The sequence below is a fragment of the Protopterus annectens genome, chromosome 6.part1 (assembly GCF_019279795.1).
Source record: "Protopterus annectens isolate FY-2018-M chromosome 6.part1, PAN1.0, whole genome shotgun sequence".
In the NCBI taxonomy this organism is placed as follows: domain Eukaryota; kingdom Metazoa; phylum Chordata; order Ceratodontiformes; family Protopteridae; genus Protopterus; species Protopterus annectens.
Window position 1 is genome coordinate 23381913 of NC_056738.1, and position 144179 is coordinate 23526091.

The 144179-nt window shown below is 42.5% G+C and overlaps 1 protein-coding gene and 1 long non-coding RNA gene across 2 annotated transcripts; both read right to left on the reverse strand.

Moving 5' to 3' along the window:
- Positions 1-19624: 19624 nt before the first annotated feature.
- Positions 19625-113681, reverse strand: MRPS36 (mitochondrial ribosomal protein S36). Its single transcript, XM_044075460.1, has 4 exons — positions 113505-113681; positions 60792-60858; positions 34097-34314; positions 19625-20029 (listed from the first exon to the last, which is right to left on the reverse strand). Exons 1-4 carry the CDS (start codon positions 113541-113543, stop codon positions 20012-20014), a joined length of 342 nt encoding a protein of 113 aa, XP_043931395.1. The 5' UTR covers positions 113544-113681; the 3' UTR covers positions 19625-20011.
- LOC122805368 lies at positions 21730-22503 on the reverse strand. Its single transcript, XR_006365360.1, has 2 exons — positions 22448-22503; positions 21730-22414 (listed from the first exon to the last, which is right to left on the reverse strand). It is a non-coding gene; the product is annotated as an uncharacterized LOC122805368 (long non-coding RNA).
- Positions 113682-144179: the final 30498 nt, after the last annotated feature.

Sequence of the window (144179 nt, forward strand, 5' to 3'; positions counted from 1 at the left end):
CCATTTGGATCAGGCAGTCGTCCAAATAAGGGTAAATTTATATCCCTTGAAGTCTGCAGTAGGCAATTACTGATGCCAGGCATTTTGTGAATACTCTGGGCGCAGTAGATAAGCCAAAGGGCAATGCAGAGAATTGATAGTGGATTGAACCTGCAAGAAATCTGAGGTATCTTATGCAACTTTGTCTGATTGGGACATGCAGGTATGCCTCCTTGAGGTCCAATGTTACCAGCCAAAACCCCTTGCCCAGCATGGGAAGAAGTTGCTGTAATGTGAGCATCTTGAATTTTGGTACGAGTAAGAATGTGTTTAGGATGGATAAGTCCAAAATGGGTCTCCAGTCTGTTCCTTTCCTTGGTACCAGAAATAGCCTGGAATAAAACCCTAGACCTTGTTCGTGAGTAGGTACCTCTTGAATAGCTTTCATGACTATGAGCTTTGAAATTTGTAGTTGTGCCTCTGCCCTTTGATTGTGTGGCAGGTTTGGCATGCCTCTCATTTTTGGAAGAGTGTGAAAATGAAATCTGTAGCCTCTGTTTATAACATCCAGGATCCATTTGTCTGTTGTGACCGTATTCCAATTTCTTGCAAATAATGCCAGCTTTCCTCCCAAGGGTGCTGCCAGCTGAAACTTGCTTGGCATGGAAAGGAGTAAGGCATTGGGTTTCTTTCCTGTATTGCTGTGCACCGTTTTCACCACCTCTTGGTGCTGGAGCTTGCCATTGCCTGCCTCTATAAGATCCTTGTGATTGACCTCTGCCCCTTGTGCGCCTATATCTTACTCTTTCGGGCCTGTTCGTGGCTGGAAAGGACCAGTTTTTTGAAGGCCAATTTCTGCTAAAACGTAGTGGTTGAACCTTTGACAGTTTGCATAGATTTGGCTTTTTCTTCCATTTTCCATAGTATCTCCTCAGCATTAGTACTAAATAGCACATCCTTTTGTAAAGGAGCATCTAGTAACTTAGCTTTCACATGATCAGGCAAAATTTGTTCCCTAAGCCATGCATGCCTACGAATGACTGATCCTGTAACTGCCGCTCTACTTGAGGCCTCTAGGGCATCATAACCACATTGTAAGGTGTGTTTACCCACTTGTTCTGCACTATGCATCATATCCTGCAACTCCTTCAAATCTGGTTGTTCAGGTTGAGACATTTTATTTCTTAATTGTGATAACAGAAACTGCTGATATTTAAGCATATGAAACTGACAATTTAAGGCCCTCATGGCTAGGGTGGCCGAGGTATATACCTTTTTTCCCCACCTTTCTAAGGATCTTGACTCTCTTTCGGAAGGAAGTGGATTCTTAGCAGTAGAGGCCTTCATTCCCTTGGGGCCTTGAAAAATGGTTTCAGGGTCAGCATTATGGCTTTTGAAAAGAAATTGGTGAGAGTTAGGAACTCTGTAGTACCTATCAGGCTTGACTGGGGCAGGAGGCAAGGAATCTGGGTTAAGGCAAGCCTCCGAATAAACATCAAGTACATCCAAGACAGGAGGCATCGCCAGAGGTCTGTGTTGGGGTAAAAGAAATTCCCTCAGTCTTTTCTTGGAATCAGAAAAGTCTTGGCCTTCCCAATGGAAGTGTTCCCTCAAAGTGTGCAAGGTTTCCCCAAAATAATAATCCTCAGGGGGAGATACAGAAGGAATGGATTGCTCTGCATCGGAATCTTCAAAAGGGGAGTAAGATTGCTCCTCTACATCAGAGTGTTCTGAAAAAATGGAGCCCTGATCAGAAGAGGGAGAATCGTCCTCCACTCTGGGCCTCTTGTCAGGAGGGGGTTGGGAACCCTTGATAAGAGTAATCAAATCCTCAGCCATTTTAAGCATCTGATTTTTAGGCATGGGGCTTGTGGATGGGCCCTGTGTAACAGGCCTCTTGGGATGCCTGGCTGATTTGGACTTAGTAAAGGCCTTAATGGAAAAGGAAGATGAGGGTCTAAAGACACCATGGGTGGAAGTGGACCTGTCCACATTAGGAGACTCAACGCTCACAGTGGCTTTGGTGGTTGTAGTCTGGGTATGGGCCGAGGTACCTGCATTCTCGGGTACAGAAGACCCCGCCAAGGAGGTGTCGTCGGTAGTCAGGGACTGCATAGGCGTCTCGCTGAGAACCGGACCACGTGTAGGCGGTTTTGTCGTGGTGTCGGTGGAGACCGCGGGCCCCGCATGTCGGTCTTTGTCCTTGCGTTTTTTGGACAAACCGGTAGTCGGAGTCTCCGACGACATTTTATAATCAAATGCTTTACCGAATAAATGTTGGGCGAACTCCGCCCGACGCTTGATAGTGCGTATACTGAAAGAAGCACAAAAGCGACAGCCCGAGACGTCGTGGTCTGGGCCTAAACAAGGTATGCAAAGGGAATGGAAATCCTTATGTGGTATTTGCTTCCCACAAGAAATACAATTATTAACTTTTTCTGACATCGGTCTGAGGCAAGAAAAGTTTGCCCAACGGGGTACTTAGCTTTAATGAATACTTTGGTTTCCAAATTTTTCGTAAATTCAGGAGCTGGCCGACCGGCACTTGCGAACTGCTTCTGCTTCGGGCACTGTGCGGCAAAAAAGACTGAAGAAAATGGCGTTGGCTGTGTCTTATATACTCCTGCCTCTCTGACGTCAGGAAAAGAAGCGACAACAACCGACGCTGGACCAAGACTTTGGAATTCAGCCGACCGAGGGACCGCCTGACTGCAGAGAACCCATATGTTATTACTGCAGCTGTATGCACGATGAACATCTAAAGTTATAGCTGCTGGTTCAAGTGTGAGAAAGTATAAAAACTTACAAAGACTAAGGAAGTTTATACATTCTAGCTGCCTTTTTAGGGGAAGCAGGCTGGATATCATTACAAATGTACAGATCGTACAAAGCTGACAGAACTAGAGAATTGCTCAAGGTTCAGGGAAGTATCAGTGTTTTCAGTGAGTATTTATTTATTTATTAACCGGGAAAGTCCGACTTGGAACAAAGCCAATTTTCAGCAGAGGCCCGGGAAGAAATGCTCCAGACGCATGTCTGTGTAATACAAAGTAATTGTAATTACAAAGTAATAAAAATGTAATTGAGTACACTGAGATTTCTCACTCTCTCTCAAAATTGTATGAGCCATTAATGGAAGGTTTGGCTCCCATTCCCGAGGGGGTTGGAGCCAAAGAGGTACCAGTCAATCCTTTCACCCAAAGTATCTTATTCACCAGCCTCTCCACATCATCCTCAGTTAAGCTCTTGATGGAACTGATGGAAAGGATGGAGGGCGATTTTGGCCTTTCCAGAAATGGCAAAGGCAGCCTTCCTGCATAGTGGTCAACAGAGGGTGAATATGAAGTTCTCAGAAGACCCATAATGGATGGCTCCTCAAACGACTTACTAGGTGCCGAAGTAGTTGGTAGTGAAGGAGATGTCTGTGCCCATAAACTTGGTGTCAAATATTCTGAATGCTTCTGCACCAAAAAGTACAGTTTTGTACCTACCATAAATGTAGATGTTCGAAGATCCACATTGCTGCAGTCCTTACACTTGGGTAGTCCGCTGTCCTCGGTCGGCCCGAATATCAAAGTATAAGGCTGACGTCGGTCAAGGCGCATTTGACTGACATCAGGACGTCAGGGTACAAATGCGCATGACCGACGTCATATCCTCAGTCTTTTCTTGCCCCAGATGTCAGAAGACCCTAAAAATAAAGGTCAAAACCAAAAGACAGCAAACAACCAAACCAACCACCCTTGCATTAACTATATGTACAAAATATACAATATACACAATATGTACAACCCAACCCACACAACCACCTCTAACTGCAGAGGGGAAGGAGGGAGGGTAAATTGGACTGCAGCAATGTGGATCTTCGAACATCTACATTTATGGTAGGTACAAAACTGTACTATGTTCTTCATCTCACATTGCTGCAGTCCTTACACTTGGGTAGAATCCCAAAGCAGAGGTAAGGGAGGATGGCTAACTACAAGGAAGCAGGAGCTGCCAACATGCCCTGCAAAACAGCAGTGGCAAAACCAGCCCTGGATTTAGAGTAAAGTGGCAGGTGATAATGCCTAGAGAAAGTATGCACTGAACTCCAAGTAGCTGCCTCCAAAATATCCTTGGTTGACACTCCCCTCAAAAAAGCTGTTGAAGTGGCAGTAGCCCTAGTGGAATGAGGCCTAATCCCAGCTGGAACCTCCTTGCCATGATGGGAATAACAGAAAGCAATGCAAAACCCAATCCACTTAGAAATAGTTTGTTTAGACACAGGCTTGCCCTGAGAACTCAAAGCAAAAGAAACAAACTGCTGAGACTGCCTGAACCCTTTAGTTCTGTCCAAATAATAATGCAACTGCCTGTGTACATCTAAAGTGTGCAAAATCTTTTCCCCTTTATTTTGGGGATTTGCATAAAAAGTAGGCAAATGAATAGTTTGGTTTAAAGCCACACTAGAAACCACCTTAGGCATAAAGGAAGGATTAGTACGTAATGATACCCTATCCTTATGGAAAATCAAGAAAGGCTCAACTGCCATAAGGGCCTGCAATTCAGAAACCCTTCTTGCAGAGGTAATTGCTAACAAAAAAGCAGTCTTCCATGATAAATATTTCAACTCAGAAGTAGCTGCAGGCTCAAAAGGTTGTAGAGTGAGTTTCTCCAACACAAAATTGAGATCCCAAGCAGGAGTAGGAGCTCTTCGTGGGGGTCTTATATTCTTTGCCCCTCTAAGAAATTGCTTGAACAAAGGATGAGAAAACAATGGTGGGACACAATCATAGTGAGCCGAAATTGCTGCAGCATGAACCTTAATAGAAGAGAAAGACAAACCTTTGTCCAGTAACTCAGTAAGATATTGAAGAGCCACACTCAAATTAGGCTCAGAAACATCAAAATCTTTTGCTGCACTCCAAAATAAAAATCTCTTCCATTTATCTGCGTACACTTTCCTTGTACTAGGCCTTCTAGCTTCCAAAATCACATTCAAAACTTGTTGTGGAAGTTGAGACCCTCTATGGTTCAAAACAGAATATGCCAGGCTGTTAGGTGAAGTGAGTGAAGTTTGACATTCAGCAAATGGCTGTCCTCCTGTGACAACAGGTGTGGAATCGAAGGCAAAGGCCATGGAGGCTTCCGTACCAGACTTCTCAGTAATGGGTACCAGTGCTGTCGAGGCCAATCTGGAGCTATTAAAATCATTCTTGGCTTGTCCTGTCTGACCTTTAGAAGTACCTTTGGGAGGAGAGGCAGAGGAGGAAAGGCATACACATGAAGATTGCTCCAATTGAAAGAAAGAGCATCCACTTTCCAAGCTGTGGGATGAAACCTTTTGTGCAAAACTTTGGCAGCTGATGGTTTAGTGGAGAAGCGAACAGATCTATGTCTGGAGTTCCCCATGACACTGTCAATTTCTGAAATACATGAGGATCCAATTTCCACTCGTGGGGATCCATAATTCGCCTGCTCAACACATCTGCTAAGGAGTTCTGTGCTCCTGGCAGAAACCTTGCCTGAAGATTGAGCTGTAAACTGAGAGCAGTCTCCCACAAAATCATTGCTTGCCTGCATAGAGGATAAGAATCGTTCCCCTTGCTTGTTGATGTACCACATGACAGTTGTGTTGTCTGTTAGAATCAACACCTGCCCTGGAAGAAGTAAATTCTTGAAAGCTATTAATGCAAACTGGACTGCTAACATCTCCTTCAGGTTGATATGTAGATGTTGTAGTCTGGCAGGCCACTTGTCTTGTATCCACTTTCCATTTAGATGAGCTCCCAAGCTTTGTCTGAGGCATCTGTCGTTAAAATCTGACTCGCCTCTGGCCGGGTCACAGAGAGTCCCTTGTTTAGGTGACATTCCTGAGCCCACCACAAAAATTCCTTTTGAATGCAAGGTATTATTTGAATGACAGTGTCTAGATCCTGGCAGTGCTGTGTCCATACATTTTTGAGATACCATTGCAGCTTCCTCATATGCAGTTTGGCATTGGGAAGCACCAGAATACAAGATGCCATGAACCCTAAGGCTTGAAGGACTGTCCTTGCAGTCAGCCCGGACTGATGAGATAGCTGATGGAAGTAAAGGGATAGACTCTTTTGTTTGTCCGGGGTTAAAAGGCCATCTGGGATGCTGTATTCAGTCTCACACCCAGAAAGCACATGTCCTGAGAGGGTACTAGACTGGACTTTATTTCGTTCACAGAATACCCCAGGCATCTTAGCACTGCTATCACATATTCCAAATGATGAAGGAGCTCTTCCCTTCCTTGAGCCAGAATCAGGCAGTCGTCCAAATAAGGATAGATCTGTATTCCTTTTAGCCTGAAGAAAGCTATCACTGGAGCCAGAACTTTCGTGAATACTCTGGGCGCAGTAGATAAGCCAAAGGGCAATGCAGAGAACTGATGGTGAGAAGTTCCAGCTCGAAAACGCAGATACTTCCTGCAACTTAGTCTGATAGGAACATGAAGGTAAGCCTCCTTTAGATCCAAAGTTACCATCCAATGATCTTTGCCCAGCTGAGGTAAAAGCTGCTGTAACGTCAACATTTTGAACTTGGGAATGTCCAGATAAGTGTTGAGGGTATATCCAGATAAATCCAAAATTGGTCTCCACGTGTTCCCCTTCTTTGGTACTAGGAACAGGCGAGAATAAAATCCTAGGCCCACTTCTGGCATAGGGACCGGCTGTATGGCCCCTATTTGGAGTAACAGAGAAACTTGCTTGTGAGCTTCTATTCTTTGTTGAGGAGGAATGTCTGGCATGCCTTTGAAAGGAGGCAAGGTATGGAAATAAAACCTGTAACCGTGGTGTATGATATCCAATACCCATCTGTCTTGGGTAATTAAACTCCAATTTTCTTTGAAAAGTGCCAACCTTCCTCCCAAAGGTGCTGCCAGACGAGAAGGCTCTGGCAGCTGAAAAGGTAGGTCATTGGGCCTGTTTACGAAAGGACTGACCGCTGCCCTCACCCGAAGACTGTGCAGGAGAACTCCCTGTTCTAGGCCTGAAAGAGCCCTGAGCTCTGCCCCTACCACGTCTAGATCTACCCCTAGACTGGGAATCATAAGAAGGATACGTCCACCCCTTAGTAGGCCAATTTCTACTAAACTTTGGAGGGTGGACCTGCAAAAAATCTTTAACAGTCTGCATAGACTTAGCCTGGTCTTCCATTTTCTTTAAAACTGCCTCAACAGGAGGACCAAACAACACATCAGATTGTAAAGGAGCATCTAAAATCCTTGTTTTAACATGTTCAGACAAATTTTGATCCCTTAGCCAGGCGTGCCTGCGAAGAACTGACCCAGTGGCAGCCACCCTAGACGAGGCCTGTACAGCATCAAAGCCACATTGCAAAGAATGCTTACCCACCTGTTCAGAAACATGCACTAAATCTTGCAACTCTTTACAATCAATACCTACTGCCAGAGCATCAACCTTAGACTTTAATTGTGAAAGGAGATAGTTCTGGTATTTCAACATGTGAAACTGGCAATTCAAAGCCCTCATAGCAAGAGTGGAAGAAGTATAAACTTTCTTTCCCCATCTATCCAAGGCCCTAGCCTCTTTGTCTGCAGGAACCGGATTCTTAACAACAGAAGCCTTAACACCTTTAGGCCCCTGACTAACAGTTTCTGGGTCAGCCCTAGGACTCTTAAAAGATACTTATGAGCTTCAGGCACCCTGTAATACCTATCCGGCTTAACAGGAGCAGGAGGCAAAGAATCAGGATTAAGAGAAGCCTCTGTAAAACATCTTCTACTACATCCAAAACAGGAGGTATAGCCAAAGGCCTATGCTGGGGTAAAACAAAATTCCCTAAGCCTTTTCCTGGAATCAGAGAAGTCCTGACCTTCCCACTTAAAATGCTCCCTCATGGAATGAAGAGTTTCTGAAAAGAAAAATCCTCAGGAGGAGAAGCAGAAGGAGTAGAATCATCCACATCAGAATCAGAATAAGGAGAGTACTCCTGCAAGTCTTCAGCCGAAGACTCTGAAACATCCGAAGCCTGCTCAAAACCCCCAGCTCAGGCTCCAACCTAGGTCTCTTATCAGGAGGGGGCATAGAACCCCTAATTAAAGTAATCAAATCTTCTGCCATTTTAAGCATATGCTTCTTGGGCACAGTACCTGAAGAGCTAGGGGTAACACCAACTGAAGCCAAACCTGGCCTGCCCCTGGGAGAAGCCTTTGAAACAGAAGGAGAGGGCCTAGCCACCCTAGGAAGGGAGGGGAGTATAGTAACCTGAGAAGCCCCCTCAGCCTGACTTGCCTCCTGAGAGGCCACATCTTGCAATAATAAGGTCTCACCCTGGGAACACAAAGAAACCTCCGGCGGAGCCACCGGCTCCACCGACACCTCTAAAGAACCGGCGTCCAGTACAGACGGTTCTTCTAGCCTAGGCTTAACTGCCTTGTCCTTGCGCTTCTTCGAAGAAGCGGGCGTCGGAGCATCCGACGGCATTTTATAATTACACCGCTTCCCAAAGACTAACCTTGCACAATCCAACCTTCTCTTTATAGTGCGTTTATTAAATCTAGCACAAGAGCGACAACCAACAACGTCGTGCTCAGGCCCTAAGCAAGGAATACACAAAGTATGATAATCTCTATGCGGTATCTGTTTCCCACAAGAAATGCAATTATTGACTTTTTCTGACATCCAGTAAATCACTGAGGCAAGAAAAAACTAAAATATTCCCCAACGGGGTACTTGGCCAACTTTGAACTCGGTCTGAAACTTCGAAATCGAAAAATCTCAGAACGCCAACCGGCACTTGCAATGCTGCTTCTGCATCGGACCATGCGGCAAAAAAGACTGAGGATATGACGTCGGTCATGCGCATTTGTACCCTGACGTCCTGATGTCAGTCAAATGCGCCTTGACCGACGTCAGCCTTATACTTTGATATTCGGGCCGACCGAGGACAGCGGACTACCCAAGTGTAAGGACTGCAGCAATGTGAGATGAAGAACATCACTAAGTGCCTAAGACTTTGCTCAGATAAACTCTGCCCAACAGGTCCCCGCAGTAAATAAGTGTCTGACATTGAAATTTTGCGCCCACATTTCTGGCATCTTTTGAATCCAGCAGAGACTTTTGGTTTAATCAGCCATACTGAAAAGATTTACATTTTTAACAATGGAATCAACAGGCCAACTATATAACCCACACAGACAGGTAGAAAGGCCTTGAAAATAGGAACACTCACTATAAAGATTGTTTTTTTTTTTTACAGTAGGAGAAAACAGCAGGAAGAAAACTAACAATGATAGATCAGAATACACAGATGCATGTTAGGAAGAAAAACTAATCAGCAATGATAATTCAGAATACACAAATATGTACAGAAAAAGGAGACAATTTTAAATAGGTTAGAAAGTAGTGGGTAGGTTAACTAATAAGCAACAAAGAAGAAAAAAAGTTTTTCAAAAGTAGTAAATATATCAACAGTAACATTTAGCTTGAGAGCAATGGCAAACGAGTCTGTCATGAAGAGCCACAAACAAGATCTGAGGTAACTAGGAGAGAAGCATTGCGGGTAAGGGTGAAGCTAGAGAGTTTTTGGCTTGCATGAGCTGTAGTAATGGCTAAGTTGGTTCTAAAGCTGGAAACAGAATCCATATGTAGAGGATACAATAAAAACTGACATCCCATCTAAGTTTAATTCTGCTGGCTACCAAAAAACAAACAGTTTTCAAAAATTGGAAATTAAAACCTAAACCAACTGTTTTAATATACTGAATACTGAGAAGAGAGTTAAAATAACTGCAAGAGGGATCTTTTGGAAAAGGGAAGGAGCAAGTTACATAGAAACAAATGGAGTTTGGGTAAACAAGACATGCATAACAATGTTCAGGAGGAAGAGTGATGTTTAAAGGAAAGCAGGTATTGAGTGATGCTGGACTGAAAGACAGCTGACAAAGAAAAACATTTAGAATGTGTGTAAATGGAAAAAAAAATGTTTTTTTCTTTTCTATTAACGTATCTGCACCCATGTCTTAAGTGATATTTTAGGAAAAGCATTTTAAAAAAATATACTAAAAACACCTTACAATGGTTCACTGCAAGCCTCGTGAGAATGGGGGCCACAGATAGGCATGTCTTCATGGAAATAAGGATTATTTGCCTCAGTGTATCTCACTGAAGTCTGCAGACTGAGAACCTGGACCCAGCAGATTAGGAGTTTGGGGCTTTAAAACAGAAAAAAAACATCCGTAAATAGAATGGCAGTACCACCACTGTATAGTTCAATCCTTGTCTCAGGCTACCAAAAGGGAATGACTGGGTGAAAAAGAGGACTGGGGAGGAATAAATGGTCAACAGTAGATGAAAACACCCCTTTTAAAAAACTCCTTAACCAATGCACGCCGGGCCACAATCATGTTCAATACAAGGTCGTGATGTGTACAGATAAGTCGGATGCGCACAGTGACCCATGGAATAAACTACGACTAAATCATACAGAACTGAAGATGAATCACTGTCACCTGCAAGATAAATGGTCACAATAACACACGGTACCAGTCCTCCCAAACTGACAGCTGTTTTGATTTGCAGCCATAGGCTTTATTACTAGAATCTTCCAAGCAGTCTCACAACTGCCAACATAACCAAGAAACTTGGCAAGACGAGGGATCCACCAAAACCCAGGCCCCGGGGTGGTGCTAGCTGTCATTCCTGCTGCCAGAGATAAGGAAGGATGGATGGTCTTTCACTGAACTACATGATGAGATAAATAAGTGGAGAAAACAACGATACATAAAAGAACCTCACAAACCACTAGGAATTGAAGGCTGCCACCATTTATTTTCCTTTAACTTGCTGAACTGAGCAGAAAAGGGTGAGGACTACATTCTCTTGAGTGAAAAGGTTCATTGTCCAGAGTGCCCAATGTTTAACAGACTCGGACTAAGTATGCAGCCTCTTACTCCACAACTCCAAAAGAGGACTGGAGGAGCAGATCAACCAGTCCACCAACTTAACCACTTCTATGGAGATGTGACCTGTTGAGAAAATGGATGCCCTTGTCTATGGCAAACTGCCACATGAATAACTCCATCCATACATGTTGGGTATGACTGTGCCCCGTTTGCTTACTTAGTTAACATATAAACTGTCCAATAAACAGGAAAAGGGAACACCCAAAAAGTAACTTAATCTCAAGAATAATCAGGACTAGAGAGGCTGCTCTTACAGCCAGAGGGTTATCATACATCCCCCAGTCTCCTGGGGGGGGGGGGGGTCACATTCCCTGCATGATAGGGCAATTCTACATGAATTCCCTACCTTTCAAGTGAAATGCTAGTTATCTATATTGGACAAGGTCACTACAGAAAAGGAACAGCAACCAGACTGGGAGGTAGACTGTCCACCAGTTCAAAGCTTTGTGGCAAGACCCTGACAACAAAAATGTCCATGAGCAATTGGTGGCTGCAGAGAAACCCGTATCACAATGTCCCACTCTAATACTAGCATTTTCAGGTGTGCAAATGGCACCAAGAAGAGGGTAGCAACCAATGAACTGAGACAATATATAAGAATCTAAGCTACACCCTGAACTAGGTCTTCATCCACCTGGTCAAGACGAGGACACTGCACTCTCTCCAAGTGCATGAATGATGGACAATGGAGTATATCAAGCTCCATAACAAAAAAAGTGATCTCCTAAAATAAATGCAAGCACAGCAAAGACATCCTAATATTTATGGCAGCTCCAGGCACTGCAACTGAGGATGCACCCACTACAGGAAAATTTTCATACAGTCCATGGATAGGGCTATTAGGAGCAGTTATAAAATTAAAAGGGACACCACAATCCCTTCCCAGTGAAGCTTAATCCACCACATCCAACAGCAAAATAAAAGATTCCAGGTGCTGAAGAGAGTTCAAATGACAATACCTTGTGCTAGAAATGATGGCCACACACACGGCATCTCCTGCATTGATCCCCAACACACTTGGGATGTCAAAAGGTGTCCACTTTTAGTAATACCACCTTGTCCCCTGTGGAGATAACATGACCCACAGAGAAACTGAAGTCAACATATAAGCTGACAGACGAACTCCAGAACTGGATGAAACCTTCCATCTTCTCCAATTCTATAAATAAGTGAGAGTAATATCCCCAAAATGCCCTGCCAAACAGCTCCTATGGTGAGCATACTGCAAATGAGTTCCAAGAGCTCTATTGATTCTTCTTAATTTCCACCAGTGGAGCTTTTCCTGGGAACAGTCAGCAAGCACAAGAATATGGACAAGGTAATGAAATATACAACCACTTGGTCTTTACGATAGCTCTCCAAGCAATGATACAGACTTGGGTAAGCGCCTCTATATTGATAATCACAACCCATGGCCATGTTTAGAAGACAAAGAGATGCAAAATTTAAAAAGAGAGTCTCATTATGGTCCTCCTCAAAAGAGAGTGTGTCAGCAATTTCCACAGGTCATCAGCAGGTTATCCATGCAGCACTTCACAAAAATGGACAAACAGATCTTACCTTCTGGGCTCTTCCTTAATGGAGAACTTCTACCACATCTTCTGCGGGCATAGAGCTTAAAGAGTGACTGTAGCAACAGTACCTACACAGTCAGTTACAGAGCAAAATGGGACAACTACAGTCACCACAACATATTACTTTAGCCTACACTCCAGAAGGCTCAAGTTTTTCCACATCCTACATAACCAAGTGAGATGGATATTAAGACAGATGAAGAAACACTAAGCCCCAACATGGCAAAGTAGTAAACTCTCTTGCTACACCTAATAAAAACTCTGGACTCATCGTGTGACAAGGAAGTAAACTGTTATGACTTCTGGTATTTGCATTACACCAGACAGACAACACAGTGGTTGGTACTTAACAGCACGACCCAGTCATACAAGTACTTCCCTTCTTGAGGGACAAAAGGAGTAGATTCAGAGGTTCCTCCGGATTGCTCACTAGGCATTCTTACATCTGCATAGTAATAAGGTCAAAGTTTACTCATGCTTGTCAAGAAGCTATAAAAGGCATTTAAAGAGACTGGGGTAGAACAAGAGAGCAAAGGCAGTATAAGCTTCCCCTCATAAGCCTGTCAGCCTTTTCAGTGCTGGCCAAATCATTCAGGAAAACATGGGGGGGAGGGGGGGGTGAAGTCTTAGTGTTGTCACCTCAAAGCAAGAGGTTCTCAGGTTTGATTCTTGGCTGGAGCACCTGTGTGGAGTCTGCATGTCCTCCTCGCGGTCAAGTGAACTTTAAAGACACGTAGGTAGGTGCATGAGTGTGTGTGCACCTTTGAAGGTTGGGCACTGGGCTGGCAACTCTACACTGTAAAAATCCACAGTCAATCAATAGCAGACTGGTGATCCGCTGTGGCGGCCCCTAACCGGGTAAAGCCAAAAGACTTTTAGTCTTAAATATCACCCACAGAGTCCTGAAGAAACACAAAATAGCCTAAATATGTGCAAACCCTGCACTCCCAACCAGAAGGGATAAGGCTCAGATGCTGACAGAAATCACAGCAGCCTAAATATGTAATGCTGCACTCCTCAACCAGCAGAGATATGCTCATGCATTGTACAGAAGAAAATAAGCATGTGACCAGTGCTTGCTGGTGTAAGGGACAAGGAAAATACTTATGCTGGAAAGAGGCCTGTACCAGGTTTGGTGAACACTTGAGACTATACTCCCATCAATTAAAATCTCACCAAATATCTGTAAGCTGTCGAACCCACAAGATAACACTAGAGTAAGAAGACTCAATGTGCTTTCTCTGACCATGACCTGCCAGACCAACTGGACCTGGGCCCAATGCAGGAAGTGAAAACTATTGTTACAGATGCTACAAATCCAAAGCCAGGTGACTCAGGGGGGGTGACATCCCAAAATCAGGCTGGCTGACTTTGGCTCCAGTTACCATGTGGCAGAGCAGTGCAAGAATTCCAGTATGCATCCCCAGGTTGAGAGCCAGATGTGTGCTTACCTTAGTCACAGTCACCCTCTGTGGAGATGAAAGTACAGCTGTGCAATAACTTACCATAACAGTAGATGTCTTACCGATCATTACTGTAATATTCCAGACATACGGATAGTCACCTCTGACATCCAGTTGGGCTACAAAAGCTTTACCTTCTCTAGGCTGCATGTCCGAAGCATGACATGGGCTCATATGCTGTGGGGTACAGACATACAGATGTATTAGCATCAATCCTTAGACCATCTCCAAGCCAGCAGTCTGAAGACTGAGAGAAGAGACTGGTCAGTTAAGGAGTGTAGCTTGAACAGGTAAGAAAAATCCCCCGTTCCCAAACACAGCAGAGGTTAAAGCAAAGGAGAGGAAAATAAAGACTGAAGTGAGAAAGAGAAAAGGGAATAGAGGATGGAACGGAATACTGCAACACGGATCAGTAGGATAGCTACTGTTTGGGTTTAGTGTGCCATGTTCTGACCTAAATCAATGCTGCAGTATTCCCAGCATATGGGTGATTCCCAGAGATGCAGGAAAGAAAGGTGGTTGGCTACAGAAAATTATCCAGCAGCCCAGATAGAACTGACCAAGCAGAGGTTACCCTGGACCTGGAGAAAGCATCGATTTTGCAGTCTTTGGTAAAGGTGTGAACAGAGGACCAAGTGTCCACCTACAAAACAGACCTGGAGTCTAATCCTTTATGAAATGCCCCTGAAGAAGCCATTGCCCTAGTGGACTGTGCTTTATGGTGTAGGAATGAAAGGTCTTACCATAGTGCGTAGCAACAAAGACAGCCTTAGAAATCCAAATTGCAGTAGCTTGCTTGGAGACCGGCTGGCCCAGCTAGGGGCTCATAAATGCTACAAACAGCTAGTCAGTCCTCCTGAAGATTTATTTTTGTCCAGATATTTGGTCTGCCTGTGAATTCTTAGAGAGCGCAATATTCTTTCCCCCCGGTTTTGCAGATGGAGAAAGTGGGGCGAAGAATAGCCTGATTTGAGGGACAACTTGTTCACTACCTTATTCATGAAGGATGGATTAGCCATAGAGTCATCTTGTCCTTGTGAAAAAGAAAAGGGGGGGGGGGGTAGCTAGGAGATCTTGTAACTCAAACTTTCCTAGCATAGGTGATAGCCAAGAGAAGGATGGCTTTCCTAGTACAAAATTTTACAGAAGTAGAAGATGCTGGTTCAAAGGGAGGCAGTATAAGCTGTTCTAGCACAAACCTAAGATCCCAAATGGGAGATGGTGTCTTTGGACGGTTAAGACGCAAGTCTTCCCTGAAGAAAAGCATGATCTCTAATCTAGCCAAATGTGGAGGACTAAGAGGAAGGCATGCATTGATAATGGATAGGTGAGCTTTTACAGAAAAGCAGACCAAACCTGACTGAAGTTTGCCAAGATATTGCAGTACAGCAGAAGCTTGTGATGACAGTGGACAAAAAGCCCTCATTTCTTTCAGACTGATATATTCCTTCAGGAACCCCCCCCCCCCAAATCAATATCTCACCCAAGGCATCTGTTGAAGAGGAGATGGTGGTGTGAATGGCAGTCCTGGGCTGAGGATAACCTGTCCATTCCACCAAAGTATCTCCTTTGAGTCAAGGAAAGTGGGAAATCAAGGTGTCCAAGGGGTGCCAATGCGGTGACCACACAGATTAAGTCCTTAGCTTCTCTTTTGCTGAGCAGTAGGTTGCAGAGCAGAGATTTTGGAAAGAATTGGGCAGACTGAACTTTCTCCTGGGGAAGGAAGACATGCATTTTGTGTCCAGTCTGCAGCCCACAAACATCAGGTCCTGTGTAGGGACCATGTGGGATTTCTTGCAGTTCATCCCCCATCTACTAACAGGTCTGGGTTTTAGTATAAAGTTTACATAATGAAGAAAATTTTCTGGAGAGAGCGCCTGGATCAGTAGGTCATTCAGGAAGGAAGAAATCCGAATTAGAGTGCAACAGAAAGCTACTACTGGAGCTTGACACTTTGCAAGCACACTTAAGATTGTGGAAAGACCAAAAAGCAGAGCAATAAACTGAAAACTAGTAGTCACAAAAAACTTCAGGAATCGCCTGCAAGGATGACAAATAGGTAGGTGTAAGTATGCATCCTTCAGCTCTAGTGACAAAGCCTGGGGGAAGATTAAAGTTAGAACTGTGTGAAGAGTGAGTGCATTTTGAAAGATGGTACCTTCAGTTAAGTGCTCAGGATATTCTAAGATGGGTCTCCACTGCCCTTTTCTTAGGAGATGAAAAATCCTGCAGCAATACCAATTTTCCCCATCAAGTCATTTGGGATATGCTTAATGGAACCCTGACTCAAGAGGTCTTGAACAATGGTGTCCAGAAGGAATATTTGATTTTGAGGAGGCCGTAGCATGCCTTTCAGAGGGCGAATAGTTTCCACAAGACATAGCATAACTGTCCCCAGTAAGGGAAAAGACCCAATTCTCTGTGGCAACAGCTTCCCGCCTGGCCAAGGAGGGCAACAGTCTTTGGGAAAAAAAGGGGGGTAATGGGACTGAGGGCAGATGGAGGGGTGATGCAGAGGTAGTTGCAGGTTTTTTTTGCTTCTGAAGAAAAGCCTCCCCACTGGAGGTTACCTAGGTTTATATTTTTTTTTCAGAGTACCTTTTGCAGAGAGTTTTCCTTGATTTCTGAACTGTCCTAGTATTCCTTCCAATGAAGGGAGGAAGTAAATATAGATGGGTAGTTCCTACTCCCTTCAGTTCCTAGATATCACAGGATCCGTCTGCAGTCTTTCATGTCTTAGTTTGGTGTTTTAGAGTTTTGAACAAGCTGCCACCCAAGGCCCAAACAGTTTTTGTCCAAGGACAAGTCTAAAATTTTGATTTGAAATCCTCATGTACAGGCCGAACGCAAAGCCATGGATATCTGTGAATAACAGATCCAGTAGTAGCTGTCCTAGAAAAAGCATCTACAGCATCGTAACTGCACTTAATGTGCTGTCTCTAGCAATCTGAATGCTTCAACTCTGCTGTAGGAAGGTCTATTATACCTTTGTTTAAGGAATGCAGGACAGAGATCAAATACTCTGTCATTTGGGTCTGGTAATTAACCTTCTTTCCCATCTAACCATAGCCCTACTATCTTTGTCGGTACATAGGGCATTTGCACTGGGTTCTTGCATAAATATTTTAAGCCATCAGGCACCTTTAAAACCGGTCTGATCTCTTAGGAGCTGGTGGTTGAGAATCACACAAGAGGTGGATTGAAAGGCGTCCCAAAAAGCCTCAGACAGGAAGGACTGGAAAAGGGGCAGGGTGCCCATCCCCAAGGTGGTTCAATACCTCTTCTGAACATCAGATCTGTGTGATTACCAAAGTGTTTTGTAACATTCCATACAGTCTCCCCAAAGGGAAGCTTCCTTAAATAGGGGAATCCAGAGAAAGGTTGTCTTCATCAGAATACCTTTGCCCTAAGGAATCCAGCAGAGAGGAACAGTTGAGAGAATAATCAAAAAGTCACAGTTCTGTCCCTCAGAGGAGGAAACTAGGGTAGGCTTGATTATTCACCTGCAGTTGTTGACTCCCAAAGGAAGGAGGTTTCAAAAACATAATAGCTTTGATCAACCCCTGTGAGAAATCTATCCACTTATTTCCATATGCCTATATCTAGTCTTTTCTTTTTAGGTGTGATGTCCGCCTCGATGAGACAGAGGTTCGGAACCCAGTACTTCTATTAGACAGCCTGAGATCTCTTCAACTAAAATGAGGGACGTCATGAGGTCCTTCAGATATAGGAGACATGGTTCCTCAGATGTAATTGTCAGTCTGCAAGGCCTCAGGAAACATATTGGCCTCAGACAGCCTCAGTAGAGGACAACTAAGAAGTAGCACGATATACTCTGGGCTCAGCAAGTACATTAGAGTTGGAAACAGACCGGATCCATTCAAGGGCTCTCTGTTCTTTGGCAGCAGAGGGATGTCCAAGGATACGGAGTCAGCCATCTTGGACTGGATCGAGCATTTAAGGTGTTGAAAGCAGAAAGCCTCGACTAGGATTTTTTGGAATGAATGACTGAGCAAGATTTATGATCATGCTGCGGACCTAGGCAAGAGATGCTTGGTATCCAAGTCCTTGTACAAAATCTGCCTATTATACTCACACTTACCCTCCTAGATAACATTTACAACTTTCAACAAAATATTGCAAGAGAAAAAAAAGGAAGGGTCGAAGCAAGGGTACCAACAATCAAACGCCAAACAGTCTGATAGATGCACAAACTGCTTTCGGTCTGGTGATGAGAGAGTTTGAGGATCCATACTAGTGCGTCCATCTACATGAGGATATAAGCAGAGGTCATGTGGATGTACAACCTAGGGAAGGTAAAGATTTGGTACCCCAGCCAGACGTCAGCAGTGACGACCCATTATGTTAGGAATACTACCAACAGTGATTTCAGTCAGGACATCATAAACCTCATATTCCTAGCAGAGGACAAGTTAGGGCCCACATGGACTGCATGCTAGTTAAAACACAATGTTTTGGAATGCAAGAACCTACAATTTGTGGTTGTCCTCACTCATGTCTGTGGCTGTGTGAAGAATCCACTTGGAGGCCCCATGACAGCACCTTTTTATAGCCACCATCTTTCTGGTTACAAAACATGCCAAAAACTTCTCCCTACAATGCAGCTGAGTGGCATGATTTATCTGCGGTCATTTTTGCCAGGATTATACATTATGCTATTCCAGACAAAGGCACTACCTGTATATGTTTTCGCTCATCTCATGGCCAAACAGACCTGAATGCAGGACCTCACAGGTGAGGGTAAAGACTGAAACATAACTGTGCAAAGTGGAAAAAAATAACTGGCAACCTTGGGGAGGAAATGTGCACTTATCTAGAAAAATACTTCCAACATGAATTAGAATGAGTGCTCAGACATTCCTGAAAATAGGCTCTTCCAAGGTTTTATAACAAATGATGAATGGTGAATATTGTGAATCAAATCAAGGATCCATGATGCAAAGCTTGCATTTTCTATAAAGAAAATTTTAGGATCTCAGACCATTTAAATAGTGGGAAATGTGCAGAACATAGTATCATGAACAGAATAGATGGAGGCCTCCAATCCTCAACTAAATCACAGTTTTCTTTTTTAAATTAAAACAAATCCAAAATGTTATTTTAAATGCCTGTTTAATGGAATGAAATTTGTCTAAAAGACATGACCAAAAGCAGTGGATTCCCCCATGTCCAAAAAGCAAAACGGGTGTACACAAAGGAATACTGAAATGTAAATACTGCTAACCATGGAGTTTCAAACATGAAACATGCATCCTACAATGAACTTTAAACGTTCTTTCATTCTGCATTGAACAAAAAATGCTCACCAGAAGAGACATGCAATTCAGTACAGCACAATACTTTCATGACCTTAAAATTCATGGGGTCAGCAATTGCCCACCCAACACCTGAAATATGCCTAGTCCAATGCCTGCCTAGTCAAGACGTAAATGCGTAGGCAAATAAGAATGACTAGTTTTAGTTTGTCTGACAAACAGGACTCCAGCAACCATAAACAAATCAAAGATGTACCAAGATGAACACAGAGCTTTCAACAGACTGCCTGTAAAGCATTATGCCAGTTTAACAGAATAAAACAAAAACAATCTAAAACTTATTACTTTTTGCTACTCCTGGTCTGCAACAATAAGGAAATATCTACAAAACACTTAAAACAGAAATAACTTTATTTACTTCAAATTTTATAATATACAAATCTTACAAATAAGTGCCAAGTATTTTATATATACTTTAGACAAGTGTGCTAGATCAATCAGCTCTATTCAGCACCCAAAAAATGTTGGGCAAGTTGTAAATTGAAAATGCCACAAAATACACCAACCAGTACAATCTGTTAGCTGTCCCTTAAAATGATTATACCATAGGCAGTGGCTTCTTTAAGTACAATTCTTTTATTCTTCCAGTCAGCACACATTTTAGTTGCTCAACAGTGCAAGGTATATGGTGCAGAACTGTAATACTTATTTCGAAGCATGTAGAAAAGTTCATGTCCATCTTGTATTGTAAGGGTTACAAAGGATTCCACCGAAAAATAATCACTCAGGACCACCACGCTGTGAAAAACAAAGTAAAAAAAAGTGAAAGATGAGAAAAACTGGATGCCACAATCAAAATTTAACAGGTGCTTACCAATCAATATTATTTAATGTTAGTAGTGTACTGTTAAAAGCTCTATGCTGTTTTGATTTGGTCATAATAGGAAGTTAGTCTAATCATTCAAAATACGCCATAAAAATCATAAAATAACTGCAAGCAAGGGCTCAAGTTTTAGTGCAGTATCCCCATAGGAAAAAATCCACCACCACTGCCTCAAAGAATTATATCAAGTAGTCTTTCAGTTTTAAGCTTTAAGATTTGTGCAAACTCTTGGATCTAAAATGTGATCACATTAAAATTATGACTCTATTGTACAGTGCCAAGTATAAATCTGTTCTTCTCAGAGAAGATGAACATTTCTGCCACCAAAGACATGTCCTCCTTGGGTATTTATACAACTGAACTTTACCAAATGTAAAAACCTGTTTTTCTCAGAGCAGAGAGAACTGTCTGCAAAGCCTTCTCACCTTTACATATTTATAGAACTGTGCTGTTTTCTGTCAAAACTAAGATGCACTACTCCAAACCGAACAGTCACACAGCTTAATAGCACAACATTTGAACAGTAAGACCTCCCAAAGCTGTAGTAAATAGCTTGATGGATTACACTGCAACTGCCAAAGAATCAAGAATGGGAGGAGAGTAAAAGTAAATTCCCATCTAGAAGGAAGCAGTCTAGTCAGTACCTGAATAGTGATGGTAGGAAGGCTATAGTGAGGCACACAAGGGTGTCTGCACTTTAAATGGAAAGCAAAGGAGTTGGATGGAAAGTTGAAATCTGAAATTACTAAACAATGTTACAAACCCAGATCTGAAGAAGGACCGTGACAATGTAGGCTAACAAAACTGCATAGCTGAATACAGTCAGTTTGGTGCCCATGAAAGGTCAATAACTTCCAAGATAATGACCTAGAAAGACGGGGCCTGTACAATAGCAAGATGACCTTGGTCAGTGCTCAACACAGCACCAAATACGTAAATACCCAGAAGTGACGGTGGAGGATAGATTCTACTAAAATTACAGCCAACGCCAGACTCCACAAGTGAAAAAAACACATGTAACTGAAGTGCACTCACAGTACCAGTTAATCTATAAAAGGGGCCTTTTTCACTAGATCCCTTTTAGGACTTCAATGATCATAATACACGCAAAACTCTTGCTTCATCCTGCTCCTCACATTATCTGGCTCCATGTCAATCATGAGAATTTTTGGGGATAATGGAGCTTGTCATTATTATTAGCCGGGATGGTCCATCACTTCAGAGCTTGGTAACAGGCTCTGAAGCCACTGGTATCAAGACATCACTGACCACTGAAGCACTATGACCTGGACAGGGGAGCTGTGAAGATGGCAGTCATGAAGCCATAAAGTAGAAAAGCTAAAGGTTCCACTCATGTCTGCAGTCTCACTTAAGATGCTACAACCATGATTTTCTGGACACACAGTTTTGTGGTTCTACCCACCAGCAAACAGCATCCAAATATCACTTTAAAGGAAATTCTATGGTTTGGAACAGACAAGACATGTCCCAGCTGAATGGCATCCCTCCTGGGCTTAAAATTTAAATGAAGGCTGCTACCAGAAAATCTTTAGCGGAGGTCTATCCAATGCAAATTAAATCAGATACACAGTCACAAGCTTTCATCCTTCTCCAAGATGGATCTCATAGCTAGTACATATCTGGAGAACTGGCTTTACCCATGCAGTTCTGAAGGAAAGGCAGGATTGCCATGACATCTCCTAATGAAGCCCCCTAGGACACAAAGTTGGTATCTCCTGGCAACAACACTGCCGAAAACTTGACTGCACTACTTATACACTATAAAGCTGGATTATTTCAGGATGATTCAGTGTGAATCATCCACAATGTCAACACCACAAAGCTGATGCTGCAAACCCAGTTACAGCACTGATGCAATCCAAGTAAGAGCAGACTACATGGAAGTTAAACGAGGAACCAGTTTTAAAGGGGACATTAGGCAGATTCCATGACCCAAGTATCAAGGAGCTCTGCCAGCTTCTTCACAGGATGATGCATACAGGAAAAAAGGAAATGTGAAACAGGTAATGGCCCCTAGAGAATAAAAATGAGGGAAACGTGAAACCAGTAATGGCCCCTAGAGAATAAAAATGAGGGAAACGTGAAACCGGTAATGGCCCCTAGAGAATAAGAATGAGGGAAACGTGAAACCGGTAATGGCCCCTAGAGAATAAGAATGAGGGAAACGTGAAACCGGTAATGGCCCCTAGAGAATAAGAATGAGGGAAACGTGAAACCGGTAATGGCCCCTAGAGAATAAGAATGAGGAAAACACTTTTCCACCTGGTACAAGGTAAAACCTGGTACAAGGTCCTGAACGTACCAGGTAAAACCTGGTACAAGGTCCTGAACGCTTTACAAAGTGGCAAAGAAGATAGAGTGTGGTATCGGACCTATGCTGGACCAGAGATCATGCTGGAATCTGCCTTGGATACATGTAGGAATTTGCTTTGCTGAATCACTTAGGGATTTGTTGGAAAAAAGTTACTTTCTTAGCAGGATGCTTTAAGGCCACAAAATGGCATCCTTTAAGTAAATTACCAATAACCCAAAGTTCATCCCCTTTCCAACTTGCATATTAATTTAGCTTCTTCTTTTAAGAGGGCAGAGGTCCACAGAGGTCTTCATGAGGCTGAGAGTTGCTTCTAATGACAGCAGTCTTGGAGGGTGGGGGTGTATGGTTATCCTTGTAGGACTCTAAAGCTGGAATCTTGGTGACATCAGAAATCACCCTCCCTGAAAGGCTGAGGAAGGAGGAGACACTCCCTTGCTACTAGCTCTCAAAAGCAAATGGCTCATGGTCACTTTGCTATATGGGAAAGGTATATGCCACAACGGTGCCAAAGCTTGATATTTTTGTGTAGCACTCAGTGGTCTCTTCACACCAGTACTCTCCTACACTTGCGAGGTCACCTCCCACATAACATATCCCAGGGAAATGGAGATCTACCAGGCATAGGAACCACAAATTCACAGATGCCTGGCAAAGAGCATAGTTCAGACCATACCGGTCAACTGTACCAAATTCCTTGGTAAATACCAGTTTTGAGGGGAAAATATTGGGGTGCCACAAATTCCCAAGTGGCCCACTTAATTTCCCGGGGTTTTTTTGAAATGTTTTTGGATGGTTCCTGACATTACGTGCAGGGCATGCACGATTATGTCTGAATGAGGCAGACAGCCTGTCAGAACTCTGCTGCAGAGCCAATGTCATTACTAAATCACCGGTCTTATTCAGGCAGGGCGCACAGCACTTTGCTCTTTCTTCTCCCAGCTCCTCCAGGTAAGACAAGAGACTGCTGCTGCTGTTTACTGGATTATTTTCTCACTGCACTTAGAAACAGTCTTTTATATATGTATAAAAAACTGCACTGATTTTCTTACGTATACATGTGTTGATTTCTTATATGTACAAGAGAAAGTGGAGTCTGGAAGTGTAGTTTACTGGGTTCTATTGTGTGGGTGTACTGGGCTTGAGACCGCAAGGGCCCCAGTGTGCATGTGTGTATAATATATTATAAATAAAATGCCCCAGTTAGGTAAAACTGGTAGTTGGGGTTACTCAGACTCAAACCCTGTACCTTGGGTACAAATAGCAAAACCCTAAATTCTCTACCCATACTACCACTCATGGATTCAAGTTGCTTCTGAACTGTCCAAAGTTACATAGAATGTTTGGCTTTGGTCTGTTCCTCTTAAAATTTGTGGTTTTCTGGCAAATCAGTGAGAATTGAATTCACTAAATAAGGAAATGCATGATAACACAAAACATTTTATTCTAGCAGCTTTCTAAGATTATACAAGCAATGTTTAAAATGTGTCCCTGGTTTGGGGCCTTTGCCCCCCCCCCCCCAAATAAATGTTTTCCAGCTTTCTTGTGCTGCATAGTTCTTCAGAGGGAGAGAAGTTTAGTGCTGCTTATGCCAAGTCTGTTTGTGTTGTTAGTAGCACAACAGGTAGAATACTTGCTTTTGATGCAGAAGGCTGTGGGGGTTCTACTCCCACAGTACATGGATGGAATGCTGATACTGTACTGTGTTATACTTTTAAAGGGGATGAATGCTGCAGTCCTGAGACTGTCCTCTTTGGCAGAGATACCTAGTAACTATGATCCTATCAGTTTGCCATCCATTCCCTACTGCAATAGTACTTGCCTGTTATGTTAAAAAAATTATAAGCTATTTATTCAAGGGAAACAAGCATTTTATTTGTAGATGAAACAATGAAATATAAAGTTGTTTCTGAGCAGCAACCTCTTCATTAGTTACAGATCTCTTTAATGTGTAATTATTTAGATGAACTTTGCATTTTCTTTGAATGAGGGTTTCAAAGCTGTTTCAATGAATGCGAGTTTCAAGGGCAGAGAAGTTTTAATGCAAAGTCTGTTTTCATTGCGAGACCGTACTGCTTTGTTTAGCAGAGGTTTATTAGTGTTTGTGCGATAAAATGCAAAACAGTTTTAAATGAAATCCAAATAATCACTGTAGAAGTACAGTGTTTACACTGGAATGGCTGCAAGGGGAGGGCTGTGTATGGGGGCCCCATTCAACCATGATTTTTGCGAGGGGTGAGGAGGTGGTGGCAAGCTCAGACAGCCCTGGGTGGCACAAACTCTAGCTATGCCACTGATTAGTAGGCCATGGAGAATAACTTTTGGAGGTCCTAGCAAACTAAAATACTCTTGCTAAGATGTACCACAAAACCCACATATTGCAAGTCACCAAAAACAAAATCTTAAGGTTCATCATCATCTCCCTTCCCAGTAAACATCATTGCTACTCATAAAAAAAAAAAAAAAAAAGAAGAAGGTTACCATTTACTACAGGATCTGGGGGCCATATTCTGGTGGTCTGTTCTTCAGTTTGCGTTTGAAAGCTGGTATCCCACAATTCCACTGAAATGGGTGGGGTTACATAATTATGTATGCATAGTTTAACAGCATACAGATTTGTGCCCATTTTTCATGGACCTTTGTCCAAATTGTTTTGATGTTTTCGGGTTGAGAGATATGGTTCATACCCAACAGGGTAATGGAAGTTGGCTCCTCACACCAAAGTCAAACCAAGGAACTCCCTGCTGTGCAACTCAAAGGTCACGCACTAGGCTGAATGGCATAAGGCCCCAGATATTTGTGCTTAGAAGGGGTGGAGGCAACATCCCATGAGGGATTATGGGTCTTGGCTTATTACTTGGCAATAGCCAACACACAGATTTCATTATTTAAAGCAATGAACATGGAAAAATTTTCCAGGACCCAAGTAAAGTTCAGAAAAGCAAAACACAATTAAAAAAAGAACTGAATGATTTTATCTGGGAAGGGAAAGACTGCAAGGGCCAAGTGGGATAAGATGATTCTACCAATAGATCAAGGTGGACTAGGATTACCTAATTTGAGGGGGTATTTCAGACCTACAGAGTCAGGGCTCTTGAACATAGCACAAGCAGAGGACTACAATTCAAAGAGTAAAGGAATGATGCTGACACAGGGAGGAAGCTCAAGAAATAAGGAGAGGTTGGCATTTTGGATGCAGACTCTTAAGGTGAGCAACCAAAATCATACAATGTATTACATTCATAAAATAGCAGGGAGTATTCTAAAAACCAAACCAGCATGAGAATGGAGAGGAGAGTTTCTGATTAAGTTCAATGTGGCTCTGAATGAAAGCACTTAAACTTTGATTTTTGTATTAAATCTGTTTTGAGTCTACCTGTGCAGTATTTATTTGTGGTCAGGGATATAGGTAATAGGCAAGAGGGGGCTGGAATTTATTGGAGAAAACTGGCAAAGTAACCAATGTACTGGGAGCAAATAAGGGAAAGGTAATATAATGGGAAGAGGTCAAGAATTTTGTTTGGATTGCAGGTTAGAGATTGCCTCCCCCTTCAAGGATTGGTATCGGAGTATAGGTAAAGAGAAAGAAATAGGGGGCTCCTAAATGAAAGACTAGCACTGGTAGAGGTTTTAATAGAATCTAGAACAGAAGGAAGCTGCCATTAAAAAAAAGGAATAATTAGTAATGCATATAAAATATTGCATGATAATTATAATCAGAGCAGCTTAGAAAGTATTGGGAAGAGACTGGATAAGCAATTCACAAAGAGACAATGGGGGGGGATATATGTACATCTCCCAAATTCCAACAGAGTCTAGAAGATTTACCAACTTTGCTTGGACTTTGCCTGAAATGTTTACATAGGTATTTTTATACCCCAATTAGACTCCAAAGAATTTTTCCTCAGGTGGATTGCAAATGTTGGAGATGTGACAGACAAGAAAGAGATAGCTGGGAACATTTTTGGGAGTGTAATGAGCTGACAGACTTGGGATTGTAGGCTGCTCTGTTGGAGATGCTAGGTGAGCAGATTGGACTGACCAAGGAGAATATCTGAGTTATGCTGCAGAATCAGAATTGCCTAGACATAGTAAAGCCTTGCAGAGTCCAACTATGATGGCTGCCATAAAAGCAATTACTAGAAAATGGAAATCAAAGTCTAGATCAACTTTACTAGAAGTAGTGAATTTCTGAAGAGGGAAGGAGCAAACTACATAGGAAAAAATGGGAATTGTGGGAACAACATTTAAGAGGCAGGATTTTATTGAGCCATATAATGCTCAACTAATGACTGGATGCTTAAGTAAGTGATGTATAATGTTTACAACTACTGTTTCAATGATGTCTATGATGTAAACTGTTTGCAACTAAAGTGATACATTTATATAAATGAAAAACAGATTATTAAATTTACACACATGACAAAGGCAAAGATGTTTGTGGAAAAAAGTAAAACAAGTGGCTAATTGTGCTCTCCTATTGTAGTCAATGATGCCAACACACTCAAAGTGCCAAAGTCTGAAAGAAAAAATTCCAAATTGGAAAGGGAAAGAAGAAAGTCCCATTGATAAACCAAGGAAAGCTCCCAGTCATCTTCTCCCATGGTTTTACCTTTGCTTTCAGCTTTAAAGCTTTCTGGAAACATGACAAGGCCATCCAGTAGCAAAAAAATCAGGAATGTCAAAGTTATTAGCAAAGCATAATTCTTGAGTTCATCTAAACGCTAAAGGCGTTTTCAGATCATGAATCTGAAAATTAAATACAAAGTTGAACACACAAAAAGACATGTTTAAGTTCATAGGTTGGTACTAGGCTATCAGCCCTAGGGCCTATACAAGCCTAGCCATAACAATTCCCTGGCCATTTCTTCCCACACTATTTACTTCTCTGGTCCAGTCTAGCAGGGCGACTGAATTTCCTTTCTCCCATCCAATCGTCAAGGTTCCTTTTGAAGAGGGCCAAAGAGGCACTCTGCTTGACATGTATGGGCAATCTATTCCAGAGTCTGGGGAGTCTCTGGGTCAGGAACCTATCCCTCCAGCATGTTTTGTTTATTGTGACAAGGTTTAGATCCCTGGAGCGTGTGGCTCTGAGGGACTGGGATTTCTTTACGTGTAGCATGTCCCAACAGCTCTGGGTTTGACATGGCCTTGTATGTTGAGCAGAAATCACCTCTCAGTATACGATATGCGACGGAGTATAGCTGGAGTTTAAGGCGGTCAGCGTAGGGCATCTGCTTTAGGCCTGCGATTCTTTTACGGAGGTATTTCTGCGGCCTTTCCAGTTGTTGCAGACGTCTTGAGTGGTGCATACCAAATGGGGCGTTGTATTCTATAATAGGTCTAATGAGGGATGAGTACAGTGGGACAATGACCCTTTTTTCTGATGAAAAGCCCTTCGTGATTAAGTGTGCCACACAGAAGGATTTCCCGACTGTTGTGGCGATGTGGTTATCGAAGGTGAGACTACTGTCCACCTGTGTCCCCAAGTCTCTTATCACACTTTCGGTGTTTAGTGTACTGCCACCTATATGGTAATTCAGGGGTACATGTTTTTTCCCCAAAGGGGATAACCATACAATTCTTGGCATTGAGCTTGAGCCCATGGCTCTGGCACCAAGCGTCTGTTGCTGTAAGGCCCTTTTGTAGAGTATCCACATCATTTGGGGATTCAATAATGGCTCCCACTTTGCAGTCATCTGCAAACTTTGTTCGCCAGTCTCTTATTGTTGGCTTGTACTTCAGAGAAGTAGATGCCAAACAACAGCGGTGCCAGGACTGAACCCAGAGGTACTCCACTTGTCTGGAGCTTGATTTGGAGTCTGCGACTTTTACAGTGTGGGTTCTATCAGTACGCCAGTTAGCAACCCATTGGGTGACGTAGGGATTAATGCCCACCTTAGTAAGTTTATCTAGGATTCCAGAGTGGGGGATGGTGTCAAAGGCCTTGGCAAGGTCTAGATAGGCTGTGTGGACCACCTTACCCTTGTCCATGGCTCTGGAGACTAAGTCGATCAGGTTCAGGAGACGAGATTGGCCCTTCACGAACCCAAACTGGGTGGGGTCCAGTATTTGAAGGTTGCCAATATCTTTGTTTACAAGTTCCATGACAATACGCTCCATGGCCTTGCAGATGAGGCTAGTCAGACTGAAGGGATGGTAGTTTCTGGGATCCAAGGTGGATCCCCCCTTGTGGAGTGGGATAACTGTAGCTCTGCTCCACTCAATGGGCACGAAACTTGAGTGAGGCTATGACTAAACTTGACACTTAGGTGAGGTGCCAGTTCATATTGTAGTTCATGTAGTACACAGCCCGGGATGTCATCTGGTCCCATGGATGCTGCATTCTTATCTTTGGAGAGTGCGTTTTTACCTGTGTGGCCGTTACCAGAATTTGGCAATCTTCCGCTATTGAGATGGGGGTGAAGTTGGCACTGAATCGATCTGCCAGGATATTGGCAATATCCTTGGGATCAGTATATTTAATGCCATTCTGTTTTAGCTCAGAGCAGACATGTGCATTGCCATTTAGATTCTTGACATAGCTGTAGAATGCCTTGTGGTTGTCTTTGGAATCTTTGGCAATTTTATTTTCGTAACTAGCTTTAGAGGATTTTATGAGGGATCTCAGTTTCTTACTGAGGCTGGTAAGGGAGTTTTTTTGCATCCTGGGATTCTCCTCTTTTCTGCAACAGTTTCTTCCTTCTGTTGTATAGTTTGTTTATGGCAGGGGACCACCAGATTGGCTTCCTTTTTTAGAGGAGAGCATCTTGGTTCTATTTGGGATGGCACGATTCATGCATGACTGGATGTGCTCGTACAGTGCCTTAGTGTAGGATTCAGCAGTTGAACTTTCAGTTCCCATCTGCATGGGTGTCATGAAATTTGTCACTTCTGACTTGAGTAGCATGAAGTTTGCTTTGGAGAAGTTTTTTTTATGGAGGTTTCCTTACTGGAGGGGGTGGTGGTGGTGGGATGTGGATGTTAAGGGATTAGCTTATGGTCAGACCTGACTAACGAATGGGTGACCATAGGTGTGGAGCACCGATTTCCCATGTTGGTAATGACCAGGTCTAGGATATTGGAGCCCCTGGTGGGACTATAGATTAGTTGATCCAGGGTGTTGGAATTTATGAATTCCAAGTTCCGTTGGGCAAAGGTGTTGGTACAGGAGTAGGTTTTCCAGTTAATGGCAGGGTAGTTAAAATCACCCAGTATTAGAGTGTTTGGTTCTATCTTAATATTTTCCAGTATGTTTAGAGAAAGGTGTAGTGAGAATCTTGGGGTATGGTGGGGGATCTGTAGCAAGCTGCAATTTGGATTGCAGTCTTACCTAGTGTTATAGTTGCACCTGGAGAATTTCAGACGCATGGTGTTGGGCAACTAGCCTGGTGGTGTGAATATTGACACTCCACCTTTAGCGTTTCGGTCCTGGTTTGGTGGCCGAAAAGTGTGGTAAGAGTTGTAGCCTGATATTACAGGGGTGCTCTCTGGAGCCTTGAACCAGGTCTCAGTTACTGCCCAGATATCCATGTTCTCCATTTTTAGGAGTGCCTTGAGAGTGTGCATTTTGAGGTTTAAACTTCTAGCATTCAGTAGCATTACCTTCAGATTTTACATGCTTGTACCCGTTACGGTGGTGGTTTTGTTCTTTGAACTTTGCCTAAAAAAGGCACTATAGGGGTGGCAAGAGCCTTCGCCAGTAACCCGAATCCCAGGGGCGACAAATGCAGACCATCTCTGTCAAAGCATCGTGGTCTGTCGATCATGTCATCCCAGGCAGACAGATACTGGATCCCCTTTGAATGACACCAGAAGCTTAGCCAATTGTTGAAGTCAATCATTTTGTCCTTCTACTGTGGTATCATTCTGGGCGAAGGCAGGATGCTACTCAGGGCTAGGGTCATACCTGCCTGGGCCACATGATCAGAGAGCTCTTCCATGTCTCTTTTCATGTAGTCCAGGGAGGTACGTCTCAAGTCATTCACTCCAACATGGACAATGACAGTCATATTTTTACTTGTTGTGGAGTGACCCGAGTGCATGCATTATGTGGCGGATCCTGGCACCCAACAGGCAGCTGACTAATTTTCTCCTTGTTCAACCTGGTGAGTGGGACATCAGTGTGCCAGACTATAGTCTCACCTATGACTAAAGTGTTCGGTACATTGTCTTGCCTTAGGGGCTGTTGCTGGGTGGCACACTGGTGTTGTGAAATATGTGACACTCAAGCTGAAACGCAAACACCAATCACAACCAAAGGTCCTTGTTGCTTGGGCAGGTTACAGTTAAGGACCTCTGCATATGTGGATTTAGTGTTGCTATATGTGGGTGTTGGTGGTGTGGGTTTAGAAGGGCTAGGTGTTTCTTGAGGTGTAGTGTGGGTGTTAACCTTCTCCTCTTGACTGTCTAGCACAATCTTGGGTGGAGAGAGCTTTGCTTCCATTTTGGCTATGTAAGTGCATCTCTCACAGGTTGTAGTGTTGAGTGGTAGAAGAGGGTTTGTCTGTGTACATGAGGCAATTGCTGCATTGCCCAGTATGCACAGATTCACCAGGTGGACAGGAGAAATCACCGGAAACTGATCCTTGGACATGCCTGGTTTGGTGCTTTTTTTTTTTTTTTTGTAAAATACAGGAGCTGTTTTTCCCTTACCTTAGCATGGTACTTTGCAATTATAGGCTGTTTAGTGCCTACTATTAATTTCTCCTTATTAACAAGGAGAGTTGAGTGCTTGTATCAGTTTAAGGTTTGTATCAGTTTAAGGCTTCCTAGTGCTTTCCAGCGAGCAAGTGCTAGTCACAAGGATGCTTAAAGGTAAGATGAAAAAAAATGCACAAGGCAGTGTGCACTAGAGAAGTTAGACGTGAAAGTAGGTAACTTAAGTTTTACCCGTTTTAAAAAGTTAAGGTTTAATGGAGAGTTACTATTTTTAAAACAGCAAGATGGATTGAAAGGGGTGGTCACTTTTGCATTCTGGTACTATGGAATACAGTAGGATGGCCAATAAATTTAAATAGCTGAAGGGGAGGGATTTCAAAAATGATGATTTTGTAATTACTCACACAAGCCACTGAAAGTAGAAGAAATGAGATATATGGCCAGATTAACATAAGAGGCAGGCAACTAGAAAGACAGTGGTATTTAACAAGACGACTATAACTGGGTGGGAGGGCGGGAAAAAATTTCAAATTTCTGCCCGACTCAGAAGAGATAGAGCTGTGGTCTCTTTTGAAGTTTTAATATGTTGTTAAAGCAGAATGCAAGTAAAACATAAACACAAGATAAAGAAACAAACCACAGTATTCAAAATATAAAAAGGCAATAAAGTAATACAAAATACAAAAAATAAAAGTAAACTAACCTTTCCTTCACAGCAAAGTGCAGCAGAGTCTGACGAGCCTTACTGGTGCTCATCCAGCTGGAAGCATGCACCCTCCCCATTTGCAGTTCAATTGCATGTACCATCTGCAACGTCTTGCTCTAAAATTAGCATAAAGACAGTAAATGCAGCACTTCAACCGTCTCAGTGAGTCTAGGAATTCCGGCCTCAATGGAAACAGGAGAGGTCTTCAGTTATGTCAATCTGGTAACCAAAAGCTCCAATGACCAAACTGGCATGATGTGCCCACCTTTTTACAAAACATGCCCAATTCTGTTTATCATTAGGCAAGTCGTTAAGAGTTTTCTCTGAACCTTTTTATAAGCTACGAAACCTTCAAGATCAGGTGCTGGATTCTTACAAAGTTGTGTAAATTGTCTGTGTACTCCATAAAATAGGTCTGGTTTCTTTAAGCTAATGAGAATCCGGCTCCATTAATAGGTTGGTGTAAAGGGCTAGGAATTGAAGGATGAAAGGCAATTTGGAAAACCGTTTATGTACATCTGTTATAAAAACAGTTCCCCATAGGACTTCTTGGGGAAGAGGAACTCTCATGGACCACTTTATTCAAGTCAGTCCAAAAATTATTACCATGGGGATAGCCAATGTCCAAGGACTCTCATCCCCACAGTCAGTGTCAAAGCCTACAGGAGAATAATATTAAGCCAAAGCCTCATCTTCAAGAGGATTTTTCCTCTACCTTTTTGGCAGAAATGACAGACTTGGAAAATTTTAAGGACGACTGAATACACTAATGCAACAGCCTAAACACACACACTTGAGTAAACTGCCACAGAAACAAAGTTCTTGAGTAATATTAGTTATCCAGCAGACTTGCTCAATCTTCAAAATTCCCACCATTTGGCACCTGCTCCAAATGCATCACAGCTTAGTTAAAGGTCTCTCACACAGAAATTCGGTACCCATCTGTCCCTGCTTTTACCTGAATTGCACCCTCCTAGAATATAAACGAGCCTCCAGAGTTGAGCTAACTATAAAACTATAATTCATCTAAGTTCCACCCTCGAAGCCTACTGACTGATGTCCAGGAGAAATATTTCCTTCCGCAACCTGAGAACTACCAGCATCAGGTAACACTTCTGCTACCATAAACACGGCTAAGTAGATGACCATTTCAATGTCTTCCCTCCCAGAGTCTCCAGATAAGGCAGTGAAAATAGTAGGCAAAAGAAAAGGCAGGCTTTACCTGATGGCATGGTGTAAACATGTCTACACTATCACACACTAAGGTTGAATCCCACTGAGATCAAGTGACTTGTTTTCTTGGCAGTATCTATCCAGTAAGGTACCTGAAAACTCACATCAGTTTATTTTACACTTTTCTGGACTGAGGCTCTTTATGTTTGTTTTTTTTCTCCCCTTAACACTTCTCAATGGGTATTTGTTTAATTTTTTTTTTAAGTTTTGTTTGAAGGTGAAAAGGGAATAAAAGCTATTTTTTTGTCCTCCAAAAATACAAACTCTTACCAAAAGACATCTATACTTTCACTTTCTCCCACAAAAAACACCCAAGCTAAAAGTTCTCAGAAGAAATCAAGTGTCTGCAATAGCAATTACAGATACTTTCGTAGGATGCCACAATAAGAAAGTATGTTAAAAACAAAAATGTGCGAAAATCAAACAGCAAATGCAAAATAAATGCTGTACGTCATAGCAAAGACTGATAGATCTGCCAAAATTAGAGCAACTGTTGACAGTAAAAACATGCAGTACACATTCATGATATATGGCACAAGTTTGTAGGCACATAACACTAGCAAGTCTGCACAAGAGGATTAGGCAAGGGGCAGACAGCTCTCTTTTCAATTTCCCCATTCATATTATGAATTTTTGAATGGTACAATGGTGCACTAGTGACAAGTGTTGCTTCACTTCGGTTCCTGGCCAGATTTGCATGAGTCTCAGTCCTTCCTTAGTGCCCATGGGTTTCCATCAGATTCTCTACTTTCTTCTCGCATCCCAAAGACATGCTATACACGAAACGGTAATCCTTCACACACTTGACACATGCCTGCAGGTAGTTTTGAAGTATGTGTGCACTGCGTGCATATTGAAATATAGTTACATAAAGTGGGTTATCAGAGAACTAATGAACGAATTATGAATTTTTGCAGTATGATCTCTACAGCCAACACCCAGCATTTTATTTGTACTGAAAACTTGGGAAATTAAACTGTAAACGGAAAAAATAAATAAATAAAATGCTCTGCCATAAAAAAGTAAGGAAACAAAAACTGAAGACATCACCTGTATATATTCCATTTCATCCTTTTCCATTGGTTTCCTTCGGTATTTAGGAGGTAGTTTCTTTACCAACTCAACACTGTCGGCTACACCCAGTGTTCTACTGCTGGGGACATTTTGTAAAGGTGGTGGTCTCAGTTCTTCTACCACTGCTGTAGGCTTCTGTGAGATGCGTGTGGCAGCAGGAGTCTGCTGCTGTACTAACCTCAGATTGTCCTGTACTGAGATAAACAAAAAAAAATTGTAAGATGCCTTCCATAAAGAGACCTTGGAGGGAGATTTGCATTTACATCTACTAATTAGGAACTGCCAAGTGCATTTTTTTACAACCCATAGCTATTATCAGACACGTTCTGCTCTCTCCAACACTGGTTTTATTCCCACCAAACTTTTGTACAAGGAAAGGCTTTTCTCATGAGGAAAAATATTCAATAAGGAAGTTTCTGCAGACCTTACTTCAGTACAAGGTCTAATATATATATTCAGTACAAATGCCCAAAGCACTGGCACATTTACAGGAACGCAAATAAGCAAAGCACAGGTACATTTAGGGGAAGAATTGCTTAGAGATGCATATGAAACAAATTATCCACACGTGGCAAACAAAGTTAGTAATGCCTCCCAAATCACAGGAAGCAGAGCACCATACACCATGATAAAAGTATAAAGGCTGCAATGCAATAAAATTTTGCAACTTCAAATGGTTTCAACTGTTTCAGTGTCAGCCAGAGGAAAATACAGTAATTCAGATTAGAATTTCCTGGTAAAGATCCAACAGTGATTGTCCAAGTACAATAACCTACTGCTGTAGAACAAACAGACCCTTATAAAAAGGGTGACAGAACCCAAAACAGTAAGAATTAAACTTGGGAAGACAAATGATAGCAGAAGAAATATATTAGCCCCAAAGCACCCACAATGTGCCCAGAACTGACTCCTCTTGCAATTCATATGAAGTTACAACGATGACTCATCTAAACAGGACTGCAGATTATGGGACGCATTGTTCCTACTACTACTACTGGAACTGTCTGGGTATCCCTCTTCCACATCATCCTTATTTCTGCCTGCAAATCCTAGTATTTTATGACTTTCTGTTCTTTCCCTTGCTGTGCAACTCCACCTGAACTTTCATACTGGTTTCCTACTGAAGGCTCCAAATGATCTTCAATATGGCAACCTGGTGGTCTTCTGCCATAAACAAACTCTACAACAGAAGAAAGAAACTGTTGCAAAAGAGATCCAACTAATACTGCCAACATCCTGAGAGGGGAGTAAAGTTAGCACTGAACCTAACTTTACCCCCCCACTTTACCCCCTCTCACCCAGTGCTAACTTTATCCCCCCGCTCACCCCCTAAAGGGCGCATCTTTATACTGGAAGAATGCAAAGTTCCTGTAATCACGGCTGCACACGTAAAAACTTCACTCTCCAAAAGCAAAGAACACAGCATCCATGGGACCTGACAACATCCCAGGCTGCCTTCTACATGAACGACAAAATGAACTGGCACCCCACCTAAGTACCATGTTCAATCATAGCCTTACCTCAAGCTTTGTGCCCATTGAATGGTGCACCTCGACAGTTATCCCACTCCACAAAGGGGGGGGCCAAAACAGACCCTGGGAACTACCGCCCATTAGCCAGACGAGCCTCGTCTGCAAGGCCATGGAACAAATAATCATGGAACTCAAAACAAGGACACTGGAGATCTCCAAACTCTGGACCCCACACAGTTTGTGTTTGCAAAAGGCAGATCATGTCTCCTAAACCTGATAGACTTCTTTGAAGTAGTCACTAAAGCCATAGATGAGGGTAAGGTGGTTCACACAGCCTATCTAGAGCTTGCCAAGGCGTTGGACACCACCCCCCACTCTGGAATTATAGATAAACTCACTAAACTAGGTATAAATCCCTATGTAACAAGATGGGTTGCCAACTGGCTTACTGACCGAACCCACACCGTGAAAGTAGCAGACTCCAAATCAGACTTCAGACAAGTGGAGTACCACAGGGTTCGGTCCTGGGTCCTCTCCCGTTTGGTATCTACTTCTCTGAAGTACAGGCTAACACAGAAGGTCTTTGGCTAACTAAATTCGCAGATGACTGCAAACTAGGTGCAATAATTGAAACTCCCAACGATGTGGACATCCTACAAAAGGGCCTCACTGAGACAGATGCCTGGTGTCAAAGACATGGTCTCAAGCTCAATGCCAAAAAGTGCATTGTCATCCCCTTTGGTAAAAACTCTGTATCCATGAACTACCACATAGGCGGTAGTCTAACACCGAAAATGTGATGAGACCTTGGGACACAGGTGGACAGTAGTCTCTCCTTCGATAATCACATCACCACATCGGTCAGGAAATCCTATGTGGCACACCTCATCACAAAAGGTTTCTCATCCAGAAAAAAAAAAAGGTCATTGTTCCCCTCTACTCATCACTCAGACCCATTATAGAGTACAACCCCCCTTTTGGTATGTACCTCACAAGACATCTACTGGAAAGGCCACAAAAATACCTCACAGAGAGGATTACTGGCCTCAAACAGATGCCTTACGCAGACAGTCTCAAAAAAAATTCAGCTTTACTACTCCATCGCATATTGCCTACTCAGAGGCGATCTCTGCCTAACATACACAGCTATATCAAACCCAGAGCTGTTGGACATGCTCCACTTAAAGAAATCCCAATCCCTCTGAGCTACACGCTCTAGGGACCTAAACCTTGTTACCACAATAAACAGAACATGCTGGAGGGATAGATTCCTGTCCCAGAGACTTCCCATACTCCGGAGCAGCTGTCCCAGAGACTTCCCATACTCCGGAGCAGACTACCTATCTTTGTCAAACAGAGCTCCTCATTAACACTATTCAAGAAAAATCTTTATGATTGGATGGGTAATAGGAAATTCACCCCGGGGATCACTTCTGTGGTTCTGCTTGACAGGGGCACAGGAAAATAATTTTCTTGGGTGGCAAAAGCCAGGGTACCTTTTTGGCTAGGCTTGTATAGGCCCCTAGGGCCAATAGCCTAGTATCTACCTATGATCAGGTGCTTCCCACTCCAGTGGTTTCTCCTTAATTTGGTGATTCATTATTCTAGCATACTGTGATGTTAACAGAGTTAGATCTTCTACACTAAAATCTTTCACTTTGTAATCCATAACTTCAATTTCTTTAACTTCTCCATTACTAATCCTCTTTTTCTACTTTCCTCCCTTTATCAGTTATAGTGTAAAAATTTCCCATATCTGGGTACCTTTGCCATATTTCTCTCCAAATACATCTTATGTGCTGCTTTTTTGTATTGATTAGTTTTGCCTTCTCCTTTGCATAAATATTGCACCATGTGAAATCTCCCTTTCCCATGTCCATACAGCCTTCAGATGGTCTCACACTCCTCAGGATCCTCCTTACTTGGAGGACACATTCCACCATGCTGCAACATAAGCAGTGCTAGATTTTCTACACCAAGCCCTTCACTTCGTAGTTATTCCATAATTTCAGCTTCTATTTAACTTCTACTTCACTAATCTTCTGTTCTAAGTTCCCCCTTTGTGATTTTATTTTTTGTATTGTGCAATTCTCCATATTTGGGTACCTCTGCCTGTTATTTCTCAAACAAAAAAGCATCTCCAATGATAAATCAATTTGGCTTTCTCGTTTGCATTAAATATTGCACCATATCAGATCTCTCCTTTCCCATGTCCATACTTCTTTTTATACTTTTCAAAAGTCTCCAGATTTTCTTTACATTTTCGCACTCTGTTGCTTCTTTTTCCAAACACCCCAAGGTTTCTTGGTCGACAATGTTTTTCATGAAACTGTTTTACTAATGTGCACAAATTTGCCCTCCTGTATATCCTTACTCATGTGTGCTAACCCTAATCCTGATGCAGCTCCAGAAACAGGGCCCTATACATTATCTTGCCAAACAAACACACTTTTCCCTAACCATACCACTATTCTAGACAATTACAACTGATGGGTTTGATTGAGTTTTGGTCTTTTTTCTCTGTCTTTAGTGATTACAGGAAGAGAATGTTTATTCTCCTTCACAAACTGCTTAGTTTCATTTTAGTATTCATTTAGTTTATGTGCATCAAGGTTTCTGCATGAGGATTTAAAACGAACAGAAGCATGTTCTACACACATATACATATGGTTTCCCATCACCTTAAGGTTACAGCTCCTTGCATGAACACTTGCAAGAAAAAAAGTTGTGCTCACCATAATGTTCCATCTGAGAAGTTATACTTCATTTTTCTGCAACCTGTGGGTATTCGGATCCATATCGGATCCAAGCCGGCAACTTTACAAGCATCTGCTCAGAGCTCCAATCTCCTCCCCCTTACCCATAACACACCACCATCTCCTAACTTCCCTCAAAGTTTGCTGCAAACCAAACCAAATCAGCAACTCACACTAGAAGAAACCATACATGATCATCACATGAGAAGGTTCGGGCGGGGGAAGGAGAGTGGGAAGGTTGCAGAAAAATTAAGTATAACTACTTAGATAATTATAGAGTACATAACTTCTTTATCTGAAGTAGTTAACTTCATTTCATCTTCAACCTGTGGGACAGAGTCCCTAGCTACTCAAACCCCTGGGAGGATATTCCTGAGCACCGCAGAGCCAAAGGATGCTTTCCCTCTGGAGATCAAATCCAACTTATGAGAAATTAAGGTATGGGACTTAGCCCAAGTTGCTGCCACACAAATGTCATCCAATGACACCCTAGATCAGAAAGCAGCATACGTCGCCATAGATCTGGTAGAGTGAACTTTAACAGGACCAGGTGGAGACAAGCCTTTGTCTTTGTAAATTTGCAAAATACAGTGTAATCCATCCAGCTAAGGAAACTTTGGAGATGGCCTTACCCAAAAAGGGTAGAAAAGGACACAAAACTGGTCAGACTTGCGCAAGAGCTTGGTTCTGTGTAAATAAAAATGAAGTCTTCTATGAACATCTAGCAAATACACTTTATATTCACCCTTGTTCTGAAAATTTAGGAAGAAAACCGGCAGGTTAATTGTTTGATTAATGCTGGATTCAGAAGCCACTTTTGGTAAGAAAGAAGGGTTTGTGCGGAGAGAAACCCTGCCCTTATGGAAGATCAAGTAAGGGGGCACAGCAGACGAGTCCTGAAGCTCAAAAAGCCTCCTAGCCGAAGTAATAGCCACTAGGAAGGCAGTCTTCCAGGATAAAGAACTTTAAATCCACTGAAGCTGCACGTTCAAAGGGGGGCGCAACCAAGGCCTGAAGAACAAAGGTAAAGTACCAAGGAGGAACAGGGGTCTTAACTGGAGGGAGCAAAAAGAACAGTGCCTTTAAAGAAAAGCCTTATACAATCTAGAAGAGGCCAGGGCATTCTGTTTTCGCTGACATGGAAATTTGAAATAGCTGCCAGTTGCACTTTCACAGTGGAAGAACTGGCCCCTTGCTGAAAAATGCTGGCTAAGAAATCCAGTACTGCAGATTACAGGGGCCGTAAAAGAATCCAGCTTTCTCAGAGATGCCCAAATAGAAAATAGTTTCCATTTACTGCAGTAAATCTTCCTAGTGGAAGACATGAGCCGCCACTAGAATAGTTTTCACTGAAGACGAAAGACCGGAGTCCTGGCAATTAAGGGAACTGGAGCAACCAAGCTGTCAGCTTGAGGGTGTCCAGGTTGGGTGGACAGGTACCAAAAGGATGAGAAATGAGATCCAGGCAGGGATCTAGAATCCAAGGAGGAGCTAGAACAGGAGACAAGAGGAAGAATAGTTTTCACTGAAGACGAAAGACCGGAGTCCTGGCAATTAAGGGAACTGGAGCAACCAAGCTGTCAGCTTGAGGGTGTCCAGGTTGGGTGGACAGGTGCCAAAAGGATGAGAAATGAGATCCAGGCAGGGATCTGGAATCCAAGGAGGAGCTAGAACAGGAGACGAGAGGAAGGGAAACCAAACTGAAGAAGCCAGAACAAGGCAATGAGGATCACCTTGCACCCCAGTTGGCAAGCCTTCTGAAGAAGTTTTGGAACGAGTTGTAATGGGGGATAAGCGTACAGGAGCCCGGGAGGCCAAGCATGGACTAAAGCATCTATGGGGAGGGGGGTCCCCTGGTGAGGGAATCTGAGCGAAGAACCCGTTGCAAGGAGATGCCAAGAGATCGCAGCAAGGCTGTCCTCACGCAAGGAAGATCTCCTCCACTATTGACTGCTTCAGAGACCACTCGTATGGCATTAGAATAGCCCGACTCAATTTGTCCGCTAAAATGTTGGCGCGTCCTGGGATGTGCATTGCAATCAGAAAACGGCTGGTGGAGATCACCCACTCCCAAACTCTCATTGCCTCACGACACAGAGGGCAAGATCTTGTTCCTCCTGGTTTGTTGATGTACCAGACAACTGACATATTGTTCGACTTGAATTGCAATAGTCCCCAGAGAAAGAGCAGTACGGAAGGCCTGCAACGTTAAAAGCACTGCGCTCATCTTCACAACTGATGTGCAATCTGGTCCATCTGGGACCACGTGCCTTGGACCATCATCCCCAGATAACCCCCACCCACCCAAGCTGGGAGGCGTCCATGGTCACTGTGGCTTGGGCTGTGGATGGGACAAAGGGGCATCCTGCTACAATCTCCGGAGACTGGACCCACCAGAGAAGTGACGCTCTGCAGGCTTTGCTGATGTGAACTGGATATTCCATGGGGAGATCCAGCCAAGACCACTGTATAGCTACAGTCCATTGTAGAACATGCATGTGAAGACGCGCACAGGGCAGGATAAAAATTGCTGCAGCCATAGAGCCAAAGGCTCTGAGAACATCCGCCACCTTCACTAACCTGGGGCCAAGAATTAGTGATACATGAGCCCTTAGACTCTGGATCCTGTCTGGAGTTAGGAAGACTTCAATTGAAGGGTGTCAAGCCATGCCTCAAAGTCTAAGATCTGGAACGGATTCAAGAGGGACTTGGTAACATTGACCGTTATCCCTAACAAGGTTACAAGATGCAGGAAGAAGTCTCTGGCTTGGCAAAGAAGACGCTTGGAGGCAGCAAGGAGCCAATCGTCTAGGTAAGGGAATACCCGAATCCCCTGAAGCCTCAGGTGAGCTACTATGACTGCCATTACCTTGGTAAACACCCTGGGGGCTGTGGCGAGACCGAAGGGTAGGGCTCTGAACTGGAAAGGACTGGCTTTCAACCAGAAGCTAAGGAATCTCCTGAAGCTTCTGTGAATCTTGATATGGTAGTAAGCATTCAGGAGGTCTAGCCAGCACATCCAGTCACATTCTCGAAGATAAGTAGAATGGTCTGTAGGGAGACTATCCGGAACTTCGGAGGAGTTGTAGAAGCCGAGGCCGTAGAAGAAGAAGAATCCAAGGTAGATGCTGGAAGCAGAACTTTTGCCACAAGTCTGGCTTATCTTTAAGGGCCCTTGGTTTAAACACTGCACAAATGCTGCATTGGACAGACAAATGTGCTACTCGCAAGCAAACACACAGTGTGGCCATCCACTGGTGTAAGCTTATGGCGCCACACTGTACATTTTTTAACAGTAGGTTTTGGTTGTTCAGACATCCCAAAAACAAAACCACCACACCTAGAAACCCAAACACACTATCTGAACACGCAGACACTAAGGGAAGGGATGGGCCTACACAAAAACTACCTCACTATATCTATAAACTTTTTACTAGCGTTAGGGGGAGGAAAAGGGAACCAACGAGAAAAAGCCTTTCTACACAACCCCAAAAAGCACTTACAGTAAACTCTAAAGCTCAGAGCTGCTCAGAGCTGCGGAGATCACAATGCTGATGCATGAAGCGGCAAATGAGATCTGAGGGAAGGTAGGACATGGTGGTGTGTTATGGGTAAGTGGGAGGAACTTGGAGGAGATGCTTGTAAAGTTGCCGGCTCAGATCGAAATACCCACAGGTTGAAGATAAAATGAAGTTAACTACTTCAGATCAAGCTTTTAAATGTCAATTTCACCATATAAAAATAAATCTTCCCTGGGAGATGTAGGGGTGATGAGACCTCCACACACCTCCCTACTTCCCAACACAGAGTCTGGCAGTTAGTGCAGAGGATGAAGGCTATGATCAGTTAAGTTATTTTTTGTGGTAAATGGTTTGATTCCCTATGCCTTCAAGCAAGTCATTTAACCAGACTGTATTTTGGGGGTAAATGGGAATTTGGGCCAGGTTTCTTAACAGTCACTTAAGCTGCAAACCTATGAACTTCATTATATACAAAACTCCAGCTCATACAACAGAAGGGGGAAGGTGAGAAATTCAGTATTTAAAAACTCGCTGTTCTGAAAGATACAGCTGTTGTGAAGCATAAGACATGTGTCAGTATGCATGTATGAACACAAACACTAATTATATATACAAACATAACATGTACACACGAAAACAGAATAAAACACACATACATGCATATACAGTGATAGCAATGAATACAGCACTCTCTTGCTCTTCAAATAGCTACTTTAATGACAATCGAAAGATTCAGATGGGTTTCACCATAAACATCAATTTTAAAAGCACTTCATCAGAACTCCTCCTTTAAACAAGATAAGCACATCGCATTACTTGCTACACATCACTCAAAGCCTTATATTTATTAAATCTATGCACATACAGGTGAACGTATTAAACATACATATATTATACACACACATTATATATATATATATATATATATATATATATATATATATATATATATATATATATATATATATATATACATACACACATATACACACACACACACACACACACATATATATACACACACATACACACACACCTTTTCATTCCTTATACCTTTTTACTCTTCCTTCACTTACTTCCTTACTGATAACTCTCTTCCTTGACTCTAATATACCACAAGCCTGTTTTTCTTCACTTCATATTACTACAATTCCTATGTCTCTAAATATTAAATTGTCATATGCCTTGTATCAGTTCATAATCGTTTTTATATTGCTTAATTTGTTATAATTAAAAGCAGTTTTGCTTTATTTCTGACTATTGCAAAATTATTGCTCTTAAAATGTTTTGTAATAATTTGGAGCTTTTCTTCCCAAGCATCCACTGAAAATGGGCTTCTACCCAGTCGGACTCTTGGTAATCAAATATTTATTTACATTTGTTGACCGGGAGTGCCCGACTGGATGTAGGTCCATTTTCAGCAGATGCCCGGGAAGAAAAGCTTCACAGTTAAAATAAACAGACAGTTACATTGGATTATATAGCGATTAACAATTTAACATAGCAATTAATTAGAAACATATGTACAGATGAAGAACATAGTACATCAGTAGCCAACTAGAATCTTAATGTCTGTTATGTACTTCGCAGATAAACAAATGTTACAATAAGAAGTTTCTGCTGTATAATAAGTACTAGGCTTATGAACATCTGAGCTTGCTATAGTCAAGGTAGTTAGTGGGGTGGAAAGAAAGGTAGTGGTTGGATGGGGTGGGTGATAGAGTGGGTGTTGCAAGGGCATAGCCAGCATGTTTTTAGGTGTGCTTTTAGTAAAGTTTTGAAGTGGGTGCATGATGATACGGAGGTAATTGTGGGTGGGAGTTCCATAATTTGGCTATGGCGCAAGAGAATAGTGCTTCACCAGCAGAGTTATTGGCTTTAGTGATCTGCAAGTGATTTTTGTTGCTGGATCTTTGTAGTCTGGTGGTGCAATAGGGTTGCAGTACATTCTGGAGGGATGGGACATTTAGTGGATGGTTTACTAGTTTGTGGGCGAGTGATAGTTGATACCATTGAAGGAGGTGAGGGAGTTCAAGCCAGCCCAGTTCAGCAAGTGAGACAGTGGTGACTACAGTAGGATGCCCCTGTGGCGAATTTGGCGATTTTGTTGTAGCAGGTCTCTAGTGTGTTTAGATCGCATTGCCTTAGGTTGGTATCAATACAATACAAATATACACTATATATAGCTTTTTTTTTACACTAGAGAGAACAAAGCATTTTGATAAAACTGTTATTTTATATTTGATCTTAAAATTTGCATCATTGTTTAACGGGATCAATCTTTTTCCCGTTCTTCCAAGGCACCAAAGTATGCTAGTCTGAATGCACATAAGTAAAATATATTCATTAATTTTAGTTAGATGTAATGATACACCAGATTATAGTACCGTACATTAACTTTGCTCAAAACATCCTGAAGGGGCTTAAAGCCAACTAATGAAAAGAAATGGTACAACTCCCAAACAATTCTTTCAACACCACTTACAAAAACAGCAGAGCTTTTAAAGCCCAAAGTTAACATCTTAATATAAATCCAAATACTTTAAGCCAAACTTGTAAAAATGCCCCTAATATATATTTTTTTATATACAACTGCTGATGCCACACACCCACCTTTAAATCAATCAAGCTGATGTTAACTTATCAATTCAGACAAATATGAATTGGCACATTCTTTGTAATGTTAGCTTTGTACAAGGGACCCCACTGGCATTTGTAGCAAATATTACAGATGTATTTTGTCTCCATGATCTTGATTCCTTAAAAAAAAAAAAAAAATTGCAGGAACATATATCAAGACCATGTAAATAAAGATTACTACAAAATAGGGGGATATTAAACTGCAAATGTGAACAAAGTCCTCTGTAAAACATTCATTACAACAAGCTTAAATACTTTAGAGTTACATACAGAAGTGATAACTTCTGGAATATGTGGACATTACAGTTATCGTTAGAATGAATTGCATGGCTTACTTGACCCATTAATTCTGTTCCCTAGATGGCATTAAACATCTGAACAAATCTATTTACTATTTCCAAGCGGGAGTACTATCACAGCTTACTAAACAATGAGAATATTTTCTCTAGCCAGTCTGGCTCAAGAATTCAGAATATAAAATTACAGGGCATTAACTCTACTAATAAACAGCTTTGTAGACAGTTGAAACTTTGTGGAAATGAGGTTGTCAGCTAGTGTGTTTTTCGGAACAAGTGCAGGATTTCCAGTGCCCTATACTCATGTTTGAGCAGAAAAAGACCAGATAGGATAGTGGGAAAAGACCAGATAGGATAGTGGATGCATATCTAAAGGAGTACATTTACAGCAGTTTTTTTTAAACAATTCTTTCATCATTGCTTTGCCCCAAAAAGACAGTCAGACTAAAGCAAGGGTCATTACTACTACTTTAATGTGCCTGTATTGAAAGGTGCAATAAAGAAATGGTTACTTCTGAAATCTACTGCAGCGGTTATTCTCAATACAGCATCCAAATCACTAGGTCCAGATACAGCACTGTTTATATCACAGATTATTCACCAAAACTACTAATTCTGTAGTTGTCCTCACCCTAGGAGACTAGTTAAAAATGCAGCAGTACCTGGTTCAGCATAGTGGAAGTAAGATAGGGCTCTGATTTTCTAACACGCATGCACTGGTTAGAGAGTGTACAGGTGTGAACCCTTCTTCCTGAACCTGTCTAAAACCCTGAAATTTTGGTCAGGGAGAAGGATGGATGTTATCTGAATGAAGAGAAAGGGGATGACCACTTGTGGATCAAATGCCTGGTGATCAAAAAATTCTGGGTCCTCCCTTGGAGCTTCACATTTCAATTTCTTAGGGCTGGAGCATCTCTGTAGGAAATTCTAAGCTCAGACAATTTCTCTCCCTGCAACAATAGAGTGGGAGAAGGTGTAATTTTTGAGTATCACCATCTCTGTAGTCTGGGGTTAAACTATAAACTTCTAGATGTCCATCTTGACTCCATCTTAGGCTCATGTTTATCTGGGTTGCAGGATTCAGATGGTGTCAATGTTGGCATCTCTCCCACCTCCAAAAGGTATTGTCGACAGCCATCTTTTATAGTCTCTTCTTCCCCTGACTGACACGCCAGCCAGGGAGTTTCTTCAGGCACGGGAATTCACTGCCTCTATTCCAATGCTTCTTGCCAGACTGCATATGGGGAAACTGCAGTGGTACCTCAAGTCGGTTTGGCTGCAGCATCATCAGCCTCTGGACTTGTGTACCCTTCCTTCCATATCTCAAGAAGGAATTGAGTGGTGGATTCAACAATTCACTCAAAACCCAGGCCGACCCTTTCAGCCTCCAGTTGCTGCTCAAGAGCTGCTCACCAATGCCTCTGACATGAGGTGGGGAGGCAACTCGGTCACCTGAAAGTTCAAGGTCTTCAGCCTCCCCATGAGACAGACTATAATCAAAGAGATAAAGACTCGGATTCTGGACCTTCAGGCTTTTCACCCCATGTTCTCTCCAGACCCCTCGAAGGTGTACCCAGACAACACTACTGTGACATGCTATGTCAACAAGCAGTTGGCCACAAAATATTTCATCTGCAGGATGGCACTTCAGGTAGCATATACTCCTTCAAAAGCACAATCTTGTGGCAGACTGAGCTGATCCAAAACACAGGCTCACAAAAATGGATGCTTCAGAGATGCATTTCTTTACATTGACCATTGGTGGGGCATTTCTCAGGTAGATCTTTTTGCCTCCCCTCTGAACAGGCTACTTGCCCTCTTCCAGAGTACCATGCCATCTGGCCTGAAAACAGAGGACCTATCCTTTCCATGTAAGGGGAGGAGGATTTTCCTTTATGCTTTCCCTCCTCTTCCTCCACTGCCAACAGTCCCACAGAAGATTCATCTGGACTTCCCCAAAAAATCTGGTTAGTGACTCCCTTCTGGTCACGCAGCAATGGTTCCCCATCTTAATGCATCTGTCCAGGGGCAATTACCACAAGTTACCTCACTGGTTGGATCTCCTCACACAGGACAAGGGGGGTCTCATCCTTCCCTTGTCCACTCTGCAAATGACATTGTGGGTGATAGGGCTTTGATCCCTTTCTGGCACAGAGGATGTGCTCAAGATTTTACAGGAGACAAGGAAATCCTCAACCACAAAATGTCCAAATGGAAGAAGTTTTCTGTCTGGTTACTTGCTCGTAACCAGGACCATTTTGCAGTAAGGCTTCTTCTGGTCCTCTTCCATTTGTGCGAGTTGCTCCACCTTGGCTTCACCTATTCTTCTGTGAAGGCCCATTTATCAACCATTTCTGCTAATCTGCCCTTAACTCCTCCACAGACTTCTCGTTTTGAGGTCAAAATTTCTGAAAGGCACCCTGCACATAAGGTTCCAAGGAGAAGGAATGGGTTTTCTTGGATGCCTAAATTTTATTTTGGAAAAACTGACAGTCTGCAGTTTCTGCTTCTTTTGGAGCACTGTACTTTGAAGAATTGTTGCTGGCTCGCTCTTCTGCTCAGAGGGTTTCCAAGCTCCAGGCCCTTACAGCCATTACTACTTTTTTTGGAATTTCATACGGACAGGGTGCCCCTTCAACTAATCCTCAGTCTGCTAGAGAGGGTCCTGCATACCATGGATTTGCATAGACAACTCTGGTATTATTTGAATAAAATTAGGACTATTTTAAAAGTCCGATCAGCATTTTGTTTCCTTTCATCCCAGGTCTTTGGGTTTGGCCATTTCATCTCCTCTCCTCCTGGATATCGAAGGCAATTTCTTTCGGTTATTCTTTGTATGGCAAGTCTCTGCTTCTGTTAGAGCTCATTCTACTAGGGCTGCGGCCTCTGCTGGTGCTTTCAAGGAGGTGGACACCTATTCCATCCCTGAAGCGGCTACACAGTCTTTAGTGCATTCATTTACTAAGCATAAGATTGATATGGTTTCTAGGGTCAGAGCAGGTTTTGCTTAAATGATTTTATGTGGGTTTGTTGAGGGCTCTTCTCAGCCTTCAACCTCCCACCCAAATACCCCAGGTGAGAATCAAACCTTGTGTTTAAACACATTTACCATTACACCAAGCTTTTTTTTACTCTCCCTTCTTTCAAGAATACTGCAACAGTAAAGCAATGGACATCTACTGTTATAGTAAGATTTTACACAACTGTACTGGTCTTTCCCAACCATTAAACTGATGGGACATAGACTACTTGAATCCCAGCATGGTCCTCATGGAAGGATAGTCCAGAGTACAGCAGAACCAAAAGCTACTCTACTCCCAGGAAAAAAAAATCCAATTTCTAGTGAGGATAGTCCAGAGTACAGCAGAACCAAAAGCTACTCTACTCCCAGGAAAAAAAAATCCAATTTCTAGTGAGGATAGTCCAGAGTACAGCAGAACCAAAAGCTACTCTACTCCCAGGAAAAAAAAAATCCAATTTCTAGTGAGCAATAAATATACAAACATTTGACCAGGTAACCGCGGCAAAAATGCAGAAGCAGACAATGATCTTGTTGAATGTACTTTTGGGCTTCTGGGTAAATCCAAGCCTTTGGTCTGATAAACATGAGAGATGCAATTATCTAACCATCTCACTAAAGTAACTTTTGACACAGCCTTGCCCAATTTTGCTTCGGAAAAGGCGATAAATAATTGATCAGATTTCCTGAAAGGTTTCATTCAGTGGTGGTAGAATCGCAACTACGTACATCCAATAAATGAAGCACATGTTCTCCATTAGAAAAATTAGAAAAAAGAGGACTGAAAAATGAAGTGCTGCCTTAGATGCCAACCAAGAGAGAAAGGAGGGACTGGTGTGCCAAGAAACCCTGCCCATGTGGAAATATAAGGCTTGGAGTTAGATATTGGTCTAGCTCATGTAACAGCCACCAAAATGATGTTTTTTCATGACAGGAACTTTCAAATCTGCTTTGGCTGCTGGTTCGAAGCAAGGCAGAGTCCACACTTGCAACAGAATAGTGAAATGTCAATGAGGGATGGTATCTTTAATAGGTGATCAGAGAAGGAAAGTACTCTTGAGGAAGGCTTTACACAACTAGAGAGGGCAGAGGGGAGTGATTGTCCCCATCTGAAAATTGGGAATCACAGATAAGTGCACTTTGGTTGCAAAGCATCTGGCTGATCATGAATAACTGAAGCAAGAAATTCTAATGCTGCAGGAATGAGGGTAGAAAAAGGCTCCAAATGCCTTTCAGAAGCCCAAATAGAAAATCCTTTCCATTAACTTTTGATTATCTTCCTAGATGATGCTGTTTAAGAAGATTTGAAACTACATAATACTACAGAAGAAAGCCTAGCCTACTGAAGTGGAAAAACCATGCGGTCAACTTGAGGGCACAAACTGAGGGATTCCACACTGGTGAGACAGGAGCTCTGGATCCAGTATTCAAGGCAGGTGTATCAGATAAGGCCAAAGGAAGGGGAACCGGACTTTAGGCCAAAACAGGGCAATGAGGATGAATGTACCGTTCTGTTGAGAAGCTTTCTGTAGAAATGTTGGAATTTGCAGGGTTTTGAGAGTGTGTAAAGATTGGAGCGCCATTCGTGGACAAGAGCATCTCTCTGTGAATCCCCCTCTGATGGTGGGGGAGGGTTCAGGCCAAAGAACCTGCATTTGGAACTGGTGGAAGAAGCAAAGAGATTGCAGCATGGTTGAACCCACTATTTTCACCACTGCTGGGTTGAGGTCCACTAGTGAGGCAGTAAAATACACCTGCTCACCCTGTCCAAGATGCTGAACTTCCCCAGTATGTGCAGTATTACAAAGCAACCGAAGGAAATCACCCACTGCCACACTAGCATCACTTTTCGACATGAGATAAGGAGTGGGTTTCCTCCCATTTGCTGATGTACCAGACAACTGACATATTGTCAGTCTGAATGGATATCATCCCTACAGGAAGGACGTCTTGGAAGGCCATCAACACTAAGAGGACTGCCCTTATCTGTAATACACTGATGTGAAGACAGACCTCAAGGGGGGACCATGCGTCTTGGACAGTCTTCTCCATATAATGCACACCACCCCCAACCTGGAAGTATCCGTGGTCACAGTGGCCTTGGGAAAGGGGTGACCCTTGGAAATCTCAAAATGAATGAATCCACCAAGTTACATGGTCCCTGCAGACTTTGGTAAAACAAACTGGGAAGTTCACGGACTGGTATCTGATTGACAACTGGACCTCCAGCATCCACTGCAAAACTCTCAAAAATGTTGGCAGGGTAAAGAGAGAGATAGCCATTGCATCTAGAAGCTGTAGTACCAGCCTGGCTGGAAGGGTTTGAAAGGAAAGAAGTTGTAAAGCTCATAGTGTACTCAATCTGTCTCATGGTTGCTTTGCTATCTGGGTAGTAGTGTCAAAGTGTTAGCCTATGAACTCCAGGACTCGTGTCTGGGTCTGTTGAGACTTTTGTTCCAAATTAGGCACTACAAGGTGAAATAAAATCCTTGGCACAGACTAGGAAATACCTGGTTGAAGCAGTCATCCAGATAGGGGGAACACTTGGTGCCCTTGTAGTCCGAGAAGCTGCCACCACTGCCATGCATTTAGCGAACAGCTGGAGGACTGTGATGAGACCAAAGGGCAGGGCCCTGAAATGAAAATGACTGGCTCCCAGCCAAAAGCATATAAACCTTCTGGACTTTCTATTTTGATGTGACAGTACTCATCCTGTAGGTCTAATCAGCACATCCAGCTGTCCTTCCTTAGTAAACAAGAGAATTGACTGTACAGTGAGCATTTGGAATACTGAGTGATAAGACTTAGACGGCATAGGTATTGGATTGGCCCAAGGTCCCCATTCTTCTTTGGCACTAAAGAATCTTCAGTAAATTCTGATCCCTTGTTGATCTGGTGGGATGTTCTGGGCAACTCCGACAGCAGCTTTTCTATTTCCAATGCTGCTGCTGCTTTTCTTTGGTGGGGGAACATTGGGGAGTTTCTTAGTTGTCGGAGGGGTGGGTAAACAAAGGAGATGATGGCCTCAGGTGATGACTGACTGCACCCAGACATCTTCAGCGATGGCCATACAGGCTTCTGGAGCAGAGATAAGCCCCCCCCCCCCGACTGCCTCCCCAATGCAGCAGTCAAACAACTCTTCAGGACACAGATAAGGTTCTGGTGAACAAACCTCTAAAGCCTTGGCTCTGCAGACCCACTCTGCCACAATGGCAATGTCTACCATTAGAATACCCTCCTCTACTTTGGGGGATCCATCTCCAAAATAGTCTTGGGGAAAACACTTGAGACTTAAGGAACCACATTTTCTTACCCCCTTTCTGGTTCCTACAGAAGGTCCTTTGAGGGGATGAAAACAGTGTCCTATGGCAGAAAGTTTTCACATCCTTCTTGCTCCTTGATCTTAGGATCAAAAAGGGTCAAATCCAAAAGGGAGCATTGATGAAGAAAGTCTTAAAGGGTTCCACAAAAATCCCCACAAGTGCAGCCAGGCATGCCTCGGTACCATAAACGTCTGTCTGCAGCTCTAGAAACACCCTCGCAAACCTAATGATAAAATTATATATACATGCATACATGTTTATGCACACACTCCCTGGCAAAACAAAAGGGGAAACCAAAATAAGGGGACTGGAGGGAGAGGAGGCTACTGTGTTCAGCATTTAGATCACTGCTGGTGTAGCCCAAGCTATCTAAAGCAATTACAGCTTAGAAAGGAAGAACGGAGGAGGAAAAACAAACATAATCCAGCAGCCCTTGGAGAATGGTCCTAGCAAAGCCTGTTCTGGATATGGAAAAGGAATCCAGTCTGCTGTGCTTTGTAACAGTACGTACAGAGGACTACATTTCTGCCTCTAGAATGCTTAAGAGTCTAGCCCCTTCAAGAAAACCATTGAAGAAGCCAAAGCCCTTGTGGAATGAGCCCTAACCATGCCTAGGTTTGGCTTATTATGGAGGGGCATAACAAAAGGCAAGAGAATGAGACAACCATCTGAAAACAATCTACTTAAACACTGGTTGACTTCCTCTTACCCTCACAGGAGACTGCAGATCAGCTTTCCCGATTTACCTATGGACAGAGTGTGAAGAATCATTTCTCCGTTACTCTTGGTTCAAGGAAGAAAGGCAGCGAGATCAACAGCCTGGCTTCATGGTAAACTCCAAGACCACTTTAGGCATTAAAGAAAGGTTAGTTCTCAAACAGACCCCTACCCTTTTGAAAAATGAGGAAGGGCTGTCTCATCATAAGTGCCTGTAACTTGGATACTCTGCTAGCAGAAGTCATAACTGGCAAAACATATCTTCCAGGTTAGAAACCTCAAATCAGCTTGTTCAAATTGAACAAGAGTAAGCTTTCCAATTGCAAAATTAAGATACAGAGGAAGAGCTAGGTTTCCTAGACAGATATGCAGTCCTTAAGGTTAGAAAGCAGGGCGGGGGGTGAATCTAATGACACACAAGCAGGAATTACTGGACAAAAGGGGACAGCAACTCACAAATAAAAATCAATAACCACAGGTAGCTGGGTCAGAAGAAGGTTCTGATTCTTGGATGGGCACTAAATGAAAGTATTTTCTACTTGCACAAGACTTTCTAGTGGCAGTTTTTGCTTCTTTTAGTACCTTCGACACTTCCTCAGCAAAACTGCCTAAAAGGTATCACAATTCTATCATCTGGGTGGTTAGCTGAAGGGTTTTCAGGTTGGGGTTCATCAAGCAACCACTGTCTGTGTGAGCAAAAGGGAAGACCACCACAACTTTTGGAGAATCCTTTGCAATCTTCCAAGGATTCTTGTGCATCAGTGAAAAGTATGAAAAAAAAAATGCAAACAGGAACATTCCTACTGGGTTATGACTTCTGCATCTCTCTTCCAGGACAGTTTGCAAGGAGTACTGGAGCATAATGTTTGCCTGTTCTGAGAGCAGCCAGCATAATGTTTAGTTGCCTGTTCTGAGAGCAGCCAAACTGATATACTTCAGGTGTTCCACGTAGCTGGATCAATTCTTGAAAGACTCCAGGATAAAGTTTTCATTCATGGGTGTTAGTACTTGTCCTACTTAGCTTGTCTGCAATCAGGTGTTGCTCTCATGGAATGGATGAAGCCTGAAGAATCCATGAGTGGGGTTACTACCTCCCAGCTATTGTAGCAAGTCTGCAAAAGTGGTACAATGTTGTACTACTTCACTATGATGTTTTCTGTGTGCACTTGCAGAGGTCTTGGGGACCAGAGACGATTTAAAGCTTTCAAAGCACTGATCACTGCCAACATCTGACATTTATGTACTTTTTTCTGTCATGAGAGATTGGAGATGAGGTTTCTTCAGACCTGGCATGAAGAGTAAACTATACAAGTTATATCCTGCCAAGGATACAACAGACTTCCAGCTTCCAAAGCTTTTGGACACCTTCCATGCACCCAAACTGTTAGGCAGCTTGGGCAGAGATGCCTAAAACACAAGTTTGGGCACCAAGCCCATCAGATCTTTCAGGGCTCAGCCTCCTTTTGTCTGTCGGCAGGAAAGGACAGGCTTCTAGGATCCTTCCTACTTTGGTACCAGAAAAATCCTTTAAGAAAAGCCTTTGCTTATCTTACAGGGAGACACTGGTCCTATTACTCTCTATGCAAGCATTTTCTGCAGAATGAAAGGAAGCAAGGAGACCTAGTTCACAGGGCAAGGAAGAATCACCTGGAATGTGGGGTGGAATTTGTACTGTCAAAACTACCCCATTGAATTACATTTAAAACTAGTCTGCCACAATCTGGTTCCACATAGGAAGATGCGTATGGACAGGTTACCAGGACTGAATGGGATGAGGGGAGAGAACCAGGGAAACAGTCATGCTGACTAGAAAGACTGTCCTTGATTTTTAGGAGCCCTTTCCTTTCATTTTGGAACCTCCTTGCAATTTTTTTGGTAAACTTCTGTTTGACAGCTCCTTGCTGATTAAATTGCTTACTGAAAAAGGAAAACGAGGAGGAAATTATTTTTTCTGTAAAAAAGAAGAGTGGGAAAATGAAGTAATCTCAACTCAATATACCCCTTATATCCCATTTCTTGAGAACCTCAGCTGCAGAAACACCAAACAGAACTTACCTGTGTAAGGGAAAGTTAATTTCAGCATCAACATATTTAGGAAGGTTTTGAGAATAAAGCCAAGCCAACTTTCTCATTGCTGATAAATATATATATGGTGCTAGTTCTGCTTGGGGACAGAAAACCTATACTCATGAGGCTGAGGTATGCTTCCTGGGAGTAAAAGGCCAACTATCAGGTAAACTAGAATACAAATAGAAAAAGGCACGTTTTCTCAATTTTCTCACTTCCTGAGAAGCCCCTAAAATAAAAAACACACCGACGTACAGGTTCCCTATCCTGGCTAAGAGAAGGGTCACCTGCCTCTTCCCAACCACCCCAGAAAACTAAACAGTGGTTCTCTTGCACACCAATGGCATCCCTACAGCCACAGAGGATGTGACCATCTTTGTCCATGGTAACTGTGGTACAACAACAAAGGGACCGTTACAAAAAGATCAGCTGTCTGAGGAATCAGGAGTGGCCATAGGGTTATCCAACAGTGACTGGGGCACAACAGGAGTAGGCCTGACACCCAAATACTCCCCAAATACCTTCTTCCTGCCTACAGCCTAGCCAAGAATAAGACCTCAAAGGCAAAGGAGCCTGGATGAGGAGGTAGAGAGAAATTACCCTTACATAAAACTCTCATACAAAGGAACGGGGGGGTCCACAGCTAAAGAACTTGTATATATCACATCAGAAATTTTAAACCCCAAAAAGTGATTCTCCCTACAGAAAGGGGTACGGATGACCCAAATCAAGCACAGCAACCAACAAGATTAGAATTCAAAACTATATTTAGGCAAAGGGCAAAACCTGCCCCTAGTCGCATGTCCAACAGCTCTGGGTTTGATATAGCTGTGTATGTTAGGCAGAGATCGCCTCTGAGTAGGCAATATGCGATGGAGTAGTAAAGCTGAATTTTTTTGAGACTGTCTGCGTAAGGCATCTGTTTGAGGCCAGTAATCCTCTCTGTGAGGTATTTTTGTGGCCTTTCCAGTAGATGTCTTGTGAGGTACATACCAAAAGGGGGGTTGTACTCTATAATGGGTCTGAGTGATGAGTAGGGGGGAACAATGACCTTTTTTTCTGGATGAGAAACCTTTTGTGATGAGGTGTGCCACATAGGATTTCCTGACCGATGTGGTGATGTGATTATCGAAGGAGAGACTACTGTCCACCTGTGTCCCAAGGTCTCATCACATTTTCGGTGTTGACTACCGCCTATGTGGTAGTTCATGGATACAGAGTTTTTACCAAAGGGGATGACAATGCACTTTTTGGCATTGAGCTTGAGACCATGTCTTTGACACCAGGCATCTGTCTCAGTGAGGCCCTTTTGTAGGATGTCCACATCGTTGGGAGTTTCAATTATTGCACCTAGTTTGCAGTCATCTGCGAATTTAGTTAGCCAAAGACCTTCTGTGTTTGGTATCTACTTCTCTGAAGTACAGGCTAACGGGAGAGGACCCAGGACCGAACCCTGTGGTACTCCACTTGTCTGAAGTCTGATTTGGAGTCTGCTACTTTCACGGTGTGGGTTCGGTCAGTAAGCCAGTTGGCAACCCATCTTGTTACATAGGGATTTATACCTAGTTTAGTGAGTTTATCTATAATTCCAGAGTGGGGGGTGGTGTCAAACGCCTTGGCAAGCTCTAGATAGGCTGTGTGAACCACCTTACCCTCATCTATGGCTTTAGTGACTACTTCAAAGAAGTCTATCAGGTTTAGGAGACATGATCTGCCTTTTACAAACACAAACTGTGTGGGGTCCAGAGTTTGGAGATCTCCAGTGTCCTTGTTTGAGTTCCATGATTATTTGTTCCATGGCCTTGCAGACGAGGCTCGTCTGGCTAATGGGCGGTAGTTCCCAGGGTCTGTTTTGGCCCCCCCCTTTGTGGAGTGGGATAACTGTCGAGGTGCACCATTCAATGGGCACAAAGCTTGAGGTAGGGCCTAGTGAACATGTAACCTAGCAAAAGGTGCCCAGAACCCCCAGATACTTGCAGCTCAGAGATTAGGGTACAGTGTAAAAGTCATTACCCTGGAGAATAGCTTCAACCTGAAGGCAAGAAGAAAATGTTCCTGCAGTTCCCAATTTCCTCTGCTAGACCCAGAATAAAAGAAGCAACAACAGGCAGAATGATGTTCTCACTCCCACCAAAAAGGCAGATCTAGCCCAATGATGCCCTAAGGAATATTCTGAAGGCAGAAAGCAATATCTACCCTCAAAAAACTATTAGCCAATGGTGAAGCATAGGATATGTCAGTGCCTGGACACACACTTCAAGAAGGGGGTAAATCCTCTCCAGGATCCTGCCCTACTTCAAATCCAGCAAGCATACCTAAATGACCTAGAGTATTAAGAGCTGGCCATCACCAGTAATTGCAGACCTGTAACAAAGTCTCATGCCACAACTGGGAGCTTCAATGTCATTTTGTACAAATACATACAATAAAACCAAAACAAGGATATAAAAAGCAAAGGACAAAGATAAAACTGACCTGATATGTACCTGTATTGGTCACAGACTGGCTGCATTTGACCCCTTCAAGAAAGTGAATTGGCAGTTTACTACTAAAACTCCAAGCTAAAAACCTGGGCAGTGTATTTCAAGTTACTCTTGGACACACCCCACCCGCTAAACAGAGAAGTTCTTCACCCAAGAAGAGGGCAGGCACACAGGCACCTTCTGATCCCTTTAAAAAAGATAGTTCCCCAAAGCAGGGAAAGAGGGTGAGCATCAAGAACCCTCTTCCAAACCATATGCTACCTCCAAGAGAAGATAGAGCAGGAAGTCCTCAAAATGAAGTCTCCAGTTCCCTACTTAATGGGAGCCTGTTGCTCCTACACAAACACCAAATGCTATGGGATGCTGATAAAGAAATATACCAGCCAGCTATACCAAGATAAAAGGATACCACAAAGGACAGCGGCATCCACCCATCACAGCAAAGACCTTGGCAAAAGGTCTAGACATGTCAACCACTTAGAGGAAGCACTAGCAAAAGAACAACCTGCCAATACTTAAGCCCTCCAAGTGAGCAGGTTCAAAAGCCTAAAAACAGCAAGAATCACAAGGGACCCCAGCTTGGGTCTTTGAGGCAGTCACCAAAGCTGTAGATGAGGGTAGTGGTTCACACAGCCTATCTTGACCTCGCCAAGGCTTTTGACACCATCCCCCATTCTGGAATTATAGCTAAACTAGCTATAAATCCCTACATCACAAGATGGGTTGTCAACTGGCTCACTGACAGAACCCACACTGTAAAAGTTGCAGACTCCAAATCGGAGTACCACAGGGTTCAGTCCTAGGACCTCTCCGGTTTAATATCTACTTCTCTGAAGTACACGCCAACACAGAAGGGCTCTGGCTAACAAAGTTCACAGAGGATTGCAAACTAGAAGCCATAGTGGAGTCCGCAAATGATGTGGACATCCTACAAAAGGGCCTCACTGGGACAGATGCCTGGTGTCAAGAGGCATGGCCTCAAGCTCAATGCCAAAAGGTGCATGGTCATCCCCTTTGGTAAAAACTCTGTACCCGTGAATTACCACATAAACAGCAGTCTACTTAATGCAGAGTGTGTGATAAGACACCTTGGGACCCAGGTGGGCAGTAGTCTCTCCTTTGATAATCAGCGCCACAGAAGTCAGGAAATCCTATGTGGCACACCTCATCACAAAAGGGTTCTCATCCAGGAAAAAAAAAAAAAAAAAAAAACCTAGGCACTCAGACCCATTATAGATTACAATGCCCCTTTTGGAATGTACCTCACAAGACATCTGCACCCAGCTGGAAAGGCCACAGAAGTACCTCACAGAGGATTACTGGCCTCAAACAAACAGATGCCCTACACTGACCGTCTCAAAAACTCCAGCTTTACTCTGTAGCACATCGCCTACTCAGAGGAGATCTCTGCCAAACATATGTTAAACCCAGAGCTGTTGGACATACTACACCTAAAGAAATCCCAATCCCTTTGAGCTACATGCTCTAGGGACCTAAACCTGGTCACCACAATAAACAGGACATGCTGGAGGGATAATTCCTGTCCCAGAGACTTCCTATACTCTGGAATAAGCTACCCATCTATGTCAAGCAAAGTTCCTCATTAGCACTCCAAGAAAAATCTTGAGTGGATAGGAAATACAACCCTGGGATCACTTCTGTAGCTCTGCTCGACAGGGGCACAGGAAATACTTTCCTGTTTGACATAAGCCGGGGAACCTTGTTGGCTAGGCTTACTTAGGTCCTTGGGCTGATAGCCTAGTACCTACCTATGAACCTAAGCCTCCAAGGAGGGCTCTTCCTGTGAACAATCCCATACATCCCAGAAGTCAAAACAAGGCAAGTCCTCACAGACCTTGACCCCCTACACACACACACACACACACACACACACACACACACACACACACACACACACACACACACACACACACCAAATGGAATGCTTTCCTCCATCTGCAACCAGCAGCAAAGGCAAGAATCTCTAAAGAACTAGAAACCAAACAGTTCAGTTCCCTAACTCGGGAAGGCTGCTTGCCCTCAGACAACAAGGAACAAGCACTCCAACAGTCCCAAGGTTTACAGCTTTTTTTCTGTAAAGAGAATAGCAGAGGAAATCGAATCCTAACCCTCTGGTCTGGGCCAATAGCAGGAGGACAGAAAAGGAGCGAGTGCCCTTTCCCCCACCAGATGGTAAGAAGTCATCTTTGTAAGCCACTTCCTAGAATAGGACAGCCCCCACTGTTTCAGAGGGCATCTCCCCTAGCTTCCTGTTTAACTCCCTTCGCTTCTCAACCCAATAAGGACTGGTCTCAGTTGTCTACAAGAAATCCACTAGCCAGAAGTACAGTGACTACTGAATGTTTGGTTCTGAACAGATGACATCTGTGAGGCTACTTCTTCCTTCTAAACAAGAAGGAAGCCGTCAAGTGGGGAAATGAAAATATGTAGAACAGCTGCCAAACAAATGCAAATCCTATGAGGTTTGAAGTCTCTCCCCAGATGGGCAAACCAAAAAATTAGCAGCAGACTGTCAAAACTGTTCCTCCAGGAGGACAAATGCTTTATGCTTACCTCTGTTATGGCTGCAACAGCCTCCTGAATTTTAAAGAAGCAGGATTTCTCAATCATAACAGACAGGAATGAGATCCTTTCTGACCACCAATCAGGGAAGGTCTCCAATACCCTTCTACAAGAATTCCATAGAAACTAGACAAGTAAAATGTACATCTGGGGCCGTAAACTCAAAGACGTTGAAGATCATCCCCTGTCTGAACTAAGCAAAGGTGGATGCTGACTGTCAATCTTGAGCCCATCCAACAACCACAGAGAAATTAGCTCTGGGAGGAAGAAAATTATTTCATTCCAGTCAACAGTCATCATCCTTCCAGGAAAGATCAGCTGCAAAGTGAATACCTCCAGGCCTATATGGAAACAAAAAAAAGACTGGCTCCCTAGAAAGATGACCATACCACTGTGGAAGACTGCATCTATAGATTCCAGCCTTGGTACAGACAAGAAAGCAAGCACTACATGACAGAAGTACCATCCCATAAAACTGCTCCAGGTCTCAGTTTGTCACACTCCGAAATGAAGATTCCAAAAACTAATTTGCATAAAAGATCAAACATGAAAGGAAGCTCTAACCTGACTTCTGGTCCCGAGGCTTTAGATCATGTCAGTGCTCACTGACGTGCAATTGCCATGACCTTTACAAGTGAGGAACTGTGGAAAAACAAAGCCCTCGCTTGATGAGAGATGCAGTCAGTGAGTCATGTACTGACATAACACTGAAATCTTTAACAATGCCAAGTCTGCAACTTCTGGTCACAACAAAAGTCAGTTGCCCACTCTCACACCTGGACCACAGACCCCTGCAACTCCTCCTTGAACCAGTTCATTCACTCTAGATGGTTAACAGGTCTCTTCCCTGATCAGCAACCAAACATCAAAGATAGCCTCCCAAATACTGGGCTGGGTCGACACAGAACTAGGCCAATCAGGATGGGGCAAAACAGTGCAAGCACCCTGGAAAGTACCTCCGAAGGTGCCGACCAGGGGTATGCCTCTCAATTTTCAAAACTCCACAAAAAATAGAAGATCTGAGCACAACTAGTGAAGGACAATTCCTGCCTCTAGAAGACTGAATTACCAAAGAACACATGGACCTTTCTTTTAGGGACAAAGGGTGTTCAGTCCTGGGTATTGGGCAAAACTTGTTTACCCACCATACACCAAGGGGAACCATCCCACGAGTTCTACTTCTTCCATCATGAGTTACAGAACTCAGAACTTTGAGACAGAGAAAAAAAGGGCAATAACTGGAAGAACTGTTTTACCTCCAATAGAAGAACTGAAAAACTGCAAGAATCAAAATTAACTCGAGATAGCTGAAGGTACGGATGAAGCCAGAATGTGGTACTATCTGTCAATGACAGGCCTGCATCTGTCCAAGTAAAAAAAACTCTGCAGAAAAAGATGCAAAATACAAAATGGCAGATGGAGAACAAGGATCCACAGCAATAAATCCAGGAACACTGTAGAGAAAACTTGCCTGAAAATATCAAAGCATTTTAAAAATGCTGGACTTTGCAATATACGGACCAAGACAGTACTATTAGCATAGCCTTCCTGTGTTAAGGAGTCACAAAATAAAGGAGGTGCTCAATTATTTACTGGCAGATCTTCAGCATTACCAGATATGGAATTTTGACTAAATGGCTTCAGACAGCAGGTATTCAAGCATTTACAAACTAGAGAAGCCTACAATGAAGTCTTGTTATTCTCCAGTAACTTGTTTTGACAACTTATCTCTAGAAGAAAACAACTTAAGATGAAATAAGATAAAAAATTAAATTAACTTGAGCAATTACTTACCACTGGGTTGACTAGGCCCAACCAGTCTTTCTGGAAATTTAATCAAAGGCACGTGAGGCTTTACAACCTATTGGGAATTATTAAAACAGACACTGTTAAGCCAACCTACTGCAACAAAAACTGTGCAAAGTATATTGGACATCGTCTTAACAAATGAAAGCTGATCTGCAATTTAAAAAGAAAAACATAGGGTTCAATCACAAAAAGAAGTTATGTACTCACCATAACATTCCATGTATGTAGTCCATCTCGCCGAACATTACTACATGTGGGTTCAGAGCCGATCCTCGGCTCCAACTCTGCCGCTTAGAAAGCCTGAAAAGTTCCGATTGACTCGTGGCTAATAGTATCCGATGATGCATGCGCACATTCCCCAGATCTTGTTTGCTACTAGTCTACCAGAATAGGACAGGAAAAAGGATGAAGGTCCGGAAGAATAAGCTGTAATAAGAGGCGCCCTTGTGGCAAAAACCAGTGTAGTAAAAAAAAAAATAAAAAACTGTATCCAGATCCTCCAGGAAGGGGGCTGGTGGGTGGGTTCGTAATGTTTGACGAGATGGACTACATACATGGAACGTTATGGCGAGTACATAACTTCTTTGTGTTATGTAGTCCTATCTCGCCTCCATTATTACGTGTGGGACAGCGTCCCTAGCATCTTGAATGGGTGGCTCACTGGAAGATACTCCTGAGTACCGTGAAACCAAAACGAAGCTCTACCCCTGGAAGTTAAATCCAATTTATAATGGGAAATGAAGGTATAAGGGGTAGCCCATGTTGCGGCTGCACATATATTATCAATAGGTGTCCTGGCTTGGAAAGCAACAGAAGTAGAAGGACCTGGTGGAATGCGCTTTGACTTAAAGGGCAACTCCTTTCCTTGAGAACTGTAAATAAAGAAAATACAACTAGAGATCCAGTTTGATAGTGTAACCTTGGAAACTGGCAAGCCATTCTCGCCTCAGCAAACGAAACGAACAGCTGTTCTGATTTTCTTAATCCTTTGGTCCGGTGGATATAGAAACGTAGTTGCCTATGCACATCCAATTGGTGCAATGTATACTCCGCTTTATTGGAGTGATTAGGGAAGGGCACTGGCAAGTGAAATTGAGAACAGACTTTAGGAATAAAAGGGTTGGTCCGGAGAGAGACCCCATCTTTGTGAAAAATTAAAATGAAGGTTTATGGAGGTTTAACAGACAGAGCCTTAATTCAGAAACTCTCCTGGCTGAGGTTATTGCTACCAAAAAAAAAAAAAAAAAAAAAAGGAGGAATAAGTCTAGATAGAACTAGATTCAGGTCCAAAGGAGGAACGGGGTCTTGCACAGGTAGTCTTAACATCATGGAACCCTTAAGAAAGGATTTGCAGATTGAGAATCCTTAATCCCCACATGAAAATTGGATATTGCTGCTAGTTGAACTCAGAGTGTAGCAGCCACTGAACCTTGGTGAAAGTTCAGAAATTAACTCTATAACAATAGTAATGGGAGCTGTAAATGGATCAACTTCTCTATTGTGTGCCAATATGGAAAAGCTCTTCCATTTACTACGATACAATTTTCTGGTCGAAGGCTTGTGAGAAGAGGTAATAGGAGTTACAGCTGGAGAAAAATCATGAAGCCTGACTAGTGACGGAACTGGAGCAGCCATGCTGTCAGTTTTTGAGTGTGGAGACTGGGGTGAAGAGAACCTGACATGTGTCAGGTCGTCTGGCACTGAGTTCAGAGTCCATGGGCAGTCCAACAGGTGAGGCCAGAGAAAAGGAAGCAAATCTGATGAGGCCAGTAAGGAGTGATGAGGACCATCTTGCTTCCCAAAAGCATTGCTTTCTGTATGACCTTGGGGACGAGTGGAAAAAGGAGGAAAAGCATAAAGGAGTCCCGGGGCCAATCGTGGACTAGTGCATCTCTTGGAGACTCTCCCGGAGGGGGGGGGGGGAATGAGAGAGAAAAAGGTGCTGCATTTGGTGTTGATGGGACTGGCAAAGAGGTCGCAGCATGGTTGCCCCCACTTGTGAAAGATCATACTGGCTATTTTCTGGTTCAAGGACCATTCGTGAGGTAATACTGCCCTGCTTAGCTTGTCCGCTATCACGATGGAAGTCCCCAGATGTGCGTTGCAATGAGAAAGCGTTGGGAAGAAATCATCCAATTCCAAACTCGTATGGCTTCTCAATACAAGGGTATGTTCTGGTTCCACCTTGTTTATTTAGATACCAGGCAACCGACATGTTGTCGGTCTGGATAGCTATCGTCCCTAGGAGGGAGAAAGTCGTGAAGTGCTTGCAACATTAGAAGCACCGCCCTCACCTCCAAGACACTGATATGCAGATGGGCCTCCTGCTCTTGCCATGTGCCTTGGACAGTCCTGCCAAGATAATGCCCCCCCCCCCCACCTTGAGAGGCATCCATGGTCACAGTTGCCATGTGCCTTGGACAGTCCTGCCAAGATAATGCCCCCCCCCCACCTTGAGAGGCATCCATGGTCACAGTGGCAACGGGTTGGTGTGGTACAAAGGAAGTCCCTGTGGTAAGATGACCTGGTTGAATCCACCAGCGTACGTCCTTTTTGCAAGAGTCTGTAATCAGGATCTGATGATGTAGAGGCAACTGCTGAAACGACCACTGGGATGACAGGAGCCATTGGAGTATTCTCATATGTAGTCTTGCTAAAGGTACCAAGGTTAAGGTTGATGCCATAGTTCCATGAAGCAGCAACACCACCTTCGCTTTGACTCTTCGAAGGGGAAGTATCTTGTAAATTTGTTGTGCAAGATTCTGTATTCTGTCTGTAGGTAGTCTGGCTGTCATATCGACCTTGTCTAGGTTTGCTCCTATAAAAAAGTTAGACAGAGTGGGCAAAATAGAGGATTTTTCCCAGTTTAAAATAGAGATTCCCAACTGGGAACAGAGCTTGATTGCGGAATCTCTCAATTGAATTAGGCGATGCCTGGTGATGGCGGTCAGGAGCCAATCGTCCAGGTATGGAAAGACTTTGATTCCCTGATGCCACAAATGAGCTGGGACTACTGCCATGCACTTTGTGAACACTCCGGGGGGGGGGGGGGGGCGCTGTGGTGAGACCAAAGGGCAGCACCCGAAACTGGTAATGATTGGCTCCAGCCGGAAGCCTAGGTAGCTCCTTGATGCTTTGTCCATCATTATGTGGCAGTAGGCATCCCGGAGATCTATTGAGCACATCCAGCTGTCTCTCCCCAACAAAGGGAGCATGGATTGCAGAGTGACCATTCGGAACTTGGACTTCTTTACATTCTCGTTTAACCTGCTGAGGTCTAGGATGAGTCTCCAGTCCCCTGTTCGTTTTGGAACTAAAAATAACCTGGAGTATGTTCCGAATCCTGTCTGGTCTGTTGGGATCTTTTTCTATCTCTATAGCCGCTTGATCCCTGTGATTGGGTGGTACAGCTGGGATCCTTTTGGGAGGGCATGGTGGAAGGGAAAAGGGTATAGGGTAACCTCTGGTAATAATGTCTTGAACCCACTTGTCTCGAGTGAGATTTAGCCAGGCTTCTGGGTACAAGAACAGGTGACCCCCGACCGGCTCCAAAGACACACAGGTTCCACATCAGGAACGCCGATAGGGACGATCACGAAAGGAATCACGACTTCCCAGATTTGGGCCTCCCCTGCCTCTAGGAGGATGTCTACCATTATTTCCTCCTCCCCTGCCTCTGAAGGAGGAAATCACCTTGTGTGTCCTGGAAAGGTCTCTGTGATTTCTTGAGTCACATTTTGCCGCTCTTCTGACCTTTAGAGTAAGGTCTAGAAGGAATGGTAAAACAGACTCCCATGGCAGAGAGTCTTTCCTTCCTGCTCACACCTGCTGAGGGTATCTTTCACCTTGGGTCCAAAAAAGAGAGGATTCTTCCATGGGAGCATTGGTGAATGTAGACTTGAAAGGCTCAGCAAAGTTGCATAGACGCATCCAGGAATGTCTCCTTAAGGAGACTTCTGCACCATCAGCTGCATAGATCAGCCGCATGGAGTTAACAATAGATGTGAGGGTAGCCAACTGAGCCAAGACTGTAGATAGGAGATGCTCTTCAGGGTAACTCGAGTGAAGCAGTCCAAACTCCTTTAGGAGATCTCTCTGAAGTCTCGTAAAATGTGATAGTTCAGCGGAGTATAAAAGCCGCTGAAGAGAAGATACGCTTCCCGTACCTATCCATCGTTCAGGATGCCTTATTAGGTGGATGGATAGAAGTGGTCTCTGCTAGCTCCTTCTTAGTGGCAGCCACCATGGCATCAACAGGTAAACCCCCTTGGATAACACTCTGTCCTTAGGGGCAGAGAGAAATTTATTTGGCCTCCTGGAGACCGGTTGCACGGCATCAGGAGTCTACCATGCTTTCTGACTCACGGGATCTAGTAATTCATCAAATGGAGGAGACACCCATGAAGCTGAGGGTTGAGACCCAAAAGCCTTCAGGTACACTGACTCATCAGAAGGGGTAACGGTGGGCCAGCCGCCTCCCTGCCCGAGGATCTCCAAAATGTCTGCAAAGGAGACATCTTCAGAGGACAACTTTGGGGACCCCTCCAACTCGAGGTCAGTGTCAGACTCATCAGGGGAGTCTACATGCTTCTTACATGATCTCTTCCAAGGGGGCTCCTCAGCGGGATATTCTGGGGAGGTCTCGGAAGATAAGGGACCACCCAAACGGTGAGTCTCTACCAGCCTGGGGTAGAGGATGCAAAGACCGTAGTCAGCGCTTGAGGGAGTATAGCATCGGTACTCCTGCGTGGTACAGATGAACTATCCAACATGCTCATCTTCACGAAAACAGATTCCTCCGGCTCCGAACGATGCCCCGACTCCGGAGAGCGTAGGTGCTGATGGATCCAGAGGAATCTGCTCCGAGAACGATGTAGGGTCCGAGTTCACTCGGGCCGATGCACCAAGAGGAAGACTCGGCACCGAAGAGGTTCGGTTCCAAGTGTCCCCCTCGGGCCCGACCGAAGAGCTTCGGACCCTAGACACTTCAGACGGTGCAGACAGTGTTGGAGCAGAGCTCTGCTCCAAGACAACCACCCGGGGTGCTGGAGCCAAGGACACCACTATAGTCGGTACCGACAGCATCGGTTCCAAAGGCCCAATCTGGATTGGAGGAGGAAAAACAGCAGGGTCGGTAACAGGAGTCTGCTTCGAGACAGAAGTGGTCGGAGCGGATAAAAATTTTGGCAAGGCCAACGAAGGAGTCTGAGCATCACTCTCTCGAGGTCTTCTTCAGAAAAGCTCCTGGAGGACAGTGTTGGAGACCTCGCTCTCTGCAATATAGGTGATTTTAAAGTAGGGGAGACAGGTGGAATATCTGTAGACCGGCTCTGAAGAGGACTGCTAGTGATAGGCACCGAAGCACTGGGTGCCGATACTGCAATATCAATATCAGTGTCCAGAATCTCGATCGGCTCTGAGGACAGACATAATGGCAGTCAATATAGGCGGTTGAAGAGAAAAAACACACTCACTCAACAAGAGAGGAACTAGATCCTCTAACAAACAGATCTAGCCCCATTTCTCAACAACCAACCAAGGAAAGTTTTACTAGGTTCTCGAACTTAAACGAACCTAGTGTAAAGGAAAAGGGAACAGACTAATACCTCCAAGTAAAACGGTTTAGTCTAGAAAGCACACACTTACGGAACACACACACAAAAAGGCCAACAGCCCCAAAATTTTATAGCAGAAAAGTCAAATCCAGTAAAAATCAAGTCCGGTTAAATTGACACAATCAGTACCACAATAAGGCTATCAGCAATAAGAAAAGCACTTCACACAAAGCTAAAAACTTCTAACAAGCAGAATAATAAAGAACCAAATCACTTAGCCATGGCCAACCAAAAGAAGCTTCCGACTGAAGACGTGGCAAACGAGATCTGGGGAATGTGCACATGCATCATGGGATACCTATTAGCCACGAGCCAATCAGAAGTTTTCAGGCTTTCTAAGCGGCCGAGTCTGAGCAGAGGATCGGCTCCGAACCCACATGCAGGGCCGGCCTTAGGCATAGGCGAACTAGGCGACCGCCTAGGGCGCCGTACAGGCTGGCCTTGTAAAGGGCGCCTTATGTAGTTATTTATTTATTTTAATTAATAAAGTTTGCGCTCTTCTCTTGGCGCTGGAAGTTGGGACCAGAGGGCGGAGGGCGGGGGAGGGGACGCGAGTACCCTCCCACTTACAGCTGAGGGTTGGCTAGGAGGCTATAAAAAAAAAAAAAAAAAAAACTTTAGTTGACGATGCAAGAGTCTTCTCCTTTAAGGAGAAACTTTTGTGCGGCATGACGCCAATGTCAACTAAATACGTTCTGCAGTTCAAGCGACGTGCACGTGATACACACACAACGTTGTGTTCCTTATAATGGGTACGTTATGTTTTATTACTTTATGGTATTAGCACGGTGTTTGTATGACTGAACTTAAGGTAGCTGTTAATGAAAATAGTGAAGAGAATTTTTTGTAGGCACCAACTACTGGTGTCTTCAGTTTTTAACTCGTGCACAGGTTATGGTTTCTAATTTTGAAAGCTGACAGCGAATGTCTTTGCATCCACAAGCAGAAAAAATGCACTATAACTGGAACTGGTGCATGTAATACTGTTGGCAGTTTTTCTTCTGTACAGAAGATTGGTTGCTTTCAAAACAACTCCCGGCTGTACAGTGTTCCGATCTTACTGTCTACTTTGCATGCCCTGTGCTCGGGTCATGGGTCATATATTTACATGTTTTGTGGCCATAATCACGACACGTGAATTCTATGTATACATATGGAGATTAGTTTGAATAGCGATCAAGTTTTTCCATTCTGAAAACAGTTAACACCTTTGTAGACTTTAACTTTTTTGGAATTAGTGTTCTGACTATGGGAATGAATGAATGTATTGCTCACCAGTGAGGTAAGAGCCAGTGCTGTCTCAAGTGTCCCTTGTTCTGTTCCGTTATTGTGCTATTTTTTTTCTAGGAGTACATGTGCAAAGACTTGTACAACAACAAACAGAATTTTTTTGGGGGGTGGGGGAGTGGAATGTTCTGCTGTCCCAAAGTGTCATTATGTTTGTTTTGTTGGTGGGAATAGACAGTAGTTAATAAATATAAATGTAATAGTTTTCCTGAATGATCAAAGCTGTTGACCAAGAAATGCTCATCGTGCATGTGGCTTACTACCAGTTTGACAACACCTGATATTTCCTGTACAAGAGATTGAGTTAAAAAAGTGGGGTTGTTAGGGTAAAAACCTGACTGGAATGCAAAAAGCTGTTATACATTAATGCATGCACAGAAATGGGTCTTACTAATTAGTTACAATAGGGATCAGAAGTTGGAACTATATCACTTTAATGTCTTTATAACTTGTACTGTGGAACAGATGGAAGGAGAAGCCTACCTGCAAATTACAAAATGATATACAGCACTATTAGTCTGCAATTTAGGATGGAAAACATAAGGAAGAATATAACAGGATTGGATAAATTTGTAATTGTGCTAATTAGTGGTTCCTTTTTCAGATGAGGATGAGCAGAAAAGTTCTAATGCTATACAACTAAGTAGAAGGTGAATCCAAAAGTGTGATGCATGACTGCTTACAAGATAACTTTAAGAAAGGTATGATGTGGACAATTATGAACTTGTCTTGCTGTTGAATTGGTAGTATAATATATGGAACATGGGTACTTTGAATGCGTATCTCATAGGTTAGTACTAAGCTTAATGCCCTTGTGAGCCATTTTAAGCTTAGCCAATTATCCCTTGTGGGACTCAAACCCTGCACCTTGGGTTTGTAAGGCAAACACTTTAATCATTAGGCCACCCTCCCAACTCATCCATTGGATGCTAACAGAAATAGACCCATGACAGAAAGTAAACAACATGGCACATTTCTGAAATACTAGTAGTAATCAATTTCCAGTGAGTCATCCAAGTGTCCTGTAGTTAATTGCCCCTTATGTCAGCCACTGAGACTTTAAAGATATTGGCATAATACCAACAAATGAGCTCCACCCTGTATGTGAGTATTTACTGGCTGTCTTTCAGGACACTTGTGTTTTGTTTTTGGTTGATTCATTTTAGAGAGAGACTTACCAGAGATGTGAAACACTTTGACAGAAGGTCTGCCAAGCAGGTAGGTAGGCAAGTAGGCACAATAGTTACCAAAGACACAATTCTTTTCCTCAGAAAAGATGGTATTAAATTCTGGAATTTCAGCTTCTTACTTAATGGAAGATTACATTTTATGGAAGCTGGCATTTTAGGCCAAACATTTTTTTTTTATCTTGTAAAGCTTTAAGTTTGTTTACTTTAGTATTTTTTTATTTATTTTGATTTTTAATTAGAGGCTCTAAAATATTGGAATTGTGGGAATGACATGACGTTACACATGACAGTCATGGGTATTCCTGGTATTTCATAAAGCAAAATTTTCAATTAAAGACAATGATTTATGTATATTAACAGTTACTTGCCACATCCTATTCAAATAGGAGTGAATACAGTTTGTGTGATTTCAGTGTTCCATTTAGCTTCTATGGTATAAATCCTTTTCCGTAAGAAGAGTATGGCGGTATAATTTTGATAGGCAAATTGTGCATCTTAGTTCTTAGAACAAAGTTCTTTGGGTGATGGACTCTGACCTGGTGTTTTGTATAGCTGATAGGTGTGTTCTGATATGGTTTTGAAGCATATGTTTGTCAATGCTGCAAAATGTAACCATCTGGTTTGTCACCTGTTGTAAGCTGCCTATGGAGTAAGTTCTTGACCCATTACCAACACTAAATCTAAGCCAAACAGTAACAATTAATCTGAAGTAGGAGATTCATTTGTCAGCAACCTGTGGGGTATGGATCCGATATCGGATCCGAACCGGCAATAGTTTCCAGCTTATGGATCCGAGCTCCTAGCTCCTCCCCTCACCCATAATGCCCTGCTCACCCTCCATGACCACAGATCTAGTTTGCCGCGCATGGTGGAAGGCTTGATCCTTGAGCTCCTTGGCTAAGTGCTGTTTTTTGAATATTAAGTGTAAATTTTTTTGCTAAAAATTTAATATTTGTGTGAAAGAGTTAGGTTCCCCTTTGTTTTATATACTTTTGGTATAATTCCCTCTCCTCGCTGGTTGCGTAGTGTGTGCTTGTATAGTGTCTCTTTGGGGCCTGCGTGTGTGTGTTTAGTCTTTCTGTTTTAAATCTTTTTTTTTTTTTGTTAAAAAAAAAAAAAAAAAAAAAAAGAAGATGTCCGAGGCCCCAAAGCCTATCTTTTCTAAATGTACCGAGTGTGGCCATAGTCTCTCTCCGGCTGATGGCCACACTCGGTGCGTTCGATGCCTTGGGGTTGAACACCTCACTTCGGGCTGTACTATCTGTGCAGCGTTCAACCCCAGGGCATTGAAAGAGCGGAAGTCAAAGCTGGTCCTGGTGGGACTTTTGCCTCGGACTCGGCTTCGGCCTCCGCCCCTCCAGTAGTACCTACCCTGGTAGTTTCTACTGTTCCTGCCCCTCCTCCTCCACCCGGGACTCAAACTCCCGCTAAAGGGTCGGAGGAGAGGGAGGCCAGGAAGAGGGAGCGGAGGGAGAAGCACCATAAGCGGCGGGCCGAGACCTCAGTCTCGCCCCCCCCCAGCTAAGCAGGCTTCCCCTCCGGCTGCTTCAGCTACTGGATCTCCTCATCCTTGGCTCCGGTCACCTTGTTCCTCCCCGGGCCCCGAGGAGGAGGAGACCTGATCTCCATCGAGGCGGCACTCAAGGCCTACCTCGGTAGCCTCTTCGAGATCCACCTGTAGCCTTTCTGATGCTGATCTGGACCGGATGATGCGAAGGTTCATCCAGGCCCAGATGCAGACGGGAGTGGTCCTGCCCTCCCCCCCTCTGGGGGGGGAGCTCGACCCCATTTTTTCAGCCCATTGCTCCTTCTCCGAGCCGCTATCCGGGGCTCGGAGCGCTCGGAGCCGTGCAGCCTTGGAGCCGGGAGTGGGTCGGCGCCAATAGTACTGGGTACTTCGGATCCGACTCTGCCCTCAAGTCTGTCGGATCCGTAGGCTTATTTGTGGGGGTTATGCCTTTTGCCTAAAATAGACCATGCATGTCAAAAATGGTACTTTTTTCCAACTTAACAGAAGTAAGAGGAGGTGCAGAGCCAGGACTTTTTTGTGCAAAACAGGGTCCTTTGAGGCTACAACCTTCCATGTGAGTAATAGCAGACTTACCTCTGCATAAAACATAAATGTTGACCAATGTGCATAAGCAGCCCTCAGGCTGCACTTGCAGTTTAACTATACTGCAAGGTATCTGTTACAGTATGATTTTTCATGCATTTAAAAATTGAAAACTGGAGTGCTTTTGGTGGGAGTGACCCATATGTGGGCGTGGCTCAAATAGGGGTGTTCCTTAAATATGGTGTGGGGTGGGGCTTAAGGGGCGTCACAGCAGTACTTCGCCTAGGGCGCCGTTTCAGCTAAGGCCGGCCCTGCCCACATGTAATAAATGGAGGCGAGATAGGACTACATAACAGAGTTAGACCAACCATTTCTTCAAAACAAAATGCAACAGAATGAGAACTCCAACTGTTTTAAACAGCCCCACTGCATCAGAATGTATGCACAACATACCAATTTATCATACCAATTTATCATATCAACTTAACGGTAGACTAAACTATTTTGTGTATGCATGTATACATTTTTAGACATGTAATACATGCCAGCTGTCGGATTACATTCAAACATGATATAAAAATAACCCTGTTCTAGCCAGATGTATATTCAAGACCCTAGATATAAAAGTAGCTTATGTCCAGACTTATGTATGAACCTCAAACCAACCACACAGATTCAGGATAGCAGTCACCACGGAACTGCATCCTCAATCAACGAACTCTAAAAGCTGCAAAATAAACAAAACTGAAAAGCAAAGTGCATAAACAGCACTACTCAGGAAACGGTTTTTTTTTTTTTTTTTTTGGAGCTGGAGTTCTACTAGACATATGGTTCTCTGGTCCAATTCGACTGAGAAATTATGACAGCAGACCCACTACAATCCCATTTAAGCCTAGCCAATAACCTGTAGTGAGAATCAAACCCTTTTTCTGCAAGTAATATCACAGCATACCAATATATTTTTGCAAATGGTAAGAAAAAAGAAATTCTACCTGGGTAAATTAACCCTGGAGGGAAGCACAGACTGGTTCTACTTTCATACAAATGTGGTAAACAAATTGAGACATAATTTAGAAGCCGAAGTGGCTCCGATATCAGAGGAAGCTGACCATACTAATAAAAGTTCCAAAAGTACTTCAGGTCTGCCCCAGTGGTCTGTAGGACACAGACTGCAACCAACCTTAGCTGAAATATGGCTAAAACCAGAGTCTGGAAAAAAATGGAAGCAAGCTATGCAGTGCATGTCATCATCAGGTCTGAAAACCACATGCAAAATTCTAGATCTGTTACTGAAAGTTTTGTCATCTTGGGTGAATAAGGCCATTTCTTTTTGTAAGTTTGAAAAATGTTTTAAGCAGGTAGCGTCATGCTATAAATTAAAAGATACTGTAATGTCCGATGTAAGAGATATACGTATTCTAGGGAATCCTGTAAAATCTGGCCTCAAGGAAGAACAGAACAGAAGTGGGCATTCTGTCCCTATAGATGTGACTTTGCAAAGACTAGGGCGAGTACAGTCCATGCACTAAGTATGCTATACAGTGGCTTAGGTCACTGCAGTAATTCCAGGTACTAGCAAACAATCTCCTTTGACAAGCAATATATACAAGAGAAACATCTGGATGTAGCCATTTCAAAACCGTTTGGGTTAAAACTGTAATCCAAACCATACAAGAATACCAGCAGCAGATCAACACACATCTTGGATCACAACCAAAGCAGAGCATAACCCATTACTGCAGAAGCTCATTTCAAGACAGGTACAACAAGAGTCACACTTCTGTTATTTGGAAGCCAAAGTTATATACGCTTTCCCATAACAGATTTCAATGCCTCGCACCTAAATGTTGATGTGGACAGGACTAATCAGCACTGTACCTGGAGAAACTCCCAGGCTCAACTCCTCACCTTCTGCCATAATGCTCTGCATCACGTCACATCTAGCCCACAAGCACAAACTCCCACAAGCACCAAATATCTGCCAGGCCTCACAACTAAGCAACAGGAGAAAGAGGAGTTTGCTGAAGTGGACAGACCTGGATCATGAACGGCCATCATTACAGGATACATCATATACCCGAATCTGTATCTTAAGTGATCCAAATCAGTGCACTTCAACAATTAGGATGGAGCTGTGATTTCTTCCTCTTGGGTGCCTTTAAAACAAAAAGATTTGTGGACAACAGTGGCACTGAAAGTTGACCTGGTCCTTGCAAACACACACTGTTGTATTTAACAAAAATGCCAACAGGTAAATCATCCCTCCAGAAGAATGTGCTTTACATTTAAACATCCAACTATACATTTGGTAACAAAAGGAAATCAAAACATGAAATCCACCTAGACGAAGCAATTTTGAGCACTTTTTGGCCCAGTTTGATCCACAAGAAACAAATAACTGATCCACTCCTCCACCATCCTCCACTCCTCCACCATCCTCCAGAGTCTTTTTCTGTCCAAATAAAACCAACTTCCTGCAAACATTTAAGCAGTGAAGAATTCTTCCCTCAGTATTCAAACAAGAGCGGAAACAAAGTGCTGAATTTTTAGACTATTTCAGATTCATTTCTTTGGCTACCTTCAGCATGAGCTGAGGGTTTGCCTTGGGTATGGTGCCCTAGGCTTAATTCACTTACTGAAGTAAAATCACCACAAGAGAACAGTGTTTTCTGATGTCAAGAACTATGAACCAGCCTTAACAGTCTCTAGCATAAAGTTTAAACCCCAGGGTGCCACTGTCTCTTAATGGTGGTCACAGCAAAAAGGATGTTTTGAGAAATGTCTTTTATACTCTTTCAGAACAAAAGGGAGTCTTTTAGCCCTTGACAACAGTTTGAAATAACTGACAGATGCACTTTTTAAAAGAAGAAAGGCTTGGCCCTTAATTTAAGAGTTGGTTTGGAAGTGCTTAACTCGGACGTACGGTACAGGGTTATGAAAAATGAGATTAAAACAGCAGCAGCAATTTGAATAAAAAAAAACAATCCACTCTCCCCTGGATTTCACACAAAAGGAAAATGTCATTTATACAAGGTCTATGGCCAAAGTCATAATTTTGACCACATTAAGTGGCCAAGTAGAGTAATCATGCAGTTATAACAAAAGAGGTCCAGTTGTAGCTTGACAGATGGATGGCAAGAAAAGTCCCAGGTGTTCAGGAAGGTGTAGAGCTTTTCCATTAGGCGAGACCAAAGCAGGGGCAACCAAGCTGGTGCTAAAGAAAGGACTTTGGTATTGCTCTGTTTGGCCATTCCTGAAGTACAGCATCCCTGGCAGTCTGTATTAAAGAGACTGCTGCACTTAAGTCTTCCTTGGGGACGCAGACAAGACAAAGCAAGGCTTACACCATCAGTAAATAGAGCTACTGCCACAACTAGAGTTAATGATCACATGTGCATAACCAGACGGCAGCTACTAGGCTAGTTTACTACAGATGTAGCTTGACCAGGGATGCAGGATGTTAACAGAAAGCAGGGAAATTAAACAGCTCATTCCCATATCCTCAGGGCCTCTAGTGACAGATTGCAGAAACGTGTACAATATCACAGCCGCCTTTTTTGATCTAACTGGGTAAAGCTGGCAGGTCCATGGATACTTTTTATTCAGGACCATGCCACAAGACAGAAAACAGCACAACAGTTGTTTACAGAAGAATCAGTGCCCTGTGGGTCACAAAGGGCAATATTGCCTGGCAGTATTTTTTTTTGTGGTCCCAAAAAGCATGTAGTAGATTTTGCTATTTATTTTTGACAGGATGTTGCTGGTAATCCATTTTTGTTACAGATTAACATCATCCTATACTTGCATCTGCACTGGCTGAATTGGCAGCTGATAGTACAATAAAACTATAACCTGCATAAAATGCCATTGATGCGGGTGGAGCATGTTACTCAGGATTACCCACCCCCCTTTATATTAGTGCCCATAACAGTTTGGGTTGGGAGGCAAATTTGATTGCTTAGTATAACATTTTGTTTGCTTAACATTTAGGCAAAAGAATTTCTACAGAGCAAAGAAGGTATTATGGTAGAGTGCATACAGTACAGTTGTGTACACTTACCATAAATATTAGTGTATTCACTGTTGCAGTCATCACAATTGGGTTATCTGCTTGCAGTTGGCCTGAATATCAAAGTATTGGGTCCTGCGTCGGTTGTGGTCTCATCTTCTATGACGTCAGGTAGTCAGGGGTATAAAGTATGCAGCAAATGCCATTACATCAGTTTTTCTTGCCCCAGATGTCAGGTGCCCCCATAATGGGAAGCAATTTTATAGAAGGTTACACCTCCAACAAAAAAACAAATACACTAAAAAGCTTTAAGCATAATAAACAAGAACAGGAGGTATAGTCAATAGAAGTCAGGGGGCTGAAGGGAGGGTAACCAGGACTGCAACCGTGAATACACTAACATCTGCATTTATGCTAAGTGCACACAACTGTACTATGTTCTTCATGTTTCACTGTTGGAGTCATCACATCTGGGTAGATTCCCAAAGCTAAGGATGGGAGGAGGGAATTAGCATTAGGATCAGCTATAAAGACTTGCAAGACTACAGTGGCAAAGCCAGCTCTGGATTTAGAAAAAAAATGGCAAGTGGTAATGCTTGGTGAAGGTATGTACAGAACTCCAGGTAGCAGCTTCTAGAATGTCCCTGGTAGGGACACCGAGAAGGGCTGTAGAGGTAGATGCAGCCCTGGGTGAATGTTGTCTTCTCCCTTGTGGGGTAGGTTTACCATAGTGCTTAAAGCAGAAATTAATGCAATGGCCTATCCACTTAGAAATAGTTTGCTTTGAAATGGCCTTCCCTTCTGTCCTTGCAGCAAATGCAACCAACAGCGGTTCAGATTTCCTGAGAGGTTTAGTCCTGTCCAAGTAAAATTTAAGTTGTCTGTGCACGTCCAAGGAGTGCAGTATTCGTTCCCCTTTGTTCTGTGGATTAGAAAAGAAGGTTGTCAAATGAATGGACTGATAAGGGCCACACTGGACACCACCTTGGGCATGGAGGGATTGGTCCCGAGAGATACCCTGTCCACATGAAAGATTATGAAAGGCTCCACTGCCATGAGTGCCTGTAATTCAGACACCCTTCTTGCTGAAGTGATGGCTAAAAGGAAGGCTGTTTTCCAAGAAAGGAATTTCAAAGCTACATTTGCAGCTGGCTCAAAAGGGAGGTAGAGTGAGCTTTTCCAATACAAAGTTAAGGTCCCAGGCTGGAGTAGGGGCTCTCCTGGGTGTCTTAAGTATTTGGCCCCTCTGAAGAATTGCTTCAGCAGTGGATGAGAGAAGACGGGTGGCTCTGTATTGTAATGAGCTGAAATGGCTGAGGCATGAATTTTGATGGAGGAAAAGGCATCTCAGCTAAGTATTGAAGAATATGAGGTAAATTGGGTGCTGCTGTGCCCATCCCCAGAGTTTGGCTCCACGAACAGAATCTTTTCCATTTTTTCAGCATAGGATTTTCTAGTACTAGGCCTCCTTGCTTCCAGAATGACATCCATCACTTGCTTACTGAGGGATGGTAACGGGGAGATCAGGTAATTAGTCAGGCTGCCAGGTTCAGGGTTTGAAGCTGTGGGAGCAGAATCTAGCTCTCCTGCTGGGACAGCAGGGGTCTGAGGGAGGTGCCAGTGACACTGCGCAAGATGGGGTACCAGTGTTGGCGTGGCCAGTCTGGTGCAATCAGTATTGTCTTTGGTTTGATTTTTAGTAGTACCTTGGAGAGGAGAGGCAGAGGGGGAAAGGCATAAACCGATGGGTTTTTCCAGGTGAAGGACAGGGCATCCACTTTCCAAGCTTGTTTGTAGGGGGTCCTTGTGCAGAATTTATCCAATTGGTAATTCGGGGGGGGGGGCAAACAGGTCTATCTCTGAGCTCCCCCATTTGTTTCTCAACATGTTGAACATCTTTGGTTCCAGTTTCCACTCGTGTGGTTCCATGAGATTTCGGCTTAGGTCGTCTGCCAGTGTATTTAGCTTTCCTAGCAGGAATTGAGCCTGTAGGTTGCACTTGGTAGTTCAAGGCTGTGTTCCACAGAGCCATGGCTAGTCTGCAGAGAAGATATGAGTGGGTTCCCCCCTGCCTGTTTATGTACCACTAGGGGCGGCCTGTGCTATTGCACTGCTGGAATGCAGACCCCTCAACTTTAAAATAAAAAAGAAAAAGAAAAATAGAAAAAAAAAATTTTTAAATTTGCGGACTTTGCGCATGCGCACTAGTCCAGACTGCTGTTGAGACAGTCTGGAGCATGCGCAGATGTTTCAACAGCAGTCCTGACTGGGAAACATGGACAACAGAGCTCCCAGAAGTCTATGCAGTTTTAAACTGCATAGACTGTCCTGGGAACTCGCTAGGAAAACACATCTGGGTCGGACTGCAACATCAGCAGTCAGGAATTTAGGATCTCGTGACAGGCAGGGTCGGATTTGCGCGGGTGGTTTACTGTGGGTCTATGGACAGGATTTCACTGTGTGCCTGTGTGTGAAAATGCCCCAGGTGCAATATACTGATGGTTAGACTCATGGTGGTGTGGTAGGGAATACCTCAGGCTTGAACCCTGTGCCTTGTATGCAGGTGTTAAAGACCTGAATTCCCTACCCACCACCATTTGTAAAAAAATTGCAGATTTTTGCCTCATATTTGATCTGATCTATTCCTCATATCTGTGGTTTGTAAATATTGCAATGCTTGATATTTGATGGGTGCAGTGGTAGCATTGTTGCCTCACCGCTGCAGGTTCTTGGGTTTGATTCTTGGCTGGGGTGCCTTCTTTGTGGGGGGGGGTATGTATCTTCTCCCTGTGTTTGTGTGGGTTTGCTTTTGTGTCCTCCCATGTTACAAAGACATGTCTGCATTATTTCTTCCTGGGCCTCTGCTGAAAATTGTTTTTTTTGTTCCAAGTCAGACTGTCCTGATAGGCATTTGAATTTCAGACTCATGTTTCTGAATGTTTACTTACTTACATATTTGATGGTGCAGTGGCAGTATTGTTGCCTCACAGCTATAGGTTTTCTGGTTTGATTCTTGGCTGGGGTGCCTTCTGTGTGGAGTCTGCATCTTATCCCTGTGTTTGTGTGGATTTGCTCTGGTGTCCTGCCATTTTACAAATACATGCGTCTACAGTATTTCTCCCTGGGCCTCTGCTGAAAATTGTTTTTGTTCCGTCAGCAGTAAAATTGACAGGCATTTGAATTTCAGACTTCATATTCTTCAGAAAATACATAGTAAAACAACGTTTTATTATAGCAATAAATATATAGCAACACAACCTTTTATTATAGCAATTTAAGTTTATAAGATGACCATTTGAAATGTGTCCTTATTTTTGGGACTGTAATACCCTGTTATCGGCTTTGTCCAGGTTTTTTCTGCCAAGGTTGACAGCTATGGCAAGAACTGAATTCACTGAATATGTTTGAGGGCTGCATTCCCTCATTACTGGGTTTGTCCAGGTGTTTTGTGCTAAGAGGTTGACAGCCATGGCGAGAACCTAATTCATTAAATGATAGCCATTTAAGTTTCAGTCTTCCTCTCTTTCACAAAGCAGCTGATTTGGCGTAGTGGTATGTTGCTCTTGACGGTTTTGCACATGGACCTTGGCAGTAAAATGTACGGTGGTAATACAGCATTTTTCTTTCACAAAGCAGGTGATTTGGCATAGTGGTATGTTGTTCTGACTTTTGCACAGGGACCTTGGCAGTAAAATGTATGGTGGTAACACAGCATTTTATTCTAGCAGCTTTCCAAAATTGTAGTAATTGAAACAGTAGTCAGGATACACCACGAGAAGTCCGTTCGTAAAAAAGCTTCTTTATTCCATAAAAACAGAGATAAGCGCTTTCGCGTGCTTAATGCACGCTTCTTCACATCTACTGTTATAGGTTCATAGGTTTATACTAGGCTATCTGCCCTAAGGCATTTATAAGCCTAGCCCAAATTTTTGTGGCTTACGCCACCCCTTATATGAAAAAATACTGTGCCCATTAGTTTGTTGTGCCTCTGTCCAGCAGTGACACAGATAGGATTCCCGGGGTAAACCTACGATCTCCCATCCACAGGTCTAGATTTCTCTTGAACAGAGTCAGCGAGGTGCTCTGCCTCACATGGACCGGGATTTTATTCCACAGCATAGGGAGTCTGAGTGATAAATCTATCCCTCCAGCACATCCTATTTATATCCGTGCTAAGGTTTAAGTCGCTTGCTCTAGTGGTTTTGGTGGATTTGGATTTTTGAGGTGGAGCATGTCCATTAATTCCGGGTTGGACATGGCCTTGTATGTCAGGCACATGTCACCTCTGAGCAGACGGTATGCGACTGAATAGAGCTGGAGTTTCTTCAATCTGGCAGCATATGACAGATTTTGGAGTCCTTTATCCTTTTGGTGAGGAACTTTTGGGGTCTCTCCAATTGCTGCAGATGTCGGGTGAGATACATCCCGAATGGGGCATTGTACTCGATCATTGGTCTGATAAGTGAAGAGTACAGGGAACAATGACCTCACTAGATCTGGATGCGAATCCCTTCATGATCAGGTGGGCAATGTAGAAGGTCTTTCTAACCACTTTAGCAATGTGAGTGTCAAAGAAAGGCCACTGTCAACCTGGGTCCCCAGGTCCCTGATAACCTCTTCTGTGCTTAGTGGATTGCCACCTATATGGTAGCTTGGGGTTACCTTGTTTTCCCGAAGGGTATGACTATACATTTTTGGCGTTTAACTTCAGGCCATGGCTCTGGCACCAGCTATCTGTTTCCGTGAGTCCTTCTGAAGGATATCCGTGTCCGATGCACTTTCCACTATGGCGCCCAGTTTGCAGTCGTCTGCAAACTTTGTCAGCCAAAGTCCTCCCATGTTGGCCTGTACTTCTGAGAAGTAGATGCCAAACAATAGGGGGCCAAGGACCGAGCCCTGTGGGACACCACTTGTGACCGGCTTGGAGTCTTGACACAGCGCCAGCAACTCTAACCCTGTGGGTTCTGTCCTTAAGCCAGTTTGCAACCCATCTTGTGACATCTGGGTTTACATTTAAGCTGGTAAGTTTTTCTACAATACCCGAGTGGGGTATTGTGTCAAAAGCCTTTGCAAGGTCAAAGTAGGCTGTATGGACTGCCTTTCCCTCATCAATGGCCTTGGTGACTGTTTCGAAGAAGTCGACCAAGTTCAAAAGGCATGATCTTCCCTTGACAAAGCCAAACTGTGTCGGGTCCAATGTCTGCAAGTCCCCTATATCTTTGTTTATGAGCTCCATTATGATCCTCTCCATAGCTTTGCAGACTAGACTTGTTAAGCTTATGGGGCGGTAATTACCAGGGTCCGTAGAGGCGCCGCCTTTGTGGAGTGGGACCACAGTTGCCGTACGCCACTCCTTGGGCACGTATCCTGTGGTAAGGCTGAGATTAAACAGCTGCCTTATGTGCGGGTTTAATTCCTCATTTAGCTCGTGTAGCACACAGCCGGGGACACCATCCGGTCCCATTGATGCTGTTTTTAGCTTTAAAGAGAGCAGCTTTCACCTGCGCATTTGAGATGTCTGGGAGGCTACACTCGGCTGGGATAGTTATCTCTCCTTTAGGGGGTAGAGGGGGGTGAAGTTTGCACTGAACCTGTCTGTCAGTATGTTGGCAATGTCTGTGGGTTCAGTGATTTTTGTATCATTTTGGACTAATTCTGAGCATATCTGGGAGTTTCCACCCAGGTTCCGAACATAGCTGAAAAAGGCCTTATGATTATCCTTTGAATCCATGGCAATTTTTCTCTCAAAATTGGCCTTAGTTGATTTTATGAGTGCTCGTATTTTTTTACTAATAATGATCAGGGGTGACTTCCCTTTTATGGATTTTGTTCTATCATGTAACAGCTTTCTCCTCTTATTGTAAAGTTTGTTAATGGCTGGGGTCCACCAGACTGGACGTTTGCCCTTTGTGGAAAGAGTCTTGGTTTTATTTGGGATTGCCTGATCCATGCAGTCCTGGAGGTGTTCATAGAAGGCATTTGTAAGGGCTTCCGCAGCTTGGGTTGTGGTTTCCTCTGGCTCAGGAGCCTTGAAGGATACCACACCAGTCTTGAGTAGTGTGACGTTTGCTTTAGAGAAGTTCTTCACTATGGTCTTGTTTGGGGTGGGGGCGGGATGTGGATTTCCAGTGAGATTAGTTTATGATCAGAACTCACCAATGAGGGATATACTTCCAGTGTGGAGCATTTTGTCCCCATGTTTGTGACAATGAGATCTAGTATATTTTCTCCTCTCGTGGGAACAGTGACTAGCTGTTCCATGGCATTTGAATTTATGAACTCCAGGAACCGTTGGGCTAGAAAGTTAGGGCTTGAGTAATGTTCCCAGTCTATATTCGGGTAGTTGAAGTCACCCAATATTATGGTGTTTGGAGATACATTTATACCCTCCAGTGTCTTCAGGAAGGCTGTGTGGGGTTCCTGAGTTTGAGAGGGTGGCCTGTAGCACGCTACAATTTGTAGAGCAGTTTTGCCTATGGTTAGTTGCACCTGGATGGTTTCAAGCCGTGCATTGCCACCAACCTGGAGGTGTGGGTATCCTTTATGAATATGGATACACCCCCTCCTTTTGTGGTGTGGTCCGGGTTTTGGGGCCGGAACGCATGATAGGAGGTAAAACCTAATAGTGCCGGGGTACTCTCAGGACCCTTGAACCAGGTTTCAGTTACAGCACAGACATCGATGTTCTCCATACTGAGAAGGGCCTCGAGTGCGTGCATTTTGAGATTTAGACTTCTGGCATTGAGCAGCATTACCCTCAGTTTCTTCCCATTTTTGTTTTCTAGGGTGGTAGGTTTAGAATTTGAGCCTTGCCTAAAAAAGGCACTATGGGGGTGGCAAGAGCCTTAGCCAATATCCGGAATCCCAGGGGTGACAGGTGCAAGCTGTCCCTTGCGAAGCAGCGTGGCTTGTCAAGCATGTCATCCCAGGCAGACACTGGATCCCCTTTAAATGACACCAGACATTAAGTCAATTGTTAAAGCTGATCATCTTGTCTCTATATTGTGGCATCATTCTTGGTGAAGGAAGGATACTGCTCAGGGTTAGGGTCATACCTGCCTGGGCTACATAATCAGAGAGCTCCTCTATGTCTCTGTTATCATATTGTGACATCTCTTATATAGTGAAGACAAGCACTTAATTCAATATAACAATCTAGAATTGTGTTTCTTCTCACTGGATCGCATGAATTGAGAAAACAATGAGACGTTTTTATAGCTATATTTATGGAGATTTTTAAATATGCTGTATATATATTACAACTACATGCTCCTACCATTTGATGTTTTTGGTGACTTCTCTCCATTTAATGTTTTTGAAAAAAAATTTTCTAGTTATGTTAGTCAGGGAGTGGAATTATAAATAAATATGTACCTTAGGTGTATATATATTTTGTATATGAGGTTTTATTATGTAAGGAATGAACAAGGAAGACTCACCATTTGTTCCCAAACATATTTTTATCGTTATACTGATTTAACAAGTTTTTAACTAGGATGTACCTTTAACTATTAATTTGATTAATTGGTTAATTAGATGATTGTGTGTAGATATATTGAATTAAGTGCTTGTCTTCACTATATAAGAGATGTCACAATATGATAACAATAGATCTGAAGAAGCGTGCATTAAGCACGCGAAAGCGCTTCTCTGTTTTTATGGAATAAAGAAGCTTTTTTACGAACGGACTTCTCGTGGTGTATCCTGACTACTGTTTCAATTACTACAATTTTGTTACTGCATTTACAGCAGGATACTTTAGGAGAGTTAGCGGTAATTTTACTTTAGCTTTCCAAAATTATACAAGCAATGTTTAATGTGTCCCTGGTTTTTGCCCTTTTGACCCACCCCAATAAATTTGGCTTTTTCCAGACTTCTTGTGCTGCGAAGTTGAGATGCAGTTGAGTATCGAGTAGATTTTACAAGGAGCCGAGAGCTGCACGGGAAGATAAGTTTAGTGCTGATTATGCTAAGTCAGCTCACATTGCTAATAGCACAACAGGTTGTGTACTTCCTTTTGATGCAGAAGGCTGTTGGTTCTATTCCCATAAGGGGTGAATGCTGCCGCCGTACTGAAAGTTAAGATACAACTATGAGCCTGTTATCAGTTTGCCATCCATTTCCTATTGCAATATTACTAGCTTATTTTTAATGTAATTTAGGCAATTTATTCCTCAGGGGCATCAGACACTATTTTTCGATGAAACCATGAAATATAAAGGTGATTGCTAGCAGCAACCTCTTCCATTACAGATTTATTTAACGTGGAATTATTTAGATGACTTTACTACTTCAGAAATTGTGCATATTTACTGATAATAGTGGACTGTAGAAGTTTGAGTAGACTTTTATGATGGAAATGTTCTGAATTGGGCAGGTTGTTTCATTGTTTACTGGAAAAATGTTCAAAGCAATAGGAAGGTGCATCAAAGAGCACATGTATCTTTCATATTCAAGGGGCCTATGATTTGAAAACAGCCCAGAATTAAATTTTTATCTGCCACGGGTAAAATGTATTTTCTTTGAATGTGGGTTTTAATGTTGTTTCAATTAATGTGAGTTTCAAGGGCAGAGAAGTTTTAATGCCAAGTTTGTTTAACAGATGTCCTAGTGTTTGTGCTGTAAAATGCAAAATAAAACTTTCAAATGAAGTTCAAATTATCATAGAAGTAAATCAGTATGCACATTAGTGTTTATGGTAAATGGAGTGAAATAGCAAAGTAATGGATCATTGGAATGGCTGCAAGGGGAGGCTCCATTCGACCATGGTTTTGTGAGGGGGAAGGGCGGCAAACTTAGGCAGCCCCAGTTGAACTATACCTCCCGACTGTCCAGATTTTCAAAGAATGAAGATTTTTTGCTTCTTATTTTTGGTTTGTTCCTAATAAAATTTGTGGTTTTCTGGCAAATCATTTAGGAATCAAGTCACTAAATAATGACACTAGTTTCAGACTTCAGAACCTTCAGAAAAATGCATGCTAAAGTAAGACCTGTTCTATCAACTGTCCCAGTTTATACAAGAGCAATTTTTAGTACTGTTTATATGTTCCCCCAATATATTTGGCCTTGTCCAGATTTATTGCATTAACAGTTTGAGAGGTACATGCAAATAAATTGCTTTATAGAATTAGGCATAGCCAAACCTCTCAACTGTCCCTGATTTTGGCTCAAAAATCTTGCTCTTCCCCTAATGATCCCTCCGCAAAATAGCAATTTTGGAAGAAAACATGGAGGGTTTATAATTAAGAAATAACTGTAATAAATCAGATTACTTTTATTTCAGAAATGCATGTAGAGCTGCTCAAGTTAGCAGTACTAATATTAAAGCGTCCCTACTTTGACAGGTTCCCAGCTGTATTGTGTTGCTATTTTAGCAAATCAATTTTTGGTCCATTTTTCATAAAATTGTGTTTTTTTTTGGCAAATTAGTGACAAATAATTAAAGACTGAAGTTGAAAAATAATGACAGACATTTGAGTTTCAGATTTTATACCCTTCAGAAAATTCATACTAATGCAAGACCTATTCTATTATCTTTCTAAGTTTATTAGAGCAATATTTAAAAATTGTCATTTTTGGGCCTTTGTCCCACTTCTGTGTATGGCTTTGTCCAGATTTCTTGCTCAGAGGTCGAGAGGTATGACAAATGTGTCAGGGCCATCACAGTCAGCCAGAGACATTTAAAAATTGTGACATACTTGTTGCACCCCACTCCCCCATGTAGTGACTCTGGATGTGTCCAAGACAGACAAGGAGTAGTTATGCAGTGTAAATGTGCAGTGTCCCCCACATCCAAGGTAGACAATGAGCTTTAATAAGCATATTGTTAAAGAACTGCCAACATTGAAATCCTTTCTGTTGTTGCCATGCAGAGAATACTTGACTAGATAATGTATAAGCCTTGGGTATTAAGGACAGGATTCCATTATTTTAAAAAGCTCATTACACGTTGGAGACTTCCAGTCATCTCTACAGACTTTACCCGTAAACTAAACAGAATGCCAATCATGTGTGGTCCATAACCTGTACAGTAATCCTTTAAGCAATGTATCTTGAGCTTGTTTGTTTGCTTTTCATTTTTTTACTTTGATCATGTTTTCTCCATGAAACATTTCTCCATGAAACAAGTAGATAGTGGTCAGGCAGCAGGTCTTTTTTGGATAAGAAACATTTTTTACAAGTGGGGGCATCACAGAGATTTCTACTTTCAGCATGTTACTTGGTACTAAGCTGAATATAAATTATAATTAGAACTGCAGTGCAAGGCAAAGTGGTTTGAGTTGAGTGCTTCTGGTTTTCTTGTACTTTATTTTGACTGGCATTCCAGTAATGTATTTAAAAAGTAATCATGCCTCACAACCTTTTGTTTCCATCTAGATATTAAGTAAGCCGTCATGCAGCCAATGCATTGAAATATTTTTATTATTCTACACTTATTTTTGTCTTGATTGGACTCTCATAATGATTGTTTGCCACCCAGGGCAGCGTATTTAATTAAAGTTAGTTTTTGTGGTTTTAGCTCCTCCCCTTTCTAGTTGACCACACCCATTCCCCTTGACCCCACCCATTCAGCCATCTCCTGCAGCCCCCCTTTGATTTGAAGTCACCAGCCGCCACTGTGTACCACACAACTGTGGTGTTGTCCATCTTTACCAATAATTGCCCTGGAAATTGTGGTCCTTGTTAGCTGTACAGAATGCTCAGACAGCCTTCATTTCTGATTGATATGCAGGTGCATTTGACTTGGGTTCCATTTGTCCTGAATGCACTGCCCTGCCAAGTGAGCCCCTCATGCACAGTCTGATGCATCTGTTAGGGCTTGGGCGGCAGGGGGTAGAGTGAATGGCAATCCCTTGTTTTGGTTGCAGGCCTCTGCCCACCAAAGGAACTTATCTGTAGACAAGGTACGATAGGAATCATTGGTTCATACCAGGCTAATTGCCCTTGCGAGCCATTTTAAGCCTAGCCAATTATCCCTTGTGAGACTCAAACTCTGCACCTTGTGTTTGTAAGGCAAACACCTTAACCATCACTTCTAGATCCTGAGAATGTTGACACCATAGGCTTTTGACACCATAGGCTTTGTAGATACCACTGTAGTTTCCTCAGATACAAGGAAGAAAATTTGCCAGCACCAAGGAAGATCAAAATAAGTTTGAGACTGTAACTAGACCGGTTTCAGCCACAAGGCTTTCTTCAGTAGTGCAGTCCTCAGATGCATTCTAATTCCATATGCAAGACTGTAAGAGGCCATGAACCCCAGGGCTTGCAGATAGCTGGATCTTTGGGGCCTGTAGTTTGAAGTAGGCTGTCAAATGAACTTGTTTCTCTGGCGTGAGGTATTTTTCGATTATGGTGTACCCAGAGAAGTCAGCAATTTCTTTACAAATGCCAGATGATTTAACAGTATGTCCTGGCTTTCTGCCTTAGACAATCGGCATGGGTATATTTGAATACGTCTTTGCCTGCAAAATGCAATGACTGGAGCTAGGCACTTTTGTGAATACCCTGGGTGCAGTAGATAAGCCAAAGGGCAGTGCAGAGAACTGATAGTGCATGTAGCCTGCTCTGAAGCGTAGCAGTCTTCTGCAAGACTCCGTTACTGGGATGTGCAGGTAGGCTTCCTTTAAATCCAGTGTTGCCAACCAGGCATCTTTGCCTGGCATGGGAAGCAGCTGATGAAGAGTTAGCATCTTGAATTTTGGGATTACCAAAAATGTGTCAGACAGGTCCAGGATAGGATGCCAGGAATAGTCTTTTCTGGGTACCAGAAAAAGAGAGTCTTTAGTAGAAACCTTGCCCCCATTCTTCTTCTGGGACAGGTTGAATAGCCCTGATGCTTAAAAGAGAGAGGACTTCCTTTTGAGCCTCTGCCCAATGATTTGGGGTAGGTCTGGCCAACCGTTTGTGGTTGGTAAGGAGTGGAGTGGAATTTGTATCCTTGGGGAAACTATATTTAAAACCCATTTGTCTTGGGTAATGAGTTACCAACGTTTTGCATGCAGGGCAATCTTTCCCCCTAAAGGAACAGTCAGTTAAGCAGGGCTTGGAAGGTTTAAAGTCAAGTCATTGAGACAGTTTACCATAGGGGAGAGTCTTACTACTCCCTGCTTTGGAAGTGGAAGCCCCCCACTGCTTAGGCCTGTGAGTACCTTGGGGCTGAAGCCCGAGTGTTCTGCTGGTTCTGGGTTTGAACTGAGAAGGCCTGGAAGAGGCTGGAAAGAACCAATGCCTCCTAAATATGGGAAGCTGTACTTGCAGGAAATCTTTAACAGTTTGCATAGATTTAGTTTTTTCCTCCATCTTTTTAAGTACTTCTGCTTTGTTGCCAAACAGGCGGTCTTTGTTTTAGGGAGCATCCAGTAATTTAGCTTTAACATGATCTGGCAAATATTGCTCCTTAAGGCATGCCTTCCAAGTACAGAACCAGTGACAGCAGCCCTGCAAGATGCCTCTAATGAATCAAAACCACATTGCAAAGTAGGTTTTCCAACCTGTTCAGCAGAATGCATTAAATCCTGTAATTCTTTATTTTCAGCACAGCCAGGAATCATTTTCTGTTTAAGCAATCCAATAATATGCTGATACTTTAACATATGAACAGTTTAACACCCTAATAGCCAAAATTGCAGAAGTGTATACCTTCTTACCCAATCTATCCAGCGCCCTGGAATCTCTATCAGAGGGGGTAGGATTTTTGGCAGTAGTAGCCTTAATGCCCTTGGGTCCCTGTGAAATGGTCTCAGGATCTGCAGTAGGATTTTTAAAGAGGAACCTGTGAAAATCAGGTACCCTGTAATACCAAACATGTTTTCTGGGAGCAGGAGGTAAAGTGTCAGGGGCTAGGCTAGATTCCAAGAAGGAGTCATCTACAATGTTCAGTACAGGCGGGATAGCTAAAGGCCTGTGTTGAGGCAGGTGTAGGAATTCCAGAAGCCTCTTTTTGGAGTCAGAGTAATCCTGGCTTTCCCAGTGGAAATGCTCCCTAAGAGTATGCAAGTTTTCACAAAAAGAGAAATCCTCTGGAGGGGAAGCAGAGGGAATAGAGTCCTCTGCATCAGAATCCTCATAGGTAGATAAAAATAAAATAAATTCTCCCTCTGCTGCGGTGAACTGCCTAAAAAAACAGTAAAGAAAATGACAGTTGGCTCACCAGAGCTAACGTCCTGCAATGATGCAAATGTGTCTCAAAGGAAGTCCAACAGCAAAAAGTTTACGTAAAACTATTTAATGAAGGCAAAAATAAAAATAAAGACACAAAATGAAAGTCCCTTGGTTAGTAAGATAAGCGCTTTCGATAAAATCTTCCTCAGATAGTTACTCATAGGTAGATAAGGGCAAAAATCCTGGTCATCAGAGAAAACAGAAATTTCAGAATCCTGATCAGAGATCAGTCCTAGGTCTCAGAGGGGGAAGGTTGGCTTCTCCCCGAGTAATAAGGTCTTCAGCCATTCTTTGTTTTTTTAGGCATAGGGGCCTGACCATGCGGTCTGAGCGTCAGTTTTCTAGGCATGGATCAAGTTTTAGGCCTTGAAAAAGATGGCGGTTTAATATGAAAGTCAGTACAACTGAATACACTCTCAGAAGCTGGTGCCTGCACAGCAGCAGTGGACCCAGCCAAGGTAAAGACATCTGCAGGTTCCAGAGTCGAAGCATCTTGCGGCATACCGGACTCCGAATGGGTCTCAGTACCTGTGAATCTTAAGTAGCGGGCATCAGGGGCTGCGAAAGCGCCTCACTGAGGACTAGCTTAGGAGAAGCATCGTCAACAGCTCTGGACCTATGCGGTTCGCCTCTGTCTTTATCTTTGCATTTTTTCAGAATGTCAGTAGTCGGGTGGCTTACCGAAGCCATTTCTGGATAATTGAACAGAGTACCAAAATATTTGGGTGTGTAAATGAACAGACGACGAATAGTACGCGGTTTGAATAAGGCACAAAGCCGACAGCGAGGTAAGTCATGGTTTGGGCCCAAGCAAGGAATGCAGTACGAATGAAAATCTTGAGGAGGCATTTGCTTTCCGCAAGAAATATAATTGTTAACTTTTACTGACCTCTGTTTAGAGCAAGAAAAATGATCCCCAACGGGGTAGTTGGCTTAGTTGAAGACTTTGGATCTGAAAGTCGAAAACAAAAGTTTCAGGAGTTGGCCAACTGGCACTTGTGAACTGCTTCTGCTTTGGGCAACGCACGGCAAGAAAGACTGATGTAATGGCGTCGGCTGCATGCTTTATACCCCTGGACTACCCGACGTCATGGAAGATGAGACAGCAACCGATGCATGACCCAAGACTTTGCTTGCAGTAGCCCTCAGTTGGCCCGATTACCAGATAACCCAAATGTGATGACTGCAACAGTGAAACATGAAGAACAGCCCTAGCTAGATTTCTAAACTTCATTTTTATACAAATTTCAGTGGTAATCCAATGGGCAGCTTTTACCCTTTGTAATGGTGAAGCAACAGGTTTTGTAATGGGGGAAGTACTTCACTATAGCAGCAGAATGGCACAGCACAAATGTAGTGCCTTGTGGAACACATTTACGAGTAGAATAGGACAGAAGCCAAATGATACTACAGGGAGAATATACAATGGCTACAGTTCATTTAGTACTCCATCCAACAAGTTAGTAACTATTCAGTTTTCAAGTGAGGATGCCCGAGGAATGGAGAAAGTGTTTTGGTAACAATTTTTTAAGAAGGGCGATATGCAGAGCTGTAGTAACTACAGAGGGATTAAATTGATCAGTCACATCATGAAGTTATGGGAAAGAGTAGTGGAAGCTAGGTTAAGAAGAGACATGATCATCAGTATGGTTTCATGCCAGGAAAGAGCACTACAGATGCGATGTTCGCTCCGAGTGTTGATGGAGAAGTACAGAGAAGGTCGGGAGGAGTTGCGTTGTATTTTTGTAGACAGAGAAGCATATAGGGTGCCTAGAGAGGAGTTGTGGTACTGTATAAGGAAGTCGGGAGTGTCATAGAAGTATGTTAAGAGTGGTACAGGATATGTGCGAGGGCAGTGTGAAAGCGGTGAGGTCTGCGGTGGGAGTGATGGACACGTTGAGAGACAAGATCAGACAGGAGTCCCCGTGGACTATGATGTTTGCAGATGACATTGTGATCTGTAGTGAGAATAGGGAACAGGTGGGAGAAGACCCTGGAGAGATGGAGATATTCTCTAGTGAGAAGAGAAATGAAGGTCAGCAGGATTAAGACAGAATGTGTGTGTGAATGAGTGGGAGGATAGCGGAATGGTGAGGAGCAAGGAGCAGAGGTGGCGAAGGTGGATGACTTGAAATACTTGGGATCAATAGTTCAGAGTAATGAGTGTGGAAGAGAGGTGAAGAGTACAAGCAGGATGGAGTGGGTGAAGAGGAGGAGTCGGGAGTGATTTGTGACAGATGAGTACCAGTAAGAGTGAAAGGGAAGGTATACAAGAGGGTAGTGAGACCAGCTATGTTATATGGGTTGGAGGCAGTGGCATTGACAAAAAGGCAGGAGTTAGGAGCTGGATGTGGCAGAGTTAAAGATGTTGCACTGGGTGTGACTAGGGTGGACAGGATTAGGAATAAGTATATTAGAGGGTCAGCCCAGGTTGGACGGTTTGGAGACAAAGCCAGAGAGGCAATATTACATTGGTTCGGACATGTGCTGAGGAGGGATGCGGAGTATATTGGGAAAAGGATGCCAAGGATGAAGGTACCAGGTAACCGGAAAAGAGGAGGGCCTTTATGGATGCGGTGAGAGAGGACAAGCAATTGGTTGGTGTGACAGAGCAAGATGCAGAGTACAGGAAGAAATAGAAACATATGATCTGCTGTGGCGACCCCCAACAGGAACAGCCGAAAGATAATGTCTGTTATTCCACAGACCTGCATAAAGATCATTTATGCAAGAATGGTATACTATTATTCTTAAACTATGTCAGGAGAAAGGTATACAACCCAATCTTCCAGTTCATCCCATTTCCTATTAATGCTGTCTACATTCATAGGACATATTTTGAGGTCTGTTAAAAGGAAAGCTTCTTAATGGGCCTGGGGGGCTATTCAGGCTGGTTAAGGGGTTACTGCTTAGGCATAGGTTGGGAAAGATGTCACTAGTTGCTGCTATTCTGACAGTCATGAGAGGTTTCCAGGGATAGTACAAATTTAAGTTTTGTTACACGGAGGAGAAAGTAATTTTGAAGGACGTTTAGCGCTTTGGTGGGATTCATGGTTCATGGGTTAGTACTAGGCTAACTGCCCTTGCGAGCCATTTTAAGCCTAGCCAGTTATCCCTTGTGAGACTCAAACCCTGCACCTTGTGTTTGTAAGGCAAACACCTTAACCATTAGGCCACCCTCCCAACCCGGGAGAAATGTAGAAATGAAAGATGGACAGTATTCTTTGGCACTTTGTATAAGGCGATACATTGAAGAAAGTCCGAGGTTTATTGCAGGAGTGCTTTGGCATTGCTGAATTTTCCTACCAGCTGTCAAGATAAAAGGGGGAAAACAATAGTAAAACTACCTTGTACCACTAACAATGTTCAGCTGGAATGTTAAGAAAATGGGACTTATGAGAAACATTACTGAATGTAAACTGGCATGAGCAAGGAATAAACTAGTTGTGCAAGTAAATGTTCGAATGATCACTGCTGCAGTAGCCTTAGCTGTAAGAGTTGCATCCTGCCAAGAATACAACAGTTAACCAGCTTCCAAAGACTTAAGAGCACCTTCCATGTGGCCAGTCATGCACCACTAGCTAAGACGACTAAAACACAAACTTGGGCACAAAGACCTTTCTACCAGCAGACATAGGGATATGGAGCCCTGAAAGGACAATGCTAGGAACAAAAATGCCCACACAATTTCATAAAAAAAATGCACCAAAAACAAGGATGATGGGGGAAGCAGCTACTGCAGTAGTGATCATTTGAACATCTACTACTTACACAACTGTACTATGTTCATTACATTGATCACTGCTGCAGTAGCCTTAGCTATCATGGCTATACGAGAAGATTACTCTAGCTTACTGTATTTGGAAGAAGCACACGGGAATCCCTGGGAGAATCGTCCTGGCTAGTCTTTTTCTTTTCCTGCTGGATGTTGGCTGTAATATTTTTTTTGTAGTCGATGGGTTTTCCTCTGAATATGTTAAATGCTGTACTGTTTTATTATGGAGTCTTCATTCTTTCTGTATCTATAGCTGTATTTTGTTCTGCAATTCATTGTGGGTGGTGTTCAGGTCTATGGTTCAGTGGGCTCAGTCGGCGCACAAGGCAGTAACTTGCTTCTAAATTCCTACTCCTTTCATGGTATCTGTGCACCAAAACTTAGGAAAGCTTTGCAACAAATCAACATAAAACTTCCCAAGTCAGCTATATGCATATGAAACTTCCCAAGTCAGCTATATGCATATGATCACTGATACAGCAAAAAATGACTGCTGTGCGTGCACATGATAAACATTATCAGTTATTTTTGTTAATGCTTACTAGCTATTCAAAAATGCAATTCCGTTAGAATTTCAAAATAACGAATGAAATCCTCTGCTAAATTACAAACAAAATAAAACATTTTAGTCAGACAATTTTGACAATCTGTAATTTAGGGACATTTGACGTTACAAAGTCTCATTTTTACAATACTAAAATTTGTAAACTACTACTTTCAAACTTGTGGAAAAAACGTATACATACACACGTTAACGTAAAGACTCGAGTTTCTTCTCAGGATAAGGCTGCTTCAGATGTACTTTTAAACACAATGATACGATGTTACATACATAGGGCAGAATGAGGCTTTCAAAGAAAATATGTTCATAGCCAAGTACTAGGCTAGCTGCTCTTACAGGCCATTTTAAACCCAAGCAGTTTCCCTTTTTGTGCTCAAAATAACCTGCCCATTTGTTTATAGACTGGCCTTACCCATCCCATGGTCAATAATTATAGGTTGTCCCCAAGGAGAATAACTGGGATCATACCATAGATGATTTGAGGGGACCCAGCCTGGAATAAAAGCATTCAGCAGCTGCATGCTCATTAGTAATACAGGGGGGGGGGGGTTATTTCCCATCCACAGACCCAAGTTGCATTTGAAAATGGATATGGATGAACTTTGTTTTATGTGAACAGGCAGTCTTGCTCCTTAGCAGCAGTACCCTCTGCGAAATATACCCGTCCCTCCAAACTATTCTTTTAATGTTGCTGAAGAGGTTTAGATCCATAGACAGAGAATTTCTCATGCCATCCGATTTGCAGATGTGTAGTAAATCCATCAGTAATGGTTCAGAGGATGTCTTGTATGGCATACAAAAGGTCACCTCTTAGCAGTCCTCTTAGCAGTCTGTAGAATACAGAGTAGAATGACAGGGCTTTGAGCTGGTTCATGTAGGACGCTGTTGTTCAGGCACTGTATCTTTAGTAAGTTCTCTGTGGGTGTTCCAGTTGTTGCCTGGATGTGTTAGTTTGTATCTAGCCAGTAAGTAACTTAGCATCCATCTGCAACTATTTTATTGCTTCCATGTGTTCAACAGTACAGTCAATTTATGGAGGTACAGGTGGCGAGAGAGAGATACTAAAAGATTACACTGGACAGAACTTCACTCATGTTTGTCCTTTTCCCATTCTAACTCTCCTAGTATTTCCCATTCTATACTAAACTCTCCTAGTATTTTAAGTTCCTCTCTAATACATTCAAAATGTATATTCATATATGCATTGTCATTTGTCATACTATATTTTACAAAGTATACATTGAAAATACTGTCACTGTTGAATTGTAATTTCTACTGAACGCTTCTGGGAACTGTGGCTAGCAATGAAATAAAAGTTGCATCTGTAATGGTGATTTGCATTTCTAGGAGCTCCAGCTTAGGTCACAGAATCTCATCGCACGTGAGAAGGTATTTCTGGCAAATATACAACCTCTTGCAAATGATATGGGGGAAGATACTGTGGCACAGTTCATTAAAAGGTGCTAATCCATCTGGCTACAGCTCAGAGTAAAGTCTGCCATAATGTAAACTGGGAGATGCTTTATATGCTTTTTCACATTTGGACTAATCTCCTCTTTGCCCTGCAGTTTCATATAAAAATTAATAGCTTCCTTATGAGCATTTAACGAGGACGGGGTTGGGGACAGCAGTACTAGGATGGGGATGCAGCCTCAACAGTATGCAAGAGGGTGGGTTAACAGCAACATGATGATGGGGCAAAGGTTGGAGGAAGCCAATGTCCAGCTTCCTGGACACCTATATAGCTCTTTATGAGTCAGTAGCTTCAGTATATTTACACTATAAATTGTACATTGAGAGAAATCCAGTGTTATTTATACTGCCAGTTATACAATTAAACACGTTTTCATATTTCTGTAAATTTCTCAATGAATATGCACTCAGAGGTATTTTTTGTTGCCATGTGAAAGCTTGTTTGGTTAAATGTTCTACCAATATATGCCCATTCATTATTGTAGAAAAAAGTACTAGTAATTAGAAAAAGCGAGGTATTGTCACAATTGCTAAACACAACTCTGCCTCAAAACAGTACAGCCTGTACACCACCCCAAAATGGTGCTGAAAATGTCCAAGCCCGGCCAACTTTCTAAATTCTGTGCATTTCCCTCTGTAGCTGGAGAGGTTATTTCATCTTGTAAAGTGCCAATTTGCATGTTTTGATATGGCTTTAGATAACTGATTGAACCATGTCAACGAAAAGTGCGGAATTTTCAAGTGTGGAACTCCGAACTGTAAAGAAGTTCCTATTCCTGTAGAAGAAACTCCAAAAGAACTCCATGAATGTATGATGCAAACACAGAGTGACAACTGCCCTTCTTACTCAAATGTGAGGAAGTGGTGTGCAAGCTTTCAGCAAGAAGACTGATACCAAAGATGCAGCAAGGTCTCAAATGGTGTCAACTCCTGAAATTGACTATGTCCATAACCTGATTTTGGCAGATTGGACATCTGTAGTATCTCAGGAATTGTTTTAGCGGATATTTACCAGGAGGGGGTGGGGGTGTTGGTTTTAGCTGATCTTCACTAGAGAAAAAGTGTTGTGTTTATAATCCATAAGCTGCTGGGTATGCAGAAGGTCAGCCAAGTGGGTGTCCAAAATGTATGAATGCAGACAAGAAAGACATCAAGTGAACACTTCCAAGTTGATTTTGCAGCATTTTTGTTGAGCTGGTGCCAACACTTTGGTTCAGATTACTGTTGATGATGTTTTACATCACTATGATCTGGAGACAAAACAGTCTATGCAATGGCAGCACTCAGGTTCACCAAGGCCAAAGTTGTTCAAGACACAAAAGTCAGCAGGAAAGTTCATGGCCACAGTATTTTGGGATCAGGAAGGTACTGCTACAATGACCATCTTCCAAGGGAACAGTTAATGCAAAATACTAGTGCAACTTGCTGTGGTCATTAAAAGGAGGCATGGGGGGAGGGGGACTGTGGAGAGAAGTTCTCTTTTTTGCAAGACAATGCACCTGTTCACAAGGCTTGCAAAAGATGGAGGTTTGACCAAACATTTGGGGGAGGGGGGGGGGGGAGATTACATAGACCATCCACCCTACTCACCAGATTTTGCTCCATCTGACTAATTCCAAACCGTAAAAAAAAAGTTTTGAAAGAGCAGCAATTTGAGCCATTTGGATGTGACTAGTATTTCAGTGACCAGACTTCAGACTTTTTTTGGCAGGGTTACAGAAACTTTAGACATTATGTGCCAATGGTGTTAACTTCAGGGCGAATATATTGAATAGCTTGTAAGTTTTATGGCGCCACATCATTCTCTTAAAGGTTGGGCTTAGAACTTTTCAGCACCCCTCGTAGCTATGCATCCACATGTTTTGTGTGTGTGTGTGTGTGTGTGTGTGTGTGTGTGTGTATACCCTCTCTACACTTATGGCACCAGACACATGGTTTTTAAGTGTTGCAGTGGCTATGGAGACCAAAGCTACAGAACGTCAGCTCAAAACCCCTCCCTAGCTGTCACAGAAAGGCTACTGTAGTAACACCAGTCTCCATCCGGGAGGGCAGCAAGCTAGTGTCAAGTACAGCTTTGTTTCCCAGTTCACCATAGCACCATATACACACTAGATGCATTTGCAAAGATGCCCTCAGCAACACTAAGTTGTCCACCAATATATAATTGCGCTTCTGGTGCCATAAGTGTAGTGGACAACTTAGTGTTGCTGAGGGCATCTTTGTGGATGTCTGCGCATCCAGTGTGTATATGGTGCAACGGTAAACTGGGACACAAAGCTGCACTGACACTAGCTTGCTGCCCTCCCGGAAGGAGACTGGTGTTACTACAGTAGCCTTTCTGCAACAGCTAGGGTGGGGTTGAGCCGACAGTCCACAACTTTGGTCTCCATAGCCACTGCAACAGTTCTGTGGAGAGATGGACAGAGCAAGCAGTACAATTCCCTTGTATATATATATATATATATGTGTGTGTGTGTGTGTGTGTGTCAGCATCAGTATAACAGACAGTTTGAAACTACAAACATGCACTTTGCTGCATCTCCTGCCTAGCAGTCTACAAGTACCTCGTCTGTAACTATGGGTAGGGGTATACTTGGCAGCAGTTGCTTTAGCCAGTTAAGCCATGGGTTTTCTAAAGAAGTGGCTATTTGTAGAACAAAGTCAAACTTTCATCTGCTTTATGTTGGGCTTTGGAGGGGGGGGGGGGGCAGTAGTGCCAGTGCAGTGGTCTGGCTGCAACAGCTAGGGTGGATGTCCCAAACTTCAAGGCAGTGCTTAAACAGTACTGGCCTTCACCATAACGTTAAAACCAAAACTACACAGGGCTGGTTATGCTTTTATTTTTTTTTTTTGGGGGGGGGGGGTTACAATTAAGGGTAGGAATTTACTTTTTCACTTTATATTCTAATGCCTTAAGATGTTAATTGCTCTGTGAATGTATCCGTTTGATGCAGGATTGCACTAACTATGTACTGGTTGCATGAATAGCCTATTGTCCGTAGCCCCTCTAGTAAACTGAATCTACATTGCTTACCATTATACTGCTATCTTGCTAATAATTCAAAATCCACTACCTAACCCTGAATTCTCCCGCCATTTCAAGACATACCTGGCTTCCTGACTGAGAAAAGAACCCCCAAACAGGGATCCTCCACTGTTCTCCTTAACTTCTTTGCCTGTCCTAAGGAACTGCCCAGAGATAAATTATAGTAAACCAGTGCTCCATCCCCATATATTCCTACCTCTCAGTCCACTGATAGCTCTTCTTCCTTCTCCTTGGCTGTAACCAGCTTCGTTTGCCCTGTGGGCTCACGCCGCTCCCCTACCCCCCAATTTCCACCCACCCCCATATCACCTAGACTTATACTTGGCTAACCACTCCCCCTACTCACCCAACAACCAATCCACATTCCTCCCACCACCTCAAACAATTACATACACCACTCCTACTAATCCTACCCATCAGCAACTCTCCTTAATAATGAAGACATACCTCCTGCAAATGTCCCTTCTATCCTTCTTAGTATGTACCTATTACATCACATCTTACAATGTCACATGACAGAACTTCCCCCAAACGCATAAATCTACTGCAAATTTCTCTCCCATCCTAACTCTTTACCCCCTAACAATAAACTCTGGTTTATACCACACTACCGCTGTAAGCTATAGCCATTTTAAAAACTCTACCTCTTACCCCAAATCAACAGCAACCCAAAAATACTTTTACCTTACTACAAAAACTAGCTAAATCAATGCAAAATGTCCATCAGCAGATCCTATGTTCTGGAGATATCCACCCAAACCCTGAACCTAACAATACAAGTCATCTACCCAATTCACATCAGCTTCCCAATACGATACAACTTCCCACCAGGCCACAAAATAGTCTACTTCTCCTAAACCTAAATATTAGAAGAATTAAACAAAACACATGAACTACACACACTAATCTCTCTATACTCCCCAGATATAGGTCAGTATAACAGAAACATGGCTAAAACCATCTACCCAAGATACAGAGATACTACCACCTGGATATAGCATCCTTAGGCAAGACAGACTAAGCAAAAAGGGTGGAGGCAGTGCCCTGCTGTACAAAAATACTCCATCCATAAATAAAATTGAGGTAACCATGCCCCCTTTCGAAAAAGCAGAAATTCTCTTAGCAAAGCTTAAAATATGTAACATAAAAGCCATCAACCTAGTAACGGTTTATATCCCACCAGGCAATAACATCCCTACCATGGAGACTTTCCTTCAATGGTTATCACAATCCATGCCTCAAGAGACCATTGTATTAGGTGACCGGTGACCAATATAAACTGGCTCACATGCTCCTCTCTAGTACCAACTAACCATATTAATCTTCATACCTTCTCACAAGTAATCAAACAGTCCACCAGAATAGTCAAAAACAGTAAAAAAGAAAGCCTATTAGACTGGATCTTACTAAAGTAAATACCCTGCTCCTACTCAGCTGGCACCCTTCCAGATGCTTTGAGTGACTATCAACTGCTTTCCTACTTAAATACAACTCTCACCACCCCCAAATTCCTATACTTCAATTAGGAACAAAACCTTTAACCCCACTAACTTCAGACAAGAACTAAGGCTATACAATTGGTCTGCCCTTTATTACCTACCCCTAAAATGAAGCTATTGAGCACTTCAACTCCACCTTCTTAGATATATTAAACAGACACACCCCTGCAAGAACTACTGGGGTTAAGTCAAAATCATCCCCATGGTTATTCTGGGAAACTAGACCAAAAAATACACAAGAAATAGAGCCTTGGTAGCCTGGAGGTCCAATAAAAGCCCTATAACACAGCAAGCCTACCAACAAATTAGAAATCTAACCAAAATATTAGTTATGCAAGACAAGAGAAACTACTTTCGTTTCCCATCAAAACCAACATATGAATAATCTTAAGAAATTCTGGGCACGTTTAAACAAGTTACTACACCCTGGTAAAACCATTTCCCCACCCCCAGGTTTAACTAAAGACAACATAGCAGAATCATTCAACACATTCTTTACTGAAACCGTACTTGCCCTATCCCAACAACATCTCACCGTCACTGAAACAGGTGTCCACTCTCCCACTAACTACATACCCACTTTAAGCTGCTGCAACCCACCCAAACCTCCTACATAAAAAAAAAAAACTACTCTCCCAGCTGAAAACCACAACACTAGCAGCAGATTCCCTCCCCAGTGAATTTCTAAAACTGGCAGCAGCAGAAATAGCGGTGCCAGTTACTATTCTAATCAATAGATCAATCACTGAAGCCACAGTGCCCCTGATTTGGAAAACTGCCTATAATCATACCTCTTTACAAAAGGTGTTAGTTCCTATGACATATCCAACTACCGACAAACCGCAATTCTGTCTACACTGGCTAAAATATTAGAAAAATGTCATAACCTAAAACAATTGGGCTGGCTTGAACTGCCAAATTTACTAATCTATAATCAACTTGTCACTCATAAGCTGCTCTCCCACCCAAATAAAACACAGTCTTTAAGCAACATAATTCAGCAGTACTCCTGTCCTAGGCAACTCCGCTCCACGGATAAAGTACTATTAACAATTACTAGATCCCACAACCATGCCGGTGACTCCCTCTACTCATCTTATATATCCAAAATTTGGAACGCCCTGCCTTCATCAATTACCCTGGAATCTTCTCCAACCAAATTTAAAATGTCTATAAAAAGCCATCTTAACAAATGGTTACGTCACTGCTCCACACCAGACTAACTTCAGTCCCATTCCACTACTGCAGTATCTCTTGCCTTACACACAATCTCGATAGGACTACACAGTCTTATCAATACCCCTTTCAGATGCATGATGTGACTACATAGTTAACATACCTTAATATTGTTTGTATAGGTTTGATTTTTTTTTAAATGTTCTTGCCAAGGACTTAATGTTTGCTCATTAATAGGACCTTGTTGTATATAGTAGAAACATGTTAATGTATCTTGTTTGCATATTTTGCATAAATGTTTCTTTGGAGCTTTTCTCCCCGGTCCTCGTCTGAAAATGGACATGTATCCAGGACTATCCCAGTTAACAAATGTAAAATAAATACAGATTTCATTCAGAATGGGTCCAACACTCTTCTTTACAGCCAGACTTAAGTTGTCTACACCTAGATGTGCAATTATCAAACTGACATTTGATAATTCTCATAATCAGAAATCAACCATAAAACTTGCAGAAAGTACAGAACAAAAATTTTCTTTACACAGGCTTCCCAGATCCATGTTTCTACTGCACATTTGCTACCACGTTACTATACTCACATCAAGGTCTTAAGATTAGTCTCCCTTCTAGCCACCAGAAACTTGAGCAAGTCTACAAGAGGATACAACAGTCAAAGTCACCACTGCCTCCCTACAGGAAGATTACTGCCTTGAAAATACAGCAACCATTTAGCTCAAACTCTGCCAAGACTTCCCTAAAATGTAATTTTCAGACTTCTCCACCTACACTCCCAGAGAGCTTAGGTCAGCAGCGGATAAACAGTTACTGACCTCAAATAAATTGGCATCTCATGCAACAACTTATGCAAGAAAACTTTAGAATTATCCTCACTTTTAGATATATAGCGGAAGCAACCCAATTAAAAATCAGATAAAATATATACTAACACCTGCAGTTGAGATGAAGAGAAACGTGGTGCCACTCAATGGCTTTTGACTTTCTTTGCTGCCTTTTATATTCTCCGCTATTAAAATCACCTCTCATACATACCATGCATGTAAATTCTTGATTTAAAAGTATTCTTTCACACTGGCTTTCCTTTATTTGCATTCATATACCACCTACTGTATAAACACATTACAACAAAATCTATTTCTTTAGTATTTTAGATACTTGCATGCCACTATCATTTCTTGACATGCACATTGAGCACTGGCTGCAATCAAAGGCTGCGTGTACTACTTGAAATTTCATTGTCAATTTTTATTTTGGGTGACCTACAAAGCATGCCTTTTCCCCCAGCACGCTTATTCTTTGGGTGACCTACAAAGCATGCCTCATCACTTTTTCCCCCAGCACGGTTATTCTTTTGCTTAGCTTAAGCTACTTAAAGGTCTTCTATTGCTTTTTTTTTTTTTAAACTCTCATGAGCATAGTTATAAATCTACCCAGACGCATGAAACAGCAAATATGTTATTAAACACATACAATATGCAGGCTACTAAATAAATTTGTAGCCAATTAAAGTAACCGCACGCTTTAATCATAGAGATAGTGTGCACTGTCTCAATTAAGTAAAGACAAGATGTGCTTAAGCTTAGAATTAAGGAAGCTAACAGGAGGACCTGCCTTCAAAAAGTAAAAGCTACTAGGCAAAAAAAAAAAAAAAAAAAAAAAAAAAAAAATTATAATATAGGCCGACCCAGTGGGTGAAGATTAGATGAAAGTGGGACTGAATCAAATAGAATTTAAACACGAGCTGCTTATAGAGTGAACTGCAAATAGGGAAGGGAGGAGTTTTAGTGTGTCAAAAACTACTGTATTAACCAAGGTTTGTATCAGTCAGTACGTACTTGGTTACTTAACCTAAAGTACATCTGCTTGCAGGAATCTCATTCACAAGACAGAGAAGTAAAAACTCAGAATAATCCTTGGGGGGCCCTCACAATAAAAGACCCATTTTTGGAATGTGTAGGGACAAGATGAAAAAGTCCCCCAGCTCCAAGTTAAGCCCTTTCTAAATCATAAGCCCTTTCTAAATCAGGAAATGCAACTGTCCCTGAAAGGTAGATTTGCCAGCTGAGCCAACAGCAACAGTGATTACAGAAATGGTCTTCCTTTAAGTCAATAAAGACATCACCTCTAAACTTCTGTAGGGCATGGAGATCCAGGACTATGTTCCAAAAATCAGGAAAAAAGGTAAACCTTCTATAGAACTGAACAGTAACAGCAGCTTCACAGGCAACAACTATTGGTGCTTCTATGATTGGGTCTCATGCAAGGGACGTTTCCACAGTTCCTAAATATATCTTCCCTCATACCGGAGTGTTATTTCCTACTTCCCATCTACTCAAGATTTTCTTGAACTTTGCTTGACATAGATAAGTAGCTCGTTCCAGATTATAGGAAGTCTCTGGGACAGGAATCTATCCCTCCAGCATGTCCAGTTTATTGTAGTGACAAGGTTTAGGTCCCTAGAGAGTGTAGCACGGAAGGATTGGGATTTCTTTAGGTGTAGCATGTTCAACAGCTCTGGGTTTAACGTAGCTTTATATGTTAGGCAGAGATCTTGAGTATGTGATATGCTACAGAGTAAAGCTGGAGATGACGGTCTGTGTAGGACATCTGTTTGAGGCCAGTAATCCTCTTTGTGAGGTACTTCTGCGGCCTTTCCAACTGCTGCAGATGTCTTGTGAGGTAAAATCCAAAAGGGGCGTTGTACTTTATAATGGGTCTAATGAGTCCCAAGTAGAGGGGAACAATGACCTCCTATTTCCCTGGATGAGAACCCTTTTGTGATGAGGTGTGCCACATAGAAGGATTTCCCGACTACTGTGGTGATGCGATTATCAAAGGAGAGAGACTACTGTTCACCTGGGTCCAAAGGTCTCACACATTCGGCGTTAAGTAGACTGCAGTTTATGTGGTAGTTCATGGGTACAGAGGTTTTACCAAAGGGGATGACAAACTTTTTGGCATTGAGCTTGAGGCCATGCCTCTGACACCAGGCATCTGTCTCAAGTGAGGCCCTTCTGTAGATGTCCACATCATTTGGGGACTCTCTGCTATGGCTCCTAGTTTGCAGTCATCTGCGAACTTTTACCCAGAGGCCTTCTAGGTTAGCCTGTACCTGTACTTCAGAGAAGTAGATACAAAAACAGGAGAGGTCCTAGGACTGAACCCTGTGGTACTCCAATTGTCACTGATTTGGAGTCTGCAACTAGATCTCTCAAAAGCTTTCGATATGGTCAACCATCAGCTACTGCTCAATACCCTACAAACCCGTCAGTTTAGACCAACACGCAATACAATGGTTTCACTCCTACCTAAAAACGGTAGAGAGCAGGCTGCCTTATGGCAGAGCAAGCCGTCATCCCAACTTCCTCTAACCCTAGGTGTCCCACAAGGGTCCATACTAGGTCCCCTTCTTTTCTCTGTCTTTATCAATGATCTGCACACCACCATCCCAGGAGCCACCTGCATCCAATGTGCAGATGACTAGACACCAATATGCTCCGCCTCTTCTCCTACACAACTTCTAACCTTCACCCAGACCACTTTCAGCACGGTAGAAACATGGTTAGCTATGCTGCCTGCTTTTAAAGCCCAACAAAAAAACAAGCTACCACTTTTCTTCCCCAACCATAGAATTTCTCCTCTTCCTTCAACATCAAATCAAGCAGAGACACCATTACCTCCCCCGATGACCACACAAAACTTTGAGTAATAATAGACAACAACCTGAAATTACCATCATCTCCCCTGATGACCACACAAAGCTTCTAGGAGTAATAATAGACAACAACCTGAAATTTGATAAACATGTCACACTATTAAGTCTGTCAACAAAAAAAAAAAAAAAAAAAACCTTGGCTCCATGTACAGAGCCAAACCTTAACTAACCCCCCCCCCAAGCTAGGGTAGCTATTGCAAGATCACACCTCCTCTCTACCCTTATGTATGCCTCCCCTGTTCTCACCAACAAATTATCAGGATGTTACAATCATATAGCCAGATTCACTACTGGCATGGCTTTTAGGACCCACCATTACCTCAAAGCACTGGGATGGCTAGAGTATCCTACCCTTCCTACAGTTCAAACAGCTTATAGTAGAGCCTAAAATACTCCCATCAACCTGATAACACCCCTGCCCTCAAAAATATTCGCACCCCTCAGTGCCCCCAGGCCATTACGCTCAGCTGATAAACTAATGATACTGACCCAAAAATCCAACAACTCTCCAGGCGATGCTATATTTGGCAACTCAAACCAGTAAAATCTGAATCTACTCCCTACTACCGTTACCAAGGAAACTTCATTACCCCTATTTAAAAGGGAACTTGGCTGTGCTCTTGTTCTAAACCTAACAACTTCACTAATACAGGTCTTCGCTGTTTAGCCAAGTATCGGTCTCATAGCATTTGAATGTCTAAGCATCGTGAATTATGAGATCTGATTGTATTCTATGTTCACATTTTCTGATACGTCATCAGATGTAATGTCTGCACATTGTGTACATTGATATCTGCCTGTATTCTGTCAATATTTTTCTAAACATGACTGCCAGAGTTTAAATTACTCAGTGATGTACTGTATCTTTTTTGTTATGTGGAGCTTCTCAACGGGCCTCTGCCGAAATTGGACATATATCCAGTCGGACTATCCCAGTCATCAAATGCAAAATAAAATAAAACTTTCACAGGGTGGGTTCTGTCAGTTAGCCAGTTAGCAACCCATCTTGTGAAGTAGGGATTTATATCTAGTTTAGTGAGTTTAGCTATAATTCCAGAATGGGGGATGGTGTTGAAAGCCTTGGCGAGGTCAAGATAGGCTGTGTGAACCATCTTACCCTAGTCTACGGCTTTGGCGACTGCCTCAAAGAAGTCGATCAGGTACAGAAGGCATGATCTGCCTTTCCTCCACCCAGAGTTTGGAGGTTACCAATGTCTTTGTTTAGGAGTTCCATAGCCTGGCAGCTCCCCCTTCAAAGCTCCCCCTTCGTGGAGTGGGATAACTGTTGCTGTGCACCATTCAGTGGGCACAAAGCCTGAAGTGAGATGACTGAACAAAGTGCTTAGGTGGGGAACCAGTTCGTATAAAAACGCAGCCTGGGATGTTGTCAGGTCCCATAGATGCTGTGTTTTTGGTTTTAGAGTGCAGCTTTTACCTGCACAGATGTGATAACAGAGACTCTGCATTCTTCCTGTATAGATATGGGCCCTTTAGGGAGTGAGGAGGGGTAATGTTAGCACTGAACCCTATCTGCCAGGATGTTGGTAATATCAGTTGGTTCTGTAATTTTCATGCCACTGTGCTGCAACTCAGAGCAGATCTGGGTGTTGCCATTGAGATTCTTGACATAGCTATAGAATTCTTTGTGGTTGCCTTTAGAATCAGTGGCGATTTTGTTTTCATAACTAGCTTTGGGAGGATCTTATAAGGGATCGCAGCTTCTTATTGAGGCTGACCAGGGAGCTCCTCCACTCATGGGATTTTACTCTCTTTTGCAACAGTTTCTTCCTTCTGTTGTAGAGTTTATGGCAGGGGACCACCAGATTGGCTTCCTTTTTTTGGAGGATAATGTCTTGGTTCTGTTTGGGATAGCACGATCCATGCACTCGTGTAAGTGGTTACAGAGGGAATCTGTGTGGGATTCAGCAGTCATAACTGTAGTGTCCATCTACATGGGTGTGATGAAGTTTGCCACTATCTTATGAAGCATGAAGTTGGCTTTGGAGAAATTATTTGCCGTGGTTTCCTTAATGGTGAGTGGGGTCAGGATGCGGATATCTAGTGTGATTAGCTTATGGTCGGATCTGACTAATGAGGAGTTGCCTTCAGGTGTGCAACACCGGTTACTCATGTTGGTAATGACTAGGTCCAAGATATATTGTTGCCCCTTGTGGGGGTGAAGATAAGTTGATCCAGAGCATGGGAATTTATGAATTCCAGAAAGCATTGAAAGAAGGAGTTGGTACACGAGTAGTTTTTCCAGTTAATGGTGGGGTATGCAGCAAGCTACAATGTGAATTGCAGTTTTGCCCAGAGTTAGTTGCACTTTGATAACCTCGAATGCAACTAGCCTGGAGGTGTGAATATCCTTAATGAATATGGACACACCTCTGCTTTTGGTGTTCTGGTCCAGGTTAGACAGCTGAAAAGTGTGGTATGAGTTACAGCCTGGTAATGCAGGGGTGCACTACAGCCTTGAACCAGGTCAGTCACTGCACAGATTTCGATGTTCTCCATTTTAAAGGAGTGCCTCGAGTGAGTGCACTTTGAGATTTAGACTTCTAGCATTGAGTATTATTACCCTCAGTTTTTGCTTGCCTTTTCCCGTTACGGTGGTGAATGTCATTTGAACCTTGCCTAAAAATAGGGGCGGCAAGACCCTTAGCCAGTATCCGGAATACCAGGGGCGACAGGTGCAGGCCATCTCTGGAAAAGCACCATGGTCTGTTGACCATGCCATCCAAGGCAGACAGATACTGGATCCCCTTAGAATGACACCAGAAGCTTAGCCAATTGTTGAAGTCAATCATTTTGTCCTTTTACTGCGGTAACATTCTGGGCGATGGCAGGATGCTACTCAGGGCTAGAGTCATACCTGCCTGGGCTACAAGATCAGAGAGCTCTTCCAGGTCTCTTTTCATGTAGTCCAGGGAGGTGAGTCTCAGGTTGTTCACACCAACATGGACAATGACAGAGTCATATTTGTACTTTTTGTGGAGGAGTGACCCGAGTGCACGGGTTATGTGGCGGATCCTAGCACCAGAAAGGCAGCTGACAGTAATGTTCTCCTTGTTTAGCGGGACATCAGTGTGCCTGACTATAGAGAGTCACCTATGACTAGTGCGTTGGGTACGTTGTTTTGCCTTATGGGCTGTGGTTTATTGGCACTGCAGTCTGTGGGCAATGCATCATTTGGGTTATGTTGGGGGTGGAGGTTGCTTGTGTTTCTGCTTTGCAGTTCTCTCTTGCTTGAGCAGATTATTATTGAGAACCTCCACAAATGTTTTTGTGTTTCCATGTGTGGATTTTGGTGGTGTAGGTTTAGTGGGATTATGTGAAGGAGTGTGGTGCAAGTGTTTACATTCTCCTCTTTACTATCAATCTTGGTTGGAAGAGAGCTTTACCGCCAGTTTGGCTAGATAAGTGCATCTCTCACAGGTTGTGGTGTTGGGTGGTAGGAGGAGTGTGTGGTCTGTCTACATGAGGCAATTGCTACATTACCTGAGGATTCTGGGCATCCTTGGGGCAGACAGGAGAAAACTGGGAGCCAACTACTGGACATGCCTGAATAAAAAATTACTTTCCTCTAGAAAGTGAAGAAAGTGAGTACAAGAGCTGCTGTTTCTAAGCAAGTGAGGAAAGTACAAAAACTGTGTTCCTCTAGGTAGGAAGAAGAAGGCTGAGAGCTGTAGTAATTTGTAGTTTATATCCATACATACACACACGTGATGAAGCCACGGTGGTGGAGCGGTAGCGTTGTCTCACAGCAAGAGGTTCTCCTGCTCAATTCTCGGCTGGAGCGCCTTGTGTGTGGCGTCTATGTCCTCCCCACAGTCGAGTGGCGTTCGAAAGACATGCTTGAATGGGCGTGTCTTCACTGAAGGTTGGGCATCGGGCTGGCACCTCAGCACCATAAAAAATCATTAGCAGACCAGAGTTCCACTGTGGCGACCCCTAACCGTGAAAAGCCGAAAGAAAAATACCTCGATGGCTTAGGAGAAAAATCCCCAAACAAAGTCCAAGGCACCTGTGGCCACATACTGATTAGCTCTGAGGGAAGACTGGCCTCCCACATTGGACAGAACATGTTTTGGCTCATCAAGGCAAAGCACTTGCCTGATGACTTGAGGTACCAGAGCACTGGGCAGAGACTGACATCTGGCATAAGGAACAATCACAATGGAGAAGGCCGTGAAACACAGCTCCTTTAAGAATTTCCTCACGGATATTCAGAAAAATCACAGAGGATAGGTCTGCATCTTTTCTGGAAGGAAGGTAGGCATTAAGGAATATTTTAAGCATTCCAGGAATACCACTATGTGGACCTCATACAGGGATGCCTTTTTAAGGCTTGGAGTAATCCCAGTTGGTAAAACAGTGTCTTCATAAATTCAAAAGGCTGTTAAATGTTCCCTGACTGGTTGGAGCCGAAATCAGGCAACCAGCCAGGTGAGGAAAAAGGAGTGCCCACTTCCTTTCTACATTAGAAGGGTCAGGAGTGTGGGGTGCCTGTCTCACTGCAAATTGATAATACAGACAGACATCTCATGGGAGCTGCCCACACATTATGAACAGCAGGGCTGCTTTAGGTGCAGCTACACATGTAAATGACATTCTCCTCACTGCTTCCATTCGCTGCCCACCTCTACAATGCTTACTATGGCATGCATGGGAAAGGCTAGGGCAGTGTGGAAAAAAATGCCTAGGTGGCTGTCTACATGTCAGCACTGTGACTGGCTCCTACCTCAACCCAGTGAGGAATGAATTACCAGAACAGCTGCAACCATTTCAATGGTCAGCAGACAAAGTGAAAATGTATGATTCCCATTCACATTGCCGAAAATACAGTTCTCTGAAACACATTCTGCAAAAGTCATAACTCCGAATTTACACTTCTCCGAAACACTACAGTATATATGAACAAATACTGTTGTCACTGTAGTGACATCTCAGAATTAGTATATATAATTAGCAGGGGGTGTGGAGGGCATAGCCCCCCACATAGCGGGTGTAGGGGTGCTTGCCCCCCTGCAAAAATTAGATAACATGGTTTAACTCTTTTCCGTTTTGGCAAAGTGCCATTTTGGAGTTATGGTCTTGGCAAAATGTGGCTCGGAGAACTGTTGGCAAAGATAGGGCATTCTAACAATGACACGCTAAACTTCAAGGTTAAAAGGACCACTTCTAATCCAATCTCTCATCATCCCTGCTTTCCTACATTGTACGAATATTAGACAGTGTGTGTTTTACAAGCCTGAAGAGTTGCATACCACAAAGTGGTGCCTGCAGAAAATCCTCTGCATCCATCTGCAATACTGCCAGATTACCTAGTACCCTTACTGTAGCCAATACTGCAGTCATCCTCCGGTATCAAATAAATGGTCTACTCAAGGAAAGCTGGATACCGAACTCTGGATTCCTTACAATGGAATACCTACTCCCCAGTTGGTTTACCTACTCCCCAGTCAAATCACATCCACAGACTATATAGTGGAGTCCAGGCAGGGGGAAGGAGGGCGGGAAATAATGTACAAAGATCTACAACACAGATGGAACATTATGTTAAGACATATCTGATGTTGGAAATCTTTGTTCTTTGTCGTGGGTGCCCTTAAGGAAGGATATTCCTAAGCACCATAGAACCAAAAGATGCTCGCCCCCTGGAGGTCAAATCCAATTTGTAATGAGATATAAAGGTATGAGGTCTTGCCCAAGTGGCTGCTGCTATCATCCACAGAGGCTCTGGAATGAAAAGGTACAAGTAGCTATAGATCTGGTAGAATGAGCCTTTATTCTGGAAGGCAAAGATAGCTTATTTTGTTGGTAGGTAAAGGTAATAATGTATCTAAGCCAAGAGGATAAAGGTCACTTTGGAAACAGGTTTACCCAATCTGGATCCTGCAAAGGCCACATACAATTGATCTGTTCTCCTGAAAGATTTAGCCCTGTCCAAATAACGGAGCTGCCGATGCACATCAAGGGTGTGCAAAAGGTACTCCCCTCTGTTAGAATGCCGAGGGAAGAAAACCGGCAGGTCAACAGATTGGTTAATGGAAAAAACAGAAATGACCTTGGGCAAGAAATAAGGGCCAGTACGATGAAACACTATCTGTGTTTTCCATGACAATTTTCAAATCACATGAAGGGTTTGAAGAGAGAACAAGTGAGAGACTGAAGCACTAGAGTCAAGTCCCAGGCTTCTAAGGGAGGCCTGACATGTAATACTCTCTTCAAAACAGGACTTGCATAGCCAGTGTGACATAACTGAAGAATCATCAAGACCATTATGAAAACTGGCGATAGCTGCTAAATGTACAGAGACCGTTGAAGTTAAGGCTCCTGCATGTACAAGAGTAGTTGGGTATTGTAGGATCTTTTGAATAGGCATAGAGAAAGGGTCCAAGTTCTCGTCTTTAGCCCAAATAAAAAGAGAACCTAGTCCATTTAGCAGAATAAACTTTTCTAATGGAAGGCTTGTGTGAGAGAGATCAGAGGAATTTCACGAACAGGAGATGGGATGTCAGGCAGCCTGGCAATCACTGAAGTGGAGGAACCATGCAGGTTCGGATGAATCAGTCCCCAGAGGAGGAGGCCATAGAAACGGGAACCAAACTTGACATGGCCAGTAGGGGGCAATGAGGATCACTTTGCTTCTCAAGCTCTGAGCTTTCTGGAGAAATTCTGGGACGGAGGACAAAACGGGAGAAAAAGGCATACAGAAGACCCGGGGGCCAATCGTGCGTTAGAGCATCCCTCGGTGGTTCCCGGGGGGGGGGGGAGATCAGGGCAAAATAGCTTCTGCATTTGTAGTTTAGAGGGGAAGCAAACAGGTCACAGCAAGGCTTGCCCCAGCACTGGAAGATCCGATCTGCTGTTAAAGGGTTGAGAGACTACCCGTGAGGCATCAGGATATTCCTGCTCAGACTGTCTGCAATAAGGTTGGAACTCCCAGGAAATGTGCATTGCTATAAGAAAGCGGGTGGAAATCGCCCAGTGGCAAATCCTCATGGCTTCCAGGCACAGGGGGTAAGACCTGGTTCCACCTTGCCTGACATGTCTGAATTGCAATGGTCCCCAAGGGAAAGGATGCATGGAACACTTGCAACGTTAAGAACTGCCCTCAGTTCCAGGACATTTGCAAGTTGGCCTCCATGGGGGACCAGGTGCCTTGGACAGTCTTTCCCTGGAAATGCAGGTGCCTTGGACAGTCTTTCCCTGGAAATGCACCTCCCACCCCAAGTCAGGGATGGAATTTTTGAGGTTTGATAAATTTGTTCAATAAGCTGAGATCCAGGATTGGCCTCCAGTCCTCTCTAATTTTTGGCACTAAAAAAGAACCCTCAAGTAAAACCCGGACACAGTGTCTTTGGTGATAAATCCTCCGGTGAATCAAGGTGCTTCCTATTGCACCATTTCTTCCGGGGTGGCTCCCCAGTTGGATCTTTGAGGAAGACTCCTGAGAAGGGATTCCCTTCAAAGAGGGTTCTTGTGACTCTTGTGGCCGAGGTCCTGAAATAGAGGGTTGGGAGAGGAGCAAGAGAACTAGAAGCTGGAGCCATGGACATAGATGGCACCAGCGAGAAAATAGGTGCCGGGCTAGGTACCAAGGTACGGATAGTCCAAGCACTGCTTTGGGAGAGCATCAGTTCCACAGGAGCAATGCAGCAAGGGTGGATGGTGCCGACAGGGAAAACCTTGCTGTTGGAACAGAGACAGTATGCACCGAAGGTATCTAGTCCTTGGCAGGTATTGGAGTTTTGTAGCAGAAGAAACTGTCGGCACAGTGGTTGGGACTGGTGCCGAAGCAGGTAGAGTCATGGGAGCCAATGTCGGATCCAAGCACGGCACTGAAATCAGTGGTGCCAAGGTCAGAGCTGAAATAGAAGTGAAGATCATGGACAAAAGTGCAAAGCCTGGTGCCATAGAGGTCTTCGCACAGGAAGCATGGAGCCGACTCGGTTCCGTAACTGACGGAGATGCAGGAACCAAGTGACTCCATTTGTCACTATTTTTTTTGGTCTTTGGAGGGGGAGACCTCCAACCCAGATAAAACCTCCCAAAAAGGTGCCTTGAATAAACCTTTTAATTATTACTACATGCTGTTAGTATACAATTACTAAAACTAGCACAAGTGTCACAGTCAGCTCCAATATGATCCACACCCAAACAGTAGACACAACGAACATGTGTATCTGAGTTAGGCATCTTACGTACACACAGACTGTTTAAATCCCAACTTAGCTTTGTCTGACATAGTAAGGCAACAAGGCTATCCTATAGAAAAAAAAATAAGGGAGTAAATACCAGTGATGTTATTTTAAAAAATACTACTAGTAGAAAGGAAAGGTCTGTCAGACACAGAAGAGAGTGAAAATACCAATAAAAGGTAAAAAATGTAATTACCAAGGAAAAGGGTAGGAAATAGGCTTAGGTTATAGGCGACAGCAAGAAAAGGCTAACTTAAGATAAAATCACACAATATATAAATCTAAAATATCTGTAGCTGCAAACATGAGATCCATTATTCCACAACATTCAACATGTTCACCCAAGCCTGCAATACAGTCATTCTTATACAGTACCAAAGAAATTACAGTAGCCGCCCCGCCCCCCCCAATAGCTTTACTTCATCTCTCTTCAGAGCCTGGATAACCTCCACTCTTCACAAAACAACCTACTAGAAATATCTAGACCCAAATATAACGCAATCAAAACCTACAGAAAGCAAGTAACCCTTCATATTAGTCATAATGTTGTTCTTTCGTTTTTTCCCCTGTTAGGGGGTCCCTAATGATTGGCAGTATATATTTTTTAGAGGTGCCAAGGTGCCAGCTCGACACCCAATCGTCAAAGACACACCCATTCTACACATGTATTTCGAACGCCACTCGACCGTGGGGAGGACATGCAGACTCCACACAGAAGGCGCTCCAGCCGAGAATCGAACGGGAGAACCTCTTGCTGTCAGGCAACAACGCTACCACTGCACCACCGGGGCTCCTTCATATAAATAAGCCCATACAATTAGGAAAGACAAATATGCCAGTCACTTTTTAGGTGATGTCATGTTCAGCACTATTTATAGTTTAAAGGAGTTTGTCAAATGTGAGTGTTACCATGTACTATGCATCATTTGTTAGTCTGCTCAAAATAAAAAAAGCACTGGTGGTGCATCACAACTCTTTGTTCAGGTTTCTTGTGCTAAGGCCCAAACATAGGCAAAGATTTTAAATACTGCTCTTATAAATCACTACAGCAGGAACATTAAAATGATGTTCAGCAAGTTTAATTAACTTTTCATAGGCAATATCCCAAACTGTGCTACACTCTTCATAAGACATAAAGCCATGGGAAATAAGCACTTTGTTCGAAGGTACAGTCTAAGGTGTGCAGATCTTGTGCCAAATGTCCCTCTTCAAAAAACAACCTGGCAATAATTCAGATAAGGAAAGCTGAATTATAGCCACCAACCCTTCCCGAAACATTTCAGAGACCATTAGGAATTCTATAGCTTCTCCATTTCTTTTTGGGTGGTAAAACTTATCGTCTCTACCTGGGTAGCAAACGAAAAAGTCTGATAAACAGTCAGTTCTGGAATGCTCATAACTATAAAAAGACAGAGAAACTTACGCATAGTTTTGCCTGCCATCTTGTGGTTCTTATCTACACTGACCTTACTTTAGAGGTCAGAAAATCCAAACAATTATAACCGCTGTGCAAGTATTTCACAAATATTTTAAAGTGTGGCAAAATCTGTCTTATACTGACCCACATTGCACCATAAGACAAATACAAAATTATTTATTCCACATAAAGGCGTCTGGAAACTACACTCATTCCATTAATAAAGTAGATGTATAAAATGCACCAATTCAGTTAATGACGTATCTTTTCGTCCATGGCACCATATACGACAGCTCTGCACAAATCGCTATTCACTGTATTAATTAAGACAATTATTAAAATTCAAACTGAAGTTCAAAGGACATGAAGACATGATCAAAACATCGGGTCACTAATGCAGAAAAATCGAAACAAACCACTCCTCAATTATAAGCAAGTCAGTATTCCAAATTAATGCATTTTAACAGATACGTCTAAATACTCTACAACTCACTTGCACCACTCGGGTGCCTGCAGCCATTTTGCTCCCCATGCTGATACCCACAAACGAAGTACTTCCGCTCTTTCTACTGCAGTCCAATAGTCACCATAAAACTTGGCCGTGAAGCCCACACACTGATAACTTCTCACACTCAAGGGCAAGAACATATACTAATTCGTAATTGGTGGAACTTTTAGGTGCCGCCTACCAAACAAGAGGCAGTTATACGTGACGCACTAATACAGCTATTGGTTACAGCTACTAGCCACACCTATCTCTCGAAACATTCCAATTGTACCTACCCCATTCCCTCAGCGTAGGCACTAAACGTGAGATGGTATGTAAAGAAAACGGAATGTGTTTCTTATATTGTCAAAACATATACAGCGAGACTCAAATTATATTAAAATGAAAATAGCTGTTACTTCTCAAGTGCACCTCATTACGAGGAACTTTATTCATTTTGGGTCTTTAAAAATTCCGTTCCTTGAAGATCCACATTGAAAGGATCTGTCCCAAATTTAACGTTAGGATTTTTTTAACTGATATCCTTAGTAAATAGTACTGAATCGTGTTAATTCATCATAAGAACGTTTTATAAGCGTAAAGGAGCACATTTTGACCACCCTGTGACCTTCCTGGTTGAAGTTGTTAGTAAGCGGTTAGCTGTTCCACATTTTGCCTATTTGCTCCGCATTGTGACAGGCAGTGTTTTTCATTTAGGAGATGGAAAGCTGAGAGCCATGTTTTATGAATCTGGGTTTACATGGAGCTGGTAAATGTCATCCCTTCCCAGCTGTAACGAGTAAGAATACGGGACTCTGTTGTATATCCGGCTATCCAGAATGTTACGTTGGCGGCGTAGCTTGACAGCTGCGCATCAGAAGTGGTTTCTTGGCAACAGTCAACGCGATCTCTGGCTGCAACCAGTGCCAGTTTTATGTCAAAACCATATCTCTCAACAGTCAAGATTTTTTTGCCTCATATTTTTGGTGTGTGTCTCATTAAATGTGTGTTTTTCTGACATATCACTGAGGGCTGAAGTCACTAACTGACGACACACATTTGACTTTCAGATTTTATATATCTCAGAAATTGCATACTAACAAACCTGTTATTCTAGCTACTTTCTAGATTTATAAGAGGAACATTTCAAATCTGCACCTATTTTGGGACTTTTGTCCTCCACATCCCTACCACCACCAAAACCACTATTGTAAGCTTTGTCCAGATTTCTTGAACTAGAGGTTGAAAGGTATGGAAATTGATACAACTTGCACAATTTTTGTTTGTTGATTCGATCATAGCTCTCACTGAGACCTCCCTCATTTTGACTCAAAACGTCCCCCCCACCCACCAAGAAAAAAAGACGTTTTGAGAAAACGTGTTATACTACCTACCTCTCAGCCTCGATGGAATCAGGGACAAAGCAGCAACAAGTCACGAAATCTAGCTAGAAATAGAGGACACAATATTATCCATAGAGACAAACAGGACAAGGTTATTATAGCGTCTATTACAACAGCAGAAATGTTACTACCCCATTCAAATCTTGGCGATATTGTACTTGAGGGACTCACCAGATGCGCAGTGGCAAGCCCCACCCCCGTGCTGTTTCGTAATCGGGCACTAATGAATATGTATTCCCTCGAAGAATCTAATACACTGTCCGGCTTTTAGTACGTGTCTTGTGTTGTCTTCGAGAGCAATTGTTTGTTTCTTATTTTAATATAAACAAAGAAATGCGTATTTATTAAATAAAAGACATATTTCAGAAACTTCGTTTTGTTCCTGCATCTGGCTGTCTGCAAAGTATATTTTCTTTTAAATTAAACAGTAAACTACATGGTCACTTTTTAAGCTAATGATTTAATTGAGAGATACATTTTTTTGTCAAAATAAAGTATATAAGCTCACTTCCTTTAGGCTGGGCAGTCCCTTATTTGGGCAGGTGTGTCCTTGTGGGGAGGGGGATATGAAAATGGCAAGTGTCCTTTTTTTTTTTTTAAGTTCCCTTTATTAGTCGACTAAAGCTATTATTTTTGTATTTGAATCGCTTACCAACCAACTAAAATTCTAAAAAGTGTGGGCTTTTATTTTTTGCAAAAAAGCTATTATTTTTGTACCTGAAACACTTGAAAATGTAACAAGCAACTAAAATTCTTCAAGAGGTGCTTTTATTTTTAGCAAAAAAAAAAAGTCCATTTGTTTACATTGTTTGAATGCCATGTCAATCATGGCTCATTACATATGCAGACCTGGTCATCAATCATTCGTGACACGCCCACTTCTGCACGAAACGCAAGGTGAGGCCTTCAAGTACAATATCGCCCAAATCTTTCCCTGAAAGCAACAAGCATAAAAAACTTGTGCTACAAAGGTGAATATTAAGTGTATTTCAGTCAAAGTAAAATCGATAAAGGCACATTAAAATTACTATAAACTAAATGCTCATCAAAAGGCTTAACTCAAGACTTAGACTGAAAAAATCAAATAGTATACGCCAAAGTCCATTGAGCAGAGACATAGCTAGGTCATCTGGTGCTCCAGAAAATTCTCAATAAATAATAATAAAAAGTCTGTAGTAAAGGTTCAAACAAAACTCACAAAGGGCAAGACAGCAATGTAAGACCAACAACAGATATAGTCCCCAGCTAAGTTTAAAATTAAATAGTTTTGCACAACCATACCTCTCAATTGTCTAAATTTTTGCCACATTACTTTTGGTCTGTTCCTCATAATTTTATTTTTTCAAATCATTGATGATTAAAGTAATTAAATAATGGCAGACATTTGAGTGTCAGACTTCATATCCCTCAGAAAATGTATGCTGATGCAAAACATCTCATTCTGTCAATGATCAAGTTATTAAGACTGATTTTTTAAATGTGTTATTTTTGGCTTTGTTCAAATTTCTTGAGCTAAGAAGTTAAGAGGTATGTTCACAACTTGGCAGCAAAATACAACTGTAATGCTGAGGCAGTGTCAAAAAGCAAGTAAAGACACTACTACAATTATCAATGTAATCCAAAAAGTATAATGCCAGTAAAGTAGTAATATCCACTGAATGAATCAGAAAATGGCCTGATAGCTGAAAAGTTCGTCATGCAGTGAAAAACAGATATTAGAGCCAATGCCTCCCAACTAGAGAACATATTAAAAACAGCAAAGGAGATAGATAACAAAAATATTACTAGTATAAAATCATGCCAAAAGAAACTAGAATTATAATGCAAGTAGACATCTGTTAATTATTGTTTTATTTAAACTATAACACCCCATGCCCAATATACTAATAGATAGCCAATTAAGAAAAATGTTCATATAATCAAGGAATTCACAAAAAAAATGAAAGGTACTAATAAGAACAGATGTAAAATACATTTAAATGAATGTGCCAATATATAAAATCATGAACAATATGAAATAACCTCTCAAATGAGTTACAGAGGTGTAGACATTAGTCATGGTGTCCAAAGCCTTCAACACCATTCCCCACGCTAGTATCATACAAAAGCTAAATACTTTAAGATTTTGCCCATATATGGTAAGATGAGTAACAAACTGGCTGAAGGACAGAACCCAAACAATGTGAGCTGCAGGTGTCTCATAAGAAAATAGAAAGTTACCAATAGTGTCTGTCAAGGCTTGGTTCTGGGACCTCTCTTTTTGGCCTTCACTTCTCAGATATCCAAGCAGACAACCAAGACTTCTGGCTAACAAAGTTTGCAGATGACTGCAAACTGGGGATTGTCAGTTACGTCACACTCTGATACCCAAACACTGTAGAGTGAACTCTCCCTAGTAAATTCTTGGTGTATTAAAATGAACTCAAATAAATACTAAAAAGTACAATATCATCACTTTTGGTAGACAGCCCCCCCTCTCTTCATCATATTGTATAAACGACAGACCACTATAAAACAAAAATTTTGCCAGGGATCTAGAGACTTAGGTTATAATTTTCTGTCTTTTGACCATCATGAGAAACATTTGTCAGAAAATCCTTTTATTTAGCATATTTAAATGCCAAAGAAATATCTTCAAGGTCTAAAGAAATAATCACCCCCTTATACTAAACATTGATGAGATCAATTATCGGGTACAATGCTCCCTTTGGGGTGTATCTCACTAAACATATCAAGCAATCAGAAAGACTCCAAATACTTCTAAGTGAAAAAGTCACAGGCCCACAGTCCCTGAGATATCAAGAGATGGATCCATTACAGATTTGGTCATCTTGGAACTCCTGTATCTCCACAAAGTCCAATGACTCCAACAGTACTAGAATCAGGGAACTAAACATAAAACGAGGTGTAACGATAGGTTTATAACCCAGCACTTCTCAAACCTCTGGAAGAAACTTCCTCTGCATGTTAAACAGTGAATCACTATCCTCCTTTAAACATAACCTAGATGACTGGATGGGTATTCATAAATTTACTCTGAGATTTATTGGCAGCGCCCTCCCACAGAAAGGAGATGCAGACTGAAGGAAGGTACTTGCAAGTCATAAATGATTGCAAAACTTCATGGCCTTGGAATATCTATTAATCCAATATATTTTTCACTACCTAATAATGGTGCTTCATTACCCCACTAATGAGTTGATCTGACCATGCACTATAAACTCTCCATTCCCTCAATTCTCTGGTATAATTATTATTGACATTTTTACTTGATGATTTCCCTATGAGGTAGTCAGCAAATGTGGAATAAAACTTCATCCAAATCTAACTTGAAAGGAGACAGTCATGATGAAGGCCACAGTTTTTCCACCTTAAACTTGCAGCTCCGTTGCTATTCTACAACTCTTGAGCAGTTTGAAAAATGTTTTATTTATTTTTTACACTGTGTTAACAGATGAAGTCCATCTGAGACAGATTCTTTCACAGCTGAGATGTGCAGAGAATGTATTTATTTACTAATTGACATTTGATTACCGGAAATTTTGACTGGGTAGAAGTCCATTTTCAGTGGAGGCCTGGGGAGAAAAGCTCCAAATTATTACAAAACATTTTAAGAACAATAATTTTACAGTCTTCAAAAATAAAACAAAAACATCTATAGTTTAAATAATTATAACAAATTAGACATAATATAAAAAAACTGGTTAAGAATTAATACAAGGTATATGACAATCATTTAATATTTAGAGAAGTTTTAGACAGTTTGTAAAGAAAGTAAAGGTAAGTTAGTCCAATATGAATAGGAATTGCAATATGAAGTTAGGGAAAAACAGGCTTATGGTATATTATAGAGAAAGCCAGGAAAGAGAATTAGATAGCAGTAAGGAAGTAAGTGAATAAAGGAGAGTAAGGAGGTATAAGGAATGACAAGATAACTATTCACATTTAGGGATATAGTTTATCCCATTTTGAGCAAGAACAGAGCCAGATTTTAGCTAGGAAGTATTTCAGAGTGGTTTTGAAAAATGGGAGGGAGGGTATAGGCCTGATGGATACAGGTAAGGCATTCCAGGACATAGTAACCTTGTACAAGTACAGGCAATGTCCAGCAGATTTGTTAGATTTGTAGACAGGAGTTTTTAGTCACTGGATTGCAATGACTGACTGGGAACATAGTTGTCTAGAATGTTTTTAGTGCTGGACAGGCAGATGGATGCTGGATAATTTTATAGGTGGCAAGAAGTTGTGTATATGTTAGTTGATGTGGCAGCTCTAACCAATTAAGGATTTTCAGTGCTATAAAGAGGTGGGTTCTGAAAGGGGTATGTGCTGCAAATTTAGCAACTTTGATATAGCATTGCTCAAATTTTATTTTTTGTGAAGCCTGGAGGTTAGTAAGGATAGGAGTGCCATATAGAAGATTGGGAAGTAGAAAAGTATGGGCAAGTGTAGTTTTAGTTGCATCGGTGAGAAAGTTTTTGGCTTTGTAAAGCATCCCTAGTTTTTGATGAGGTTTACTTATGCAATTTTATATATGTAGGCCGAATGTAAGATTGTTATCCACTATCACCCCTAATAGTTTGTCATGAGAAGTGACTTCAGTGGTTGTATTATCAAGAGAGAGGACTTTAAATTTTGTTTTTCATGAGAGAGGGATTTGGGGAAATAAGTAGTAGTTTGGTCTTTTTTGGTTAAGCATGAGTTGTGAGTCACAAAGCCATGTTTCAGTGTTGTTAAAACTTCCTGAGTAATTTTTTGGAGATGTACCATGTTGTCAGATGTGCAAATGAGTGGAATCATCTGTGTATTGTTTTAGGGTGGCCTGCTGTGTGCAAGTATAGAGGGTGTTGGTGAAAATGTTAAAGAGGAAAGGACCAAGGACAGAGCCTTGTGGTAAACCGGTGGTAACTGAGAGGTAAGGAGAGAGCATGAAGTGCCATTTTACTGATTGATACCTGTTGGACAAGTAGCTTTTGAACCAAAATAGGATGGGCTGAGAGAGAGACCTAGTGAGGACATTTGAAGAGGTTTAATGTGACAAACTGTGATGAAGGCTTTAGACAAATTGAGAAATAAGGAAGAGACTAGTTTGCCCTTATCTCTAGCTTTATTGACAGTATCTATATAGGTTAGAAGGACAGTGCTAGTACTATGGGAAGGACAGAAGCCATGTTGTGTACAGGACAGGAGTTCTTCCTGCAGGAGATACTCTAGCAATTGTTTTTGAATGCATAAGATTGCTATAGGTTTAAAATTATTAATATCTGTTGATTTTCCTCCTTTGTGCAGAGGGATAATGTGTGACTTTTTCCATACAGAGGAAACGTGGGATTCCTGGATTGAACTATTTATAAAGACTGAGATACGATAAGCGATGCTGTTGACTGCTATTTTTTAGGTATTCACTTGGAAGGTCATCAGCTGAATAAGGGCATGGTTTACGTTTGTTTGAGAGAAGTTTTATTTAGAATGTGGGCAAAGGTTTTGAAGGTGAAAGTGGATGTGGTGATATGTGGCTGTTGGTCAGGTTTGAAATTAGGTGTTGAGGAATACTTAGTTAGAGATGCTATAGTATCTATAAAAAGAAGTTGAACTGTATTGCAGTTTCAAGTGGTAAGTTATCGTGAGAGGTGTTTGGATTGAATTTTTGGCCAGGATGTAAGATTTCTTTGATGAATATCCAATTTGTTTAGGGTTGCATTTAGTATTATTCTGAAAGTTATTATAGTATAGTTTTTTGTCTTCATTTATTTGCTTTTTAGTATGATTGTGAAGCATTCTAAAGTTTTCAAGATCTTGAGGTGTTTTATATTTTTGCCATATCGCCTCACAGTAAGACGTTGTCCTGTTCGATTCTCGGCTAGAGCGTCTTCTGTGTGGAGACATGCGTGAATGGGCGTACCTTCATTGAAGGTTGTGCGTCAGAGCTGACAACTCGGCACATAAAAATCTACTGCCAATCATTAGCGGACCGGAGTTCTGCTGTGGCAACCCCTAACCGGGAAAAGCCGAAAGGCACAACATTTTTTCTCTGTCTTGCATTAACATTCTACTCTTTTTGGTTCGCCAAATTACATTATTTGTTTTCACTCTTTTCCTTCTAGTAGGTGCAAGGCTATTTAGGATATTTAGAAAAGTTGTATTGAATTCAATTACAGCATCATCTAAGGGGAGGATTTTTAGGAAGTTCCAGTTAATAGATGAGAGAGTAGTTACAATCATTTCTGGGTTAAACTTGGAAAGCTAATGTGTTGTTTCATAAATATGCTGTTTAACTGGATATGTGAGACATCTAGTCATATAGACTGGGAGATGATCACTGCGAGAGTCTGACATTGATCCTGATACTAGGATCCAGTCTGATAGAGAATTTGATGTCTTGTTATAATGTGTGGGACTATTAATTAGTTGTGTGAAACTGTAGAAGTTCATGTTAGATGTAGGGGAGATAGAGTTTGTGTCCAACCAATTGACATTCATATCCCTTAGTAATACTTTTTGTTATGGAAATGTTATGGATATACAATGCAGGATATCTTCCAGTATAGTTGTATTGTCTCCAGAAGGGATATGAAGGACAGCAATACATTTTTGTTTATAATTGTTTATTTTTAGGAAAGCAATAAGAATCTCTGCTGAACTGCATTTTATGGTTGGTTTGCTATAAGGGGAGATGTGATGGGTACTGGGAAATATTAAAGCAATGCCACCACCTTTCCTTTTTATATGGTCATTACAGATGATATTATAGTCAGGAGGTATAACTTCAGAGTTGTTTATGCCAAGTTTCAGTTACAACCAGAACATCAGGCTTATGTTAGGTAATCCAGACATGTAGTTCAGTAGTTTTATTTCTTATACTTTTAATATGTATTGCAACAAAAATGAGATCACCAAGGTTGGTGACTGGCTGATGTTGGGTTACAGAAGTATGTGGGAGAGAATTATCCTTGTGTTCATTGTGACAGGTAGGACCATTATTAGGGTGTACATCTTCTCCTAGAAAGATTTTAGTATGTTGAGGAATTATGCATACTTGCTTTTGGAGAGGATTCTTGCACTTAATTTTATTTAAGTTTAAGGTGAAGTACAATTAATCAGCCTATATTTGGAATAAAGGTGAGGGGACTATTAAATAGGTTTGGTGCAATATGTGGACAGTGTAAAGAGAAAGTATGGATGAGTGGTTGGGACAGAGTTGGAGAGAAGTTGATAGATATTACTGCGTCATGGTAGGATGAAAGATGGCACAGTAGGAGGAGAAGAATAGAGGATAAGCTGAACAGTAACACAATTAAGTTCAGGAATCTGTATTTTGTAGATGTCAGGTAGTGAGGAAGTAGCAATGAAGGAAACAAGAAGTTGCAGGACAGTACGAGGGTCAGTGATGGTGGATTCTGTAAGCTGCAAGAGGTCAGATAACAAGAGAAGTATATTCTATAAAAGAAGAGGCAGGTTGCCCTGGTATCTTCTCTGGAATGTGAGGAACAGAAGGGTATGAAAGGCTAGAGTATAATAATGTAGTCAAAATAAGAAGAAATGAGGGTTTATTTGGGAAAAGTAAAAGATACAACATGGAATGGATAGGTACTATTAGGGAGGGTTATGATTATAAATGGATATAGCGCAAAGCAGTATGGGAGGGAGAAGATAGTTGGGAATGGGGATAGAAATTAAACAGAGATAGGGAAGTATTAATTCATTAAAATATTTGTAACAAATATAGTGCATTTCACAATATACATACAGATCAGAAATAGTTAAAAATAATGTCTCTCTTCATAGAAATCAAAATAAAAAAAAATCAGTATACATTGTCTAATGCTTAAAATAATTATAACGTTTATAAGACTAGGTAAACACCAGATCAAAATTAGTTACTGACTGTTAAACCATACACGTCTCAACCGTCCATCTCCTAAATGTGGGACACTGCCTCTCATAATGGTGAACACACAAGCAAAATGTGTAGCACTTAGCAGACATGATTCAATATTATTTACTGCAGTTATTTGTTAAGAATTCTTAAAAATAAATGTGGAACTGAGTGCAGAACATGGAAATGTTAAGACATAAAATGATCACTGTACATGTATTGAGGTACAACTGAAAGATGTGGTTAAACATAATAATAAAAACATTACTTTGTAATTTGGTCTTAGCCTATAGAGCCCTAGTACTAAGTCACAGTAATGGAGTTTTACTTACACATAGCAGTATGAAGGTATATATCAATGGGGTGAACACAAAACAGAAATTAAAAACTAAAATAACATTAATTTCATAAATCAGTATAACTGAAGACATGCATGGTCAAATCAATATTTGAAGATGGAATTCAATGAGAAATCATCATTCACTCCATTATCCCTCATGGTATCACACTATCTACCAATGAGCTTTTTCAAGCCACAGACACTTGCTGAATTTAAAACTGCTTGCTTATTTTCATATCTAGACTGCAAGCACATATTATGAAAGGCAAGTTTTATAGCATGGACAAAAATTTAAAGGAAATCACAGACAAATGGCAATTTGCACTAATTTCTGGGACTGGAATAGTTGTTTTTTGTATACTTTACCTGCTTGCAGTTATGCAATAGCAGTTATGGCGGAGACAACACACACACACACACACACACACACACACACACACACACACACACACACACACACCAACTTATGCACTTTGCTGACCCAGTCCCAGAATAGTCTCCAACACCGAGCAATCAGTAAAATAAACAAATCATAAAAAATAAAAAAACGAGAGCAGACTACAAACAAAAAAAAATAACCAGTTACTTTTTGAGGTTCAGCTGGTGGTGCAACATGCAGTCTAGATTCTTTCTTACTCTTAACTTCCTCTTTTTGTCGGAAAAGATTGCCAAGCTAACACTGGAAGTCAGAAACATGGTCAACGCAGCTGCACAAAGGTGTATGCAGAGATATGGAGTTCACAAGTGGCTCAAAGATAATTCTCAATTAAGAAACAGGCATTTAGTGCTTTTATTATTAACTAAGAAATTCACTCTCAGAAATAGTGCTGGCAAAGTGAGAGGTAGTTTATAGGTGCAGCCACAGAAATCCTAAGCAGCAGTAATATGCATGTTATATGACTGTAAGTATGAGCGCCCACATGCACATCCCCATCGCACTACAAGAATGTGACTTGCAGCAATGTCTCTATTAAGTTTTATTCATTGAAATGGGGAAGAAATGGAAGTATAAAAAAAAGCCAGAAAGGGGGAAGAGGAACATACACAGCAAGGACACATGAGAGGGAAAGGAAGAGTATACTTTTTGGGGACAGGTATCCATTTTTTCAAGAAGATTAAATTGAGAAGATGGAAGGGGAAGTCAAGAGATGGAAGGAGGAGCACATGAACAAACACAGACAAATATCAATAGCAGAGGTGCTGGCATGTGGGGATTGACAATGGATATATACGCATATTGGCATACTGACAGAGAGAAGAGAAGTAGTGATGGGGAGGACACATAAGGAAGGGGAACATCATGATGGGGGAGATGGTAGGGTCCCAGCTCTTGACTGAACTATCTCTGGTGAGACTCAGAAAGAGGTCGTGAGACTCAGAAAGAGGTCAGTCACCATTGTAACTGCTTCACCCCCACTCAGTTCAGCCACAAATGGCACACAACACAGTGGCAGACAGTGGTGTAACTCAGTATGTTATATCAGGATCCTGTCCAGGCTGCCAATGTGAGCATCAAGTCACTGGTTCGCAAACCCCCATCACCACCTCCATTTACCATGGGTAACAAACTGTGGCCCACTGGTGTTATCATCAGAGGGAGCTACAACACCCTCCCTTGGGTAATCAATTACCAAAGACCACTAGGAATGCCACCAGTTGGCTCCCTGTCACATGTCCTGCATCCCCTGATGAAGAAGTAGGCCTGAAGGCAGATGGTGAGTTGAAAGAAGACTGACTGGCATGATGGTGAAGCAGGAACTGTTGCTGCTGCTCTGCAGGCACAGCTTTAGTTGATACTAGACAAAATAATTAAAATAAAAAAAAATCAGATAAAAGTACAAAAGAAGGGCAGCAACAAAGATAGAAACAAGAAACAAAAAACATTACTAATCTGTCTGCACCTGATGATTAATCTTAGGGGTACACACAGGTGGTCTAAACAGCAACAAGGTATACTACTATGCCAGTGGCCAAAATTCTGACTAGGTGGAGAATGTCATGTGTGCCTATTACAAGGTGTATGTACATGGATGCATGTACTGCTTGGCTGGGGGTGGGGACAATAATGTCAGGATGATGCGATTATCCATAAAAGGCCACAGAGGGTGTGTGTTTGTGTGTGTGGTGGTGTCCTGTGGGTATATTGTGTGAGACAGAGACAAAGTCAGGACCTGTGAGCATGGACACTGTTGCTAAGTATGCAGGCCAACAGCCAAACTGTGCCTGTGTGGTGTTCCAAAGGTAGATAAGAAAGTGGTGGTAACACAGGCAGCTGTCAGCATATAGTGGGCAACCACCATTATATAAGCATATACATACATACCATGGGACAGAGTTTTGTAATTTATGAATAGCGTGGGTATGCGAGGTGAGAATGGCACATGCATGGGCATTCTGTGCCCTGGGGCACAAGCAATATAATGAGATGTGCTCCCTGAATGCCATATGACCTCTTGCTCTGTGTCAATGACCACACAGTGGCACTGGGCCAACAACCCTGGATATCAGGCACCGTGTCAGTGGGTGTGATGTACAGGTATACTAAGCTGGGCATACATTTATAAATGGGGAATATTTGCATCCCTAAATACGTCATGTGTGCATCTGAGTTATCATGCCAACATATGTACAGTGGATATAAAAAGTGTACACCCCCTGTTAAAATTCCAGGTTTTTGTGATATAAAAAAATGAGACCACAATAAATAATTTTAAAACTTTTCTCCCCTTTAATGTGACCTATAAAGCTGTACAATTCAATTGAAAAATAAACAAATCTGTTAGGGGAAAAAATATAAAAAATAAAAAAGTACAATACACTGGTTCCATAAGTGTGCACACCCTTAAACTAATACTTTGTTGTATGTGCACACCCTTAAACTAATACTTTGTTGAAGCAACTTTTGATTTAATTACAGCATTCAGTCTTCTTGGGTACACACCTGCCATCAATTACAGAGACTCTGATTAACCCCGAATAAAGTTCAGCTGTCCTAGTAGGATTTTCCTGACATTTATTCAGTTGCCTGCTAAAGCAAAGGCCATGGTTTATAGAGAGCTTAAAAAGCATCAAAAAGATCTCATTGTCGAAAGGTATCAGTCAGGAGAAGGGTACAAAATAATTTCCACAGCATTGGATATACCATGGAACACAGTGAAGATAGCCATCAAAAAGTGGAGAAAATATTGAACAGTGATGTTGCAAAGAACTGGACATCCCTCCAGAATTGATGAAAAGACAAGATGAAAACTGGTCAGAGAGGCTGCCAAGAGATCTACAGCAACACTCAAGGATCTGCTAGAATTTCTGGCAAGTACTGGTTGTGTACTATGTGACAACAATCTCCTGTATTCTCCATATGTCCGGACTATGGGGTAGGGTTGCAAGATGGAAGCCTTTTCTTACACAGAAAAACATCCAGGCCCGGCTAAAATTTGCAAAACAATACATCAAGCCTCCCAAAAGCATGTGGGAAAATGTATTATGGTCTGATGAGACCAAGGTTGAACTTTGTGGCCACAATTCCAAAAGGTATGTTTGGCGCAAAAACAACACTTTGCATCACCAAAAGAACACCATCCTCACGGTGAAGCATGGTGGTGGCAGTATCATGCTTTGAGGTTGCTTTTCTTCAGCTGGAACTAGGGCTTTAGTTAAGGTGGAGGGAATTATGAACAGTTCCAAATACCAGTCACTTTTGGCCCAAATCCTTCAGGCATCTGCTAGAAAGCTGAAGATGAAGAGGAATTTCACCTTTCAACACGACAATGACCCCAAGCATACATCCAAATCAACAAAAGGATGGCTTCAACAGAAGAAAATTAAAGTTTTAGAATGGCCCAGACCTGAATCCAATAGAAACCTGTGGGGTGACCTGAAGAGGGCTGTGCACGAAAGATTCCCTCACAATCTGACAGATTTGGAGCACTTTTGCAAGAAAGATTGGGTAAATATTACTAAGTCAAGATGTGCCATACTGATAGACTCCTACCCAAGAAGACTGAATGCTGTAATTAAATCAAAAGGTGCTTCAACAAAGTATTAGTTTAAGGGTGGGCACATACAACAAAGTATTTTTTTAAGGGTGTGCACACACAACTATTACTTTAAGGGTGTGCACACTTATGTAACTAGTGTATTGTACGTTTTTTATTTTTTATATTTTTTCCCTTAACTGATTTGTTTGTTTTTCAGTTGAATTGTACAGGTTATAGGTCACATTAAAGGCATTAAAGGTGGGAAAAGTTTTGAAATTATTTATTGTGGTCTCATTTTTTTATATTACAAAAACCTGGCATTTAAAAAGGGGTGTGTACACTGTTTATATATATATATATATATATATATATATATAAAACACACACACACACACACACACACGCACATTGAGTCAGGCAGTTTGTAGGGGTGTTATTTATGGAGTTTACAGTTACCTCTAATGCTGCAATGATATTCTGAACTTATATATATATATACATACAGATCTAGGACACAAAAAGTAAGTGTCCGAATCCATATATACTGATCACAGTTTAACGAAAGTGCTTTAATTGAAAAAGCGCTTCCGTTAAACTGTGGAAAAAAACCCACTAATTAAATGTTTTTGAAGGGGGGCTTCGCACCCCTGCACCCCACAACGTGGGGGGCTGTGCCCTCCACACCCCCCTACTTAAATATTCTCACTCCAAGGTCACACTACAGTGGAGTAAAGGAATATTCCCTTACTCGCACCACAGTGCGACTGGTACACCACTCATACATACCCAAAATTGCTGCTTCGATGAACAGCAATTTCGGGTATGTGTGAGCACGAATTTGACTTTCGGTGAAAGTTAAATTCGCGGAAGTGTCCGGGTTCCATACACACACACACATATATATATATATATATATATATATATATATATATATATATACACACACACACACACACACACACACACACTCATAAGTCTTAAGTGAGATCGAGACATCTTAATGTCAAATTTAAAACACTGACAAAATAAGTTAGATCATACACAATAGCAAAAAATGTTGAAAACAATAATATTGAGACAGGAAAACTATTTCCCCTCCTGATATTAAAACTAAAACCCCCATAATACTAGCCTCAAATTTGTCTGAATAGTAACAGTGTTACAGAAAGGTTTTAATGACGTTAAGGTAAAGCGTTAGGGTTGGGGAAGGGGAAGCGTTAGGGTTAATGTTAATGCTGCCCTTCCCCCCAACCCAACCCTACCCTACATCTTAATGTCATTAAAAGCTTCCCGTAACATTGTCAGTACACAAAACAGACTCAGACACACAAACATTCTCAAACACACACAAACAACACTACATCTATTCCCTAACCTAAGCCTTAATCTTACCCTAAAATAGACAAACTCACACACAAACACACAAAACCTATCCTTCACTCATTCCTGACCCTAACCCTAAGTCACATACAAATGCACATGCTCTGCCCCCCCCCCCCAATCCCACTTACCTGTACTGACATTCCATACCATTGACATATCCACCATCCAGCCATCCATACTGTCAACATTAAATCACACCCCTGCATTTGTCGAACAAACATATGTTTGGTGAAATGCAAGGGAACTGTGTGTGTGTGTGTGTGTGTGTGTATGTCAATATACATTTTATATATATATATATATATATATATATATATATATATATATATATATATAGGCCGCTGTGGTGCAGCAGTTAGCATTGTCGCCTCACAACAAGAGGTTCTCCCGTTCGTTTCTCGGCTGGAGCGGCTTCTGTGGGAAGTCTGCATGTCCTCCCATGGTCGAGTGACATTTAAAGACATGCAGGTAGGTGCAAGCATGAATGGGCGTGCCTTCTTTAAAGGTTGGGCATCGGGCTGGCAACTCAGCACCATAAAAATCCACTGCCAATTATTAGCGGACTGGAGTTCCGCTGTGGCGACCCCTAACTAGGAAAAACCAAAAGACGTTTATATATATATATATATATATATATATATATATACACACACACACACACACACACACACACACACACACACACACACACACACACAAAATGACAGTAATCATACTCATCCCTGGGGCGGGATTAGATGCTCCATTCTCCTCAAGTACAGGATCTTCTTCTTGCTCTTTAAAATCTGCTTCTTACCTGAAAAAATATATATAAGCATGATGAATTATATGTCCTGCAAGAGCCCTTTTAACTATATCTAAAACATCAGGGCACTTGCCAGTCCTGCATATGCACTCTGCATCTTAGAACTGACCTTGTCGTCCCATTGATGTGGAAGGTCAAGATGATGGGTTGTGGGTTGGCATAATGGTTAAGGTGTTTCCCTCATGAACACAAGGTACACAGTTTGAGGCTTACCTTTGTTCATGCCTGGTTATTGTCTAGGCATATACTGTAATAGTCTGGAGACTGATTGCCTAGTATTTACCTATGAACCTTTGCCTCTTCAGGTCACTACGAGTTTTCCTGCACAGCTTAACACAATGGTAAATCCTAGTAACAGAAGTCACTGTCTGCCATTCACTTAATACTGAGGACCCTCATAAGAGTCTCACGGCAGGTACTCCTAGTTGTCTTTGTGGATCAGATCAGACATATTTTGCCCTCTTCAGAAAACCACCTGGTAGCTCTGCCACCCTCAGAGCCTTCAGAAGCCATAGCCTTGTTGCAGGTCACAGTCCAGGGAAAACAACAGCCTTCTCATGTTCATGCACATTGCTGCTGTCAGTTTGTGCCACACAACTTCTTGCACCTTGTTAGTGTGCCAAGTTACTGTGCCACAATAGAAATATATATGGCATGGCAGGGTAGTGTAAGGGTGTGAACTACGGCATGGAAAAAGTGTATCAGCAGTACATTACCTACATATGTTTCTACTTCTGAACTTTCAGTGCTGCTACAGGCCATAATATTACAAATCTTTTCCCACATCCTCAGTGGGGCCACTGACCTGTTCATGCATGAGCACTGCACTTTGCAGATATTTATGCAAGTGTACAATGATGAACAAGCCTCATAGCTCAGTCTTGGGCAGAGTTGTAAAGACATAAAAGTGCAATTCAGTAACTGTTGCTTTAAATAAGCTTATTAGCATAATGACCTCACTGGGAGTTTGAAACTGCATGAAAAAATCAGCTGTAGCAATCATTTTGCTGAATGGACTACAAAAGTTTGTTGCAGAGCAACCTGTCCAGTGAGTAGGATGGTATGGAAGGTTAAATGGTGAGAGATTTTACAACCATCTAAGTGCAGTAAGTCACTGGGGAGTGGTGCCTGAACATTATTTTTCACTTTCTGCATATGCTGTAGTTGTCTTTTGTTTGCTGAACTACCTGAAACTGTGTTGGGGTGGGGTGTTGAGATACCTCGTGTAGCTGACAACAGGTGAGGTCTGTTTGAGTAATATGACCAGGGATACGGGTTTCTGCCATAGCATGATAATTGCAGGGGATGTTGCATACTACTATGACTTCAAATCAGAAAGGTCTGATGTGCACTGTATTACATGGAAGACATAGACTCTGGTTTAGAAAAAGGATTGTGAGTGTGTCACTCACTGCTGAAATCCAAAACTTGTAAGATGATCTGTTTGAATCTATAACTGAATTCATATATGCTGCTGTGGTGCCCTATAAGGGAAGGATGCAACTCTGAGTTGTACAGTACTCTGAAGCCATTGAGTAGTACGTTTGTCTGCAGAGGGGCATTGATACAGTACTCTGTATGAGGCCATTAAGTAGTACATTTGTCTGCAGAGTGGGCAGTGACACATCAGCTGTACATTTTTCATTATGGGGAGAGGAGGTAGGTTGTCACCTATGTTAATGAGTGTTCTTGCAGAGGACCTTCTAGTCCATAGCCCTCCATGGCGTGACCATGTGAGTCATGTGTCCTGTGTTCACATACCTTTTACAGTAACCTCCTTTGATGGGCTGCAATTTTGGGGAAGAGTGTGTCTTTGTAGCAGGGGGAGAACAGGAGCTACACTACCATTGTCTATGTCTGTTGGTGTAGTAATTCTCCACTGTAGTTTGCAGTAAACACATATATCTTGACTACTACTACCCCGTTAGGGGTCACCACAGTGGATCACCTGTTTCCATTTCTTCCTGTCCTCTGCATCTTGTTCTGTCACACCAACCACCTGCATGACCTCTCTCACCACATCCATAAACCTTATCTTAGGCCTTTTTCTTTTCCTGTTACCTGGTAGCTTCATCCTTAGCATCTTTTTCCCAATATACTCAGCATCCCTCCTCAGCACATGTCCAAACCAACATAATCTTGCCTCTCTGGCTTTGTCTACAAACCTTCCAACCTGGGTTGACCCTCTAATATACTTATTCCTAATCCTGTCCACCCTTGTCACACCCAGTGCAAATCTTAACATCTTTAACTCTGCCACATCCAGCTCAAACTCCTGCCTTTTTGTCAGTGCCACTGTCTCCAACCCATATAACATAGCTGGTCTCACTACCCTCTTGTAGACCTTCCCTTTCACTCTTACAGGTACTCGTCTGTCACAAATCACTCCTGACACTCTCCTCCACCCACTCCATCCCGCCTGTACTCTCTTCTTCACCTCTCTTCCACGCTCACCATTACTCTGAACTATTGACCCCAATTATTTAAACTCATCCACCTTCACCACCTCTACTCCTTGCATCCTCACCATTCCTCTATCCTCCCTCTCATTCACACACATATATTCTGTCTTAGTCCTGCTGACCTTCATTCCTCTTCTCTCTAGAGCATATCTCCATCTCTCCAGGGTGTCATCCACCTGTTCCCTACTCTCACTACAGATCACAATGTCATCTGTAAACATCATAGTCCATGGGGACTCCTGTCTGATCTCGTCTGTCAACCTGTCCATCACCATTGCAAATAAGAAAGGGCTCAGAGCTGATCCTTGATGTAACCCCACCTCCACCTTAAACGCATCCGTCACTCCCACCGCAGACCTCACCACTGTCACACTACCCTCGTACATAACCTGTACCACTCTTACATACTTCTTTGACACTCCTGACTTCGTCATACAATACCACAACTCCTCTCTAGGCACCCTGTCATATGCTTTCTCTAAGTCTACAAAAACACAATGCAACTCCTTCTGACATTCTCTGTACTTCTCCATCAACACTCTCAGAGCAAACATCGCATCTGTAGTGCTCTTTCCTGGCATGAAACCATACTGCTGTTCAGTAATCATCACGTCCCTTCTTAACCTAGGTTCCACTACTCTTTCCCATAACTTCATGCTGTGACCGATCAATTTAATCCCTCTGTAGTTACTATAGCTCTGCACATCACCCTTATTCTTAAAAATTGGTACCAAAACACTTTCTCCATTCCTCAGGCATCCTCTCACTTTCTAAGATTTCATTAAATAATCTGGTTAAAAACTCCACTGCCATTTCACCTAAACACCTCCATGCTTCCACAGGTATGTCATCTGGGCCAACAGCCTTTCCATTCTTCATTCTCTTCATAGCTATCCTTGCTTCCTCCTTGCTAATCCATTGTACTTCATGATTCACTATCTCCACATCATCCAACCTTCTCTCCCTCTCATTCTCTTCGTTCATCAACCCCTCAAAGTACTCTTTCCATCTCCTCAACACACACTCCTCGCTTGTGAGTATGTTTCCCTCATTATCCTTTATCATCTTTACCTAGGGAGGATAATCCTAGAGCCTCTGTAGCATTTATGGTATTTCTTTTCCTACAACTGTACCATGTTGCTTTATGTCTGGGTTGAACTTGGGGGAGAGCTTCACACATATCCTGAGACTTGTCCTCCCATAGGCCTCAGCCTATTGTTGGGCTAGGCGCACACAAGTATACAGCAATGTATATTACACTGTGGGGGGGGGGTGTGGATATACTGTAGCTGACCTTCATGATGTATGCTGTGAAGAAAGGAGATACTGCCAGCCCAGCTAGCTGGGATTTTGTAAATAATTATATGTTTTTTGTGAATATTAACATGATTTATACAGAAGTGTAACAGAAGGAGATACTGCAGCACAGCTATCTGGAATTTTGTAAATAATTATATGTCATTTGTGAATATCATCATGACGCATACAAGATGCTTGTGTCACAAATGTATTAGAACTGTATGTTATATAAGATGGTTTGTATAGACATGTCCTGAACAGGTATTTTACAAAGTGCTATTTGAAATGTATCCACAGTGTACGTTACTGGAACAGAACAGAAATGTACATGCACTATTGTAACTGTTTAAATATATATTTTAACAGTAGAAACTGGAATACAGGAGGTTAACTTCAGAAAAAAAAAAACTGAAATTAAATTACTTTATGGCCAGGCCATAAAAAGATGGTGTTTTTCAGTTTCAATACAGCAAGGAGACACAATGTATAAAACTAGGGAAATTTCTGTATTGTCTTGGAAGTGTTTTATTGCTTTATGACTTCCACCATTTGCCAAAGATCTGAGGAAACATCATTGTCTTATGTAATTTTACAGATAGATACTAAATGCTACCAGCTGCTATCAATGGTTGTTTTGGGGCCTGGGAACTAGGAGTCAGATGACAAGAAATTATGTCAATCTGCAAGCTAGCCCAGCAGTAATTTCTAAGATACTAATTTGAGAACTCTCTGAGAGAGGGACAGCATTCTGTAGTTTGTCTTGGACCTGACAAGACCCATTCACCACACATTTGCCTTGCTCTGTACGTAAGTCTAGGGAACAGTATAATTATCTTAGATATTGTCAGGAATATAGCAAAGCTTAATTTAGATGTTTTTCTTTCTTTATTTGAGACTGTCCTGCAATGTTGTTTTAAATATTTCCTGTGATTTTGAACTGTGATGTCACTGTAATTATAATGGAGTATTTTCTTGTTCTTTTATTTATTATTAAATATATTTAAACCTTTCATTGTGGTTGATCTTTGTAGAGCTATTTAAGCTCTGAGAGTACTTGCATATTCATTTGGTGACACTGTGGGCCAGTCATAATAACCTTCTTCTTCGTCAGACTACCATTTGTATTGATACTATCATTACACAGTAAGATTTGACACCCTTTGTTAAGGGCCTCAAAGTAGCTGATAAGAGGTTCTGGTAGCAGTGATAACTACCTTATAGTCTGGGCAGAAGAGGGTATAGCTAGTAAACCTGTGCCAGCCTTTCCCAGCCATGTGTGTGTGTAAAACAAATCTCAAAGAGTATGTGTGTCAACTACTTGGGCAGGGACACAAAGCACTGGTTGGATAGAGAGAGTGTTGGATGACTTGGCTTGGAACCCTGGCTAAGGACTCAACTCTATAGCTTTGCCATTGGGGAGTCTTATTGGGGATCTGGAGAAAGAAGGAGAAACCAGCCCCACATTGACTGTGATCTCTGTGTGCTCTTAAGGGAAATTGCACTTGATGCAGAGAGCTGCATCTGGAAATACTTTGTGTGTGTGCCTTGTCATCCTCTATGTGTACGCCCCTCCCACTGGTGTTAGTGGTGAGGGGTTGAGGCTCCTTGATTACTGGTCCAGCGGTGGGCATCACATTTATTGGTTGGTAGTGGTGGGATATCCACATATTGGGATTCAGTGGTTTGGATATTGAACACCTGTAGCCTGTAAACAATGGTCACTAAAGAAGATGTTTGTACTCTAAATTAGCCACACAGTGAACATTTAGAGTTTCATATCACAATAGTTTTATTGTTTTTTGTTAACTTAGTTAGTCAGGGAGAGCAAGCAAGGATGTGAGCAGAGTATTATGGCAAGCTGACAAGAAGCCAGTTAGCTGAGATGTGCCAAGCCAAAGGACTGGGGCATGTCAACCTGACTAAAGCAGAAATGATTGTAGCCTTAGTCACAGGTGCATCACAGATCAGCAGCCAGGAGGACAACCAGACTGGCTTTGTGGATGTATAACTCTCAGAAAACGGACAGTTCAACTTTGCCTCAGAGGACTTTAAAATCCATTTGGAGTTAAAGAGACTTGAACTGGAGGCCAAACAGAACTAGAATCAACAGAGATTCCAGTGTTTGGATGCTGAAGAAAATGAGAACTAGATGGCATTAGAACCAGCAGAGAGACTGAGATGCCTGGAAGCTGAAGAAAATTAGATGCAGAGGCAACATGAAAAGGAGATGCTGACTCTTCGTCAGGGACATGGAGGTAATGGGGAAGGGAATAACCGAACCCCAGAAGCAACAAAGGTCAGTAAATTTCTTCCACAGTTTACAGAGGGTGATAATTGTGATAGTTTTAGTTTTTTTCGTGTTTGAAAGGGTATGTAAACAGTATAATGTTGACCAAAGTCTCTGGGTACAGTTCCAGACCTCCTTACTTCATGGTAAAGCTGTAACTGCTATTTCTAAATTGTCTGATACTGATTGCTTAAATTATAATACTGTTAAAATTGTTTATTAGAGTATATTAAGTTAACACCTGAAGGTTATAGAAAAAGAAATTGTGAGGATAGCCACAAGGCAGATGAAAGTGCATGTGAATATATTGCTTAGTTAAGCACTTATTTTCATAGAAGTGTGAGTGGGTGTCAGGTCATCACTTCTGAAGGGCTGGCAAACCTTTTGGTGAAGGAACAAGCCCTTAGCACTTTGCCTGAGGACATGAGAATCTGGTTAGAAGATAGGGAATGTAACACCGCAGATGAGGTGGGGAAAAAGGGAGACATATACCTAGCAAGCAGGGCATCACTGCACAATAAAGGCATACCCAGTGCTGCTCATGGGTCTAAGGGAACCCATGGTTGGCAGCCTAAACCACCACAACAGAGTCTGCCAGTAGCAAAGGAAGCCACTAGTTCAGGTACACAGCCAAGACCAAGGGTTAAATGTTTTAAATGCAACCAGTGGGGCTATGTAGCATATAGATGTCCATGGAGGCAAGGTGGGGAACAAAAGGTGGCAGAGTAAGTGGGAATGACAGAATGCCAGTAGTAAGTTGTCTGAAGACAACAAGGGTACCAAACTACCACAAGAGGTTATATCCTATTTTAGTAGATGGAAAACAGGCCACTGATAAATGAGAGACAGCCTTTGACCTAACCATTGTGAAGCCTATAATGGTTATTAGAGGAGCACTACTTGCTTGGCCAGTCTACTACAATCAGAGCTTTAGGAGGGACCCCATTCCAAATACCTTTGTCTAGGGCTCACCTTGACTGTGAGGGTGGAAAAAAGAAGAAAGCAAGTAGGTCTGTTTGAGGATATCCCTGCAGATATCCTGATAGGGAATGATTTTGATAATTCAGTACCTTGTGTGTATGCAGTTACACGCAGTCAGGCTTGGAGACAAGCATGTGGCTCTGGTAGCCTTGGGGAAACCCAGACAGACTGCAGAGTTGAAACCAGGACTGGTGGGGTGGTTACTTCAGAGAGGGAACTACTCTGCAGCAGTGAGACTGAAGGTGAACCACAACTGCTGGTGGGTACTGATGTTCCCTTGGACAGAGTGACTGCAAGAGCAGAGGTGAATAATAGTACCCAGTCTGACACAGTGTGGCACCACTGTCAGAGGATTCCCGACTTCCTGTGGAAGGGGTGCTGGGAAGGGTTACAAAGAGTGAGTTGAGACAGGCTCATCTCTCAAACCCTACATTACAGGGCTTGAGTGAGGTAGCCAGAGACGTGCCTGATTCTCATGGAAAGAGGGAATATGTATACAGGGACAAAGGGTTACTGTATAGAGAGCGGACCACTTTGGGAGGGCTAGAGGGTGAGAGAATGCAGTAGTTGGTAGTGCCCAGAGCCTACTATCTGGCACTACTAGCCATAGTCCATGACATTCTCTTTACAGGTCATATGGGCATAAAGTGTACAAAGAGATGTACTATGCAGAACTTTTATTGGTCTGGGATTTTCAGGGATGTAACATTGTACTGCAGGACCTGTGAGCAGTGCCAAAAGGTAGACAAGGCAGGAGAAAAAGTCAAATCTCCTTTGATGCCTTTGCCTGTGATTCAGAAATCATTTCAGAGGGTAGCTATGGATATTGTAGGGACTCTGGGTACCCCAAGTTCCACAGGAAGAAGTATATCCTAGTGGTAGTAGATTATGCTATCAGATACCTTGAGATGGTGGCTCAGTCCTCTATTGAGGTGGAAAAGGTGGCAAATGCTTTGTTAGAGATTTTCAGCTGGTAGACTTCCCAAACGAAATACTGACTGACAGAGGTGCCAATTTCATGTCAGACCTGCTGGCTTGTCTGTGGGAGTCCTGTGGGGTGAATCACCTAAAGACCACCCCCTACCACCCCCAGATTAATGGTCTGGTGGAGAGGTTAAATTCTACACTAAAGATTATGATATGGGAATTTGCAGACTATTTTAAAAGGGAGTCGCACAAATATCTGCCCCATCTGTTGTTTACTTACAGAGACGTGCCCCAGGAATCCACAAGTTTTTCATTCTTTGAATTGCTGTATGGGCATAGGGTGAGGGGACCTCTAGATTTGATTTGTGATGAGTGGGAGGGTGTGGGTGAATCCCACAAGGAGTCTGTTGTGGTATATGTCCTAAATCTCAGGACAAGGCCAGTCATAATAGCCTTGTTCTTGGTCAAACCACCATATGTATTGATAATAACATTATACAGTAAGATTGGACACCCTTTGTTAAGGGCCTTAAAGTAGCTGATAAGGGGTTCTGGTGGCAGTGATAACTACCTTATAGTCTGGTCAGAAGAGGGTATAGCTAGTAAATCTGTGCCAGCCCTTCCCAGGCATGTGTGTGTAAAACAAATCTCAAAGAGTATGTGTGTCAGCTACTTGGGCAGGGACACAAAGCACTGGTTGGACAGAGAGAGTGTTGGATGACTTGGCTTGGAACCCTGGCTAAGGACTCAACTCTATAGCTGTGCCATTGGGGAGTCTTACTGAGGATCTGGAGAGAGAGGGGAGAAACCAGCCCCAGACTGACTGTGGTCTCTGTTTGCTTTTAAGGGAAATTGCACTTGATGCAGTGAGCTGCATCTGGAAATACTGTGTGTGTGTGTGTGTGCATGCTTTGTCATCCTCTCAGTGTATGCCCCCCACTGGTGCTAGTGGTGAGGACCGAGGCTCCTTGATTACTGGTCCAGCAGTCGGGCATCACATATGCCATTGTCAGTGTGGTAGTCAGGCAATGGCAGGCAGTTCCACTACCTGGCTCTTAGCACTTCCACAGTTCAGGAGACTAACCAAAATCATCAGCAGCACTTGTATCCATCAATAGTTTAGGCAGAGGCAGTATGTGTGCTGCTGTGCCCACAGAGACATAGAATACATGATCTTCTCCAGATGCCCCAGTGTTTCTGTATGGTGTATGGTTTCCTTATCAGGGTAATGTGGCCCCCTGCCATGTGTCAGAGTAACACCCAGAAACATACTATACTCACTGCCACCACATGGAAGGTAGTCATACAAGTGGATTGTGCTGCATCATGGGCTGCAGGTAAAATGGGTCATAAGAACACTAGGCATATTCATGTGTTGTTGAGGTATGTCTATATCGTGTATGAGATGCCGCTAGCTTACATGTATATTTCTTTGATACTGCATGCCACTGAAAGATACCACAAGTAATACTTCTCCCAGGCAGAGAATGACATCCTGCTGAAGTCTGTCTGTGGCATGGTCAGTAGACACACAGGACCAAAAGACCTGACTGAGCTTTTCATGAGCACACCTTTCAGGACCTTTTAAAGTAAATCAGTGCAGTTAGTGGCCAAAATAGACCATACAAACAGGTTCATATATGGCACAGTAGTGGAATGCCATGGGTAGGGGTCTGCCAACAAAGGCATCTTTAACAGACATGGAAAAGTTCCTGACATCTCTGTCTGGGAGATCAGACAGTTCTGTTATCCATGGTGAAGTACTGGAATGGGATCCTGACCTATATGAAGCACCTCAGATTGATACCAGCTGATGATGTCCTAGTGGATATGTCATAATGTGTGGGACTATTTGTATTAACCATCTGACACAGGGCCATACAACAAATGGACATAGCTTCTTTGTTGTTGCAAAAACATCAGAAGTACATATACCCTATCAGTCTGCTCAAGGTATGTTAACTGTAGATTTTCCACAGCACTCTATTATAGAGGTTTACCTATACTGGGTTGTGAGTGTTGATGAAGGGTGTTTTCATACTTGCTTATGCTTATGTGTTTTTATAGGCACTGTGTTGTTATGCTCCTCCATCATGGATATAGATATGCCTGATGTTAAAGAACTGCCTGTGTCCAACGATAATGGCAGCTAAATCCCAATACAATCGGGAGTCATGGTAGCAGTGGTAGACATTTGGTAATGTGATGGCAATTTCCATTTCCCCTTTCGTGGACACAGCTACTATGCATCCCACCCCTCAGTCCCAGGATGCCATAGTAGAACAGGATGTGGCCAGCATAGGCTGCTCCCTCATTTTCAGTAGCAAAATCATCTTACTTGAGCTGGTCATGGTTGTGTGATGACCTCCAGGAGTGCCTGACCCATTTATACAGTATATTGAAAATCTGCTGTAGGGTGTATGTATGCTGTGAGGCCAGCTATCATGGCCGGTCTACCTCCACCTCTAGGGATGGGGGTCTTTGTTGGCAATATCCCTTGCAGAGGGAATGAGCTAGGTCTCATGTTGAAGGAACTGTGGGACGTTATGGATGGAGTGCTGTGCTGAGACCACCTACAGTGCACCCTGCCATTCATGGTCACAGAGCATTCCATCTTCTGTGTTTGGCATGGATTGCACCTATAACTTTCCCAGAAGAACTCATCTCCATGGATTGGGTCATACACGGTTGGTGCATAGATCTCCTGCAGGTGCCCTTGACCTGTCCATCAGACCCTAGCACAGTGCTGCACTGTTTGCTGAAGATGTGTCCATGCACAGCCCCTCCTCCACACAAACATCAGCATCCTCCTGCTCTGCCCAGTCATAAAGCAATGGAGACACCACCCCTACTTGACCAGTCTGTCCAGCTCCACAGACTCACCCATCCATGACTCACACTGTCAAACACACATTAACTTGCCTCCCCTACCCCCACAAGCACGCAGCACCTACTGTTGACACATGCATTGTGGCTTTTCCCACCTGTGCATATGACAGTTGTGCTCTACTCTTTCTTGCTGTATTACCTGGGAAAGTACTGTCTGATGCACAGTGTTGCCATTCCACATATGGTACAGCACAGCCTGGGTGTTATTACTGTATGAATCATTTTTACTGCTGAAGGTTATGTTTAATCTGGCCAATAGTTATGAACCAGATGCTACCTCTTAGCTAGTGTTATGCAGTACTATGCTCACCTCCACCTCACATAGTCATCCCAAATGGCTTCTCTACAGATTTCTCATCAGGCAGCTCCCCTGCTACTGATTCTGTGACTTCCTCCTCTCAAACATCTCTACTCTACTGTATCTGTTTGCATGATAAGTAATAATGCATACAATAAAAAAATATTTTAGTGCATGTTTCAGAGTTGTATTGTAGGGCAACTCTAGAGACATCTGGACAGCAGATGTAGGCTTTAAGGAATCTGAGCACCTTCAACAATAATTCAGATCTGTGACACTGCTATGTTGTATGTATTTTTTTGACGTGGTATTTCTTATTAGTCTTATTAGCCATGGTTCCAGGGCATAGCTGACATTGCCAAGATGACAACCCTGTAGAAAATAACCCCATACAAGCAACTGATATAGATTTGCACATGTACCATAGATGGGAATTGTGGACACTGCCTGGGTTGCCCCTGACACATTGTATATTTTATATCCTGTATACCTCCACTGCTACTGACTGCAAGAACAGCCTTTTGTATATACAAACCTGCTAAAGTGGTGGCTATCCCATGCATGTCTTGCAGTTTGTCTTCCATAACTCCAGGATTTTTCTAGTGTCAGTAACTCTGGCGGCTGATCATGGTATTTCCCAGTCTACTGTTATCCCTTTAAGTTAATCTCTGAATTGCCTCCTCCTTGTGTATGACCATTTGTAGTGTAAATTTGCCTGTTTAATGTACAAAACATTTCTGAATCCCAGGATAAGTTAGTTTAGAGACAGAAGGAAGAGAACTGAGTAACTTGGGAGGGGCACAACTTTGGTGATGGGTGACTAGTTGCCTCTAAAGTGTCAACTGCAGCTTGGGAGGGCAGGTGGTGCAGGATCATTATCTGTACTTGCATCTGAATCAGGATGTCAATCCACAATCAGAACACATGAAAGCACTGGTGGATTACATTCATGGAATAATGATAATCATTATAGTTACTAACTTTTTTTTACTTAAAAAAATGCATGTTCACATCACTTTATCAACTTTCTGAATTATCACTACAAATGGCTACGAAACCAAAATCACCACTAATTCTAAGGACAACCACAAAGCATTCTATAGCTATGTCAAGAATCTCGATGGCAACACCCAGATCTGCTCTGAGTTACAGCACAACTGCACAAAAATTACAGAACCAAATGATATTGCCAACATCCTGGCAGATAGGTTCAGTGCTAACTTTACCCCCCCCCCCAAAGGGCCCATATCTATACAGGAAGAATGCAGAGTCCCTGTAATCACAACTATGCAGGTAAAAGCTGCACTCTCTAAAGCCAAAAAAACAGCATCCATGGGACCGGACAATATCCCAGGCTGCATTTTACACTGGCTCCCCACTTAAACACCATGTTCACTAATAGCCTCACATCAGGCTTTGTGCCCACTGAATGGTGCACAGCAATAGTTATCCCACTCCACAAAGGGGGAGCCACCACTGATCCCAGGAACTATCGACCTATTAGCCTGATGAACCTGGTCTGCAAGGCCATGGAACGTATCATCATGGAACTCATAAACAAAGACACTGGTAACCTCCAAACTCTGGATCCCACCCAGTTCGGGTTTGTGAAAGGCAGATCATGCCTCCTGAACCCGACAGACTTCTTTGAGGCAGTCACCAAAGCTGTAGATGAGGGTAAGGTGGTTCACCCAGCCTATCTTGACCTCGCCAAGGCTTTCGACACCATCTCCCATTCTGGAATTATAACTCACTAAACTAGGTATAAATCCCTATATCACAAGATGGGTTGCCAACTGGCTCACTGACAGAAAGTACAGTTGTGTACCTACCATAAATGTAGATGTTCGAGTGTATTCACTGTTGCAGTCATTACTCTTGGGTTATCCTGCTGGCAGGCTACCCTCAGTCGGCCAGAATTCCAAAGTCTAGGTCTGGCGTCGGTTGCTGTCACCTCTTCCCTGACATCAGTGCGCCAGGGGTATAAAAGATGCAGCCGATGCCATTTTCTTCAGTTTTTCTTGCCCCAGATGTCAGGTGCCCCCAAATTGGTAGGCTGAAAAATATGCCAATAAAAATGCATGCACAAAAATAACATTTCCTTCATCTACAAGCAAATACACCAAAAAGGTTGCATAGGATAGAAAAGTGCAGATAAGTCCCAGCAAAGAAAAGGGGGATGGTGGGTGGGTAACCTGGACTGCAACAGTGAATATACTCGAACATCTACATTTATGGTAGATACACAACTGTACTATGTTCATCGTGTTTCACTGTTGCAGTCATTACTCTTGGGTTGAATCCCAAAGCTGAGGAAGGGTGGCTGGGCTAAATAGGGTTAGGAGAGGCTATGAGGCCCTGCAGAACTGCAGTGGCAAAGCCTGCTCTGGACCTAGAGTAAAGAGGTAAGTGGTAGTGCTTTGTGAAGGTGTGCACTGAACTCCAAGTTGCAGCCTCTAAGATATCTTTGGTTGGTACTCCTCTGAGGAAGGCTGCTGAAGTGGCTGCTGCTCTGGTGGAATGAGGCCTAATGCCCTTAGGCACTGATTTGCCATGTTGAAAATAGCAGAAACAGATGCAATTGCCTATCCATTTAGAAATAGTCTGTTTTGAGATAGCCTTTCCTTGTGATCCTGCAGCATATGACACTAAAAGTTGCTCAGTCTTTCTGAAAGCTTTAGTTCTGTCCAAGTAGAAGTGTAGCTGCCTGTGTATGTCCAAAGAATGCAGAATTTTCTCACCATTGTTCTGTGGGTTAGGATAAAAGGTAGGCAAGTGAATGGTTTAGTTAAGGGCCACACTGGACACCACCTTAGACATAAATGTAGGGTTTGTCCTCAGAGAAACTCTGTCTGGATGAAAAATGATGAAAGGTTCCACAGCCATGAGTGCTTGTAACTCCGAGACTCGCCTTGCAGAAGTTATTGCTAGGAGCAGAGCTGTTTTCCAGGATAAGAATTTAATATCTGCTGTTGATGCTGGCTCAAAAGGAGGCAGTGTCAGTTTTTCCAAAACATAATTGAGGTCCCAGGCCGGAATTGGTGCTCTCCTTGGAGATCTAATGTTTTTGGCCCCTCTGAGGTACTGCCTTATTAAGGGATGAGAAAAGATAGGTGGTTCCGTATTGTAATGGGCTAAAATGGCAGAGGCATGAATCTTAATTGATGAGAAAGAAAGGCCTTTGTTTAGCATCTCAGTTAGGTATTGTAAAATCTGAGGGATATTTGGTACACACGTGTCAATGCCTTGTTCCTGGTTCCAAGCACAGAATCTCTTCCATTTTTCTGCATAAGATTTTCTGGTACTGGGCCTCCTGGCCTCCAAGATAACATCCATAACAGCTTTTGAAAGAGGAGTGTTCTGAATGGCTACATTATCCACCATGCTGCCAGATTTAAGGTCCTGAGTTGGCTGTGCAGGATCTGATTGTTTTGTTGGGTCAGTAAGTGAGAAGTTTGAGGCAATATCCATGCTGGACCTTGAGACAAGCTCTTTAGGATTGGGTACCAGTGCTGGCATGGCCAGTCTGGTGCAATCAGTATAATTTTTGGCTTCTCTTGTCTGACCTTTAGGAGTACCCTGGGAAGGAGAGGCAGTGGGGGAAAAGCATATACCTTTAGATTTTTCCAGCTGAAGGATGGGGCGTCCACTTTCCATGCTTGCTTGTGATAAATGCTTGTGCAAAATCTCTGCAACTGGCAGTTGTGAGGGGAGGCAAATAGATCTATGTCTGGGCATTCCCATTTCCTTATTA

Bases quoted from the DNA above. Each gene is read 5' to 3' on its own strand.
- MRPS36 (XM_044075460.1), bottom strand. From the start codon at position 113,543: ATGGGGAGCAAAATGGCTGCAGGCACCCGAGTGGTGCAA. The intron at 60,859-113,504 runs GTGAGTTGTAGA...AATTCCCAATAG, and splicing joins CAGGCACCCGAGTGGTGCAA to GTTGTAAAGCCTCACGTGCC. The intron at 34,315-60,791 runs GTAAGTAATTGC...TGTTTATCTCAG, and splicing joins TGGGCCTAGTCAACCCAGTG to TACAGGACAATCTGAGGTTA.